The 117,802-nt window shown below is 38.5% G+C and overlaps 5 protein-coding genes and 1 long non-coding RNA gene across 8 annotated transcripts; 2 read left to right on the plus strand and 4 right to left on the minus strand.

Moving 5' to 3' along the window:
- Window positions 1–27,544: 27,544 nt before the first annotated feature.
- hsd17b12b (hydroxysteroid (17-beta) dehydrogenase 12b) lies at window positions 27,545–46,338 on the minus strand. The gene is made up of 11 exons (XM_072379998.1): window positions 46,032–46,338; window positions 37,261–37,307; window positions 36,774–36,849; window positions 36,080–36,187; window positions 35,703–35,767; window positions 35,056–35,100; window positions 34,154–34,188; window positions 32,899–32,980; window positions 32,231–32,296; window positions 31,847–31,996; window positions 27,545–28,764 (listed from the first exon to the last, which is right to left on the minus strand). The coding sequence occupies exons 1-11, from the start codon at window positions 46,207–46,209 to the stop codon at window positions 28,657–28,659; spliced, it is 960 nt and encodes a 319-aa protein (XP_072236099.1). The 5' UTR covers window positions 46,210–46,338; the 3' UTR covers window positions 27,545–28,656.
- Window positions 46,339–50,479: 4,141 nt separating this feature from the next.
- On the minus strand, window positions 50,480–53,239 carry LOC140302372 (uncharacterized). The gene is made up of 2 exons (XR_011914962.1): window positions 53,122–53,239; window positions 50,480–50,564 (listed from the first exon to the last, which is right to left on the minus strand). It is a non-coding gene; the product is annotated as an uncharacterized lncRNA (long non-coding RNA).
- A 7,842-nt stretch (window positions 53,240–61,081) lies between these two features.
- Window positions 61,082–80,142, minus strand: ttc17 (tetratricopeptide repeat domain 17). Its single transcript, XM_072379999.1, has 25 exons — window positions 79,940–80,142; window positions 79,320–79,409; window positions 78,910–79,079; window positions 78,674–78,785; window positions 77,719–77,850; window positions 77,337–77,446; window positions 77,094–77,241; window positions 76,374–76,513; window positions 75,510–75,670; window positions 74,191–74,303; window positions 72,665–72,817; window positions 71,847–71,962; window positions 70,641–70,797; window positions 70,402–70,473; window positions 69,856–70,080; window positions 67,740–67,956; window positions 66,138–66,257; window positions 65,327–65,622; window positions 65,056–65,209; window positions 64,855–64,975; window positions 64,508–64,667; window positions 64,186–64,269; window positions 62,468–62,587; window positions 62,214–62,357; window positions 61,082–62,101 (listed from the first exon to the last, which is right to left on the minus strand). Exons 1-25 carry the CDS (start codon window positions 80,108–80,110, stop codon window positions 61,970–61,972), a joined length of 3,618 nt encoding a protein of 1,205 aa, XP_072236100.1. The 5' UTR covers window positions 80,111–80,142; the 3' UTR covers window positions 61,082–61,969.
- A 73-nt stretch (window positions 80,143–80,215) lies between these two features.
- On the plus strand, window positions 80,216–90,994 carry traf6 (TNF receptor-associated factor 6). Of its 3 annotated transcripts, none has more exons than XM_072380000.1 (8): window positions 80,216–80,275; window positions 82,374–82,699; window positions 82,949–83,099; window positions 83,781–83,939; window positions 84,023–84,094; window positions 84,387–84,464; window positions 86,490–86,813; window positions 87,923–90,994. In XM_072380000.1, the coding sequence occupies exons 2-8, from the start codon at window positions 82,374–82,376 to the stop codon at window positions 88,526–88,528; spliced, it is 1,716 nt and encodes a 571-aa protein (XP_072236101.1). In that variant the 5' UTR covers window positions 80,216–80,275; the 3' UTR covers window positions 88,529–90,994. The 3 variants fall into 3 exon arrangements, with proteins under 3 accessions (XP_072236101.1, XP_072236102.1, XP_072236103.1); XM_072380001.1 differs by having other exon boundaries at window positions 80,216–80,269; XM_072380002.1 differs by lacking the exon at window positions 80,216–80,275 and adding an exon at window positions 80,307–80,381.
- Window positions 90,995–91,057: 63 nt separating this feature from the next.
- Window positions 91,058–110,234, minus strand: trpm5 (transient receptor potential cation channel, subfamily M, member 5). The gene is made up of 26 exons (XM_072380003.1): window positions 110,118–110,234; window positions 107,896–107,963; window positions 106,504–106,657; window positions 106,218–106,398; window positions 105,683–105,849; window positions 105,389–105,566; window positions 102,861–102,925; window positions 101,847–102,032; window positions 101,461–101,560; window positions 101,190–101,308; window positions 100,627–100,968; window positions 99,835–99,978; window positions 97,515–97,638; window positions 97,161–97,306; window positions 96,404–96,516; window positions 96,204–96,305; window positions 95,442–95,700; window positions 94,353–94,471; window positions 93,320–93,452; window positions 93,027–93,201; window positions 92,652–92,820; window positions 92,402–92,580; window positions 92,070–92,202; window positions 91,796–91,868; window positions 91,589–91,679; window positions 91,058–91,427 (listed from the first exon to the last, which is right to left on the minus strand). The coding sequence occupies exons 1-26, from the start codon at window positions 110,142–110,144 to the stop codon at window positions 91,282–91,284; spliced, it is 3,693 nt and encodes a 1,230-aa protein (XP_072236104.1). The 5' UTR covers window positions 110,145–110,234; the 3' UTR covers window positions 91,058–91,281.
- A 1,398-nt stretch (window positions 110,235–111,632) lies between these two features.
- cdkn1ca (cyclin dependent kinase inhibitor 1Ca) lies at window positions 111,633–112,596 on the plus strand. The gene is made up of 2 exons (XM_072381200.1): window positions 111,633–112,097; window positions 112,207–112,596. The coding sequence occupies exons 1-2, from the start codon at window positions 111,680–111,682 to the stop codon at window positions 112,305–112,307; spliced, it is 519 nt and encodes a 172-aa protein (XP_072237301.1). The 5' UTR covers window positions 111,633–111,679; the 3' UTR covers window positions 112,308–112,596.
- The last annotated feature ends 5,206 nt before the right edge of the window (window positions 112,597–117,802 follow it).

Genomic DNA, 117,802 nt, shown 5'->3' on the forward strand with positions numbered 1-117,802 from the left:
GCTTAAGAATCTTGAAATCACTATTGTGCATTTAATCATCTGTTATATTAGAATTCTTCTTCACTTATGTCTACATGTACAAAGCGATTCTGTTGCTGTGGATAGGAAACTTGTGATAATGTTCCTCTTGCTTCAACAGAGGAAATTAAAGTACAATCTCATAAAGAATCTACTGAAATGAAGAGACTGCCATCCAGTGCATCCATCTAATCCCACCACTGATGTCTGGTAAAGAGAAAAAGCACTGGCTTGGGAGCACAATTAATTACAGCATGATATTTTTCTAGAGGGGAAAGCTGAAAATAAAGACATGTGGATGACAGCACCTCTAATATGTTATGACCTATAGGCATAGAAGATTTTGAAATGTAAGCTTCATGGCCACTGAGTATTTTTACGAATCAATTCGGCTGGTTTGTTCAACTAGATAGCTTTATATGGCTTTTTATTATTAATGAGTCAAACCTACAACTGTGTAATGAGGATGAGTGCAGATGACGATGTTTGGAAGTGCATCTGACATTTTCTTTTGCATGCAAAGAGTGTTTTCTACTTAATTATCAGCACATCAAAAATGGCTCATGTTTATTTTTGGAATACATTCAATGGGTAATTGGCAAGTTTTATGGCCTCAAAGGCAAATATTTACTGTTTTAATGGTCAACCGGCTGAGTGTAAGAAAGGGGTAAAATGTGATAAAATGTGATGTTTTGTAGAGCTCCAGTTATAAACTGCTTCTTAACACTGTAATAATCTTATGACAAGCACCTTAATCAGAATAACAACCTCTCGTTTAGGTAATGATACCACATACTTTTTACTCTCATGAGTACTGGTTTTATGTATGGGTCACTAAATTATATTTACTTATTAGTAGTTATCATAATTGCAAAACTCATTCATTGGGTTGTTATTTCTTTTGGGCATGTCACTACGCTCTCTACAAAAGTTTTTCCTCATAGTCACTCTTTGTGCATTAATATTAGCGTAGAGTTTGAATAAATGGTGATTGCACTAGACATCGGTTGGGTACCAGGGTATTGTAAAAGCTCCCTGTCATGTAATGGAATATTAATACACCAGCACCATAACAAGGCAAGGCCTTTAAAAATACAGTTGTATTGGATTGAACCCATTCATACCTGGAGCAGCCTAAAATTAGACAATGTTATACACATAATTTGCATAAAGGTTTAAAGCAATAATCTAAACCTGTCTAAACATTGCAACACATTATTGCTGATATAGACAAAGTTTTTCAGATGTGGCACCTTTCTTTTCAGCCTCGACAGTCATCAAAGCAAACGTCTAACAAAAAAACAAAGATAACTATTCTCATGAAGGAACCCTGAAGCTTACTTGCATCGCTTGCCGTACACCTTCTGATTAGCTGTGGTCTTCTTTTGTGAAATGTCTATTTTGTTTTAGTTATTTTTGTTGAATTTTCTTTTATTTTTGTGTTATGCAAAGACTGTTGCATTTGCTGAAAAAATTGAATATGGTATATATTTCCTGTTACTTTGACACTAAGCCTGCTGTGAAAATACTGTTGTATTTTCTCAAATGTTTGGTAAACAATCCCTATCGTGCATAATAGAAGGTAATATCTTTATTACCAACATCTTGTCCTAATAATCCACTGTAAATTAAAACATTCCATGCTCCACACCAGGAATGTGGATTTCAAGTAAAAAATACAATTTAAAATCAAAGGCAGTTATTGGACCATTCTCATTTTTTAATAATCCACCTCCCAACCAGATAAGTACAGGCACACAAGGACACATGTACACAACAGTGAGTATAATGCTTGTTTATTTACCACCTTCTTGAGTTATACAAGGCTAAATTCATCCATCCATTCATCCATTTTCTATACCTGCCTCATCCCAATCAGGGTCACTGTCATTGGGTAAGAGCGGGTACAGCCTGGACAGGGTCGCCAGTCCATGACAGGACCGTATAGAGACAAATAAGACAAACAACCATCCATGATCACACTCGCACCGAGGGTCAATTTAGAGTAAAAAATTAACCTGACATGCACATTTTTGAATGGTGGGAGGAAGCCGGAGAATCGGAAGAGAACCCACGCATACACAGGAAGAATATGCAAACTCCAAACAGAAAGGCCCCAGCCGGGATTCAAACCTCTCAAGTACCACTGCATAGTCATGGTAAGTTTAAAGTATACAAGCTTTACCTGTCAGAGTTTGCACTGGACTTTATTTTGATTTGTCATTGATGGAGTTCCACACAGAACTTTTTGACGACTTTGCATGTTTCTCTTACTTGTAAATCATCAGCATCTAAGCTCACTGCCCCATTCATGTTGTATTGGAGCCTGTCAACATTGTAGTGAAACATTTTTCTGTTTTTGTTTCATGGCGGTCAGCATGTAGACCTATTACTTCCACCTTGTGTTGAGTGTGATATGCTATTACGTGATGCTGTTGGAAACAAGATTGCCCCAAAGTGCTTCACAATGAAATACAGGAAATATTGAAAAATATAAAAATACAACAGCCTTTAGTTTTCAACTGTGTGTGCTGCACAGCCAGCAGGCCCTGGTCACATGACGTCAGGAACCTGTTGGGGACATGTGGCTGCAAAAGTTCTCTGATGTACATTGGTGCTTGTCCATGTAGAGCTTGTCCATGATAAAACCAAATTTTTTAAATGTACTCTGTAGTGAATGGGGAGCCAGTGCAGTTGAATTAGCAACGGAGTGAAATGAGAATACTTTTGTTTGTTGAAAGCCTCACAGCAACGTTCTGTACAACCTGAAGAGGTCCCAATGATTTTCCAGTGACTATAGAATTACAATAACCTAGTTGTGATAAAATAAAAGTATGTATGATCATTTCCATCTCAGAGCGTGACACAACTGGACTCAGTTTGGCAAATTTTTTTAAATGATAAAAAACAAGAGTGAACCAGTGATTTCACATGAGTATCCAAAATCAATGCTGATTCAAGAGTTACTCCGAGGTTCCTAACTGAGGGTTTAACAAATGAGGTGAGCGGGCCGAGAGTCTCCATCTTTGGTAAAAATCTATCATGGTCACAGACAAGGACTTCAGTTTTCTCATCATTAAATTGAAGAAAATTGTCAGGCATCTAACTTCTCACTAAATCTAAGCACCTGAGCAAGATCTGTACCTTAAAAACATCATTGGGTTTAAAAGAAATATATAACTGAATGTCATCTGCATAGCAGTGATAAGAGAAGTCCTTTAAAGAATTTAAGATATGCTGAAGAGGGAGCAGATACAAAAGAAACAATAAAGGCCTCAAAACAGACCCTTGAGGTACACCATGGTTAGGGGATGAGGAAGAGGACCTAAAATTAGCAGCAGCCACAGAAAAAGATCAGCCTGACAGATCTGAAGAAAACCATTTGCAAGTCCTGATATACCAACCCAATATTTCAGCCTGTCGCGCATGATGTGATGGTCAATAGTAGCAATGGCCAACGTCAAGTCCAACATCAGTAACACAGAACATTTTCCTGCATCATGCTGCATCAGGGTGTCATAGGAGACTCTAAGAAGGGCTGTTTCAGTCGAATGAGCCCTGCGAAAACCAGACTGAAAATTATCAAGAATGCTGTACTTTTCTAAAACAGCTGTAAGCTGCTTAGCCACAACCTTTTCCAAAATCTTAGCAATAAATAGTAATTTTGAAATGGGTCTGTAGCTGCTAAAATGAGAGGGATCAAGCTAGGTTAAGAGTGGGTAGATGACAGCATTCTTAAAATAAACAGGGACATGACCAGACACCAGGGAAGAGTTAATTATAGTGAGTATACAGGAACCAATGGAATGAAAGACATCTTTGAACCGGGATGTAGGTAAAGTATCAAGAGAACAGGATGATGCTTTCATTGAGCCAACTAATCTGACCAGCTAAAGAAACAGGTAATTATAGGCCAAGATGAACTGGGAACAGACATTTAAAAAGCTGAGGGAGAAATAGTTCTTCTCACATAACTGACTATTTCAATAAAATAAAAAAACAGTAAGACATTTTTCACAATCCTCATATGAGAAAATCCACACAGCAGGAGGAGTAGGAGTAACAATATCATTTATGGTGTTGAATAGCACCTCAGGATTAACTCTGCACTTTGACACCAAAGTGCAAAATATGCAGTCCTTGCATCTCTAACTGTATGGTTTAAAGAAACTAAAAGGTCTTTTAAGTGAAGCAAATGAACGTGCAAGCCAGTGTTTCTCCACAAGTGCTCTACTTTCCTACAAGAACATTTTAGACAGCGAATGCTGTCATATACCCAAGGGAATGACTTTAAAATAGGAGCTAGTCTTGTTTTAACAGGATAGACTTCATCTAAAATGGAAAGACAATAATCATTCAATAGAATTGTTGAAAAATCAACATCATTTTAGGGGATAAGACCAAATTAAAAGCATCAGAAAACACATCAGTGGAAGAAGGGTTTAGGATGTGAGAGCTGACCTCACTGCGAACAGAGAGAGGCATGAAAAAAAGACAAGTTAAAAAGAATACAGTGATGATTAGAGTAAATATAGTCAATATTTAAACCTAAATTAAAACAAGGTCTAGTGTGCGACCTTTGGCATGTGTGGGCCCAGATACATGCTGGGTACAATAAAAAGATTTCATGACATGGATAAAACCTCAACGAGGTCAGAGTCATCATCAACATGTACGCTCACCGGCCACTTTATTAGGTACACCTGTTCAATTGCTTGTTAACACAAATAGCTAATCAGCTAATTGCATGGCCACAACTCAGTGCAGTTAAGCATATAGAGGTGGTCAAGAAAACTTGCTGAAGTTCAAACCGATCATCAGAATGGGGAAGAAAGGGGATTTAACTGACTTTGAACTGGTTGTTGGTGCCAGACGGGCTGGTCTGAGTATTTCAGAAACTGTTGATCTACTGGGATTTTCTTGCACAACCATCTCTAGGATTTACAGAGAATGGTCTGAAAAAGAGAAAATATCCAGTGAGCAGCAGCAGTTGTGTGGACGAAAATGTTGCCTTGTTTATATGAGAGGTAGGAGGAGAATGGGCAGACTGCTGAATGACGACAGCATCACTGGTAAAAGCTGAACAAGTTAAGCCTCTTTTTTCCCTTACACACATATCAGTGTGTGGCTCTGTGACTATATCTGTTCTGGTTCCGTGTGAAAGGAGCTTATGTCACTACTGTACATAGCAGGACGCAGCTTCTTACACACACAGAAAAAGGCACGTTGCATGAGAGTTGAACAGGTTATCGTCCAATCAAGACAACAATCCTTTTTTTTCCATGTAAGTGCAACAGAACCTGCCAGTCAGATAAAGACAGTACGAGCCAAACATCAAACACCTGCTGGACAAGCTAACCATGACCATACAGAAATGCAACACCTTCTACCACATTTTAATCGTATCTGGAGTAATTGTTGTGCTCTTACCTAATTGTCATGATAGAATTACAATTCCTAATTGCACTGTATGGTTGTAATTTAAAAAATAGACTAATTATCTATGTATCTGAAACTTAGACCTGTGGCTCCTGTATCACCAAATGACTGAATGTTACTTATCAATGTTTTTTTTGTTTGTTTGTTTTTTAACTGTTTTAAAAATGTTCTTGTAAATAGAGTTTAGTTTCAAGGTTGGCAATCATTTATCAGTTTTTGATTGAATATTATTCTGTCCTTCCATGCAAAACTATAAAACCCAACTTACTTTTGCAAACGTAAATCCCAGTGATTTTTTTCTGTTCTAATAGAGCAAATCTATTTCTGTAAGTGACTGATTTGGCCTTGAGGTGCTCATGTGTAAAAATGATAACAAGCTCTGAATTACATTTATCAATAGGTGTTTTTTTCTGTTAACCGTTTTAAAGATATTCTTGTGAATAGACTGCAATTTTAAAGTTGGCTTTCATTTATCAATTTTTGATTTAATTTTATTCTCTCCTCCCATGACAAAATTACAAACCTAAATTACCCTTGAAAATGTAAATCCCAATGATTTTTTTTTCTGTTACAACACAACAAATCTATTCCTGTAACTGAATAATTTGGCCTTGAGGTGCCCTGGTGTAAATGTATAGATATTATTCATACCAGTCTATAAGATGTGAATGGCTTCTTCTTTACTGTAGGCTATTTGCAGAGGGCAAATATAAAGCCTTTCTTACTAAATGCAACAGGTAACTAAAGACATCTTTCTAGGAAACTGGTTAGTCTTAAACGTTTTAAGAGCATATTGAATTAAAAAGTAGTGTCAAGAGGGTTTTGGAAAGACAACAATTGATTGCGTCACTGGCTTTCTTTTTTTTTGTTGTCAAGAAGATAAGTAACATTCTGCATTGTAAAAATAATTTTTTACATTTTAGGGTATGTGGTTTCTTCAAGTAATGGCTAAAGATTTCCTGTTAAAAGTGCATCACCTTTCAACTACAGCATTGAACGGTTCTGGTTTCAGTGTCCTCAGGCTACCAATTAAAACTCCAAAGTAGATAGTCTCTGGAAAAATAACAAAGCTTCCTTCAACTTTAAGTCTCACTGTTTTATGTCAATAATGGAAGGAGTTTCGTGTCAATAATGGAATGTAAAAATATAGTTTTTCATAAATGTTAAAACCAATATTTCAAGGTTATTCAAAATATTCTTTTTCACTGTCAGTTTTCCCTGAAGAGTGTGCAGTTATTTCTGCATTTCTCAGTGCCCTAAGATTGAAATAATTTGCATGGAAACTCTGTGCTCAGCTAATAAGGATGAGCCTGCTCAGCCCTAAAAAGTCAAGACAGCAACAGTAGTGCTGCCCAGCCACTTCTCCATAGCTCAATACACCGATTGTCTAATCAAGACATTTTTTGCAGAGGCTCGCTCATCAAGTTCTGTAGTTTGTAGTGCTGATGGTATACTCGCCAGCTCTACTTTCTGCAGCTTTGCACTAACACACACCACCTAATATAAGATGCAAAATGTTCAGTGTTGGTGTATTCAATATAATTCAGACACTTTGGATAAAAGCGGCTGCTAAATGCATAAACATAATTGTGGGTCTGTTCACATGTGAAAAAATCTATGCTTGACAAAATAAGAGACGAAAAATGTGTCCTTAGCTCACAGGAAGCCCCTAACCCTTAAAAAAGAAAACTTGAAAATTCAAACATATCCCATTATGTACAATTAGAACTGAGAACTGGATTTAGAACTGCTGATTATGGAAATAGTGCAGGGATACCCACATCTGGTCCTTGAGGGCCGTTGTTCTTCAGGTTTTAAATGTTTCCCTGGAAAGCAAGGCCGAAACATAAATGAAAAAACAAACAAATTAACAATATTTGTGATGTCCTGGACTGGTTTTTAGGATTAGAGTTGGGGCAGTTTTGGTAAAATAAAGCTGATGAGAGTGCAGTGAACAGCTTTCAGGGAGCAGCTTCTAGTTTTTAGCTTGCAGTGACAGTCCCCCATCCTAATTAAGATGACAAATGTTACTGCTGGCAGCTCAGCTGTTAATTAACATTATTGCCACAAGTAGCTTGATGCAAGGCCAAATTTGAACTTAGTCATTGTTGGGTTGATGTGTATTCTGTGAACTGGTGACAGTCCCCAACCTCAGCCCTGAGGAATAAAAGTCACATTACAAGCTACAGTTTAAATGCCAACAGTAACTTAAGCATGCCATCATCCTTGCTGCCCTGCTATTGGTACAACCTGTTCTCATTCTCATATTGTCAAATACTGCCATTTCATAGAACCTGAACAGTAGGTGTCTCTGAGATGTGCACAAAGTCTTCTTGGTATTAGTATGCTGACATGCCAACCACGACTATATCTGACAAAGAGAGCAATAGGTCCCGCAGTAAGTGTGTCTACATTATGAAGAAGGAACAAAGTCTTCAGGAGAAAGGAGGGGTGCTGTTGGTATGTATATCTTGCAGGACTCTACTCTACAGACCCATGTTTGACTTCCGTTCTGCGTTTGGAAAGTTTCATTTGAATCCATTGTGAGATCCACCTGGGACCGCAACTGGGCACCAAAACTGGTAAGGTTTAGGGAACAAAACAACTTGCTTATGGTAAGTAAAATATCCTGTGTTGGCTTAAAATGCACTCTTTCACAACATCAACACTTCACATTGAAATGTAAGTCTTAAAAAGTACACATGGTGTTAATTACAACCCCATTACGACATCTGCCAAAGTATTAGTGTCAAGCTGGGAGGGATATCAGACTCAACATTTAGATACTATCTGATCTGAAATGTATGGCAAAGTACTGTCGTCAGATCTGTAACCTGTTTTGACATGTCTAGACTAATAGTGCACTAAAAAATTCTAATAACCATATCCCATAGGCTATTTAAATGTTATCTCCACCCCAGTGAACAGACAGTTAACAGAATGATCGCTTTGCAAAGATTAATGAAATTAATGAATAAAAAGCACATTGATAGCTGGTTCTTTCAGTAATCCATTTTAATCCCATTAGACTGAGGAAGAATATCAAAGAGTACAAAGACTGGGCGGTATATTGACTTTTTAAGTTCATATTGATATATTTTTTCAATTAGATATAAAATAAGACAACATTGTTTCTGTTGATATAGTTTGATGTTACATTAGATGACCTCTTCTCTCTATGAAACTAAACCAGTGTCTAATGTGTGATATATATATCACAGCCCCACCTTTATTGTAAATAAAAGATGGACAAGATCCTGGTAAAAGCGTTTTTGAAGCTTCAAATTCAACATCTGGCCATGTTGGTATTTCAGGAGTTGTGCCATGAGCCTTGTTATTTTGTATTTTTCTGGTTGTCTAGTTTCCCATGAGTTTAATCTGTGTAGTTTAGTCAAGTCTTGCCATTTCCTGTTTTCCTCAGTTCCTTCCTGTCAGCCACCAGTTCCACTCCCATCACCCATGTTAATTCCCATCAGCTGTAGCATATCACTAATCACTCTCTCCACAGTATTTAGTCTCCAAGTTCCTTTCAGTCTTTGTCAGATCCTCACCGTGTCACTGTCTCTATGCCCATGATTTTGTACAGTTTACTTTTGTTAGTTCTCTCAGGTGTTTTTTTTTTTTTGTGTGTGTGTTTTCTAGTTCTTTAGTTCCACGTTTCTCCAGCTTTGCTGTGATTTTTATTTGTATTGCAATAAACCCCTGAAGTTTCTCTCTGGCTCCTGTCCCATGTCTGCCTCTGAGTCCTCCTCTCTCGTCTCCATCGCTAATATCTTGACAAGTTGGAGGTGATTATACTTTAGTCAAGAAGATAGAGCGAGGGAGTAGTACTTGAAAGCATTTAAAACATTTTAGGATGAATATCATCTGAATTATTAAATTTTTAAAAGGAATACTAGCACAACAAATTATATTAATTAATCTAGTTACTGACATATTAACTTGTAGGAAAGATTAACTTGTAATTAAAAAACTTTAATTAGAATTCTATGAGAAAGTAGTTTTTTTAATGAAATGCATGTAATTGGATTAAATTTCATTGATTTTTATTTGACTTGCTTGTTTTATCTGCATAAAGTCTTGAGATGACATTTGATAGCAAATGTCATCTTGCTCGTATTTGATGCTACATGAATATACTGATTTGAACTGAAATTAACTGAATTATTGGAGTCAAAAGTGTTATAAAGCCAGTGTTTAGCAACCATCAATGCTAGTGTTGTTTTCAAGTTGAAGTATCATTCAAAAGGTGCTTAGAAATTGATATGAAAAAGAAAAGAAATCATAATTTGTTTGTCACGGACATGGTTTGAATTCAACTAGAGGTCAATCATATTCTAAATGTCTAATTAAAGAGTTTGAAAAATGCTTTTTAATTTTAACAACATCTGCAGATCAAGTCAACTTCTACTGGTTCCACTGTTGGACCTTTAACACATAAAGGTAGTGATAGGACATACCTTGAAACATAAAGAAAAGAAAAAAAAAATGATTAAAAAACACATAAACAACTCTCTGGGAAACACAACAAGATAACTTTTTTTTTTTAAAAAAAGGTATAAGAAATGGACAATGAAAGGAGACAATAGATCCCAAACAAACCAAAATAACAACAAATGACATAAAAAGACATGAAAGCGGTTTAACAGATTTGAAAATCCCTGATGCAGAAAATGAAGTCATAGATTGCTTTTGTGTGTGTTTATAAGGAAGCATTGTGGGCATGGGTGGCTGAACGGGTTTATTAATTCTCTAACAAATTAATTTCCTTTTTATGTTTATCTAGAAGGGTTTTACAATTTCTTCCTACATTTGTTTGGACATGCCATGCTTTTTTCAGTCAGCGGAAAATCTCTCTGCAGGGAAGAAAAAAAAAATGAACTTGTGTCATCTCACAGGTGAATGCAAAAGCAGCAGCCAAGTGAGAGGTGGCCTCGTAAAAGATGATATCACGATCGTCCGTGCAGAATGGCGACCATGATCAATGCCTAACTATTGGACAGCAGTCTCTGTGGTGTTCAATCAAAGGAGCAAACAAAAACAGGAAATATCATCAAGATATTTGTTACATAATGATCTCAGTACATGAATCAGAGATACCAGATGAATAAACTAATCAAGAATTCTGGCTGAGGATTTCAATGGAGCCTCTTAGGTTGGCTGTGGCAAGCAAGAAGCTGTACAGATCATGTTAGGCATCCTAAATCCCCTACACAACATGCTACTGAAATAAAGAAACGGTTTCAAAAAAGACTTCTTCAATTGGACTTTTACATTCCATCCATCCATCCATTTTCTATATCCGCTTAATCCAACTGTCGAGTCGCGGGGGGTCCCAGCGGTCACTGGGCGAGAGGCGGGGTACACCCTGGACAGGTCGCCAGCCCATCACAGGGCCACACAGAGACAAACGACCACACATGCTCACACTCACTCTTAAGGACAGTTTTAGAGACACTAATTAACCTAACATGCATGTTTTTTGGACAGTGGGAGGAGGCTGGAGTACCCACAGAGAACCCACACATACATGGAGAGAACATGCAAACTCCACACAGAAAGGTGGGGATCGAACCTGCAACCCTATTTTTACATTCATTACTGGAATTAATTTGATCCTGAGGTATGTCTTCATATATTTGTCTATACATATATAGATTATTTAACATAAAATTGTGCTTTCTGAGTCATATTTAGCATTAAATCACAGGATGCTCTAAGGGACAGTTCTGACACTAGACATCACAGGTCTCTTTAAAATCTCTGCCAAAATGATTGTCAGCCACTATCAGCTGGTGTATTTTCATCCTTTTTTGTTTCCTTTTTTTAGTTCTTCTTTTACATCACAGGAATAGATGGACTGGCTTTGTTATTTATATTTACAGATGTTTTAAACTGTAATCAAACTTGTCATTATAAAGAACTAGTAAATAGTAAATGATTAAAGGTTTAATCCACAATTATGTATAAATTGTCTCAATTCCCTTAATACAGTTTAATCCCCCTGCGAAAATGTTTAACGGCAAGGCAGAGTTTACAGGAGAGACAACACTGCATCTGTCACATCCAGTGTCATAATCCACCCCCCACATGTTTGAGGTTAGAATGGATTTAAACTCAAATAACATTTACTGCCATTCCCTCATCGCTAGTCTGTGCATCCCCATTAGAGTAATGGTGCTCAGCTCATATGCAAGCTAAAAAATGGATTTAGGATCCATTAGCTTATTAGGCGCAAAATGACATTAACTTCCCTCAATGTGAACCCCGTAGCAGCCATTCAGAGATAAATCATCCCACTGCAACACCCCCTGATCTGTCAATCAATCCTCTTATCAGTTTGTCTCCCACAGGGAGTGCAATCATTCTGTCACTGCAGGCTTTAAATGAATGTAAGTGTACCGACTGATCATAAGGCATGTTTGGGGGAAACGCTAATCTAAATTAGAGATACATTCTAAAAATCTTGTAAAAGCTGCATGGAATACTCTACATGTTGGTCCTTACAATTGCCACATGCACAGAAGGACAGAAAATCCAGCAGCACTTATTTAGCCACCTTATATCCGATTCAGTTTTTGTTATGATCTTTTTAAGAAAAATTACTTTTGGTTTGGTCAAGTTTTGCCAACTGCAGTAATATCTTTAATCCCCTTTTCATTTGTCAAAAACAGCTAGTGATTACTTCTTTTTATATTTTTATTAAAAAAAATTTAAATACCCAACTGATTTAGAGCAAGTATGTATATAGCATAAATGTACTAAATATGAAGTGTTCTGTCCCCCAAGTTATTGTCCAGCTATTTTCTAAATTAGTTGCACATTTACAGTCAAGATCTAAACATAATGGTTATAATGAATCTTCCTGTGTGGGCTTGGAAGGATGAATTTAGGGTGAAATATAATACATCTCTAAATTAGAATCTTCCTTCTCCTTGCTTCATTATCACTACTTTCTCTTTGTGTCTACTCTGAGGCTAATTAAGTGGGGGGAAGAGAGCAAGAGAACAAGACCTCACTGATGGAAATCAAATGAGTAGGACAGGAATGAGAGAATAGTGGAATAATCGGCTGTTTGATGAATGCATACAGTGCCCTTGATGAATAGCACCAGTGTCTTCCCAAAATGGATAACAGGCGAACGAAAAGTGCCAAACACAAACAAGACTTTGTTCATGTTAAAAAGAGAATCAAACTGCGCATAGAAAGAACCAAGAGTTGCTCCAGCTTAATTCACAGGTTCGAGTCTTAACTACCCCCTATTCCTCAGACAACACTGCACAAATTAACTTGCAAAAATCCTTTACTTCACCTGTCTTTCAGCACACCCTTGCACAACAGGAAGATCTAGACTGTTACAAGTTTCCAATAGATAAGTTATTTGTTATCATTTGTAGAAAAGTCTTGGGCAAGACACTGCACCCCACACTGCGTCCATCGGTACATGAATGTGTGTGATAGTGGGGGGGCACTGAGCAGCCTGTAACACTGCATAGACAAAGAAATACTGTGTGAGTGTGGCTTGTGGTAGAAAAACGCTTTGAGTGGTCAATTAGACTAGAAAAGCGTTATACAAGTACAGTCCATTGACCATTTTTTCAGTCAGTTAATGAAAGCTTAATCTGCAAAGATTATGATAAATTTATAACGATAAAAACAAAAATCCAAAATTGAGATGCTGAAACCATGTTGAGAATAATATGCTTTCAATTCTTTGAATACAACTTAGCAATTTAATTATTTTTGAATAGTTGTTGATCAATCTAAAAAAAAAACTGGATCTATGAATTGAGAACAGCTCCCGAATATGTTCCTCCATGTAAAATGCAAAGTCTTTGAATATTCTATCATTACTATATATCATATAGTACACAATATGCTTAACATTTTCAGAGAATCTGGAGTGTGCAAGTGACACAGCCACAAATCAGAACTGGATACCCAGGATCTTCAGGTCCTCATATGACACAGTTAGCATTATAATAGGCATTATTCTGTCAGAGAAATCCCTGTATAGACTCAGGAACACTTCCAGAAATCATTTCCTGTAAACACAGTTCACATTCCCATCCCTAAATGCAAGCTAAAGCTCTATCATAAAAAGAGCCATTTGTGGATATGATCCAGAAATGCTACCGTCTTCTTCGGGCCAAAATTAATTTAAAATCGACTGAGACAAAGTGGAAAACTGTCCTGTGGACAAATTTATCCATCCACTTTCTGTACCTGCTTTTTCCAACTCAGGGTTGCAAACAGGACAAACACAGAGACAAACAACCATGCGTATTGACAGTCATCCCTGCAGTCAATTAAGTATAAGCAAATAACCCAACATGCTTGTTTTTGGACTTCCAAAGAAAAGCCAGAGTACTCGGGAAAATGCACACGTGCATGGAATGCAAATTCCGCACAGAAAAGCCCCAGCCGAGATTTGACAGACACAGGCAACAGTGCCAACCACCACACCCACGTAGACAAATTGAAATTTGAAAAACTTTTTGGAAACCGTGGAAGCAGTTTCTTCCGGACTAAAGAGGAGAGGGACTGTCCATCCGGCTTGTTATCAGTGAGTACTTCAAAGGCCTGCATCTCTGATAGTATAGGGGTATATTAGTGTATTAGAGTGCACGAGAGTCTGGGTCCTATTTGGCACATCATGAAATGCAAAATATTTACAGTAGAACATGTATTTATTTTCATTTGCGGTTGTACATCTGAGAGGCAAGGAGAAGATAATGTCTGGCATTTAGAAACAAACATTGTAGATAATCAATAATCAAAGTAGCTGAAGATTAATTTTCTGTCAACTGACCAATAATTAATAATTCATCAGCTAATCATCTTTGCTCTGTATAGTTTAACAGCACAAGCAGGGAACAATATGTTCCTCTCCTTCTCCCTTTCCCAACTCTGCGAGGTCAATCAATCTCTTTGAGTTTCCTTTAAATTCTTTGTGACAAGTGACCTTGCAAAATGGCTTTTGTCAACATCTCCGCATCGTAATTCATGCTAAAACGACAGAGCTATGACTCTGCCAGTGCAGCATCATTCAAATTGGTCATCTAATCTAATACAAAAGTCCACTTTATTAAATAAACCATGTCTCATGCCATGCCTGAATGGAACTAATTCTTCAGAAAGTCAGATCATAAGCAGGAGAACTCTTTTTGTTAGAGGACAATGCTTACATGAGTAAAATGGGCATTTACCTCCCCCTGATAGTCTCTACATTTTAGAGCATTATATTAAACAAAAAGACAAATGTGCCTTTTTTTTCACTTCTTCCTAAGCATTACTAGATGTGACGGAAAAACGAAATGCCAGAATTCCATTCTATAGCCACTATTCACACAATTTGTGATTTTAAAATAAAGAGGAAGCACACGAGAGCACAGAGGCAAAGGATGCATATATGTTAGTACTCACAGTGAGTGAAAAGACACAATGGCCCTGTATGGTGTTGATTGGATTGGGGGCTTGGAGGGTACATTTCCTGGTTGAACGGAGGGATGTAGAAAGGGTTATTTGTCACCAAGGCAAACAAAGAGGCTTTTTTTCCACAAATGTTTCCTCTTCAGAGACAAACCTGGCAAGCCAGGGAGTGTGCCATTTCAATGGCATTACAGTTTGTTTACTGTACTTGTGCAATCACACTATCAATAGATGTTCTTTGTAGGTATTATTCTAATCTCTTTGAAGCACAGCTCTACAAAAACACACAACCTCTGAAGAATACACTGCTGTCATGCAGACACAAAGAGCTGCAACACTCTGTAGGGTAAACGTGGGCTTTAAATGAAGGCAAGACAATTCAGACTGTCATGTAAACGTAAAGCACCATGCTAGTTGACAGCAAAGTGCGTAAAAGAGGCTCAACACACAGGCGTAACAAGTTACGTAATGCAGCTAATAAAAATAGCACATCATATTTGGGGTCAGTCTTTAAAGGACAAAATTCCCGCAAAGCTCCAAAAGCAGCCTAAATCAGCAGACTGTGTTGTTCAGATGTGTAGTTCAGATTTAAATAGAAATATACTTGGCCCAAAGGGAAGGCTTTCTTTATAAAGAAGAGAAGACAGAAACATGAATTAAGTGCGTACTGCTTCCATCCCTTCAAACCAAATGCTTCAGATAGCTTTCAGGAGAATGGCATAATCTGAGAGGTTATCCTAAGCTTAAGCGTAACCTTCTAGATAAACTGCTTATCTGACTGTCTCCATTCATTAATTTGTCTGACACAGAAATATGTAAAATTATGCAAATAATCTTTGTTACCAAATAGGACGAAGGAAATGTTAGAAACATTGTTGTTCAAAAACTAATTCAAAGTAGGCATATTGTGTGATTCATTTCCGTTTGGTAGGGTGACAAATCCTCTCTACAGCAAATCTTTACATACACCATACATTTACAAAGTTTTTCTTTTTATCTGACATTTTACGCATATAAAATTTCAGTCTAAAGTTTGAACACAACTTTTCTATCAATTCTTATATTTGCAAAATGCTTGACTGGTACTTTTCTCATTTCTTGTGCATTAAGAATCTGTACACATTTACCTAATACTCACTTGACTCTGTACTGTTCAAAATAAAAACGGAAAAAGAAGTGCAACATTGTTCTCTGCTTCACAACCTCTTACAGCACATGCACAACTTTAGTGTACATTTTTTGTGCCTCAGCTCAGGGGGGTGTAGAGCATCCAGGAGGAAGCACATGAAACAGAAATTATGCCCTTGAAAATGCTATATTTTCTTTTCAAAACATTAAGAGTAACACATTAGGCTCCTTATTGTGTTGATAGGAGTATTACATGTATTTGGCTGTATCTACAGTAGTGGAGACAGAGAGCAAAGCAGCATACAGGTCAGCCGAAAGGACAAACACACACTAGCGCACCCCCCCCTGTGGCCACAAAAGCTCCAGAGACACCTTTATACATAATCTTATCTGCTGATGCTTCGAACATTTTGCAAGGAGCTCGATGGGAAGTCTGGAGCAAATGTTGCAGACATTTGTGTCACATGCCACCTCCAAAACATCTCTAGAACATTTCAGGACTCCGAGGCATGTAGAAGTTCTTTTGTACTTGTGGGTACTCTGAGAAACAATACACCTAAACTAAAATTCCTAGTATGAGTAAGGAAATAAAGTAGAAGAAGAGAAACTGCCCGCCATCACACAATAACAGCAAACTCTGATGTCTTTAAGGTAGGCACTATATCTGGTGGGTTGTTGCATTTATGGTGCAACACAAAATTCTGAAAACAATCTGATCTATGAACCATCGTTTTAATTCTAATGATTCTGAAAAGGTTTGCACTGGATATCTATTTTGGAAGCAGTTTCCAGACAAATTAGGGTAGCTGTCTGTAGTATTTCGAGTAAAAAAAACCTGCATACATAAAAAAATTATCATTATGACTACACATTGTTTAGTGTTGGCAGAGCTATTTGCTAATATTTACTTTTAACGTTTTTGACCATTCTATATGAAAAGGTTTATCAATTTGCATAAGCAAATGTCCAGGTGAATGATTATGTCAGGGATGAACTGCACCTTTTCATGTTTCTTTTCTTTATGTATTGTATGCATATACGTGAACACCTCAACTGGTAAATCACTGCCACTGAGGGGTAATCATCAGACCAAAGTTTTAAAATCCACCTTTAAAATGTCTTTAAATGACATGCTGATGTTTTGTGTTAGGGTGATACAGAAATAAAATCACAGTCCAATTGCATGTAAAAATGGGGGGATCGACTGACCAAATGTTTATAAGTCATTATATGGATTATCATTTGTCTAGACAATGAGATGAGATTACACTACCTTCATAAACCATAAAGTCGTCAAATAAGGTGCTTGTGTACGCAACATATATGTTTTTAGGGTCACTGTTCCAACAGCTAATTGACCTAATACAAACTTATCTGGAGACACAAACAAACCATTCTAATAACACAACAAGACACACACACAAGAAAAAAAAAACAGACTGAAATCAAAATAGTAATGATTGCTCTCACAGCATATAATAACCCTAATTCATCTAAGTGATATCTGAAAAGTTTGATCGGCATCTGTGACTCAACACTTGCTTTGCCCTGATGTTTCTATTTTTTACTGCTTCATTTTAATCCTGCACTGTGAGAATAAACTGCTCTCCTCCGACAGGAAAGTAGGCTGTCAAAGCTGAAAAACAAGCAAGAATTAATGTGGACAATGGGAAGTGGGAACCCTCAGGGGTAGTAAAACTGCAGCATTTAGCAAGTTTAAGAAAATAAATGTATTCAACAGTTGCAACATGTTAAGAAGATTAAATTGGTAAAAAGAAATTGCATCATCACACTGAAGTGATAAGGCTTTTTTCTATTCACAGAGCTGGATCTTTTTGGAGGTAATTGGAATGTCGTCAATCTATTGCACTTTCTCACCAGAATCCAATCAATGAGTGCATAAACGATGCTTCTGTCCCTTTCATTTATAATTGGTAAGTACAGTCAACTAATAAGTTACCTGCTCAACACTGTAAGATGTGTATCATGTATAACAGGAAAAGGATCATTAAATAATGCAAGTGTCTCCCGTGGTCTCTTAAGATCAAAGCACCCGTTTTCAACAGCTGCCGCTTCTATAGTTTCTGAAGAACTTGTCTGATCCATTAAAAGAGAATGGTTTCCAGAAATGATTAAATGAAGCATACATTAAAAAGTGCATGTAACACTTTGTAAACCTCAATTATGGTTCACCTTAAAGTTTTATCAAAGAGGTCAGCGTCATTAAATGCACATTAGATGCATTCTAATTAAAAAAAGAAAAAACGTCCAGGCTTATAAATTAAAACTAACAGACTGCCAGTTTTCAGGAGGACTTCGTGACAAGTAAGAATTTGGTTTTGCTAATTTGTTTACTCTATATCCCCTAACAGCTCTCCCCACATGCTTACAGTAAGACAGGAAAGTTAATGTGTAAATGCAGGGTGTTTTCATCCTGAAGTCACATCAAACAATCAGCAGGAATTGAGAAACTTTTTGATATTAGTTTTGACTAAATTAATCTGCATCTGACAGTTCAGTCACTGATGCAAACATAACATACAGTAGCTACAAAAGCAGAGCCAGCGGTGCAATAACTAACCTTAAACAGACTCAAACTCAATGCAGAGCTTAGCCTAGTGTGTGAAACTATCTGTCTGACTGTGATCGATTGAACTGTTTGTCTCTATTCTTCCCTCTAGCTTCTTTTTTTCCCCTTTTAATATTGTCACCTGCTGAGCTGAATCAGAGACAAGACATATTGCTACTATAAAAGTCACACTTAAACCACAATGCATTATTCAAGTGTTTCTGGAAACACAGTCACTGAGTATTCAAGCAGATCAATCCTGAATTTTACTTTCAAAAAGTCATTACTGCATTTTAAATTCCTCTTTGGGAAACGTCACATAAGTCTGTTTCAAGTGGGAAAAGGAAGAATACAAAGCACTGACAATGTCTGGCTTCAAAACAGTTTTCAGAGGCCTTCAGAAAACATAGTAAAACTTAGATTTCCTTTAAAATTAATTCCTTTTCAGTTTTTGTTTTCATTACACTCACAAGTCATACAGTCTAATTAGATTGCTCGCCTCTCTCCTTTCATATAGCAGAAAAGAATTGATGATTGCTTTGGGGCAGTCCAAGTCCCACAGAGTAGCTCAATTATTGACTTTGCTAAGTCAACCTTTAACATACAAATCCTGCTCAGACTCTTGTCCTTGTGTTGGCCAAGGGCTCAATGAAGGCATGCATTCAGCTCACAGTCCAGCAGACATTAATTCCTCTCAATCTTCACACTCAATTTAGTCTTGAATGTTCCTGCCAATATGTCTGAGTCTTGGAATTAGAAGTGGTAAATTATACAAATAACCCCCTAATAGCATGCCATCCCCGAATGAAGTGAACCCAACAACGCGCCAGCGATTTGCTGGTGGAATGGAAGGGCAAGTCCAATCATGTAGGTACATGTGCTCAGCGAGCAGACTTTAGTGGAATAATGACTGGTGTATATAACACAGAAGTATCCAGTGTGTATTTGTTTGTCATTAATTTAAACTCTACATCTTCACAAAGCAACAATCAATGGAAAATTGACACAAAAATCAATTCAGCACTTCTATTTGAACCCAAGGTGTCAAAACAGAAGTAAGAGGAGGCAGACCGTGAAATAAAGCCAGAAGTTGCTCTCTATGTATAAACACAAGTGCATTCGAACAGGATACACGGGGGGGACACTCCATTTCGCTGTTGAGAGGGCAATGAATAAAAACATTTCAAGGGCAAATTTTGAAGGGGACATTATTGCTTCAATAGATTTATCATCAATCAGTATGCACCTGTCGCATGTGTTGTCACTTAAAGTCCAAGCTTTTCTCCCTGCCTCTGACTTTTAGAATAGACGTGTTTCCATACTCTAAGCTATCAAACAACATAGATACCTTGCATTATTCACCACAACACTAAGACTGCTGTCTTCAGATTTTTACAATTCTAGATGTGACAGGGCTCTACTTTATATTTCATAACACTGATAAAACATCAGCAAACTTACCTTGGACTTTTCTCCGGATATCCCTGTCTGCCTGAGTCCAGCTCTGTTCTACTGTCGCTTTCATCTAATGAGGCAATTTTGAAACATTTTTCTTAGAGTTTTATGACACTGCCTTTCATAGTACTGGTGACATTCTATGTACTTAGTGCTTTGGTAAACTGTTGTAAAGGAGTAAAGTGAAGTATAGTTTTCCCAGTGTTGCAGAATAATAATCGCCATGAAACCAACCAGACACTTCTGACATTTCAACTTATTTCTTTTATTATTATATATATTTCCATAGATTAAATCTTCATGATTTATAGCCTAAAGTTACAAAATGGCAGCCACTTCATATACAATAAATGGTAAATGGACTTGTACTTGTATAGCGCTTTTCTAGTCTAGCTGACCACTCAAAGCCGCATTCACCCCACTCACACACACATTCATACAGCACGTCTTAAGATTCATAACTACGTGCTTTTCTAATCATTCATACACACATTCATACCCCCAATGATACACTGGGGGGGCAACGTGGGGTTCAGTGTCTTGCCCAAGGACGCTTCGACATGTAGCCCGGGGAAGCCAGAGTCGAACCACCGACCTTCCGATTGGTGGGTGACTGCTCTTCCTCCTGAGCTACAGTAATAATAATAATAAAATAAGGAAACATAACACAAATACAATATGACTATTTAGGGCAAGTTAATGTAGTTCATTCCAAAAAAATATTTTCTACAAAAGAAGAAGTTTTGAGTTTCAAAGTGAAAAATAAATCATGTTTAATTAAACCAAGATCCCATAATGGGAGATACAAGTCTGGTCATTCTAACAAAACGCTTGAAATTTGTGAAAGTATAATATTATAATGTTATAATGATTTTAGTTGCGTGTATGAACAAGTCTTAACACAGGTAGATACAAACTGCTGCAGACACTGATTTTAAATACAGGATTGCCACAAGATAAAGGGAAAAAAAACTGTTCTAGCCGACAACTGTAACATTTTTTACTCTGTCTATCCGCAGAAAATAAAGTGACACATCTTTTGCTTTAACTTAACAAAACAACAAAGAAGATATGTGCAACCTTTAGACTGCTTTTGTCTGTCCTTAGCATGGGTAATTAAAATATATTTTATTCAGTTGTGTAAAATAACACAGTGAGCCGTACAATTAAATACTGAGGGGAACAAGTATTTTTTAATAAATTGGTGGTAATGTGATTTCCACCTATAAAATCTCCAAAATGATCAGATATTTATTTGGAAATCATTAAGAAATTATATAAATTATTAGAATTAATCAGGATTTTGAGCAGTTGTTGCACTTAACAACAGAGTGGCAACTCCTATAAAGCACTGACAATAAAGCAAAACTAAAGGGGCACGTTCAGAGTTGATATTTGGTGTCAGAGTCTGAGTTTGTCATTTACCACAAACAGACACAAACCATAGCATCAACTGGGGAGTGACGATAATAAAGTCCCTGAAGGGAAATTTAGAGTTAAAACCTACAGGTGGATGCTGGGTGAGCGTGTGCTTTGTGAACTGCTACAAGCAGTAACTTGAGCAGCTGCTGAAGTTTTTGCAGCAGTTTTGCCAGCGGCATCAAGCACCATGTGGCCATTCCTCCTGCTGGGTACCAGCACCCACGAGGGGGATTTACTTTTTGTGAAGAGAGGAGGATAAATTTAAAACCAGCAATCCACCTGATTCGCAGCAGCAGCAAACTGAGACATGGAAGCTTTGCAGGATATAATTATGAATTTATCCATGTAAAAAAATTACAAGAATTCAGGTTTGGAGCATGATATGTCTTTAAATCAAATATAGCAGTGAGCAGATGATGACCACCAACACAGACATAAGCATGGCAATGAGTGGGATAAGTTAAGCAGCAGGAGAAAAGGTAGAACAGGACATGCTTTTTTAATAATTCCTCAAATAGTTTAATATGTAATAACAATTTGAGAATGAGCTCACAAATGGGCTGAGATTAAATGATTTTGGTAATCAGTGATCGTAAGGTGTGAGGCGAGATTATGTGTGTGCTGTCAGAAAAAGCAAGCTCAGTGTCCTCCCCTACACAGAACTCAAGGTTTCAGCAAGCATGATGAAAATCCACAGAATAACAGGGGGAAAGATATGCTAAATTAATTTTCATCTCAACATAATTATGCATATTTAACATCACATCAGTATGTGAAGTTCTACTCAGAGAGAGACAGAAAGGAAACAGTAAATAACCAGCAGCCACAGCCATTATATTTCAACAGGTAGAGGCATAAAAAACGTGAATATCTTACTGGCTACTGCCACACCGTATGTTGCTGCTAAATGTCTGTATCCTCTATATTGAGACTGAAATTCACTTTAAAAATTCACTAATAAAAAAAAAAAGCATTTTGAGAGAAACAAACATACTGACAAAGTACCAAGTCTAATTCCAAGCCAATTTTCATGGAGTTAAGTTTATCACTTAATGGAATCAAATTCAGTCCCTGAAAGGTGGATCTAATTAGCTGAATAGCAACAAACATACTTTCTGAACAGTCACAACTTTCACTGGGACATGCAGGCTCTAATCCAAGAAAATCATAAGTAACATGACGAGTCAACAGAGAAGAAGATTGAGTGTATCCATCCACAGATACAATTTAAAGACCACTTCCTAAGGTTCGATGGTTACCATTACTCCACTCTGGGAACCCATTGGTGGTAGTCTAATAACAGCCACAGATCAGCACAAAGATCAGTTCTGGGACTTCTGTTGTAACAGGAGGATATCCAAATAAGGAATTTCCAGGCTATGACCTTGCGCTGGTTGGTGTTGAGTGTGGGTAAATTGTAAAGATAAAAATTTGAACTGCCATCACACAATAGAGAATTCTATTCTATTTGAAACTTCAGTGTTTGTTCAAACGTGATTGGACTACAGACTCAACACAAGGCCCAGGCAGGGAAATCAATCACGGATGGTACAAACCGGAAAACAAAAAACTTTGAAAACGCAAATCACAGAGGCAGTACGTCTGCCTGATTTTCGCAAAGGTTTACAAGCATACATTATTAACACATTAGTGCTGCTGTTATGAGCTCCACAACATTAAGTGAAACAGTCCTGTGTCTTTAACAACCCATTAAAGACGATAAAAAGGCGACAGCAAAAGGTGGACACCACTGTGCCCATAAAACTAAGGAAAAGCCGTCATGTGGTAACTTTAATCTGCAAGCAGCTAGTTTAAGAGATGCTGTGAGAAATTTGGTTTCAAGTTCAGCACTGTAGTTTCTGCAGTAGATTTATATGAGTTTACTTGTTAAGTGTCTGATAAGCAAAGCTGCCATAAGCTCAACACCTGTGGCATTTGAAGATGAATTAGACTTAAATACATTATTAAAAAAAAAAGTTTAGAAAATTAAAAAAGCTTAGGAGGCATAAGGGATAATTTGAATGAAGTTGGTTTGCATGAAACAAGATATACTTTGCTCATATAAATTAATTAATTTGTCAGTGTTTGTGTGTCTAAAGGAAAAAAAAAATTGTTGTTTCATTGTTCATTTAAAAGTATGCTTGAACAAGTAACTCTCCACAGCTTGCATAGCCACAGCTGCACTAAAATGTTTGGTCCTTGATGAACCCACAGACTAAAAAAATAGCAATAAAATACCTCACTGCCCATAGAACAGAAGCTCATGAAAGAAAAAAACATAACTCACGAAGGCGGTGCACAAAACACAAACGAAAGTTCAATCGAGACATAATGAAAAATCAATCATCTTCTAGCAATCTTTAAAACTGAGGTTGGTGTAAGTTTGGTTGTGACCTTTAGCTGCAAGGCACAACTAAAAAGACTAAACTAATCCCACATCTGCCATGTTTCTGAAATGCTCTATCCCACATGACCTGACCCACTGTGACACCTAAACTTCAGCATAAATAAGACTTCCTTCAGTCAGTATTGACAAAATGCATTCATGTATCATCATCATCAAATGTATCACAGTGGAAGAAAAGTGAATTAAATTAAACTATAATAGTGACTGTAACATGTAGAATGTCTCACACTTTATACAAAAATGTGCCAGAAAAAAAGTTAGAATAAATCTATTGAAATACCTTTTTTTCTCAATTTCTGATACATAAATTAAAAACTAAATTGTTTTTTATTTTATTAACCTGTAGCTCGAATACCACAACCAATGTCTTATTTATATCTCTGAAATATGGAGTCTAGTTTATTTAAATAAAAAATAATATTCTATTCAACACAGCTTTAAGGAAAATTCCTCACCAAAAGGGGGTAGTTTTCTTATCTCAGAGCTACCTTTTGGACATAGAGTTTAAGAGACACTGCAGCTTGCGGTGTAGATTAGTATTTTTTCCAGCTGGGGTGTGTGCAGTGTCCTTTTTGACTCATAAGCAGAGATTTAGCGTAACAGAACGTCTCGGCACACTGAACAAACATATTTCAGAAATGCTTCAATAAGCTTAATAATTGTTGTGTCACTTTCCAACAAGGCTGCCCTGAATTTAAAAGAGGGTATGTGCAGTGTTGGCATGCTCACCCACACCTGCATGTATGAGTTTCTGTCTAACAGAAAGGCAGAACCACACACAGGTCAGCAACTCTGAAGTTGCCTTTGGATGTCAGTGTGGGTCTGGTCTGTCTTTGTAAGCCATGTAACTGACTGGTGATTTGTCCTGACGCAAGCAAAAGAGATGTGTGTGTTCAGAAATTGATGTTGAGCGTTAGTGAAAAATACAACAGCAGAAAAAGCAAGTCTTACAAAATTCTTCTTATTAGATTTGTGAAAATAGTCTACGGGTAACTTAAAGAGATTTCTTTATGGAGCCTTTCAGGTCTGCTGAACTGAAGTTTTGGCAAGTGGAAAAAGTGCCTGACACCTCAGCAATAATCTCTGAATTAAACCTTGAAGCAAATAGAAATTAAGGAGTCGTTTTCTTGCTTTCAGATGTTTTTAAAAGAAAGGCTCCCCCACAAAAAAAAAACACAGATATTTACCTAACAGTCAGATTAAACAGGCTCCAGATGGCATGTGATATATGTAATTTAATTAGATTAGGGAGCAGGCATCTGCAAAGAATTTAGCTGTTTCTTGAAAGTCTTTGAGAAATGGAGACATTGCAATCTAATATACCTGTGATTTAAACGGCTTTATAATAAATATATATATATATATTTTTTTTTGGCATTTTACACAGAAAAGTATTATGAGAGACAATGCAGAGAGAGTTGTGCAGTGACCATCTTTACAATCTTGATGTGAATAAATCGGTCACAGGATGGAAAATTTAGGAGGCAGAAAACATCTGTCGCAGGCAGAGGGTGAAATGCTGGTTTTACTTAAAGGCTCAAGGAGGGCCGGAGAATTACTGTTGTGGCATTGTGCTGTTTCTTCATAATTCGCGGCAGTACGCTTTTGAGAAAACAGTCAAAGGTAAAAAAAAAAACCATAATAACTGAATCATGTAAGAAACAGTGAGGCCATTTGAACATCGCAGGTGTCAATAAGCATTTAAGATTAAATGTTGAGTCGTACAATGGAGTTTTGGATATTGAGCTCCAAAAAGTGTATCAATAGTGCCACCACATGGAAGTGTGAAACATTCTAATGGCTTGTTGCATGCAAACACCTCATCTTGATAAACACTTTCTAGTATTAGGAATTAACATTAATAGGAAGCCTGATGTGTAAAGTGCATTGTCAATTCTAATTTAATATATTTTTCTTCAGTTTATCTTACAAATACAAGACAGACCACCCAATAAACGTTAGAACATAAGCTTTATATTGTAAACTCAATATCTTAGCAGCAGTGAGCAATATAAACATACAGAAATATAATTTTGTGCATAATGTAATAGTTTCTGGACAAGGTGAAAGTAGCGTTTTGCATAAAGTCATTGTAAAACTAAGCTAATTTACCATCAGTGCCTTTTGACTAGCTCTTTTAAACAAATGCTCTGTCACAGTTCTTAAAGTCTTCACTCAGTGCAGTCTCATGTGTTGCCACATATATTCCAGACCAATCATGGCATTTTTCCAAAAAAAAAATCACCACCCACAGAATTCGCTTTAGACATCTGCTTGTTTCCAAATCGTTGCAAGAAAGCCAATTAGGTCAAACATGTCATGCTAGAGGTTCCTCAGAAGCTCATCTGGTACTCCTCCTCAGGTTTTCTACGGTCTGCTGAAATGAACGCTGGGCCTGGTCCTCTTCCAGTGTAGAGCAGTCCTCCTCCTCCTCCTCAATGATGCCGCACTGTACGCAGCGGAGGTGGGGCTCACGTCGTCCAGCCCTGCAGACACAAGCTGTGTCCAGAGACTGGGGGAACTCCTCCATCACTAAAGGTAGCAGATGGGCAGGGAGAGTGTCCATGCTGGTCGCCATGGTGAACGGAGGCCCAAATGTGAGGATGATGAACTGCAGACAGTAAATCTCTCTGAAAGATGTGGTGGATGATGCAGGGTTTGCAACCTTTTCTAATCAGCTTTCTCAACTGTTCCTGGACAGATGATGCAAAAAATGACAAAAAGTTGTAACAATATGAAACAATCAATGAGAGCTGTTCAACGTGTCCCTCAGGGTTCTGCCTGACAAGATGACCAGCTCTCCTTTTTGAAAACTCAGAGTCTGAGCGAGCCGTTGAGTCTGATCACCACAGAGCTCCTCTTTATATACATCTCTGCAACCCACTCGCTTCTTCCTTTGGGCATCCCTCCACGCACAGAGCTCTTCTCTCCTCCTACATCCTCAGTGATGACACATTTCCGCAGCTTCCATACCGGTGCACCGGAATAATCTCCCAGAAACTGTTGGCATGGGAACCGGATGGGGATGTTTGGGAGGGAATAGGCAGAACAGTGAAAAAGCAACACATTTAATTGGACTGTGAAAATTATAAATAAAGATACAATCACTTAAGGAAGTTATATGAGCCGATTGATGGGTTATGAAGAATATTACAGAATATGGATATGCAAGACATGCTTTTTGACTCAGTTTATAGACTTAACACTTAATGTATGAGTGTCATTTATCACATTTAATTACAAGAGACATCTTACTCCACATTCGTTCACTTTGACTCTTTTGAAATATCCCAAAAAGAAGATTAAAGATACATTTTACTTCAATTGTTACAGATTTTTGTGTTTATAAAAACGTCTGTAGAGGTACAAATATCAATAAGAGACAGGATACAAGACAGGGTATTTCCAACAGAAGAAGAGAAGTACTGCAGTAATATGCACTTTTTAAGAAAAATTATCCATTTCTTTCAAAAGTAAACAAAATAAACCTCTTCTACCGACCTCCAAAGTATTAGAATACGGGCTCTATAAACGTAACAACTCTTTCTTGAATTTAGTTTAAAATAAACCACAACCTGTTCCTTCTATATTCTTAAAGTTAGAGACACATGACAGAAAATCAAAAACAACAATAAGTGGCAGAAAGGGTGAATCAATAAATGGAAGTCAAAATATTTTGAAAAAGCATATTTATTAATGGCAGGATGCAAATCAGCAAAGTAGTTTTCTAGAGTGTTAATAACCTAGTTACCACAAACAACATGAATCTAAGCAGAACTGCTGCCCCTGGGTAAAAACATCAACTTTAGAGTTGAAGTTGATCCCTGGATGCTGGAGTTAGTGAAATGTTAAGATCAAAACTTTCAACACTGGGCACTAAACTGAAACGTGACTTAAGACAAGGCAAGTATGACACCATGTGCTGACAAACTAAATAAACACACAAACTCAACCAACACAGAAATGTGTCAGAAACCTTATACATTCCAGATTTTTCCCAATTTTACATTTGGTGTGATGTCCAATGATACCAGTGTGAAGACTGGCAAATGTTGGTCTATTTACTGCCACATATGCACAACAAAAGCACCAACTCATCATACAATGATCTAATCAAAATGTGTCAGTTTTCAGTATCTCAGAAGAGTCATTTGAACAGTCACAAACTCTGGATTTTTGTAATGATAGAAAAAAAAGATGAAAACATTAACTTTTGAATCATTTTGTGTCAGTGCTCAAAAGAAAAGTATTTTATTATTTTAATGTTCAATTTCAATCAATATCTCAAGTGAAATTGTTGACAATTGACTTCTGCCTTTTGAATCCTTACAACTCAGTGTTAATGTGCTTTCAAAATTATAAGTACCGCCTCCAATGTCTTATCAAATGGCTTTAAGTGATACCCACTAAAGCCTCAAACACATGTACAGAACGGTTGCACCACACACAAATCCAAAAGGGCTTTTTTTTCTCATCACATTTCGAAGACAGATGGTCAGTTCTGGGAGTTGGTTTTAGTTTGTTCCATTAAAGCTGTTTATTCAACAAAGAGCACCAATTGGTCCAAAAGTTTTTACACAACTGTTTGGATTGTACACATATCAAGTGCTAAGATACTGGCTCACATCATCTATCACTATCAGAGGGAAAACTGAGATGCTGCCCAGAAAGTGCCACATTTTCTCTGCTTGGTCTATGATGATGATGATGGGGATAGTTGGACAAGTCATTAACACAGCTGGTCCGCTCTGTCTGTTGCTGCAGCTCCCAGCCTCCCCTGATCCAGCTATCCCTGCTTCTGCTTCTTGAGGTAACGAGCGCGCTGGGACAAACCCATCCCCATCACGTAACTGTTGAGCATCTTGGCTGGGAGCAGAGCTGTAGTCACCCAACCCTACGGAGGGAAATTACATGGTCAGCTGGTGGCATTCACAAATAACAGATTAGCATTCATTATTAATCTCCAACACACGGGAACAACAACTGTGGCAAGCGTGTTTGTACAAAGGAAGATTCAAATAATTGTGGTATTTTAATGCTTGCTCAAATTTCTATTTGTGCCTCAAATACAAGCTTTTTGGTTGACATGAGCGATCGAAAAAAAACAAAGTCCTCATTTTGACTGTATTTAAATCCACCTTCAGATCTCAAATGCTACTTAAACAATCATAGTTCATTAATAGTCAAAAGGTCTGCCTCTCCGGGCTACACATGAATTCACTTCATTTGTATGTACTTTAAATATGACACATCTGTGGTCAGTTTAAATTACAGTAATAAAATCCCTTCTAACCACAAAGTCAGCTGAGTCAACTTCAACTTTACAGCTGTGCATCATTAGTGCTTCTTTAAAAAAAACCTTTAAAAACAAATGCATTTCAACATCACGTTGTGAGCTGAGGAGGAACAATGTAATTACGGTAACCTATCGGTTTGAAAATTAAATAAATAAATGGGTAACAATTCTCAAGCCAAATTTCATGTGACTTTTTGGACAGATGGAAGCTAAAGTCAATTTCCAATAAATGTTTGAGGAAATCTGGTAAAAATGTTATTTCATTGTATAAAGCTGAACCTATTATTATACTGGTGATAAAGGATAATATATATATAAATAATATATTAATATATTATCTCGGACTCAGAGTTGTTGGATCACATGTCCAGAAGAAAATCTCGACAGCTGTTCAGCCTCATCGCCACACATTTATACCATCTGGTTGGTCAAAGACCTTTTTATAGCGCAACAAGACAGAATTTCAAACTAAGTTAGTTTGAACTCTAGCTTGAACACTTGATTGAATCTGATCTTGTATGCTACTTCAAGGGACTAATATCACTCTACTCAGTAGAAGACCTAAAATGATAAAAATTGATTGGATATCATGCAGTCGTAATTGCACAGCTAAAGAAAATCGAGCGACAGAAGAGTTGACAGAGCATATGTAGTTGTTTGAGAAGGTAACAGATTTTCAGCAGTCTAAATTAGGTACTGTTGAAATGAGGCTTATAACTGAAATGCTGTGCCACACAACTGTGTAGGGAGGGATTATCAGATAATCTCATCACTGTTTGTGAAATACATGGACTGACTGCAGACATCTCCACTGAATCTTTGCTATTTGCACAAAATCTGTTGATTTAATAAAAGGGATATATTGATCAGCAGCATGCTTGGATAAATGGTGTTATCTGTATGTATAATCAATACACGTGATGGTTGATATTCTGCTCACACAGACCACTGCTGTACACGACATGGATGAACTGGAGAGAGACAAACAACTGTCTTTGCGACCTCTAATGAATGAGGACACGCACTGAAACATCAGGCCTGGATTTGAGTTTCCATTTCATTACCGATGCTCATGCCTCCACAGAGTAATTACAGTGTCAGGATGCAGACAATACTGAAAAGGTGGTGAAGCATCCCACGCCATTATTTCAGAGGATTTTTATTTTTTCACAGATGCTAAAAGCAGCTGCTGGAGGGCTCACTCACTGAATGGAGATGAGCTGGGGGCTCTGTTGTATGAAGCGAAACTCAGGTCTTATGAGGTTTCAATACTGTTGCCATAACATACCCTCACTACTTTGACAATGTGTTATTCTCACATGGTCCATTACTTTGACAGAGAAACCTCTAGTCTTGAAATTGCATCACTCAAGTGCTGCACCTGTGCTCTGCTGTCTGTTACTGACATTCAGACTGCATGAGGTGCATTTCAGTTTTTCAAGCTGATTATATAAATCGACTACAAAACGCAGGAGAATTTGGGCTGCAGCACGTTTTTAAATTCCAGCTCACAGTTGCAACGCTGTCAGCCGCTGTCAGTGGTCAGCTTAGCACACACAAAAGACTAAATCTTCACAGTTACCCTCTCCATCATGTGCAAATATTGTTCCAAGCTGCAAGCTTCAACCAGATGATAAAAAATAAAAAGTCTTCCCAGAAGAGATGCATTGAGGTTTAGTGTTGTATAAAGCAACTGGGATTAGTTTTTAAAAAGTGGTTTTCTTGTATACGAGGCTAATCTTTTCCTACTTAGTTCAGCTCAAGTTTGGTTGATGCAGAAATTTTTCAATGGATTCTTGCTTTTCTTTAATATATATATATATATTTTTTGTCAAAGCCAAAATGAGGCCAGAATCTGTAGGAGTGAATATCTGAAAAAAATTATTGCATATACCCGACTTAAATGGAATCTAAAAACCTGCACTGCATGAATCATTTTAATAATTAAATACTTATTTACATTTCTAACTCTGATGTTCTTATGTGTTCCCTGGAAGCAAAGCCTGAGAAACAGAATAGAGAACTAGGTTCTTACGTGTTACATCGATTTGCAACACAAAATCTTCATCAGTTCTAACTTCATGGGAGTGTTGATAAAACACTCACCAACTCCTTAATAACATGTGCCTCAGAACTATAAAAAGGACCATGAAATAAAGCCTCATACATCTGCACAAACCCACAGCTGACTGAGCCACAGAGACATAGAGCCATTGGTCTGCTGGGACTGACCTGAGCAGATGATATACAACCAGGCCAACTTCCTGAATGTATGTCTGCAGTAAGGGTATAACACTACCAGGACTGTTCTAGGTTGACCCTGGCCAGATAAGTAAGGTGTGACTACTGCTTGTCAGGTTCACCTATAAAACAGATTTCAATCAGCATAATAAATGGCTGATACAGTCATCAGAAAGCACAATACATCCCAACCTGGAGCCCAAAAAAATTACTTGCAGATCGGGAAACCAGAGGCATGCAGAGGAAACCAAGCTGCTCTCTCTGGTAAGAACAAAAATACATTGTAATATTTTATATAGCAAGTACTCATTTGCTGGTGAATTAAAATGAAAAATATATGAAAGGAAAATTTATAAATCATCTTAGTTTTACTGACAAAATGCAAAAACATACAGATTGTAGAATTCATTTTACTCTGTGATCCCTTTTCCAGACTTACCATTATGGCATGCGGCAGGTAGCCATTGGTCTGCGTCTGCAGCCCGACAGTGTTGAGCTCTGCTGCAACATAGCGCTCTGGACTGGGCTTGTCCAGCGTAGGCCGGCGGATTTTACTCAGCTTGGTTGCAACAAAAAATGGTAAAACACTCTGAGAGAGAGAGAGAGAGAGAGAGAGAAAAAAAAACGAAGCAAAGAGAATGATTACATGAAACAGCACTGTGACTGGCCTCATTGCTTAGTATAATGGCAAGAACCTACTGAGAAACATGTTTTTCTTACACCTGAAGTCTTACGAATATTGCATTTAATCGCCACATTATAAATCACAGCAGATTATTACAACATGGGTCTGTTATGAAAATCGAAGTCGCTCATGATTTACCTGAATGATAATACCTTTGCTCTTGTATTCAGCTTGCAGTCCTCGTGAAAAGAAGTCCACAAATGCCTATTTAAAGTAAAGACGTGTCATAAAGGTGATAGCATACAGTAAAAAGTTCACAAGAGGAGTAAAAATATGCTCAAAACAAAGAAAACACATTTTTTACTAAAGTGTTTTTTCCAGAGTAAAGTACATAAATTCATTCCAGTTACAATTCAAAACTTGAACATCAGAAACTGGGATTAAGTATGTCGAGTTGACCCACTGTTAAGACACCAGCAAAAAAAACTGTTGTAACAGCTGTGAACAGCAGGTTGTTTTTAAGATAACAAACACAGGAAAGTCTGGTTTGAAACAAGCTCTTTCAGGGATTTCAAATTTGTGTTCTAGCATGGGAGTTATTCACCCCATTATCTACTCTGTCACTTTTATTCCTTCAACTAAGTAAATGTTTGTATCCATCTAAATGACTTGTACTTATTGGTTTTGCATTATTATTTGAGGATTAGATAAAATAGTAACTCATTAGATGAGAACAAAGACTGAATTCTCCTCAAAGGCTAAAAGGTATGTCACAATATAAACTGTTTATGAGGCTGGGATGTGTTGTCAGGTATCCCTTCAGCTAAGATGTGATGCAAAGATCATTCACCATGAACTGCAATTACCTTGGAGGCAGAATAGATGGTAAGGAGAGGAACAGGGTACATCCCACTGCCAGATGAGATGTTGAGGATGGCCCCCTTCTTCCTGGAAACCAAATATAAGCAAATGCTCTTTTACACCAGAAAAAAAAAAAAAAGACCATGAGAGCAAAACGGAGTGGGTGTGTGCAACAGATGCTTCAGCCTGAAATCAATCCGAGCAAGATAAAAGAATATGGTGCTATGTGTTTGTGCATGCTGAGCCAAAGCTGTACTCACAGTACATCAAAGTAGCGCTGGTAGATAATGATAAGATCAAAGATGTAGCAACATCAATACTTAAATGTTTACAATCTGATGACATTTCTGCTACAGGCTGTGGTGCCTTCCTGCAAAAAAATTTCAGTTTGCAGACAACATCCCTCAAGGATTATTCAGTCACTGGACAACAACAACTTCAGACAACAGCGACCTATATTTCAGCATGCAATCCACCAGCATCTGACAGCACTAGATATCATTCCCAGACAACCTTTGGCAAAAATCCTGGAGTTACCACGCTTTGGAGGATCTTCATTCAGCTTCTTAATTCAGTCAAAAAAAAAACAAACAAAGTTGCAGTGTGGCAAAAGATGACAGTTGTTACCAGTCAGCTGTGTCTAAAAATAGGAGCAAGTACAAAATAATGGGAAGTAGAAGGGAAACATCAAGGTCGACCAAGTAGGATGTCAAAGGATAGAAAACTCAAAGCAATATGCCTGAAAGTAGAAAATGCACAGCAAAGGAGAAGAAAAACAAACAGGCAGGAACAGAAAGAAACAGACTAAAGGAGACGGGATTTACATCCAGAAAAGTCAAACATAAACAGTGAGTTAAAAAGAAGCAGCCATGGACTGTGGACGTTTCAATGAAAGTGATATTCAGCAATGAATCGCTAATCTGCATTCGGTGAAAAGAGGATGCTGGAACTTTTGTTTGGTGCATCTGCAGTGAAACATGAAAGATAACTGTCCACAATCATTGATGATGGGGAGTTGTCAGCTGAAGAACCAGGGGAGAAGGCAGTCATTACTTCAGTTAGTGCAATGCTTTTTTAAATTCTTGCAGTAAATCTAGAATTTTAGAGGCCTGTTCATCTCAAAGAGAAGAAGTATATCAGTGAAGTCCAAAGAAAAATACATTTATTACTTTCCTAAATCTTTTAGAATAATCTATACTTGAGAATAAACATTTACAAACGTATGAAATGTTAAAACAAGACTTGATCTCATAAACTCACCTCTCAACCATTCGAGGCAACACAAGACGGGTCATCTGGAAAAATAATGAAAAACAATGTGAGCAATGCAAAATTAATGCATCAGATGGACTAAAGAAAAGGCTATTTCTTGTGGGTTCTGTGTGGAAGTTTGCATCCAAACAAGCATGTGTGTGGGAGGTGTATGAAGAGGTGGCCAAAGAAGCAAAAGAAAGGGAGAGAAGAAATGCTAATGATAGCAGAGGGAGCAGTTTGAAGAAATATTGAATTCAATAAATTGAGTGTTAAGAGAGTGGGTGGAGTTTAGCCGCTGCTCAGGGAATTGCTGAACATGGAGAACAGGGACGGAAGTGATTAAGTGTGCTGTATGTCACTGTTTTGTGTGTGTGTGTGTGTGTGTGTGTGTGTGTGCGTGCTCATTGGCCTGTAGGACTAACTGTCTGTGGATCGCAAACTATCCGCCATTTGAATCCACTTAGACAAACTTAATTACTCAAAGGCGGCCCAGACACTACAGGGAGACGCATGATAAATATATTAATCAAAGTTTATAGAGTCCATCGAGAGCAGACGAAGGCTGAGCCGGACATTTAAGATCATCTCTGTCTACTGAAGGTCTGTAAACAGACTTGCATAAGAGCACCTTAGAATACGTTAACTCTGGGTTTGGACATTCTTTTATTCCTTTGAGCTTGAGTTTTTTGCCAAGAAAAACTGGTAAAAAAAAACAAAAAAAAAACAAAGACCTGAAGTCAAAAGCATATCTAGCCATCCTTCCAAGTAGAGTCAAGGCTGTAATTACTGCTAAAGGTGCATCTACTAAACATCACTATGAATGTACAGAAACGTATGCAGATCATAGGTTTTTTTTTTTCTTTTGCTTTGGCGTTTTATACTGATTTATGGAAAGCTGCAACACTCACCTGGCACACTGAGGTTATGTTGATGTTGACCATTGTGTCGATGAACTGAAATGAAAACAGGAGCATTAGTGGAGTATTTTTCCATCTGTATGTATATACTACTAAAAGTATTATAAGGAAATAAATAGGAATTTATCAGCTTTTAACATACTGCGGAAGCACTGCCAAAGGTCTACTTTACTAAAGCAACACTCTGTCACATATGACAGGAAATGACACACACACTTGTATAAAAAAAGGTTAAATTCCTTTTTAGGATCAATATGGCTGTATCACAGACTTTATGATTCTGACTTTATTATCATTTTAATGAACAAGTAACTAGCACTATTAAAAGTTTTTTTTTTTTTTTTAGAAGTCACTTTCACAGTTTTAAGAAAAGACTGATGAAAGCAGAGCAAAGTAGTCCACTTACAGTGTATTGATCTACTCTGAAGTGGACCTAAATTAAATCCGACCTGGACAACTTCAGACATTACAGAAGAAATCAGATTTTCATGAATGTAAAGATGCTCAACAAAACTGACTCAGAGTGGCATCGCTGTGCTTTATCTTGGAAAATGCTTAAAAAAAACAACTTATTTTTCAAATGAACTGGTTTTATATCCTCATAAATTATTGTCAAACACAATCATTCTAAAACTTACAGTGTCCAGATTGGGAACGTTGAGGAAGAATTCAGGGTAAGAATATGATATTCCAACATTGTTTACTGTAAACAAGAAAAAAGTTATGAACTTTCACAAAAGATACTCAAAAAAAGTATATAGCATAGTAAAGTATATTATTTAAATAAATAAAAAATAAAATTGTCATGCCTATTTTAGTCCTAAGAGGGCAGCAAAGTGCTAATAAATTAAGTTTAATGAATACATGCAAAACTTATATTTATCCCAGTGGGTTAAAGGGCTTTCCTGCCTAGTTTCAGATTCAATTTACTTCTAATATGACCGAAAGACTGAATTTTACACAGAAATAAAAAAATTAAAAAAAAAAGAATTGAGCCCAGAAACTGCAGTCTTACCCAACACTCCAATCTCCAGTCCCTTAAGTCCGTCTTCAATCTTAGAGTAGATATCCACGGCACTGAAGTCTGCTGAAATCGTTTTGGTCTCTACGCCACATTTGCTGGCTGAAAGCACAAATGTTTTAATTTACTCTGGATGTATTAAACAGTGAAAGAAAACAAACGTTATACACTTATATAAAGCATTTTTCAATGACCAGAGTGCAATCAAAGTTATTTAAAAAAGGAAAACAAACAGAAATATGCATATATAGAACATGGAAATAGCCATTAGTGAGGGCATCTCTCTTCAGAAAAAGCTTTTATTTAATTGTAGCCATGCACTTTGAGCTCCGGCAAGAGGCTTTATTGCCCCATAATCAAAAGGGCCTTGATGCATCTCTACTCGATAAAGGATCATATGTGCAAAACTCTTAATTCAGTGCAATATCACTTAGGAACTAGTCAACTATCCCCTCTGGACTATGAACACTAAAAGGGTACATCGTAAATGACCCTGTACAGCTGCAAGCATCTTTAAGGTTGAATCCCAGTCCAGCACCGTTCCTGCCTGATATATGAACTGTATTGGACCTGTGCCTTTGGATCAGAGTTACTGTTGATTTCCCTTGACTCAAAGATGTACCTTACCACCCTCTATAGTTTATAGTGATGTGGTATGTTCAAAGAAAACAAAGTAAACATATCTCACCAATAGCCTTTGATACCTCATCGAGCTTCTCCTGAGAACGGCTGATCAGCACGATGGAAAAACCTCTGCGAGCAAGCTGCAAACACACAAAAAAGTCAACAAGAGCAACATGTTGCAATGATCAACCTGCCTTTTAGATCAGAGAAAAAGTGGCTTTAAACAAAAGTGTGTTTATCAAGTCTGAAATTTCTCCTTGAATGAATGCTTGAAATATTCAAAGAGTACATTTGAAAATACTGTAATTTTAGTTCTGTAAAGCTCTATGTTGGATGTTGCCTGACCTTTGTGACTCGACATTGCTACTTTGTTGATGAAAATCAAATTACCATATCCAAGAAATTAAATATTGCAGAACTAGGATCATACACTGCACTGTCTTTAAGAGAACAAATACTAAATTCAACATACAGGCTTACGAAACAAACAATACAGAAACAACTATTTTCCAGCTCTACTTTATGATGGATCAGTTCAAAAGGAAGCTCACCTCCTCTGCATATGCTTTTCCAATCCCATCTGTGGCTCCTGTTACAACTAAAATGGAGGGAAAAAAGACAGAAGTGTCTGAATTAGAAAGAAAGAAAAATAATTCTAAGAACTCAGAATTTAATCTGGTACATATCGTACACTAGTACACATTATTTCCATTAAACATGTTTGTACATAACCTGAAAAAATAATCTTGTCCCCTGAAATAAACAGAGCAATAAAATAAAGAATGTACAGTGATCAATTCAATGCTGAAAATTGGCTGTTTGGTCCAAACAGCTAATAAACCAAATTGTGAGTGCTGGATCTTATTTGCATGACCAAATCATGATCCTAATCTGTAACAGCTCTCTCTACTCTGGGAAGAATTTCAGCGAGAATTTGGTGCTTGCCCTAATTCAGCCACAAGAGACTCAGTAAGGCAGGTCACTTATGTTGGGTAATCAGGCCTGGCTTACAGTCAGCGCTCCAATTCAACACACAGGTGACGTAGCTAAGCTCACAACTACAAACCGGCCGATCCTCTACAACAATACAAGGCTAATCTTACCCTTGTATAACCTGACACATGAGCAAAATGAGACTTTTTCTTTCTAAACCGGTGGTCCTAAACAATCTTGCCTGTACTCTTATCATGTGAAACACACTCCAAATTAGATTAATGCTTTGACTGGCCCAGTCCCAACAAGGCCAAACAGAACTGTTTGGATGGAAAAAGGGCAATTTAAGAGCTTGAAGAACCGTCAGGTGTTCAGGTTAGAGAAAACATACAGGACAGGACCCTCCTGGAGCTGCAAGGTACACCGAGTGGTACCTTACAGTCGGACAGGAGTAAGGCAACCAAAAGTACCTTACTGTAACATTTTGACTAACTTTAAACTTTGCAGTCTAATGAAAACCCGGGATAAGAAAAAAATCTAACTATCTCGATAGTAATGTTACCATATAGTTATCTGGATGCTTTTACTGCAAGTATTAACAAAGACAAGCTGCATATATATTCAGCCTCACACTCGTGGCCATAGGCACCTTCTATCTTTCTATGTGTAAGCTTAGTATCAAACATCACCTTCACTATCAGAGATTGCTGCAGCATTGAATGTGACATTTCACTGAGCAGCTACCAAAAAAATAAAGAGAAAAAATATTTAGAAATCTGAAGGATACTGATATTTTTTAATTGCCCCAAGGTATACTCGGGAGCCAACTCCGTCTGTATATTTATTTTGTGTGAACTCAAGAGGAGGATGAAACACCAAAGGAAACCAGAATAACAGCAGAAAACTTGGCTGTGCTCGCCAGCACAGATGAACAGACAAAGAGTGCCATCTACAGGAACTTCTCTGGCAAATGCTGTGCAAAAACATCAATAATAGTCAGGCAAAAAAAATAAATGAAACAAATTAACTTTCAAGGGTACAGAGCTGAGCGTCAGTGCAAGCAGATGCGCTGCTGAGCAAGGTACTCAAAGAGCAGCTGAGGTGACGCAGGAGGACAAAGACAGGAGTGCGAGGCCCTGTCATCAGTGGCAGCGGAGCAGCAGATGCCCTGGAACTGCCTGGCACAAACAGCGGCGGCGGCAGCAGCAGCAGCAGGGGGCTATTTTTAGCAACACCCGTCTTTCAAAAGGAACTATTCATCACACCTCTGGCTAAATATAACAAAAAGGGGATGGAGAGTGGGAGTGTTACAGTGTGTCCCTGTGTAACCTGCCAAGCCTCGCTTAAAGAGGAATACTGATCTCATAGTTGTGTAAACTCATACTTCCCTACTTTTATTTTCTTAACTTTTGTTTTCCAGTATGGCTTAGATCTACTTGATGTGTGAAGTGCACATATGATAAAAATACAGGTTTGCACCCTCAGAGGTGTACCTGCAGGTATTTTAGACACTGAAACCTTAAAGTAAAGTAAAAAACTAAAACTGCTGTTTGACTGGGGGAACCTCCTACTGTAGGTGAGTGCTGTTAGTATATGTAGAGTGTGACTGGTCTGCAAAACTATTCGACTAGGTGGCACGAGGCACAGTTACAAGATGTGCACTTACTGCTACTCAGTCTACCTCTAAGTGGTTTCAGTGTTGTGGCTGATCAGTGTAAATGTAGCTTTACTCAATAAAAGTATCTTAAAATGAACAAAAGCCTTTATTGACAAAAATAAATGTAACTATTGAACTACAATACCTGTTAAAAGTTTGGATACACCAAAATTCATGGATAAAAGATTCTAAACTTTTTACCAGCACTCATTTCTGTTGACTTTATCAATCTCACAGAAATGTTTATTTGTGTAATAGAAAAATTCATTACTTAAGTATTTACTCACTCAATATTAAATCAACTCATGTTTGACACTAAAGTTGAATCAACTGGGTTTCATTTTCTCGCTTCTTTTTTTGATAAGCAAGCTTATGTAATTTAAAAAGATGAAATCCATCTATAGCGCTACAGTAAGACAGCTGCACCTCTGAAACAATTCCTGTAGGACAGTCAATTACCAGACCAGATTTCCCAGGTTCTATTTCACCGTCTCGTTTCAGTGCCTGAAACAACAACATGAACTCACACGGCTGCTTTTTTTTTTTTTTTCCCCCCCACACAGCCCAACAAGTCTGAAAGCTTATTAGCTGCAATCCCACGGACAGCAGTTTCTAATAATGCAATTATGAAATGCCATTGCCACAAGGTCCAACAGAAACATCCCGGCAGAGATAATAAAGTTTATCTGAGGCAAATATTTTGTTATTTTGAGAATACTTTTCAGTCTCAAACTTATGCGTATGTGCGCCTCCCCTTTCACCGTGCCCATCTCCCCTTTGTGTGATTTTCTTGAGTGCAGACGATGCTGAGATGCCGAGCATCCTCTAGGGCTTCAGCAGAGCTGAACAGAAGAGAGAGGAGGAGGAAAAGAGGGGAGAAAATGACAAACACGAACACTGGGGATCCTGAGGGCAACTAAAAATAGCACAAAGAGAGAGCGCCGGGGAAAGGGATGGGAGAGTCTGCAGGCAGAATGATGAGGGAAACAAAGGCTGAGTTATTTTTAGCAGTTTTAAGAATGAACTGCTTTGCAGTCAGAACTAAAAAAGAAAAACAAAATTTTACAGCTGAGTGCATGTTCCCTTCACTCAAATAAGACAAGGTCTATTTTAGGAGCTGCTGTTGTCTCCTGCAAAACTGGGTCAAACTGGGTCAGACTGGCTAGGTGTCCTGATGATACTTCTACTATGTGCACGTGAAATCTCATTATCAATGAGATATTTCAGTGTTCAGGCCCTAATCAGCATCAGCTAAGCTCGGGCCTTGTTTACAAGGTAAATAGCATCATTTCAAGTGCTCTGAGGCAGCGCCAACAGACGGGGTCAAGCAGCTGTGACGTACAGCCTAAGTGATTGGTTGACTTGTTGACTGACAGAGAATAAATGAGCAACTATTGTGACACCCATTTAGATTACTTCTAAAGCAAACACAGTGACCATTTCCTGATACCAGCTAATAAAATGTGATCATTTGTAGCTCATGATCTCTATTCTCCATCACAGCTAAATGAATATCATTGAATTTTGTATTGATGTGCAGAAACAAAAACAGGACATTTAGATCTCTGAACTGACAGCCACACATTTTCCATTCATAAGTCAGAGTTAAGCAGTGAAAAAAAGGTTGCCTGCTTCAGTATTCTTCTCACTGGTTTACAGATCATAATACTTAGTTACAACCCAAATCAGCCTGTGACATGCAAAACTCCAACAGCAACAAAGAAAATCCCAATGAAGCTTCTGTAGACCAACACTTTATTAGGAACAGCAGTACAATCCTAAAATTACAAACCAGTGGCTTCAGTATATCAACACAAAAATTTATTTTTTAATCTTAATAACTTTGCCCATGGCAGACGTTTTTGGGCATAGACTGATTTGGTTACTCATTTGGATCTGATTGGAAATTCAGCACAGCTAAAGGAGTAAGAAAATAAAAGAACAACCTGAGAGTGGCAGTTCTGCTGCAGGAAATGCAGTGTCAATAAGAGCGGTAAAAGCCCAGGCCGGCTGGAGTTAACAGAAAGGCTATGGTAGCTCAACTGGCTTTTCTTAACACTGTAATGAACAAAAAAAGCTACTCAGAATCAACACCAGGTCCAACCCCGAGGGGATTAAACAGCTGAGGACCAGTCAGAGTTACACTTAGCCAAGAACAGAAATGTTGAGGCTCCACAGACTGCGAGGACAGATCCCGCTTCGATTAACCTTCGAGATGACAGCAAAGACGAATCTCTTGTCATTGAAGGGGGTCATGAAAGGGTCAGCAGGGAAACAGACCTTTGAGAGGCCTGAAACAGTTTTTTTTACATATTGGTTGTGGCTTATCGGTGAAAGAAATTCATAAGACACCCAAGTTAACTTAGTGCTGTTCCTTCTCAGTATCTCACACGTGCCTGATGGAGCCTGATCAGACCTGCACTGGTTGAGTTCACAAATCAAGCAAGTCAGCAGGAAAAATTAGTGAAGACAACAGCATTGCTGGTTCGAATGCACATCCGTCCAGGCTTAAAAGTTAATGAGAAAATGTAGACTGACAGTACTTATCGAAAGGAAAATGCTCAATGGTTCCGACACACAAACACTCATGTTCCAAGCGTTATTAAATTTTTTTTCAAAGCTCAATAATGCAACACAGAACATGCTATGTAATGACATAGCCATGTATCAAAGTTTGTACCAGAACGCGCAGCCTCTCTTCCTCTGGGCGCTTCGTCTTTCTTGCTAATGCTTTGAACACATAAAACCATGAAGCAAGCAGATATCACAGCTCTGATATAGGTCTAAACTAATTCATTTTCTGCTGTGTGTTAGCACTGATGTTAGCAGTAACTTACAGAACGGATGTGTTGGCAAGTTGGGACAATATTTAAAAACATGACCCAGTCTGATTCATATACTTAATGCATGGTTCCCACGGTAACACACAGTAATGACATACGTGGCTCAGTGGCGAGTGTGGGTCGTCCTTGAGCAAGGCACCGTACCCCCATGCTCCCCGGGCGCTGTGAGTGGCTGCCCACCGCTCCAGTCTCTATGAGTGCGTGACCCTGTGCATGTGTGTGTCAACAGGAGCCAACTTGGATGGGTTAAGAGCGGAGGACAAATTTCATGTGTATGCATGACAATAAATCTGATCTTGATCTTAATGTAACCGCAAAGCTTTTTTACGACAGTCAGAAATATTTTAGAGTTTAAATACTGAACAGATGTCACTGAATCAACGATGTATTGTGGTTAAATTTGGTGATTAAAATGCCAACATTGGATCAACATCTAAACATTTGACCTCCATTTTGAAATGACAGTTTAATATTAGTGAATACTAATCTTCAGTTAGTTTGGCCATTTAATAATCTGATGGTTGATGTTGTTACTATGCCGTGCATCAGCTTTCACTGTCCTACCTGAAGGGGGGTTAGACAATTTAATTGAAATCTCTGAACATAGACTGCTCAATAGCAAGTTATAAATTCAGCCTAAGTGTGACCATGGTGAAGAGAACCACCCTCTTGACACTGAAAACTGACTTTCAGCTTAATGTAGCTCACTAAGCCACCGACTTCGCTTCATAATGCAACCTTCTGGGTACCTTGCAGTCACCGAGTGGTATTCTAGAGTAAAACGTGAAGCCACCTGTCCAACAGCTAAAGTTTAGCAAGGTCATGCAACAGGTAAGCAGCAAATCTACAACATAATGTCAGAGGGAGAGAAAAGAACAAAGGTGTTGGAATGGTCCAGTCAAAGTCCAGACCATAATCTATAGAAACGCTGTGGTGAACAGACGCCCACAAAACCTTCAACAATCCTTCACAATGACAGAAGAGACTGATCAAGTAATTTAGAACATGGTTCAACAAGCCACGTGTTTTACACTTAGTTTTTACAAACTGATTCTGTATTTTACCTTTTTTTTTTTAAATAAACAAACAACGACACGTTGAAACGTGTCACTATTGTTTATCTGAGGTTCCATTTAACAAAGTTGAAGACCAGATCATCTTTTAACATTTCCCGACGTGTAAAATTAAGAATTATAAGAGGGTATCACAACACAGTATATCTTCTTAAATTAAATCTGTGATAGGTCAATATCAGTTGATAATGTCAACAGATGCGGTCAGATCAGTCAGGCTCCAGAGATTAGCCTCATGAAAGTGCAACAGAGAAATTGTAGAATGTGGAGCCGAGTCTCCAGTATCTTGTTGGAAAAAGAAAATATTAATAACAAGATTGTCATTTTCATTTTAAATGTTTTGGATTACAAAAACACAGTGTGCAATATAATGAAGAAGCTTTAACATTAATGACTGAGCCTTTGTCTAAAAATACAAGACCACATTTCATTAGAACACAAAGACTCTCTGTAATAGTACAAAAGCTGCTCGCTCCCTCACTCCCTCAGCATCTGTCATACACACGCACACACACGTGAAATGTGGGCACCACTGAACCAGAATCCTGAGGATGCTGCGTCTCATGTGAGTCTCATTTATGAATAGCTCTGCTCCCGTTATATAATCAGGCTGTCCTCTCAATCAAGTCCACTTCACTGAGGCAAAGTTTGTGAATGAATGTAGTAGTTGAGGCCAACGGGCTTCTTTTACCTTGGTGCAGGTTTTGAACCATTTTGCATGTGTGATCCAAATCCCCACTATGACTGTTTCCATTTTTAGCCACACACAAAAAGATCAAAGGGAACTTCAGCTCATAACCTCAAACCATTTGGCTTTCTACGGCAGACTGATGCAACTAACAGCACAGGTTGAAAAATGAAATTTAACCCCACCCTTACATTTACTCTTTAGCATCTAAAGCAGATTGATTTAATAGTATAAGAGACTCAACTGCTTCCACTTTTAATTCTTCACTGATCACGTGGGATACGGTGGGACATTAACTGTATTCCCCACTTTCTTCCAAACCGTGACAGCTTTGGAAAACCTCTAATAACTGCCTCCTACCAGACAGCTTAAATGTTGAAAGATGAACTTTGAGCAAATGTTAAGCAACATGATCCAGTGCGTTCAAATTTCAAGGTTCAGTCAGTGAGTTGGGTGAACAGATGGACAGTCCTCAATCTGATTTGATAATCCGCTCGAACCATAATCCAGTCACAAGCTTTGCTACAGTTTCCAACCAACGACAAAAGACTGATCATTTCCTGTTCATTCTTTTGTTCAAGGTACCAACTGCATCTCATGTGCATGGGTTGAATCTTCTCATTTGTTCTTCTATAGACTCCACTAATGGAGTATTATCATTTACAAGGCCAATTCTTGGTGTGAGATCTACAGACTTGTCCTTCAAAATTGTACAGGAAGTTATCTTCTCAATTTTTTGTTTTTTAAATAGACTTCTTTCCATCTATACTTCAAACCTGTAATGAAAAGGCATTTAATAATTGTTGTTCCTTCATTGTGTAATCAGTTGAAAGTCACCTGAATATTCAGGAACTAGTCTCATTAAAATATGGCAGATTAATTAAGCTATAATGGGTAGGACTGACACCTCTGCCATGTTGACTGTGAAGATAAATATTCTGAGGCTTTTATTGATTCTTTAGTCGATATATCTTTAATCCTAATGTTTTATAGTTTCTCAATATCATTTCTACATGCATTTACAAATGTGTTATTTCTGCTAACCTGAGTTGCTGCTTGTCATGGGCAGGACAATCTTTCAAAAGAGATTTAAAATCTGTAGTCTTATTTCTTGATTAATTAAGGTTAAATTTAAGAAGAAAAACAACCATTTATTCACTTTTCTCAAATTTTATTTATTAGCTACAGAGTTTAACCATTTTAAAAAGTCATGTTTTAACATTGAGGATGAACTGGACTCAAAGTCTACCTAAACCAAGTAAGATTTGTTGACAAGAAGTATGGTCAAAAGTCAACCAGAGTATGTTCCATCTTGCATGTTAAAAGCTGAGCTATTGCATAAAACATCCAGCAGGGGAGTTGTGTGTGTGCAACAGAGTGTAACTTTCAGCCAGAAGAGGTCACTGAACAGGGCTTTTAGAAGCCACACAGCACCACATTTCCAAAATGCTTCTATGAATAGTGTAATATTTTAGATGTTAAATAGAAAAATAATATATTCCACAAAAACAGCAATCTCCTATCATTTATTTTCACAAAGGCTTATTCTATAAAGAGTAAGAGGGACTTACTGGAAAATATTAATAATAGCATCCCCAAAGTCCCAAATCTGTTCAAAGCATGGGTCAAAGCATGCTTGCCAGCATGACATCTGAATGTTTGAGAAGAAAAAAAAAACAAAAAAAAACAGCGAAAGTTTTTACATTTTGACCAATTCATACTAGACTAATAACTGTGGAACTTGAAGAGGATCTTCTGGAACTGGACACTAAAGAAACCGAGCAAAAGATGTTGATGAACTTCAGATTTTATTATGTGCATTAAAAAGATAAATTTTTACTTTGTCTTGAAGATTTCAAGTGGAAGAGGCTGCCTATTAACACGGAGCAGAGAGGTCTTCCTTTATTTCTCAGTATTTGAGCACCGTTTTCTTTCACCTTAGAATACAGACCGTGAATGAAAAGAAATAGCAACACAAACAGGCGTTGCCACTTGTTTTTAGGTTAAATGTAATATTCTGAGCTTCAGTTTTAGTAGTGACAAGAGTTTGTAGCTGGGTTTAGCTGTTTATCCCAATTATATTTAACAACTGAAAGTGATCGCTGAAGTGTCATCGGTTGTTTCTCACCTGCCCAGTTTCCCAGTTTGTTGGGGGACACGAGCCGTCCGTTACCCAGCACCCACACCCTGAGCCCGGACAGCAGTCGGTACACGGAACACACTGACAGCCAGGCCGCGGTCAGGGCACCGAGCCAGAAGAGGGGCACCTCCACGGTCCGAAGCATGGATTCTCCGCTGGACGACATAGCTGCACCGTGCACACCTCTGTCTGTTGTATGTGGTAAAGGCCAAACTTTTAATCTTTAAATAAACAGCTGTTCAAAGTGCAAGTGCACGTATCAGGCTGGTACCTGAATCGGACACTTCCGCATCAGCGTTTGGCTACTGGTGATTGGTTCCTTTTCTTCTTCGTCTGCCTTTATGCGTGTCATAGCAACAACGTAGCAAATAAGAGCATTCCTACCACCTACAGTCGGGCATGAGCCTTATCCCGAATCAAGAACTTCGAACAATTGAAATTTGAATCTCCCTCAGCTGTTCTGATTTTTTTATAGAGAAAGAAAGAATGAAAGAAGAAAGCCATAATAACATGTTGAAGAGAGGTTCGGTCTACTTTTCAGGCTTTAGAACTGTGAAACTATTGATCAATTTCTGTTTGATCAAGCAATAGACTCTATGTAGCATCATTTTTCGTTCCTTCATTAGATGATCCTACCTATGGCGTAACCACGCATTCCCTGGGGTGGGGGGGTGTCGTGTCCCCCCCAATATTGAGAAAATATCAACCGCCCGCATGTTCTTCTTTTATGAACCCTGTCAAGGGATCGGTCTCTTGTTATGTCTTATTTATTTTCAATTTATTTCCGTGTGCTACCCCCCCCCCCCCCCCCCATCCCCATGTCTAAACCATGGTTACGCCCTTGGATCCTACAGTTCTGTGTCTTAGGGTTTATATTTAAACACTTATCTTAAAGTCTATACAGCTTTATAAAACCTTCATGTTTCTGTGCTTTTTCTTCCGTTTTGCTTGATCACTTAAAATGCTGTTGTAAATGCATAAACGCATGTTTCTCCATTTGTCTTTCTTTAATCCTCCATGTATCATCTTTATCTGGACTGTGACTTTCAGACTTGGTCATGTTTTCTTTATGTGTGTTAAGTGTCCAACAGCAGCAATATAAACTACATATCAAATTTTGTCAGTATTTTGCATTTCTTCCTTGTTTCATTGTTGACTTTGACATTGATTGCTTGCCTTTTTGTTTTACAGTTATATCAGGATGTTTTTTCTTTTAAAATTTTCTAAGGATAAAAATACATGGATAAATTTCAAGTTGTTCATTGATGGTGTATTGATTGCTGCAGACCGACACGGCGTCTGGGCAGTTCTCAAGCACTTGACTGAGTTTTTCTTTTCCTTGTAAGTGAACTGATTGAAATACCCAGTTTTAAAAGACAATTGATATAGAATTTCACCATACTCAGTTATAATTTTCCCAGTCTTCTATGACTGTTTGGGATGACTAAAAGCCTGTACATAATTTCACATATTTGGTGATTTAGAGGTTTCTGTGTTTGTTATTAAGATGAGAGATTTTGTCACATGTCTTAGCTTGCGTCTCTTTGTGTATTTTAGCTTTTAGTGGAAATGCTGCATGTAGATTCATATTCTTAAAATGTGAAATTGCTGATGGCTTAGAATTGATAAACGTTATTCGTGAAATAAACAGGAATATAAATATTATTTTCATGTGGACTATATCCTCCCACGGACATTTGTGAGAACTATTTGGAGTTTATGTGAACTTTATAGGGAAGTTCAAACAGGTTGTATATAGTCAAAAGTATATAGAACATCTGGCAGGTTTCTTTCTTTGATTTAAATGTTTTTCCAGCTATGTGTGTGACAGATGCTTAACTTTAAGTCATTTTTTTATTCCTTGTTTATTTTTTTGCTTCATGGAAATTACACTACAGAACTCAATTCAAGTTAGTTTACAGGCACATACATACATAAATACGCAGTACGCAGTTCTGTCAAGTAGAGCAGACGGCAATGGTCCATAATGTTAGTGTGGGTGTTACATAAGCTCAATGTACCTAAAAATAGAAATGCAGCAACTGTAAACATGAGTCTAAATTGTTTGCTGTAATCTTTCAAAAGAACCCGAAGGAAATCTAAATTAGAGCGCTGTCTCAAACCCAAATGCATCAACAGCTGATCCTGACCGTGAGTACTTACAGATGAGTGCCATAGGTCTGAAGTCCAGGTGTAAGTTAATGACGGGAGTTTAAATTGTTGCATTGTTAAATGAGGAGGAAATATTGTTGACTTGGGACAAAACATCAAAAGTGTTTGTTTTTAATTTTTTTATAAAGCACCACATGCTGACAGATGGCTGTTTTTTTGTGATAGTTACATGCTCATTAAACTCATTAAACATTCTACATATTATTCATCTCGTCTGTCAGATTCAAATCAAAAACAACAACAGTGCATCTTTTCAACTGACTTTATTTCAATGTGCATCTTTACAGGAAATCATCAGAAAGGTTCAATGACTGATGGAAAGTACACTGCAGATATATACATGTCAGATTTTACACATTGTCTTTTATTATGAATCAAAGCTGCTGTGGAACAGAAAGAGAATCAGTGATAATAAATCATAGATTAATCACTCGTGATCAGAGAAATCTGAGAAAATTTATTCAAATCTGCCAATTTTAAAATCTGTTTACTGAAGTTTTTATGTAATTCACACAAATTTTACACATCTAAATAAAAAGAAACAATGAATAAACAATGCAGAATGAGTCAAAAATATTAAATTATTTCAACGAAATATATCTATATCTATATATCTATAGATACAGATATATAGAATGGAGGAAATAGAGCTGTACAGCAAAAGGTTTTACAAACACATAAATTCCACTCACATCGCATGGCCTCGGCTTCTTATCATGCTCATCTATTATCACATGTATACTGCAGCTTCTGCAGCTTTGCATGTGCATCTGATGTATTTCAGTTAAAAAATGACTCCTGCTTCAAAATATTTGCATTTAATGGATGTGACGTGTAAGTCTAAACTTCAGGATCAGATGCTGTTTGATGAACTTTTCTGCCTGACGTACATGCATTGGCAGCATGATGCATTGGCAGCATGATGCATTGGCAGAACACGTGCATGTGGCTTCATGACTTTTGCAAGAAACTTCTCTGTACAATTCTAACAAAGGATTCTCATCAATTGCACAGCTGGATGATGTGCTATATCTTTAAGTAAAAACTGCAGTTTGTAAACAAATGTAAAAGTCATATACCGTCATATCCAGATAAACACACCTTCACTTCTACTGTCTCTGTGTCTTAAGATCAAGATTTGAATGTTGCTTCTGCTGTAGAGGAAACAGTGATACGACTGTCACAGCAAAAATAACAAAGTAGAAAGTCAAAGATTATCTATAACAAGAGATGACATGTTAATACATCCAGAAGCATAGTTTTCCTATAGTATATCTTTTTTTTTATCTTTACGTTAAGTGTCAGGACAAATGTTTCTACACAGACGCTCAATGTAAGTCTGTAAAATCAATGGTAGACATATAAATCCTATCTATGGCTTCTAAACCCTGTTCTTTTCACAATCTATAACTTCAGATTTCTATGCTTTTTGTCTTTTCAGCACATCATCACCACCACCCTCATACCTCACAAAACAGAGACCTACAGACACAGACTGCCATCTGACCAGTGTGTGTGTGCAGCATGTGTGTGATCGGTCTTTTCTGTCATTTTCACAAGCAGCTAAGCTGATTAAAAAGATGCCCTATCGAGGAAACGATGGTAAAAAGAAGGCTAAGATGATCACACTGTCTCTCACAGAACACCAGCTTTTAACTCTGTGAGGCACTCGGCTATTCAACCACATCTGGAGAAGTTCACGTCTTTTCATCAACACTGATGACACCTCAGGACAAAAGCTGAATGAAGTGTTTTTAAGTCTAATGAAGGGTTCAGTTGATTATTTTGATGTCAAATTACCAAAAATTACATTTGAATTTGTCTCGTGATTGAAGCCACCATCTATTTCATGAGGTTTCTCTCTTTTAGAGACGTCTCTCATATATGATACATTATGTGCTGTAATGAGAGGAATTAGATGTTCGCATGGCACTGTGGAAGAATGCTGCCAGTTCATGTGTATGAGTAATTTGGTCGTCAACATCGTGACACTTTCTCTTCGTTTTAGTGCGTCTGGGTGACTGATCAGTGGGATATGGGCTCATTCACAGCTTGGAGAAATAAGCAAACACAAAATGCTGTGTCCCTTCTTATGGAATTTATGTCATATGTGATGATCAAAAACAAAAAGTGGAGGAAAAAGATGGAACATAAATACGGCACAGTTACTGAGAATTTAGATAACATCCTCGGTGTATAATCATTTTAGAAAGTATGATTAAAACTATTGTTTACTTCCCTTTTATAGTTTTTCCCCCACACACAGTGGAGTCCACCATCTGACCTCACTGTGGTTTGGTCATTGATCCTGTCTCCCAGTGTTGTGTATTTGATTGCAATGTAGAAAACCTGTGAGTTCAAAAGGCACAAAGAAGAAAGTAACAAGAACATGAGAATTTAGGAACAATCTTTTTTTCTTATTTTTTTCCCCCTCATCAGTTCCTGCGTCACAGAGGAAAGTGATCTAAAAACAGTTCACACTGGTATGTGGTGGGTGTAAAGGAATAGAAGAAATAAAAACATGTCAATACTCAAAATATTTAAGGTATACGTAAACTTTCCAGATTGCATGCAGGTATAATTAGGTAAAAAAAAATAATAAAGAGAAGAATAAAGAATAAAGGCAGAAAGTATTTACATTGAAGGGAAATGTCAAACCCACAACATGTAATTTTCTAGCATCACATTCTCTTTTTGATGTCTGTGTAAGTTTCAAAACCTGATTGAAGGCAGAAGATTTATTTACTTTTAATACTGCAGCATCTGTGCAGAAACAATGCTTCAAATAAATCCTTTTCATTACATACATTAGTTTATACATTTCCCCACAGCTGATTCAATCTGTCCTGTACAGCATGAATCTGTCCATGTCCTTTTCTGTCCCAGATGTTGCAGCAGAAGAACAACAATCAAAACTGTCAAAATGAAAGCTTCTGTTAAATGATGTGAGCATTTATTTCCCTTTAGATAACCAAATGAGGGCTTAGAATTAGTTTCATAAATTTACACCAGATAAGAAGAAATTATATGTTTTGAGATCAAACGCCTGTGTAGCTCAAATAACTACAGAATCAATAAATAAATATTTTTGTAGATGATGACTAATACATTTCAACGATGTGACAAAAACTCCTCTACAGTACATATATGTATCTGTTAAACATGGTTATTAACAAACCTACCAATAACCAACCCAAACTGCTGAATATAAGATTTATTTGCGTGAAGTGTGTTTTGATGCATCACAGCAGGATATGCGAGCTATTAATACTCATATTCAAACATGCATCTTGTTACATGTCAGCCTCCTGTCTGTGTGTGCTGAAGCACTTTGTGAGTCAAGACTTCGGTGTTACAACACACCACAGAGCCCGTCTTGGTAGCAGGCAGCAGTGTGACTCCTCGTTCCAAACAACATGAACGACGTTTTCATCCTCCACGAATGCTTTTTGGGGTAAGGGCTTCCCAGATTCACGTATGCACAGCAAGCCCAGACCGCAAAAAGAGTCGTGACGGACAGCTGCTCCAAAAAACAACTCCCAAATCCACATTCATCCCAGTCCACGTCTCCAAGAGGGTAAACGTCCTTAAAGTGTTTTCAGCACCTTGCTCATGAGGGTGTTTATTCTTTTGTACGTACGGTCTCCGGTTGTTTGGTTTTTCTGTTGATGGATTTGTAGTTTCCAAAAAATGAAATCTGCTTTTATGCCTTAGCTTTGCAGCAACATGCCTCCTTGGTATCAAAAAGAGCGGCGATGAAGAGAGGCGGCATCTCAGTGCCGTTATAGATTTTAACACGCAGCAGAGGAATGCTCGTGATCTGATTGGACAAGGCGACTAGTCATCTACCAATCGTGATGCAATTGAAAAGAGCACCTAAGCAGGAGGCCAAAGCACCTGACAGTTTAATGATTCCTTCCAGCGTTCACCGTGGACCCTATTGCCACTGAAAACAACTAAACATTTTGATAATTACGAGACATAATGGTGACCTGGTGTCCGGTTAAAAGCTGTTACTCAAGGTGCCACCAGTTTAATTAATGATAAAGTTTTCTTTATTTGCAAAGGGTTCATTTTGGCTCCCAATCTCCGGTTGCCGATGTAGGGGCCCCACCCTCGGCTCGTTTTCATTGGGCCGTACAGCATTTCATTCGTGGACGCGTCTCCCAGCCGGTCACGATTCCCCCCATCTGTCTCGAGCGCACCGGAGCCAGACGCCACTGACGCAGCACGCGCCTTACTCACTTTTAGCAGTCACGACTCGAGGCTCATTGTGCACAAAAGGGGAAAACAAAAAATCTGCAAACGAGTATCAAATTGTACGCGAGACGTCGAACCGCTCATCCCTCCAACATCTACATGAAAAATCCCTTAAATCTGAGGTGATCTCAGAGGTCCGTGCTGCGGCTGCACGAAGAACAAAACGATCCAAAAAGCCTGAAACCTTTAATGTGAAAACTGGTGCACCAAACTTATCAGTAATGCCCACAGTGGGAGTGTAAGGGCGCTTGGCATAAAAGAGCAAACACAGTCTCGAAATAGTTCAGCACCACAACCTGAAGGACAGCTCCCTTCTGATTCCACTCGACTGCAAAACAATCCACACATTTCAGGAAATAGTAACAGCAATGAGAGTAAAAATGTCAATTTTAGCTCGGAAGACTCATCCATCCCTTTAAACCATGACTGAGGGTGATCCCCGTGTAGCTGCAAACACAGACCGGTTGATATCCCTTCAAGCATGGTGCAAAAAAATAGCAGAAATCCTCACAGAACACTCGTGACATCGCGATTTTTTTCCTGCACACAGTTGCAGCTGCCCAACGTTTTGCAGGAAATATCTACAGCGAAGCGCTGTGATGAAAACCGAAACAAGCGCAGCCAGAGAGATGTGAATACTACTCACCACTGTAGCAGCGGAGCCTCCTTTAATAACTCGAAAAGTAGCTTTAAAAAGCGACCAAAAAAGCTTCTTTGTCCATAAAATCATCTCCGGCTTTCAGCTTCTCTCACTGTACTCTTGAATGGTGTGCCTTTTATAGGAGTGATGCCCCCTATCTATTTCTGGATCACGATCCAACCCCGTTTCTATTTTTAGCTCGCGCGTGATGAAAAAAGAAAAGCTAGCAGAGGTTCCTTGGAGGAATTTCGAGCGTGCGGCGTTTGTGAACTGGCCCGAGCTCCCGATTATTCTCCTTGCACGCGCGCACGTCAGTGGTAGAAATTAAACGGAATGATGAAAGTGTGCAGAATTTGGCTTTTATTAATTCATGATTTGCTGCTGAAAGCACTCCCTCCCCTTCATTTCCCAACGCGCACACAGACACACAGAGACGCCACCACTCTATCAATTTAGACTGTAGAAAAATTCTAAAACGTTCACACAGACCTGTAAGTCTACAGATTGCTGGAGGGTGAAATCATTTTGGGGCGGTTTGTTTTATATTTAACGTCAAAACAAATGGAGAAATAAAACAGGCTTCCTTCTGCTGCGGGCTGCGTCAGTCACATAGGCATTGACGTCAGGTGGAGAATCTCCCACTTTGAAGGAGGAAGCAAAGCCTCCTTTGTCTATAGTGTGCCCAAAACCATCGATGGTCCAATTAAGCACGTTCAGACCATTTAAGATAGCAGAGGATATACTAAAGAGGCCACCGACTCCTTCAAACTGGAAAGGCCAATATTTCCTGGCATTCAAACCTCCATGTCATGTCATTGGGAGCAAAGGAGCAGCAATGCGGTGAGTAAACTCTGAGATAAACCAAAACAAAATGCCACTACATCCTTGCTCAGAAATGGGGTCATATTTCAAGCATACGACCTGTAATTGTATTTAAAAAATGACTCAGGGTTGGGTTTACTCTTTCAGAACCACAACTTGGCCCTCAGTGAGATGATGCGGAGCTACACAAAAAGGTGGAGGGCTGCCGCGGTCTCAGTCCTGCAGACTCCCCCCTACACAGGGCAGAATGCTGAAACGCGTAGTAACGGAGCGGCGCTTGGCCGACCGATGATGCTATTTTTAACTCTCATACTCAACATGCCTGGCGCTGCGGGTATCTCTGTTCAAGGTACTACTGTACGGGAGGCAAAATATAAACACACGACGGCCAAAATCAGGCTTCCCTGAGCAAAAATAAAATGCGACAAGGGGAATAATCCTCAGATTAAACAACTTTCTTTATAAATGTATCCCTTTAAGATAGAGACACTGCCTTATTCATTAAAACTGCAACCTACAGGATTTTCATGGCATTGCATTTACAAGAGAGTCAACTCTTATTAAATATTTTGCATTTACTAACATAATTTGTTGTAAAACTGTACCTATAGGCTATATTTGTCAGACCTAAATTAGTCTTACACATAAAAATGGGATTCGTCCTGAAAATAAATAATTAGGCCCGTTTTTCATACAAAATTCAGTCACACTACACACATCAAGAACACTAGTGTGATCCTTGATGCGTTGTGTGTGATTACCTAAAATTATAACGGGTGTTATATATGTTTAGTGAGGGATGATTCTGGGAAGATTCAAGAAAATCTAAGGTTATGTAAATAGAAGCAGGCCATCCTGTAATGTTACTTCTTCTTCTTTGGTATTATGTAAGTTATTCATGAAGACTGTCAAATAGTCAAAGACATATTATGGCTGATGTGGTAAATATACAGCAAAAACACGCCCAATGTGTTTTGATTATAATTGGTCTTGGTTAACTGATTGAATCATAAACGAACTGCACCACAGTGAGGAGAAGCTCTAATCCTGAGAGGATGACACATGGAGGTCCTTGGATGTTTCTGGATGGTTTAAAGTAATGAGATGATTTTAAAAAGGGGAAGGTTAATAGTTCTGTACATGAAAAAGATAACTGCGGTCTTAAAATTTCAAAAGCAAGAATATCTATAAGAAATCTCAGAGAGAGTCAGTGACAACAAAGACCAAAGGTCTAAAATGTAAAGCTTTTAAAACTCTTAAGATGAAGAGGATGGGAAACAATGATAAAGTGGACAAATGGATTTAATTGTTTCAGGGTCACCAAAAACAAAGCAGAGAAAATATATTTGAATTTGCTCAAACTTGAATTTTTGATTGAAACAAAACACTGTAAACCTCCACAAGGCAGTGGCAGTATTTGTATTCTGTACAGCAACAAGGACTTTGGAAGACTTGCAAGTCTTGAGCCGGTACTGGACTTGCAAGTAGAGATTCAACATTTTACGATGACATTAGTTCTGCTTTGGAATAGGTCGCAATCTGCTCTAAGATGCTTGCATTTACAAGAAAACATACTTCCAAACAATATCCACAACCATAATAGTCAGTCCTCAGTTTATGGGTTATGGTGAACGCATGCACTAAAATAATTTATTTTTTCCACTCATTGGCAAATAAGGTCTGTATGGGGACTGCAGGATGCTAACTCGTGTTGTAGAATTACTGAGGAGCTGTCCTTGGTACCAAAGCAACAGATATCCTGATTTCAGCCTCATGGGCTACAGTTAGCTTAGGGCAGAGACATTTTAATGCTGCAGAAAGTGCTCAGATTGAATCTACCTGAAACAAAGAGGATAAATGTATTGTTCCTGTACCAGAAACAGTACATATTGTACATCAATGTGGACTTAATATACATATCTTCATCCTTTCATTCCACATATATCAAAACTACCACATTTGCATTTTACCATGGACTGCGTGCTATATATAGACATTTCAAAGATGGAATGAAAACTTACATGAACATATCAGAGTGCTCACATTGTCTCCATAACATAGTGCAAAAGCAAAACACAAACAGGCGAACTAATTTTTTAAATTCTAGCAAAGTTCTTGACCACCACCAACACCAACAACAAAAAGATCAATACAGTAACATGAAAAGTATAGAATTGCATTTGCATAACTTGCATTAATCTAACTAATCTCTTTAGGTAAAATAAAATAACTCACTTGTGCTTCATTTTCAGTGTTCACATGACCCGAAACAACCAGGGAATGAGGGTTTTATTGTATGAAAAAAAAAAAGATTTGCGATTGTTTCCAGTTTCCTTTTTACATCTGAGATGACAAATAAAGTTGTTTAACAGTATCAACTCCAAACTCTATGATCTATTTTTTTTTTATTAAATATTGAGGTGGTCATCATTTGGCAGCAATAACTGCAATATATGTTTTTGACAGTGGTTAGAGATATTGTTATCCAAAACTGATGATTATTTCTTCCTTACAAGTGATCTTACCACACAGTGCAATTACAGGACAAAGCAAATTCAACAATATAGTCATCCAGAGCCTCACAGAACCACCTCCATGCACAGCTGGGGTTAGGCAATTGGGATCAAAGACTTCTTTGGACATCCTCCATGCATGGGTCAATGAAGCTGATGTTTTCCCACTGGGTTGTTGTTCTCTTCGTGTGGTCTATGCACCATTTTGTGCATTGTTCAACATCATACGGAGAAATAAAAGGTTGGGCAATGGCAGCCCTTTGGTATCCACTTGCATTGAGCTCTTGACAAAATTTTTGGGATTATAATGGGCTAACTAGATGTTGGTTTTGCGCCACAGTAAATTCAGTAGCTGTAGTACTGCGATTTCATTTCTGCTCTTGAGTTGTGCTTTCAAGACAAAATATTTCATAGTTTAGAAAAGTGTCACATGATACCACATACTGATACACAGATCTGTAAAAAAGAAATGTCTTGATCATTACATCAAGTACAGGATGCCTGTAAAGCACATTTTTAAGATTGATATATTACCGCTTTCATTCTTTTTTTTTTTTTTAGTTCCAACTCCTCCATAAACAAAAAGGCAATGTTTCAAAAACATCACAGGTAAGTAACAAACTTTCTCTGATGTCTCTGTGGTCAGAGACATTCAAAGTGAACTCTTTGGGAATGGAGTGCATCATGTAATGACACCAACATATAAAGAGGACCCACACATATTGTTAAACAGGGTGGCGATTCTACCACGCTGAAGGTAATTATTTTCTAATTATGTTTGTTTAATAGATACACTACAGTTTATTTGTTATCAGATAAATGACCATATCTGATCAACCTGTCTCAAATTTGTGCTGTAGAAACTCCGTCATGTCAGATGATAATGAACACTGAAAAAAGAAAAGAAGACCTTCTCCCGTGTTTTCAAATCTTAATCCACTTCAGCTCCAGGCCTTTAAAAGTCACTGCCTTTCATGTCCATGTGAGAAACTCACTATTATTATGTAATATCCTGCAGTAGCACCCATTCAGTGTTTCTATATCAAGCGATGATGAGCTAAATATAACGTGTCCACAAGACGTGAGAGCAAATTTCAATGTATAAAAGGTAATCAGAAGTTTAGCAGTAGAATAAATAGGAACTTTTAACCTTGAGCATTGTTTTCTCAAAACAATGTTACTTTAAGCACCTGTAGTCCTTCAAAGTTGAGCTGTAAATATAGATAGGATGTTGAATATATCTTACAAAAACAAATTTAATATCTAGTCTATTACAAACATGAAACAAAAAAATAGAAGATTGCACAGCTAGCCTAATATAATACATGGGTTTGCACTGTAAACAGAAGTTCAATGTTAATAATAAATTTTCTACACAACAGTGAAAGAGCACATGTTTCAAATGCTAATATGGCAAAGTGAAAAACTTTTATTTAATCAAATAGCATCAATAGGCTTACTTTATGGACAGTTAATCAGCGTAAACACTTCAACTGAGCACAGTGCGTTATCTATATGTATAAAATATACATATATGCTTTTGTTTGCTAATGCAATGAAAAAAAAAATAGCTGCCTCAGCTGCAGCAGACTCAACAAAAGACTCCCATTGACTATACTATCGTTCTGAAAACACTCAATGGGAACAGAGTATCACACACACCCATTCAATGCAGTGTTTCAGTGGTGTGCCAACTCACATGCCTATTACATAACAGAGCTCCTACTCCCGGGCCTAACACCCCTGATAAATCCATGCACGCTTTTCTGCACATGGGCTATTTATATACTGCACCCAACACGGGGTTGATCAAAAATACCTCTCCAGTCAATTATTCATTGAGAAACATTCCAAAACAGAGTGGAGAAGGGGCTTAGATGCACAGGAATAGACCAAGGAGCTGACAATAAATACGATTAATTAACGATGCAGCAGCAGGTTTGTCCACAGTGGTTCTGAAGGAGCAGGGTGGGAAATCTGGAGCTGCAAATGTGCCCTCTCGTGTTGTGCTCATATTCATAGGAGTCTGAGCATACACTTCAGCTCCTCTGCAACCACCTTGTTCTTTTACGGGCTTCTAAAAAAAGCAAACTGTTCCGTGCTCGTGCCTTTTTTTAGATCTTGTAATTTCAAGGGAAAAAAAAGCCAGCAGTTTTTTAAAAAAGCAAATTTTTGAGTCAATACTCTATGTACCCTGTTTATGTGAATGAACACACTGTTCCATCTTTAGATCAAGATGCTGCATTGGTAGCACAGGATTCAAATAAACAACTTCTAACCGCAATGTTTGAATTTTTATCTCCTGTATGTATTGATTTCCAAAAAACAAATCCTATATCATTCTGAATTTCAGACTCATCATTTTCACACGACAAAAGCTTCTTATCAGTTTGAATGAATTCTTTTTTATGAATAAGACTGGATGCATCAACCTCCTGAGAGACCCCTGAGAAAGTAAGCATTTGTTAGCCAATATGGCTTTATCGTTTCTAAAGGCAGGCAGAAGAGCTCTGCAGCCAAAATGGATAGATGATTCATACATTTGTTGTGTCAAAGAAAATTTGGCAGCAGTTTTTACAAGTTATTATTAATCTAAGTATTTTTACAAGTCACAATTCACAACAGACGTGAATATCTTCTATGACAACAAACATGAGATTATGTAGAAAAGCTATATGAATATGGCTTGTGCAGAAATAATGAAGAAGAGGCATGACAAACAGTTTGAAAGCCACTGAACTGGGGCACTGTGCAAAATGTAAAAATAACAGTGTGCATTAATTAGGAAGTCATTCACATCCAACTGAAAATAGAACAAAGACTACATTATAAATGTGGATATTTCTTAGAAATAGAACTAAAAACATCCATCCATCCATTTCCTATACCGTCAATCCGTTGGTCGGGTCGGAGCCTAACCCAGCAGTCATCGGGCGAAAGGCGGGGTACACCCTGGACAGGTCGCCAGTCCATCACAGGGCCACACAGAGACAAACAACCACACACACTCACACTCACTCCTACGGACAATTTAGACACACCACTTAACACAACATGCATGTTTGTGGACGGTGGGAGGAAGCCGGAGTACCCGGAGAGAACCCACGCATACACAGGGAGAACATGCAAACTCCACAACTAACATATATATACATATATATGTTCTTGAATATTCTCGTAGTAAGAGATTTCTGCACGCAGGGGAAAAAGGCCAAAAACAATGTTTGCATTAAAAGCTGGCGTGATTCTGGGATGGAATCACTGCATATGCTTTGGAACACCTCTGAAAACAAATTTCAGTGAGCACATTTTGTTCCTGCATCAACAAATGTGAGCTCCTCTATTTGAACAAAAAAATAAATAAATTTGCAAATAAAGGGTTTCTCCACAGCCTCTGACGATGAAAAACTGCCCTGTAGTGTGACAAACTTTCTTTATGGAAATCCCGATTGCCCAAACAGGTTAACCAGCCAGCATCTGTGATGCTACAGTACGGGAGTTCACTGGCACAGATAACCACACATCTGTGAAAGCACAAAGAAAAATGGCTTTGGAACAATATGTTGCTATATGCTCAGGGAAGGTTTTGCTCAATTAAACAAGATAAAGCAAATATCATGACTCTGTGCTAAGAGTCCAGAAACTGAAATGGCATCCCCTCAGTCCAGACCTGTCAATCACTGGGAACATCTTCAAAAAAATACAACAAAGGAGGCACTGAAAAACAGTTGGTGTCAGGCTCATTTCCAAAACACACCGAAGGTGTTTTATTTGAAATGAAAATAGCTGACACGTCACAATGTACAAACTAATCTTGTTGCCAGCATTAAATTCAAACTGACCACACTATAACATTTTTTTGAAAAAGCACTCGTTTGCGATGTGATATGGTGTCAGAAACGCAGGCTTGTTTGTCTGTACAGATATTTTTAACCAATCAAGAGTCAGTTGATTTATTTCTGTAGTTTGTAGCAGATGGAGACAAGCGCACAGAAAAACTTCATATTATGATTTCAGTATCTTTATAAAACACTGGAGTGTAGATTCTCATCCATCTGAGATCAGACCAACAAATGCTCAAAAGCAACACGTCCATTGAGATAGCGAGAAAGAATTGAACCTGACTCGTGAGGTTTAAGGTGCATTCATCGCATCTATTGTTATTTAGCTGTATTTGCAAAGATATCAACTTGTACTTAAAGAGAATCAAGAATATAAATAATCCCAGATTCACTGTTATTGAGATAGATTCCCTTTTCCAAAGCATATTTGAACATGAAGTGCACCAACAGTCTTTGAAAACAACTAGAAGGAAGATGCTTCCAGGGGTAAAATGGTCGTAAGAGCACCATCACTAATATTATTTCATATGGCAGAATATTCTTTTCTGAAAATAGAAACAGGAGTTTGGACAGGAAATAAAGACAACTGCTGTCCCCATACAGAAGGGGAGATGATAGGGTCCGCTGTAAAAAAGTTCAAACAGTGCCACCACCAGGCCAGTTTGAGAACCTTTGTTTATCATAGTTTTCAAACAGCAACTTATTGCTGTAAACTAAGCAAAATGACAGCATTTATTTAAATGTGTATTACTTCCCAAAGAGAAAAAGAACTGATGCAGAGAAGCAAAATGAAATAAACACACTGCCTTTAATACTGTACATTTAATACAGATTCTTTTTTTTTTAAATAGATGGTCAATGATGAACCTTATTCGGTTTTATGATTTCCATACGTTTAAGAAGCAAATGTAAATATCATATTTCAATTTCACTCTTTTGAATTTAAGTTATCGGGTTGCAAAATTACTTTTTAGGTCCCATATAAACAGGAATGACAAGAGAAAAAAGTGCAAAAACTGAGAAGTCATTTTAAGAAGCACAAACAGTGAGGGCAAATATTGCTTGATTCAAACTCAGTTCATTTCTGACTTGAGAAGCACATTCTTTACCATCCGAGCAAAAGAAATTAAGCAAACACGGTATAACATCCTTTCTCTGTTAAATTCTTCAATAAGTTATTTTAAAAATGGCACCATCATCAGATGGTGATGTGTTATTTTTATCACAACGGGACTGCATTTTGTGATGCCACCTCCCGATATGAAATGCCTTTTAGCGTAAAAGAGGGCGCCCCCCCCCCCCCCAATTAGCAGATTGAAATTAGATTAAAATTAGCTGAAGCTTAGGACCATATATGACTTCTATTCCCTGTATATCTTTGCAAGTCAAGCAATCCTGGCAAAACGGAACTGACTGTCACACAGTCTTGATTGTTGGATAGCAAAATGTCTTAAAATTGAGGGAAAAATTATCTACAAGCTGTACTCATGACTAATTCCTGGGGGTGGTTTGGCCTCAAAGGAAAAAAGGACAATAATCCAACTAAATACGGGTGTTGATACCTCCCTTTGGAAATTTTAATTTCCTCACACTTTGACTTTGTGAAGGTTATCTGTGTGATTCATAAGAGCGTGTCCATGTGTCTGGGTACTCCTGGGGTCAGTCCGACTGAGCGCTTTAGGGCTGACGACGCTCCCGCTTGGTGAGCAGATAACACTGAATGGTTCTCAGTCGGTCTTTGGCGGGGGCGAACTCCGGCTGCAGCTTCAGAGTCGACTCGTACCAGCGCATGGCTTTCTCAAACTCCTCCTGTGATCAAGAAAAACTTGGCTCGGATCAATGATGAAGAAACATTTGACTTTCTGGTTAAACTTGAGAAGCCGAGCGACAAGGTGAAAAAGAACAGAAGAAAGCTCGTTACCATTGCAATATAGACATTGGCGAGGGTAAAGTGGTTCACAACAAAGTGCGGGGCGATCTCTACTGCCATACGTGCCACCGTTAGGGCGTCTTCCCATAAGCGAGCATTCTGAAAGATGTTGGCGAGGCTGATGAGTGGCACATCCTGGTCCATCATTGAGGAAGGAAGGAAAAATAAAATATATACATGTTTAATGTATGCTAGAAAAACATTCAGAAGGGATAACTGTTAGGAACAGCTTTTGTCTAATTTGCCTTCATGTGATGAGGGGCATAGTTGAGTGCCTGCCGCAGACAGTCTATGGCTCTTTTGCCTTGGCCTTTGACTCTCCAGTACAGAGCCGCCATGCTGGATAACACCCAAGATGTCTGATTCTGCAGTTTTAGGAAACAGGAAAGAGAAAAATGTAAAAATGCAATTTAATTAGTGCTTAGTGAGTGTTACTATCATTGAAGTTAGGTGTTACTAGAGTTGTCACGATACCAAAATAAGTAACCACGATACTATACCAGACAAAGTATCACGGTTCTGGGTATTATCGCGATACTGCGGCCTTTTTTTAGTATCATTATTTTTATGAGCTGCAATGTATTTGTGCAACTTATGAATACTTATTAATTACAAATGTTGATATGTGCATGATAAACATAATACTAATCGACTTAGGATAACAAATCCACTATTTGACACTAATGCTTCCTCTCCAACATAATAAAACGGAGGACAAAATACAATAAACAGGAACTGATTCCCTGTGAAAACTATATTTTTATGCATTTTCTATGTGTATTAGCTTGGTGGCAGCGCCTGCACAGTGGACGGCCATCGTCTATTGCTTTGCCGTCTGTGCCTTGTTTAACCCAAAATAGTTCCAAATGTGGCTTTTGGGTTTTTTTTTTTGTTTTTTTATTAGTGGTGCCACTAGCACGCTGCGGCAGACTTGCCGCTCAGGCCCAGTGCTTCTGCCATGGTGTGTGTGTGTTTTGTCTCATGTTTATGACCGCTGTACGCGCTTCTCGGTGAGACAGAACTTTAGTTTTGAAGCGAATTTCTATCGAAGCGGAGCTGTCTACATGGAGTTTGTTTTCGCTGTCAGAAACACACGAACGGCCAATCAGCTAGCAGATCCAGCGTGCGAACACATCCTATCATATCCTGGACGCCACCAGTAACAGGCAAACAGCCAATCATTCAGCAGCTGTGTAGTTCGGTCCCAGTGGTTGCCGTGTGGGTTTGTTTACAAGGGAGTAGCCCGCGGTGAGAATCCGGGAAGAGAGTCGAGGCAGCCGCTGTGTAGCGGAAACTGGAACCGTTGGTATAGTAATCCATGGTTGTACCGTCGTGTAGAATTTCTAGTATAGTAGGAACCGTAACAATTTGGCACTGCGGGGGTACCGTGGGTATCGTGCAACTCTAGGTGTTACAACAGCTGGAAGTTAGAGCTGTTAAATTATGCACAGCCATCACGCTGTCAAATGGTTACTGTTGCAGAGTAGCCTTTTTTTTTCTGCCACATTAGCACATTTCCAGACATACTCCAAGTCACAATTAGGATCACAATTCTGCGATGTTCAACCATTACTTCTTCTTTCCACAGCGTAAAATTTGAAACTTATTTCTTTGTCTACTTTAATGAAATACTCAGATTTACTTTAATGAAACCCTGACGAGACTAATTCAACCAACAGAAGTGAATTAGTAGCATCAAGAGATGGTTATTGAGCATCCATTTACACAACTGAATGCATTTTAATGTAATGCGTTGTCCAGCCATCTCAAGATGTTCCTGACATAATCACTAATGTGACAATAGCTGACCACTGTTGAATGGCACAGAGTTTGTTTGATCGAGCACAACTTAAAATAAGTGAATATAAGAAGATTATTTGCCGTTTCAAACTCAAGTCTTCGGGAGCATAAAAACATTCATCTCAAGGCAAACTTTCTCCCTGGAACACCCGAATGTCCTTACCTTCTCCAGGACTTTAGCAATGCGTGTGCCCACCTGCTCAAAGGACTGAGGGGAGAACTTATCTTTGCCGAGGTTCTGTAGGACCTTTTGGTTAAAAAGGAAAGGGAGACTTAACCAAGAGATGTGACCATGCTGATTATATGAAAACAGTCTGCAGATAATATTATTTTTATAAGTTTAACTTCAGCTTTGATGTGATTTTGTTCGACTGTTTTTGTTTTAGTAAAGACAGAAACAGCCATCTCTATGCAACAGATACTTTCCAGGCTTCCACTGTTTGTATTTGGTTTGTGTGTAATCTCTGGCTTCTTTCATGGCATACCTCGCGCAGTTGGCTCTCCCCAGTGTAGTGAATGGCAGCACGATTGGCTACCCCCGCCAGGTGGTCGAGGGTGTGCATGCTGGCAGCTAGGTTGGCATTGCATAAAGGTTCAGCCGCTGGCTCTTGGAGTGGAGTGGCAAAATCTATGTGCTCTGTGATGCTACAGAGAGGTGTTGAGGGGAAATATAAAATCAAAGCTTAAGGCTTTCAGTTGTTGATATTCTGTAACGTTAAAATGGCAAAAGGACAAGAATGGCTCTTTTGGCTTTCACACTAAACGTATATTGTTTCAAAGCCAGATATAAAAAAAAAAAATACTTCCATGATTTGGACATGGACAGTCTTACTCAATATTCTTGGCAGAAACAGCCAACCAAGTGCTTGCTACAGTGGTGAGGTCCACCCTCCGTGTCCGTTGGCACTCCTCTGGTCCTGGCCAGCCAAGACTTGTGTAGTCTCTCCATCGTCCTTCACAAAAACATCCCTGTCATGTAAGTTTTCTGTGTTTAAGCTGTTGTAGGAACATAAAATGCAGGTGCATCAACTACCTGATGGACCAGGAGATGGGATAGTTGGACCGCTGATTTCCAAGACAGAGTGCCCTCCAGGCAGCGACTCCCTGCTCTGGCTGTCATCGGACATGGCGACACTCTCGGACCCATCGATTTTAGCTTTCCTGACACGCTTCACCTGGAAAGTTATCTTGAAACCAACAACAAAACACACTCACTCACTCATTTAGTGGAGCTATACAAACAGACTCACACCTCACCGAGTTGTTCTCACAACTGAAGAAAAAAGGTGAGCTTCCACACTTACCCACTCTGCTCCTTCGTCATCCTCACAGTTCCCAAAACATGGCCCACTTCCTGCACGAGCACCCATCACACGGTCATTCTTTAGCACCCGGATACCTCGCAGGTCCCCACGTTTCCCTCCTACATCCAGTGCTCCCTCAAATGCACCCATCAGGTCCTCCTTCAGCTGCCAGTCTTCTTCTTTTTCCACTCCTCCATCTCCAAAAGAAGTGGTCATTTTAGATGCCCCTGAGGTAGAGGGAGATGCCTGCTGCTGCCCAGCTACTTCACCAGAGCCATTACTGTCCAAGATAACCTCTGACAGGTAGATGACACAGGAGAGAAGTTGTGTTGAGCTACAAAAGAATACTTTTATACTTGTACTTTTTCTTCTACTCTTTGTCAGAGCAGAAATGTGACATGTGTGAAACTACTAATAGTAGTGCACAATTACAGGACCCAACTAACTACATAACTAGTAGAGTTGTGTTCACTTTTTGTGACCTGCTGAGGGGTGGTACTTGACAGCCATGATGTTTTCCAAACCTTAACCACATCGACATAAATATCGATAATAGCAACTGAATACAAAAATTGAGCTTTAAAGTGAAGTTACTTGCAAACATGAGCGGTCAGGACAGGACTCCATTCTGGCTCTAGCGTATACCACCAACCTCTCAGACCTCCAAATGCAGACTTCTTTGCTTGTTGCAAGTGATTTAAGAGTAAACTGTCTGACAGTGATGTGTGTTGTGTTATTTGTGTGTGCAGTGGCACAGAGATTGAGTAGATTAAGTTTTGGTGGCTGTAGATTGGGTTGATGGCATTCTTACTCTCAAACAGCAGCGTGTCCTCGATGGCAGAAAGGGAAGGTGCATCCTGCTTCTCTTCACTGCCATCCCATTCTTCCAGTTGTATGCTAAGGTCCTCCTCAGCCATGCAGGCACCACCCTCTGGATGAACGCAAATACAGATTTACTTATTCCAAACAAACAAGTAGCAAATACAACATTACAAACTTGTTTGAAGAATTCAACTATTTTTTGTGTTTACTTAAGCTTTTACCCAAAGGTGGTTGTGTTTTGTAAGTGCTTGTTTGACCTCAAGAACTCAGTGTGCTTTATTGCAGCGATATTTAGCTTTAGAGAGTAAAATATAGTCCCGTCTAAATATAGCATCAGCTATTTTCTGCAGCTTAAATTATTGAGTGGCAAAATTTCTCCACTTCAAAGCACTTTTCTTTTCACTCCCAAAAATATGAAGGCAATGGTGCAGTTTCAGTTAAAATCAGGAATACAACAAAGTACAACTTGTTTTTCACAGCAACTCTCACAGCTTCAAGAGACACAATGGGAGCTTCTGGGTTTAATGACCATAGCAAACCTTTACAGTTACTAAATTTTCAGAGTAGTACAAAGGATGTTCAACAAAGCTTAAGAGCAATTCAGATTAAATAAAACTATAATACACATGTAAAAATGCTAGGCTCTACCCATGTGTACACACTCCTTCCACTGTGCTATGACCAACAACTAAATAATCACAATAAGTTATAAAGAAAAGACACCAAGCACAATATAAGGCAAATATGGGCTGGGGCTTAGTCCCTTCGGTTTGTCAATTTGTGTGATGCAGCTCAGATTTAAATCTTACTTCAGAGAATGATGACATTTTTGTCAAAAAAGGAGAGCTTAATTAATACTGATCGAATACTTAGCTTCAGAAAAACCTAGAAATACCTCAGGTTCTCCCACAGCTTTAAAGTTCCAATGAAACAGCAAGGGGAATACCATCTGCTTCCCCAAATTAGCTTGTTTTGTGTAAAAACAGAAGCCCCAAAGCCTGTACAGGCAGGAAATGAAAGCGTTCTACTGGATACAAAACATGCAGTGTTTCTCCTACCATTAAAAACTAAAGGGTGGGCGGGGGGTAAAACAATCCAGGGATTAAATATTTAATTCATGTGATCTGAACAGTTTATAAGCTTTCATTTAATTGTAAAACAATTTCAGAGTCTCCACCTGTTGCTGTAACGCGCAGCTGCACTTCTCAACAACCCAGTGTTGACAATGCTAGAGAAGCTATTGCTAATGTCAAGGAAGCTAGTTTTATCCAGAGCAGCAGCATGAACTCATAATGTTACAGCTACATCCACCAACAAGCAAATAAGCTCTCCTCCTACAAGAAAAACTACAAAACTAACTTTTTGTGTCAAAGCTCTCAGTTTTGCCTACTTTGTTTAGCATAATGTTTTCCATGTTCATTTTTAAGTCTTTATTCGTCAAATGGTCATTATTATTGTATTATTATATTTTTGAAAAACTCATTTCCCTGTGGCTCCACATACTTTAAAGTTGATAAATACTCATAACACATACCTTTAAACATACATTTAGATTAATTAAATTAGCATGTATATGTTTTGAGTTACTCACGTGAGCAGGGCTGTCGTGACAGATTGTAAAGGAAAGGATAGAACTGAAGACAACGCAGCAAAGGTAAGCAGGTGCGGCACTGTTCACAGCCAGCAAAGGATGAGAAGGAAGAGGACGAAGAAAGTGTTATCTCCAGGATGTGGCGGAACATGGCCAGAGCACCTGTCACGTTGCTCTGGGCCAAATGCACGCTCACCAGGCTGAGCAGGCTGTGGGGCTGAGGGAGTAAAACAAAACAAGACCGTGGAAAATTAGCTCATAAGTAGCATGTGGAAACTGGCATATAGCTGTAGAATACATCTGTAGATACAACTCAGATAAAGGGATAAATCAAGGTATGCCGCTGTCTAAACATGCATGTACAATTGGCAGTGATGTCAGAAAGTGACTGACAGCATATTGATTGCAATTACCTACTATACTTTCCAAATCTAGACATTAATTAAGAACATTCAGTATATTCTAGCTGTGGTTACTGGTTAGGTTTGCTATTATCATTCATTGAACACATACAATTATTTTTTTAATTCAATAATCCTCCCCCCACCTCCCACTCCCCCCCTGTAGAATCTTGTAGAACACACTCAACCATAAAATTTACCCTTAAAAAGTGGAGAATCTGTGGTTAGGACTAAATTTACTTGGTCCTGGTTTACTAGGAAAACGAGGAGTGCTCTGCAACAAAAACTCCTACAACAAAAAGAACAGAAATAATAGAAATGCCTTTTGCACAGCTCATGTATTACACTGTGCTTAAAAATAGAATATATTTTGTAAAACCTTTTGACTGGTAATAGTTCTTTTATTTAGTATTAACATGTGCACTGAGCCGTGGAAATGTTTTTTTTTTTTGTCTAAACTTGTATATGCGATTCCATTTATACTGACACATAAGCCAAGAGAATGAAAGAATGTGATTCCTCCACTGGTGTTTTTTTTAAAATCAATACCGGTACACTGACGTATTGACAGTTTAACCTTAACTGTGACATCACCTGAGAAAAGTCCGAAAATACACAAGTTAAAGATGTTGGCTGTGCTGTGCTGTGATTGTGGTTAAATCTACATCATAAGCATTACCACGGGACTCGATTATTGAGAAAAAGCTACTTGTTTGTTCCATGAAGAGGGAACATCAAACATGGTAAAAAGTCAACAGCACAGGTGAGCACACTTTATACTTTGACATTTTACACTCTAGGATTGAACAAACACGCATTCAGTCGTGTGACATGACAGTCCTGAAATAATGAGGAGGATATGATGTGAAATCAGCAGACAAAGATCTCCTGCTTCAAACATCAAAGAGTCACGCAATTTAAGATGAAGTTATGGCAAAGAAAGGAAAGCTGTGTATTTAATGCACTGCTTTTGCTGTGGCCCAACTTGTATGTGGATAACTGTATTACTGACTCACAGACTGGTGTAAACTCTGCAGACGCACTGACGAAAAGCATTTTCAAGACAGATGTCAACTAATCAGTCTGCAGAGGAGACTGAAGTGATACAAATGATTACATCCAACAATGTTGTAAGGGTAGAGCTATCAGAAAAGTGATATTTAATTATTTGTTAACAAAGAAAAGAATATATGGGTTTCAGAAAAATGACATCAGTGTCACTTATCAAATAAAAAAAGCTAACATACAACTCAACACATTAATATTAGTTCCATCTTAACATGATTACTGACAAATGTCTTGATAATGAGCAGAAAGGTGAGCCAACACAAATAAAGCATGGAATTTCGTACTTTTCCTGTTTAGGGACAAACTGTAATATCTGTAATTCAGTCAAGATGAAATAAATGTATCAATGTTCAATCCATGGTTTCCCAGCTCCACAGGTTGAAGTGTTTTTGGGCAAGATAAAGAGCCCAACACTGGCCCCTATCAGTTCATCTATCCTTGCATGTGCAAGACAGAGACATGTTCAACAAAAATGAGCTGTTGAGCTGAATGGACGGAGTCCAGTTATACCTCCACTCTCACCTGCTTAACAAGCACATATGCCTCCAATTAGCCTTTCTTCCTTTGGTTAAGTTCTTTTTTTCCCCTTACGATTGCATGTATTAAACTTTATAATTCTAAAATGCTATTAACCAATGTGCCTTTACCTCTGATGCATTGAGCGCCAATGCATGCTCCAGCAGTGTTTGTGCATGGGTGGTCAAGCCATTGTGCAGCAGCAGGTTAGCGGCATTGGTGAGGGGCAAGTGGCGGTAGGGAGGTGGTGCTGAGCTCAATACTTGGCGCAGGCACTGCAGAGCACGGCTACCGTTGCCTTTGGCCCGCCAAAATAGAGCTGCCTCATTGTGGACCTGCCAGCAGGGTATAGTGACCTATATATACAAACAAACCTCTGTTAGCCTTGAGAAGAACGATTTAAGATGGTATCAGACAGATGGAGATGGAAATGAGTAAGGTGGCCGGGTGAGTCATAAGACCATGCGATGTGATGGAGACCTTTTATTAACCAAATACAACTTCAGTGTTTGAATAATGACTCAATGAAGCAAACATTTTAACTTAATATGACAAAAAAAAAAAAAAAAAACTACAAATCTGCCACTCTCCACTGTTTTACCCCATCAAGCATTTTACCATAAATAGTGAGGTATAATGTAGACCTGTGAGAACAGATGAGTGAGAAGCTCCCTTACTTGTTTCATAGCTTGAGCTATTCTGCTACCAATTTGCTCCAGTGTCCATCCTCCACTGCGTAACTGTAGAATCTGTTGAAGCAAGCAGTAATATTCAATATTTGACTTTCTTTTGCGTAGAAACCAGACAAAGAGCAACAATATGCTTAAAGCTGTAAACATATGGATCAAGAAATGCACTGTATCTCTAACATCATGTTGCTAAACAACTCTCTGTAACACAATGAACAGACATCTACCTCAGAGGCAAAGGGATCTGGCAGCTCCTTTTCTTCCAGGGGCCAGTCTAACGAGGCAGGCAGGAGAGCTGGATATGGTTGTGTGGCTGGGCTACAGTCTGGCACAGCTGCTGTCTGAGGAGGACTGCTGCTCCCGTAAAGGAGAGTTGCTACTGGGCTGAATGAAAACGATTAAGACAAATTTGACTCGCTTATCGTTTTTCAGTTTGATGTGCAGCTCTAGATACAGATGCCTTTTATAGATTGAAGCACAATCTGCAATGTTGCCTATGTTTTCATAAAAGATCCACAAAAGGCTTATGTACATTCGAGTTTCTCTGCCTTCATGTTTTAGTTATTCTATTCCTGGCCAAGACAACAAGAACTTAACGTAATAAAACCATACAGATATCTGACAAAAGTTCACAATTAATTAAAACATTACACATCTTTTACATAAAGATGTATACGTTTTAAATCAGTTACTTTAAGTCACTTAGAGTTCATTCAACATGATCAGCTTCTGTAAATTCAAACACTTTGGAAGCTTGTTTCAGGCAAAGAAAGCAGCATATCTGCTTCAAGATTCAGTACAGAAAATGGCAGGAGAAAATCCTGAAAGCGAAAGAGCTTCAGAATGACTGATGAACCCCAAAGCCCCTTCATACTGTATGAAATTTATTCTAAAAATCAGAAGAATTAATGGCTGTGAGCTTTTCTGCATGCTTCAAACAATGGCAACTGAAGACAAAGGTTACACAATGTAGCTATGGTTTTATGAATATCTCGGGAGCAAATAAAAACTGATCAACGTTTACTTTTGCTTAAACTACCGCAACACTGAAAAGAGGCAAAGCGTCAGAGAAGATGTTTGTAAAACCTTTGAAATGTCTGAGTTTACATGGATTAGCAGAGTTATGAAATGAAAGCAACAGCATACATCTAAACAGACAGAACACTGGTTATTGTTTTACCATTTTGTTTTTGTTTTTCTCACATCAAAACTTTATTCAAGCAATATGCCGCATAAACATGACATACCAAGCTGACCAGTTTTAGCTGTTAGCATTGTGGGTAGAAGCATGTCAGGCTATGGGGAAGCTACACCATAGAGTACACTACTATTCTATAGCCTCTCCATCGATCCACTGAGAAAAGCAAACTAAAACTCAAGCGAATTGCAACTATGCATGAACTCTGCCCAATAACCCAGTGAAGTCTACTGACCTGAGGCCCTGCGTTTCAGGTGGAAGGTAGTAGGTCGGTAGCAGGTGAGCAGGTGGAACACTCGGGTACTCGTGGGCACAGTCAGTCCTTTGAGGCCATAACATCCTCTGTACCTCCTTAAAAAAAAAGAAAAAAAAAGCAGTTTCAGTAACTGAATGAAAAAGCATACCATGAGAGTACAGTTAGGCCAAATCAAATTTTAAGATCTATAAATAAGTCCATCCTTCGAGAACCAAAACTAATCAATACTCTATCAACTAACTAACTAACTTTTTCCAACAGGAAAATTTTGAAAAACATTTTTAATGCTTAGGAACTGTGTTCATGCTGGTGTTTAGAAGTCACATGGCTTATTAATGCACATATATGAATGCTTTAACCGTTTCACTTCCAAAAGAACAAAGTTGGAATATCATTTGTTCAGAAGTCATATTTTCATTGTAAATTGTGTTCTCTGTTGCCAGACTTTCCATCATGTTCATTTATCACTTTGTGCTGTTTCTCATTTTACCTTTTAATTCTGGATGGAGCAGTGGCGCCACCTAAAGACTGTCCTGAGTCAGGCATTAGGTGGTGGCTGCCTAATGACCGACTCATTTATATAAAAATAGTGAGTTGAAATGCTATTTTTCTTTTTTATTCTACTTGGCTAATTTTCTGGAAAAAAAACAACCAAAAAAAACAGTTAAAACATCCCTCATACATTTGTATGTAAATCCAGACACTAAGTTCTCTGCAGTCTCTGAATTTCTTTGCAGTAACAATGCAGATGTTTCTTTCATCCTTTTGAGAATTTGGTTTCACTCTTCGTATCTTGCCTGTGTGTGATCCTGACGGCTGCCCCAGAGGGCAGCAGCAGGGTCCTGGTCCCCAGACACAGAGGGATGGAGCTGGGGGTTGGCTGCCGTCAGGTTTGAGTTGTGTTCTGACACAAGTGCCACACTGGATGCCACAGACACCTCCTCTCCAAACTAAAAAAAAAACAAAAGGAACTGAGAAACAGAAACCAAAGCAAAATTCTTTCTTGGTAATGAGTCATACTTGTTTGTACTGTTCTTGTGAAAAACAGTGTTAGCCTTTAAATTCTGTGCATTAGAAAAGAAATGGATCAGTCAAATGTTTGGACATACCTACTCATTCAAGGGCTTTTGATGGTTTCTGTTGTTTTCTACTTTGTCAAACATTAGATAAACATAACACTTTTCTATGTAGCAGGCAGGTAGGAAGGGAAAAAGTGTACAAGAGATATTTTATATTTTTCAAGGCATCCAGAACCTGCCTTCTGTCATCCTTATCAGTCCATGTCATATCTGCTGGGTTCAGTTCAGCTAATGCAGCACTCCATCACTCCGCTGATGGTCAAATGTCATTTACAGACTCCGACTGTGTTTTGTATCACAACTGAGATGAAAAACAAATGACGGTCACATCAATCACAGACCAGATGGGACAGCTTGCATCTATGCAGAATGCTGTAGTTGCTAGGCTGGTTAAATGAATTCTAACAGAATCACCACTGGTGTCATCAGCAAATCATCCAACAACATCACAGCTCATCCTCCTTGCTTCACAGTGCATACAAAGATGTTGATACAATCAGTTCACTTTCTGCATCTTTTCCAAAAACAATTCAAGTCAAAAACTTTAACTCAGAAAACCACATGCAGATATCCACGGTTGTAAAAGGCATTCCTCGTGTTTCTTTGACTTAAGATATTGTCTTATTAGTAGAGGCTTATTAGCAAAATATAACCACAAGGTCTTGATTCATACAATGCCTGAGCAGTAGCTGTAATCCGTTTGAACTCTGGGAAGCTGCGGGTTTCTAAAAGTGGTTACACTAATTAACTTATCCTCAGCAGCAAACTCAGTATTCACCTGAGGTGACGAGATCGTGAGTTTCATCATCTTGATCAAAGTTCTTAAAATCTTCAGGCCAGACGGACCTTCATCCTTTGAAGCATTGGTGGATCGCCTTTTGTTCTGACTTACTTTAGCAGTTCTTGCCATGATGTGGATCACTCCAAAAGTGGCATAGGTCTATTTGGTGTATACCAACATTACTCCCGTGTAACATAACTGGTGGTCTCAAATGCATTAGGAAATTCTAACCTGGTCAGGTTACTACCTCAGAGAGCTTATTAATAGAATGCCAACAGTTGGTAAAACAGTCATTTTAGGCGAACACACAAGTCTGAAACATCACCACAAACTACCACTTGTGTTAGTTTTTTCTTTTGATGTCTTCAGCATTGTTCTTCAGAGTAAAGCTATTATGATGATGGTATGCCCACACTTTCAATTGGTATTGTATGTCGAACAATGCATTATCCCCAAAACTCACTTGAACATAGTTTACATGTTCAAAAAGGTCCCCCCGATGATAACGCACAGGAAGGTCAAAGGGGCAGTAGAGGCTGCGTTGCTGCTGCCCCAGTCGACACATCTGATGGTTCCCTAAAATAAAACACATAAAAACACACAAAACTTAGGTGTTGCTCTACACAGCAAGATCATCCAATATAGTACTCGTATCACCATATCTAAGGACATTTTCCAAGTCGAAATCATACAAACTTGAGCTCTTAATGGATCTAATCATTTTCATATATATTTGTGTACTATGAAAGCGTACGGCCTTCAGCTAAACTACTGCGATATCACCACCAGACAGTTAAATATCCTAATGAAAACAGTTAACTGTATCATAAAAACCACCTGGAAAAAAGGAACAAACTGACAACAAAAAAATCATGAAGAAAATTTAAAAACAAAACTACCAGTGGCCCATGTTCTTACAGGGCTCCTTTATTTCAGAAGTGTAGTATGCAAAAGTTCAAGGTGTAAAGCGCTCAGAAAGGTCTGAGACAGAAATAGTGCCCAGTGAATAAGATTCACAAACTACAGAACCGATATTTGAATAAGATATAGTTTTATGGAGAGATAAGATGAGAGCGACTCTTAATGGATCAGATGCATGGATCACTGTTGAGCATCTTAAGTCTGGTGCCAACAAGGTAAAGGGGGGTATTGGTTTAGGATGCTGTCATACGGATGAGCTCGTTACAACCTTTAAGCTTGAAGGTGGACTGAAAAATAAATTTTCAAACCTGTGGCCAGTTTTAGAAAGCTACATTCTTCAATGGGTCGAGAGCAATCAAGAAGTCTTTATGTAGGACAATGCAGCTTTATATGCACACCAGTGCTTTCTACATCGCGAAGGCTCTAAATATGACCAAATACTGACCTGACTGTCACGTGAGGCCTGACTTAAATCCTGGTCAGACCTCATAGGTCTGAAACGTAATATTCACAGTGATAAAAGACAATACTCATCTGAACAACATTTGGAAACTGCAGTTAGAAAAAGGAAGTCATGAACTGAAGAAGAAACTGTCACGTTCCCCCGTAATAGAGTGCTCATGGCAGTTACCAAATGCACTCGAGTCATTCAATTAAACTAATAATATGAGATACATTCACCAACTAATTATTATAATAAACATTATAAACATATATATAAACATTAGCTTTATTCCAGCATAAAACGTACCAATTAACAACCAGCACAAATGGCTAAATCATTCCTAAAGCATTTAAAAATAAAAACTTAGGATTGGTGATTCTTAGAATTATTCTCAGTTATTGTCCAGGGGATCTCACCAAGTTGAGCTTCTTTGGCCATCTGGGTTTCATGGATAATGTTGCGCAGGATCTGTTCTTCCTGTAGCAGCTTGTGTTTATCCAGTGCCTCCTGTTGGCGGAGGTAGTGGTCATGTTGCTTCTGGTACTCTTTCAGCTCATTCAGTGTTCGCTGCAGGGATCTACAACCACCAGAAAATTAAGAGGGAAAATATGGGGCAATTGGCAGAAATGGATATTATGGTATCGGTAACAGAAAATCCTCTCTGCATTCATGGACACAGATTCCATGCAACCCAAAACAGGCTTTCATCAAATCATACATCAAACAGTCATTGGTCAAAATTGGAAGCTGGTACTCTAAACCAGTGTTTCTCAATCCTGGCCCTCAAGACACCCTGTCCTGCATGTTTTCCATGTTTCCCTGCACCAGCACACCTGATTCAAATGAATAGGTCGTCCTCAGCCTTCTGCAGAGCTTAAAGACCTGACCCATTCATTTGTATCAGGTGTGCTGGAGCAGGGAAACATGGAAAACATGCAGGGTGGTGTTGAGAAACACTGCTCTAAACTCTTAATCTACCTAATAGCCCATTTGTAATGAACAGCTCTAAATAATAAACTAAGCAATACAATTGTAACTTTTTAAGGGAAAAAATTGAACTACAGACAGAAAAGCACAGAAATAAATTATTGTGATGTTTACTCAGAAACACTAACCATCATTGATATATTCTTATACAAGTTCATTCATTTTTTGCATCTCTTAGTCTCTTTAAATAGACCCTGCTTTGATATGTGACATGTTTACTTCTGTAATATTCAGATTTTGTGATTGATGTAAACAACCAAAAAATTTAGAGCATTGCATAAGTGCTCGTCTACCTGTGCTGGGCTTCGAGGCGCTGCTCCAGCTTTTGCTGACAGAGCACAGCGTGTTTCCTCCTCAGGGCCTGCTCAAAGCCTGGCTGGGCCTGCAGTGCCTGCTCATAACACAGCACTGAGTGGTTGTATTCCCCAAGCATCTGGTAAGGCAGCAATAGAAAAGAAGAAAAAGGCCACGGATATAGCACAGATCAAACTATAATTTCTTTCATATAGAAATCACAATAACGAGTAGACTAAAAATATGTACAGCGTAGTACACACATATTACATTTGGTCAAATGTTGATTTTATTTAGTCCTTTGCACAAACCTAATTTAATATTACAAATTGTATTTAGAAAATATTCATCTGTAAGAACAGAAACTGCTGACAGTTTTCTTTCCTAAAATGAAATGACATCGTAAAAAAGGTCCTGATCAATAAATATGACATCCCTGCAGGAACATGTGACCTTTTTAAGAGCTACATATACAGTAAATAAAGCAGCATAAACATACAACTAGAAATAATAATATATATAATAGATTCTAATTATATCATAATTTATACATTATTATATTATATATAATTATTATAACATAATTATGATAGAAATTATTTTACTTTTAAACAGTTTTGCCATGCGAGCTCACAAACAGTCTGGCAGCATGGCTGAATACATGCTTGTTTTGTGGTTTTAAAGAAGCAAACCTTTACTATGCTTTCACTTTTACTTACAGCATAAATGTTGCCCAAGGTGTAGTGACTGGTGAAGAGATCTGAGGTAAGGTCAAGGGCAGCGTGGGCGAGAATAGCAGCATCCGCTGAGAAATGAGCTCGGTGCAGGATGTTGGCCATGTTGACAAGTGCGATATCCTTATGCTGCCTAAAAGAAGAGCAAACACAGACACATATCTGTGAGTAGTATCATAAAATGAACTGTAGATTAGTGGAGGAGCTTTGTGGCTAGCCTGACACTACCTGGGGGAGAAATGCAGAGCACGCACAACGCAGTCCACTGCTCTCTGAGGCTCGTTTTTCATGCGCCAGTAAAATGACGCCATGTTGTATAGCACCCAGGAGGATGAATTCTGGAACAGAAACTCATAGAGTCATGAACAGGTTTTTTTAAATATCTTTCAAAGGCAAGCTCACACTTGTTTGGCCTCTGTAAAAAAAAAATAAATTCTGCCATATGTTTGACTGAAAGGAAATAAATAGATGCAAATAAAAAGCACACACATATATATGGACATACAATCCCCCAAACTGCATTGATGGCACATTATCCAAACTTCACGAATTAAAGGGTTATGATTATCTGCACATTTACGGGGGGAAAAGGTAAGAATATAAGAATTACCTTCAGCAGGCCTTGATGGATGCGATGGCCCAACTCATCAACACTGCGACCCAGCTTTTGAGACAATGAACTAAAAATGGGATCCTCCTTAGAAAGAAGGGGAGAGGTCAAGTTCGCCCTCTCCTGTACACCCTAGAATAAAGAAAAGAGAAGTTCTCATTGCATGAAATGTTGTCATGTGTAAATAATTAGCAGTTTGCTCATTATTATCAATCATTATCTTATTTCATGATTTGACGTCAATAATAAGAATTGCAATCATAATAATATCAATATTCACAGTAAAATAGTACAACTTTATTTCAAGGCCTAATTTATCAAATTGCTGTTAGACTTGTGTGTGTGTGTGTGGCAATCTCTACTTCTAGTTTAAAAACAAAGTAAACCTGACAATAGACACCTGTGAGTCTATATGTCCTGACCTTACATGTTCTATTCAAATGTATAAGGGCGCCCTCAGCTGAGAGTTTGTGTCCTTCCAAAAAGAGATCAAAAGTCAGTCGCCTTCACTTTTCTGACAATTATGAGCAGAATAACTGACAGCTAACAGTGTGAATATACAATGCATTAACAAAAAAAGAACACTTGTAACCACAGCTGTATGACTATTTTAGAATTTTACTGCAAATATGACTTCTGTAGGTGTGAGTCAGTTAACCAAGTGTGTTCAGAACAACACTGTTACATCAATGTTTACAAAGGGTAAACAAAGAATACAAAAAAAGCCTTGAAACATTTTGAAACAGGATTAGTTATGTTCAGCACCTTTGACTTGCACAACTTTAAGAATGACGAGCACTTTCACACACAGGCTGTAAGCATACGTTTCAAGCACAGACATTTATTTCAACCATTTTACACATAACAATTGTTAGGTGATAAATAATTACCTACATGTTACTAATAACTCTGAATCATCTCAATGATTCCATCGACCAGGTCAGCCTCTACTTACCCTGAGATGCTGGAAACCGTGTATACTGTAAGGCAGTTCGAACACTTTGGCACAGTCTGGTTTTTCCAGATCTGGTGGCAGACCAGGCCGGGAATCAACATAGTCTTCAGGGCTACAAGGAGGAGAGGAGACAGAAATGATTTCAGAAGATTTTAATATAACTATAAAGACAGACTGTACACACTCATATTCTCAAATCACAACTACATGCTTTGGGAGTTTTATTGAGAGTTTACCTTATGTCTTTGCTTTCCAATGCAATATAAGTGCCATCATACAGATCCAGATCTCCCAGGGGAACCTTAGCCATTACACAGTCTGCATCCTCTTTGTAGTGTCGCTGCTCCAAACCGGTGTCTCGATCTTCATTCTCCTCAATGTGTATCTTTTGTGCTACTAGCTGCTTCTGCTCAATAATAACAAAAAAATTAACAAGTGGTGAAGCTGTGTAAAAGCATGACATTCAGAGTAGAGGAAAGATGTAATGCAAAGCCGTGAATATTGTGGTGACAGGAGGGGATTATCAAAAAGGAAATGATTTATTAGCACTAAAATGGGATTTGCTGCTGCCTTTTTTCCGTTTAAACTCAAATAAACATGAAAAAAATAACCAGAATCGCAACTCAAAGAAATAAAAACTACACACCTCCAGCTTTTTGAGGTAGTTTACACGAGTTTCTTGTCTCATGAAGATCACAACATCATGAGGGTGTTTCAGATTCAAAGGAGAGTCCACCTGAAACGAAACAGATTCAGATCTCAAACTTATCCCATAGATATTCAACTATATTCAAGATCATGAAGTCATGTACAAAACAGTCTATCTTACTCTAAGATAGACTGTCAGACTCCCAAAGCTTGACACATTAACAAAACACGGGTTTTACAACAGAGGATAACAATTTGCTAGCGGTTGGCACAAACCAGTCATTAAATCTGACAAGCAGTTTCTGAGGCAGACGTTGACAGACACCTGACATAATTTGTCATTTTGAACTCAACTGGCTTACTCTGCTGATAAAGTACCGTGGTCTTATCTTGTTAAATTAAGATAAGCGACTTACCCACACAAATGTTATTTTAATGTCAATGCTAGTTTTCCCCTAACTTGTAACACGCCGCAGCAGCTTTACTGGGTTTAGACAAATGCTTCAACTACAGTACTAAACAATACAACAAAGATAATTCATACCAAGATAAATAGTTAGCTTTAGAAGCTAGCCATATAACGTAAGCGTTAGCAAGTCAATGAGCTAACTGGCATACTTGTTGTTGAATTTTTCCATCTTCTGTGACAACCCAATGTGTCGTAGCTCCACCAGAGTCCACTATAAGAACACAAAGAAGGACGAAAAGCCTCCCCTGGAACGATGTTTTCCGTGTGTAGTTAACACGACAGGGTACAGATTCAGGACAGATTTTCCTGAGCTCCGCCATTTTTTTCTATCTTCTGCTACTCTGTGGCGACTCCAGCCTCCGGACACACGGCGGCGCCCACGTTCCCGCCGAGAAAAGACTATCTCTATATTTGATGACGTTTGGAAAATAAAAAAAAAACAGGAAATCTGAAACGAAAAGTTCGAGACGTTTTTGAAGGTAAAGGTGGTTATATTCTGGGAATATTTTAGACATTCACAGACACAAATATATTCGTAGCGTTAATGTTTCTCCGGAGTGTGGGAACGTGTGTGTGCTACCTGATGCTTTGGTTAGTATTGTTTCATTTTGGTTGCTTTTTAGTGCAGTTCGGTTCGAAGTTGCAGTTCCGCATTGAGGGCATGACTGTCATCAAGTGACACTATTGCTAACATTTCTGTGTGCCAAGAATGGGCCAGTTGTACCTTAATATAACTATGAATTGCGAGAAATGATTTCCATCTCAGTGTTAGCTGACAGATTAACTAATAAACTAAAGGTTTAAAAGTTAGTTGCTTCTAACGTTCGTGTAACGTTAGCTTTAAGGAGGAGTTCACAGCCTTGTTTGTAGGAAACGATTCCCTTAGAGAATGGGTTATACCGTTATTAGATATGATATGTAACTGGTTGGATGAAGCTGATAAATCTAATTTGTGATGCATGTTATGTTATTATTGACTGTTGTTGTAATCGTTCTTACTTTTGACGAAGTTCTAGCTCAAGACTTACCATTCATTTATTAGTTAGTAGGAATCAACTTTGACGAACCCATAACAAAAACAAAACGGAAACCTCAAAAGAACAAGCATCGTTGAGGCGAAATTGATTAAAGCAAATTGACTGCCACACCTTTGGCTACCCATGAGGAATTTAAGTCCCTATTAAAACAAAAATCTCACACATTCCATTTTCCTGTCTCTCATTTGAAAATATTTTTTTGTATTTATTCGTGAAGTTAAGTAGAAATCTTGATATATTTTATTTTGTATCTTTGAATTAAGAAAGTATGCCTTGTGAAGTCATTACTTTTAGCTCAGGAAGTTTTACATATAATAATTTATCATGATACTCTCAAGACTTTATATGTGATGAAATAGTTATGTGAAAAATGAACTGACTTGTTAATCACTGAGGAAAATATTGCTAGATGCAATCTGAAAACAAGTATAGTATTTATATTCTCAACAAATTAGCTATCACATGTGAGTGCTTTGCTTTTTTGCCTCTTTAAGGTTATGGAGGAAGTTGAAGAGATGGTTATTTGACAGGGGGAAGTTAAACAACGACTAAAATAAGATGAAACAAGTAGAATCTTTTTTCTGACTTTAGCCCAGTGGGATAAAGAAAAATATCAGACTCTGGCTTGTGGTTTATCTTCTAAAATATTATTATCATTGATGCCAATTTTTCTTGCAATTTGTTGGAGTTTTATGTTGAAATACCACACGACACAAAGTTCTGATGCTGAGGACAACACAATTATGTCAGATCACAAATTTCAGCAGTAATGAAAATGAAAGACCCTGCTGATTCCTCTTGTCCTGCTCGCAGAGAAATACGCATTTCATTTCTGTCCCAAAAGGACAGTTCTCTCTGTACACAGAGGAGTTTACTGTTAGGTACACCAATGCTTTAGGTAAATAATGTGAACACTGGCTTAATTTTGACGTCACAAAATCATCACTGACATCTAAGTGAACATAACTGTACTCAAGTGATACCTGGATCAGGTATCACTTGAGATAAAGCCAAATATATAGGCTAAACTCTTTATGAATAGATGTTGGTAGAACAATTACTTTGTAGCAAAAAAAGTTACTGGTTTGAATCTAATCTGTGGCTTTTCTCTCTGGAGTTTGCTTGTTCTCCATGTCTCTTTGGGTTATTAAGCTTCCTCTCACATTTCAAAACAAAACATGCATGTTAGGTTCAGTGGTAATACTAAATTGACTGAAAATTTGATGACTTTTACCACTGGTTCCATTTCTGTACCAGAACATAAGGGTGTTATTTTTCCAGTAGGGATGCAGAATAGGCCTTTCCAAAGTACTGCACAGAAAGTACAAAAATGTACCAATTTTCAAGGCTCAATGTTTATATCCCATTAGTGTACAGCTAGAGCCACAAAGTATATTTACGTTTTTGGGACCATTCCTCATTTTGATTTCTTGGTGTGTGTGCTGAAGTGCTTATTCATAACACTGAAGAGAAAAAATTACTGAGGCTTATTGAAAAACTATTGAGCAATTTGTCGCTTTCTGCCACTGGTTGCTTCTCCCTACAGATGGCGAGCTTTGAAAGCAATAAGGGGAGTTTGGAGGAGGACAGCTATGAAGGAGCTGTTGGTGGAGAGCCATCTGGTTGTGCCTTGATGATGCTGGAAATAGAACGGGAATCTCTTCTTAGCCCATCAGAGGGTCCTGGCCCTTTCAACAGTAACTCCTCCAGTAGTCTTCAGGCTGCTGCCCCCCTTCAAGGCTATGACGTAGAGTTTGATCCACCGCTGGAGAGTAAATACGAGTGCCCTATCTGCCTCATGGCCTTAAGGAATGCCGTTCAAACCCGCTGTGGTCACCGTTTCTGCAAGAGCTGCATTGAAAAGTCCATTCGGTGCGTTATTGTGCTGCGCTTCTGATAAAACTGAAACACTAACACAAGCTTAAAATGCATTTGTTATGATCAGGTGTGTAATGTATTCTTGAAGGATTTATATTTTATTAATAATAGAGCAATCAGTAATTAACAGAGTTATGTGGCAACATTTCAGTCATTTTCCTGCTGCATTATAAAGTCCTCACGTGGAAACAATAATCGCAACGCTCAGCCTAAATAATCACTGTTCTTCCTCTTATGAAACAGGGATACAGGACAGCGGTGCCCTGTGGACAATGAAATGCTGTCAGAGGACCAACTGTTTCCTGATAACTTTGCCAAAAGGGAGATTCTGTCGCTAACTGTTCGCTGTCCAAACTCTGGCTGCGCTGAGAAAATGGAACTCCGACGTTTAGAGGTTCAGATTTTTCAGTGCTATGAAATTATGCTGAGTTGCAAGATCTAAAGGAAAATGTCATTTATATACTGACTGTTTTGTTACAGAAATGTGTTTATCATACCGAACAGGCCATGAATTATTGCTGACTTAATGTCACTTGTGTTAATTTATGCTTTCTTTCCTGATATTATTGTGAAACTTGTGAAAAAGAGACAAAGTCTTCAGCAAGTTCCACTCTTGAGATTTCAAAGTGTGTGTAAAAACCTACTAAAAAAATAATTCCTGTTAGGATTATTTTAAATTCAATCGAGCAACAGCTGAAAACCTTCCCTCCTCTTCTGTGAACAACCTAGTGGTCCCACATCCTTGTTGTTCCAGCATTTGACCACACTGTTGGCTCCTGATCAACAGCCAACAGGGAGTTTTTTTTCATGAAGTTACACTTTAAACATGCTACCATGCTGTTATTCTGTTATCTTTCACAAGCTTGAGACATTGCTGGTCATCAATTATTCTAGCATCTCAAAATCTAAGTTCTTTAAAGTCAGTAATAAAGAATGACTAGTCAATGACTGGATCAGGTATCAAGAACAGCATCTTTCGCCAGTTTGGGAAATAGGTGTGGGTTATATCAACTACTGCTTTCCTTCACAGGCATGTGATTAACTTCCTTCCATCAATATGTTGTTTTGCTTCCAGAATCATCTGGCACAGTGTCAGTTTGCTACTGTGCCTTGCCCACAGTGCCAGCAGGCTGTGAGAAAGAGCTGCCTGGAGGAGCACATAACTCTTGAGTGCCAGAGAAGACCGATGTCATGTCCAGACTGTGTCACTTGTTTTGCTTATGAGGAGAGAGAGGTATTGCTGTCTTACTTATATGTTACTGAATCGTGTATATGAGGTTTAGCCTCCTTGTAATCTTGTTTTTGTTGCTCCTCTAGCTTCATGAGCAACAGTGTCTTTTTGCCAATGTGAAGTGCCAGTACTGTGAGATGGAGCTCATCAGAGATCAGGTGAGTCTGCCATGATGAACACCTCTGTTTTATAAAATGTTTAGGAACTATTTACTTCTCAACAGCAACTTCTCTTTTGTTGAAACAAAGGGGAACCTTTCCACACCCAGTCACAGCACATACTATGGTTGACTGGTATTTTGATAGTTTTCTGTTTGAAACGGGCTCCCTCATTGCATTTTTTCTTCCAGTGTATACAGTAATAACTGATATTTTGAAATGCTTTTGTTCAAAACCCGCTTTGAGTAAAAAGTTGTTAATGTGTTTTGTTTTGTTCTTTTTTTTTTTCCAGTTGGAATCTCATTGTGACACAGATTGTCCGAAAGCACCCATTGCCTGTAACTTCAGCATCTTTGGATGTAAGGAAATGGTAGGTGATCACATTTAAAGTTTCTTTCCTTACATTTCTAATACACCGGAAAAGAACCTGTTCGCAGGTTGGTGCCAGCATGCATTTTGGGTAATCCTTTCGCAACTGGACCACTCTTAGGTATGCGTGTTACACCTGGTGTTACAATGCATTCCAACACTCATCCTGAGCAATCCCTTATGGTCAGATCTCAGTTTCCCATTCTTTATGCAAATAAACACGACGCCAACATGGCACAGTCCGCTGAGCAATAAACAGGACCTCCAACGATCTCTGAACCAAAAAAAGTTGTCAGATCAGCATTTGTGGGACGAAGCCTTGTCATGGACCTTTTTTTTCCTCTAATTTCCACCACGAACTTTCAGTCGGATTGAGATCCACGCTGTTAGTTGGCCATGTCATTGAGTTGATGTGTCTTTCCTCAAGAAACGTTTGAACGCTCTTTGCTATTTGGTCATTTGCATTTTCATTGTGACAAATGAGAAAAGTTTACAAAAGTGTTTGAGTGTTTACTGTAGAGGTAATGACTGCCATCTCCCCTGGTCCTTTCAATTTTTCAGTGGACCTGCACGAAACAAAAGTTCTGGAGATTCATCACAATGACTGCTTCTCTTTAGTCCACTGTAAAGTTGTTTTCTTTTGTTTAGGGATGAGACATTGTTTACGTCTTTCTTCAGCCAGTGTCTTACTGTTTGGTCACAACCACTGACTCCTGTATCTGTCCATTTGTTTTTCATGCTGTTGTGTATTTCCCATTTTCAGACATATAGTTTTCTGACACAGCTGATGTACAACAACCAACATCTTTTCCCACACTCAGAGTTGAATTCAACTCTGTACCCTCTTATAATTCTTTGCACAAGCCTCATTCACACATGCCTTTTCAAGCCGGGACTGATGCGCCTCATTGCGCTTTGTGTAACATGTGAAATGGAGGTAATAACACGATCCCACCTCGTGTGCGCTTGCACACGTCAAGCTGGCATCATGGAACTCGCCACTCTTAACTGATGGTGTTGTTGTCACTCAGCTGATTCCAAGACGCCAGCTTGATATTTGAAAGGACACAGCGATGTGGGGCTGATCTCCGTCTGTTTGGCAAGTGTGAATTATGACGAGGAACAACGGCGGGTAAACAAAGACATCTTTTTCTTTCTGTAAGGTGCAACACGTGTGTTGCCTCTCTGGTTGAAGCCATGTTCTCTGTCAGTCACCCAGGTGCAACGGTTCCTTTAGCTCTCTAAGCACTCACTTTTAACTGCAGATTCATTTGCGTATTTAGACTTTTAAATGTTTAAGAAATGCAAATTACAAGGTGATTCCATAATTTGTTTTATAACAAAATTTAAAAAAAACTGAATGAACATCCTCCAAGTGTTGTGGTTACATCATTTTTGTCGGGGGCTTTATATCATTAGTTTTGCCTTAGTCCCATTTATAGTGTAAACACACTTTTCAAATAGCTTATTTATGTAAAAGATGAGAGGTAGCATGAAATGAATTATCTGTGCGCCTCTGCTTAGAAAAACATTGATGCTTTTTATCCTTTAAATTTGAACTGTCAGCTGTTTTCTATACAACTTTGTTGTGTGTGCATGCTGTGTATAAGTGGTTTCAGGTACCATTGGAAAGCTAAGATCCTTAGAATATGATTGATGCAAAGCCTTTTACGGTACGGTAACCTTTACAGGTACGATGAATGTTAACAACAATCAAAACAGAAATTACAAGCAACTCTCCTTCAAAGCCCTCCTGGTAATCCACATATCGATATTTTCCTTGCAGAATGGCTTTACCTAATCTTTTAAGTATTCTTTCAGTCTAAGTCTGGTTTGCATGTTTGCACCTGTGCTTAACATTGTCCACAGTGTCCTCTTATGGTCAGATCACCCATGGTACATGTTAGCACCAGCTCTAAACAGGGCCAAAAGAACATTTCTGAACAATTTTCTTTGTTACACAACTACTGTTGCTGTCAGCCTCACAGACCAGACTTCACATGCCAAAACTGTTTTGGCTTTGCAGATGCAGCGCCACAATCTGGCTCAGCACATGCAGGAGTTCACACAGATGCATATGCGCTACATGGCTGAGTTTTTGCGGGGCCTAAGCCTCAACGGTACCACACCCAAACCTCTGCGAACGCTAGGACCCTCCATTTCCTCTGATGATCAAGGAGCTGCAGCATCATTGCCAACCTGTAGTGGGCCCAGAGGAGCAGTGAACAGCTGCAGCAACACTGCTTCAAGTCAGCCGAGTGAGGAGATGCAGAGGCTCAGAGAGATGGATGGACGACTGGTGAGACAGGATCACCAGCTGCGTGAGCTCATCATCTTAAAAGAGACACAAGTGAGTGTATTCCATTCTGTTAAAAAACTGTTTGTTATCTCTGTAAATTGTCTACTTACAATCAAAACATTTATCATGAATACATTTAGGATGGATGAAATATGAGTTTATTGCTTTTTATGTTGACATAAGTTAACAGATTAACATATCAGCGCAACACCACTGAACTGCAGTGTTATGTCTCTAAGTCTAATTCTTTTTTTTCAACAATATAGTGCACCTGAATTTGATAAATAGTGTTAATTTGCATTGTAATGCACTGTACTTAATTAAAGTGTTATTTCAGACTCTTCTGCAGGCCAATTAGTAGATCCTGTCCTGTCCAATGATCGAGGCAGATGCCCTTAATTTGCATCAGTGCATCTGTCCCTGTAAATCTGCTTTACTTGTATTTTCCCCTCAAACACTGGGCCCTTCCAAGAGATATACATGCAGGACATTGCTTTCTTTCTATCTCAAGTTAGTGAGTCATTCCTGTCTGAAATACAATCATTCGTCTTTGTTTATACAAGATCACCTGCTGCTTACTCATTCTGTTCTTTTCAAATGTGTGTGACTGTAGTGGCCTGGAGGCTCTGAATAATATTCATTTTGGAAAATAAACAGATCGTGCAGAGTTGGGTACTGACTGCACACAGGTACTTGGCAGTCCATGCAGAGTTATGCTCACCCTCCTCTGTCACGATGATTAGAATCTTGAATTAGTTCTCCTTTCGCTACCTCCTGATGTTTTCACATGATTTACTGTACAATGACATTTGAAAGCAGAAAAGTAGATTCATTTAGTCGTAGTTATGAAGTTCATCCACAGTGTCTCCAAAGTGGAGTGGAGTTTCTACATTTATATGGTGTCTCTAAGGCTGAGTACGAGGTTTCTGTGTTTGCTTACATAAGCCGATTGGGACTCAACAGACGTGCTGTATGTGGCCCTATACATACTACCTTTTTGGCCATCTGTGCCAGAGCTTTCCTCCATAGACTTAGACATAGACATGCAGATGCGTAGTCCAAATAGTTACAAATATTTGGACTGCCGGCAGTCGGATGCAGAGGGACCAGGTGGACCCTCACAGACGAGTGAGAATGACGAAATTCCTTTTCTTTCACAGGCAGGCCAACTTGCAGAGCTCAGACGTAGGGTGTCAATGCTGGAGGAGACAGTGAAGGAGCTAGAGGCCCAACAGTGCCAAGGTATCTTCATCTGGCGCCTCAGAGGTTTCTCTGCCCACTTGCGGAACCAAGAAGCAGGTATGCCAGTGGTTGAGCACAGCCCCGGCTTCTACACAGGCCGTCCAGGCTACAAGCTGTGTCTGCGTTTACACCTGCAGACCCCGAACGCCCCACGCTGCTCCAGCTACATCTCCCTTTTTGTTCACACCATGCAAGGAGCCTATGACGGGCAGCTGACGTGGCCATTTCAAGGGATCATCCGGCTTGCCATACTAGACCAAGGACCTGAGAGTCAGCATCACGTTGAGGTCATGGAGACGAAGCCAGACCTGCAAGCCTTCCAGAAGCCTGTTATTCAGCGCAACCCCAAAGGATTTGGCTATGTCACCTTTATGCACTTGTCTCAGCTGAGTCAGAGAGCTTTTGTTAAAGATGACACTCTTCTTATCCGCTGTGAGGTGACACCACGTTTTGACAGTATGCTCGGCCGGGAGGGACCCGCAGTACAACCGAGAGGACCCGAAGCAACAATTTCAAGGGACTAATGTCAAACTCATTTCTGTGGGATTGTCTTTGTGCTGATGTGTATAGCGCAGCTTCCTGTGTTTCAGTATTGCTCAGCTCATTTTCACTGATTAGACACTGATGTTAGGAGGAGGGAAGTTTTACATAAAGTGCAGAGTAAGTATTTATTTGGTTTTCCAAAGTAAATGTCCTTATTTAGTTTTTTTTTTTTCTCTTTTTTTAATAGTTCTATTCTAGGTTGTACATCTCTCCCCTCGTGAGGTGTAACCACATGCTTAAATAGGTGCATACTTTGGAATTCAGTGACAAAAGATTTTTATACAGATTTCATTTGGTGCACGGAGATGCAGTCTGATATAGGTCTTAACTTTGTTCTTCAAGTTTGGCACATATTTATGAAATGCTGTCTAGTTTTTATCTTGTACCTCGGCACTAATCTATGTATTTTGTCTTAAAATCCATCACTCAACCAGGCTGTAAAATAATGAATCTTTAGCATTAAATCAGGCTATAGGTGCTGCAATTGCCCTCAACCTTGCAGAGTTGTGGCTAGATTGTGGTGGAAAAAGTCTTCAACGTCTGTGTCTTTGCCTTGTAGGGATTTTTGCTTGTGCTCGTGCATTAGCATCGTAGGACTGACATCTCACCAAGTGAGTTCAGATTTGTCGTGCTACCGCTGTACTGAACTAATGCTCTACAGACTTTTGTCCAATATTACACATTATAAAATTCAAATGATTTGTACAACCGAAGGTTTCTCTGCTTTTGCTGCTAGATCTGAGCAGGTCATCCAGTGTGTGGGCCACTACTTAAACAATGTCGCACCACCAGTGTGTCCCACTGTAATTATGGTGGACACACTCTATCATTTTAGTTTGCGTTGATGTGAAAATCTGGCCTTGACTCGCCTAATGCAAGATCTACAATCAACCAACTTTTAACAGTGGGGTTATGCCATACACTGATTTATGGGACATTTACTTTGATCCAGGAGTCCTCATACAAATTTAGTGATACCTTTTTAAATGTTAAAATCATGTCTGATTGATATTTGTTAATTTTCACACTCCTACTATATACTATACAGTGCTTTTAGTTCATTTTAGATCACATTTACTTGCTCAATCTGATCTAGTATGTTCAACTAGTTTAAAAGTCCTGTGTTTGATTGGCTGAATATTGTCAGCCTGAAGACCAAATTTCACTCTTAAGACTTTGCTCCCTTGTGGTTGTGAGAGACCAGATGAAAATTTAAAGTGCCACCTCAAATTAAACCATTTAGCAATGTTTTATTAAGCAGGTTCCTTTGTATTTCCTCATCCCACATACAGAGATCCACATCATTGTGTAACAAGTGCAAATAAGTCATAAAGGGTAAACTGGCAAGCCCCCAGAAACAGAGCTGGGTTGTGTCAGAACTTTTTTATTGTACCCGCATTTGGTGAAATGACATTCCGTGTCAAACTTTAAAAGAGCAATCACTGGACAACGATGGATAAGTGTAACCTTAAAAGGAAGAAAAAAATGCAATGACATGAACACATTGAAGCCTGAAGACATTTTTTAGATGAGCAACATTCACTGGAAATAATAAGGTGGTACGTTAGAGTAGAGAAGAAGAGAAGAAGACTCGGTAAGAGGCTGGAGAAGATGAGGTCTTAGAAAAAAAATAAAAAAAATGTCCATCCAAGTAAATGATCATTGGTTTCACTGCATTACACTGGACTTTTAGAGATAACATTGTTGAGCAGACAGGACCCTGCCGGATGAAGAGGATGACCTTTTCTGGGAGCAGTTTAAGATATTCAAAAGTCTTGTTTTTCAAAAAGGAAATGCTTTCACTTAATATACATTATGATCGTAGACACAGCTGTTCACACCACAACTCCACAGCATGCCTCATAAAAAGCCATTATTAGGAACAGAATAACAAAAACTCAGCTGTGTTTCGTGCTTTTCTGGAAGATATTCTATTTACAGATTCAAGGTCATCACCAATATTGTTTTCCTTCTGTTTACAAAAAGTTCATCTTGCAAATGTTACCATATGATGTGTTTCACACAAGTTCCTGGCTAATGTGATCTAGACAAATATTTTAAGCATAGAGACAGTTGCATTAGCTTAATGTTCTCACTTTTAAAACAAGATGCTTCTTTGTTAAGCCTATGTGATGTAAGTGTGTTTTACTCTCCGTTATGTTTTCCATCTGTGACATTGAATTATGTTGTTTAGTGTAATTTGAATTATCTAATCAAAGTTTATTGTATCAGTGCTTATATTGTTTGACTCCTAAACATGGGATTCATTACAAATTCAAATGTTCTTGATGCCCTCTCGCATCGTGCCACTGTTGTAGAACGTTTATGTCTTGTACTGAAGGAACTCACATTTTATGCTAGGGGCACATTGGAACACTTTCTACCATTTGCTGCATCGAAGCATCCTGCTGAAATAAAAATATACCATATTATTTGGTTAATTTAAACTTGAGTCCAAGCTTGAGTCCAATCCTCTGTCATTTTGTTTTTAAAATTTCTTTAAAAAAACAAACAAGTTATCTATAAACTGAATCCCAATCCCCCCCTTGGCTCAATACCTCTCTTTTGCATTGTGGTGAGTAGGGATTGGTGCCCCTTCTCTTTTGGAATAAATGAGACATGATCTGTTTTTTATTACCACGGATTGACGGGCCATTTGTATGCCCTGGTGACCACTATCTTTCAATCCGCCAAAGAAAATATACACCCAACATGCCAGGAGGGTGACTGACTTTTATTCATCAATGTAAGGAAATCTCTTGTTGGCTCCATATCCTGGGTGACCTGGTTTGGCTTCTGCTGCTTCTTGTTTGGTTTCATTCTCTGGATGGTTTTGGGGTGCATCCACAGGGTTGTCTGCCTTGCTGCCTGTTAGAGACACTGACATTTCATGCAGCATTAATATAAAATGGGAAACCCTAACCCCAGTGCAGCAGTAGAAATGTTTGTTCGCAGTATTATACTGTCTTCAATGTTTTTATTTATTTATTTTCTGTCACTTTTTATAAGTCAGACTGTACTGTTTCTGACTTTAGACTCACTTGGAGCTCTTGGAGCTTCTTTACCACATTTTAGGGTACTCTGAGCAAAACATTCCGCCATCCAGGACAGCACCTCTCCACAATATCTGACCTAGATACAAAGAAAAAAATGACGGAGGTTTATGCAATCTGTCAGAAGAATCTTGAAGAAAATGCTGCCAGATTATACATAAAAGATGCTTTTGATGTCCTTTCTCTGGGGCCTACCTGAGCCTCCATGGATGCCAGTCGTTTCTCTTGATCCTTAAATCCGCCAACAATCTTCAGCAAGTTCTGAACCCTTGATAATGATCAATCAGTTTAAACAGTGTCCAATTCTGAAATAATCTTTGTTTTCTAATAAATGGTATGAGCTTTAAAATAAGCTACAGGTTGGGGTTAAGCAGGTAATGTACAGCATGCTACAAAGGCAAAAAGATAACTGATTAAAAGCGAAAATATAATGACAGTCTGACAAAAAGATGACACTGTAAAAAATTACTTTGAGGAGGTACTCTTGAGTCTTTCCTCACTGCTCTCCCAGTGCTGCCGCTCCAGTTTTGCCAGGTAGTTTTCTTTCTGCACCGTTTCCCATGTTATCAGCCTCTGGTCTAGTCCTGCTGGCAGCTCCCTCTCTGCCCACGAAAAAAAACATACAAGCAGGCACGCAAGGAGGCAGAGCAAGATTCCATCAAACTATCAGAGTTTCCGTGAAAAGAAAAAGTGAGGTTTAAGGATAACGGTGCCGTGTTTTCGAATATTCATTTTGATTTAGCCAGTAAGCAAACAAGGAATGTCAGAAAAGCAGAACACAAACTTGTAGATCATTCATACCAAGATGTTCCTGCTTCGACTCAGGCCGTTTGACCAGGCACAGGAAGAGCTGGGAGAGGTGGCTGATGATGATGAAGGGTGGAGCCAGTGCTGGCCGGCTATGGTATTCCACGATCAGATTATATCTTTGGAACTTCCAGAAGATGTCTGTGTTGCCCTGAACAACCTGGAAGGTGTAGCTGAAAATTGAGGAAAATTAACAAATGGCCAATATTTGAGAGTTTTCCTTGATTGAGAGCCCTTGACTGACCTGAACATGGCAATGAGGAGGTTAAGCAGCAGGACGTTGGTGACAAGAAGAAAGATAACCAGCAACAGAATGACCAGCCAGTTGGCATAGATGTTGGGACACGGCGGCCGTAGGCCCATGATAATCTCTTCTGAGTCATTGGTGCAGTTAATTTCAGGCATCCGAGCAGCTGTGGCCCATTTAATAAGAGAATAAGAAACAATAAGATGAGTTCAGGTCAAAAGAAAGCTGTCCCTGATGCTATGCTTGATAAAAAAGTTTCATTTTTACAATAAATCAGGCTTAAGTACATTTTTCATGAATGAAAACATTTTAAAAGTTGTATCCTGTTTCATTGGAAAAGATATAAAAAAATTTTTTTTTATTCTAGTTTACCATCTATTTCCTCCAAGGGAATCTGGCCAAAGATGTGCAAATACGGGCGGTACAAGGCCCTGCGAAACACCCAGTCAATTCTTGGGTCATTTGGGTGAAGAAGAGCCTGGGTGGCAACTCCATAAGCAATGAGCCACACACTCAGAAAAAAGAGGAAGAAGAAAACATCCTTCATCTGTAAGACAGACAGTTTTATCTCCTTAATGGCAACATAGATTCTACATTGTATTAATCTATGATTTAAGAGTCTTCAGACTAAGTATGTTAAGACACTAGAATTTTGTTTTGGTCACCATTCTTTCCACAATGATGATCTTGGGACCCAACTGCTTATGAATAGCAAAGATGTGGATCAGACGAAGAGTGAAAACCATGAAATCTATCGCCAGAACTGTTCGTCCTGCTTCATAGGTGTTATCCACCATTCTGGAAAGTTGAAGGATACACATTTAATAATTTCTACCATTTTTTTGCCGCTCTTGTCACTCCCTACAATCATGTGCAGAGGTCTTGATCTCGCCCTCATTTCTTTGTTTATATTGCCAAAAAAACAGGAATTAGGTGCAGAGATTTGTTGAAACATGCAAACACAGTATATAAGGCAAAAACTCTTTGTACAATTCTAATGAGCTTGAATGTCAATATGTGGTAAGAGCTCATATTCTTCAACACAGCCTGAACCCTCTCAGACAAACGTTCTTGTACTTTCTTGCAATTGTCTTTGAGAATAGTTCTCCAGACTTCTTGAAGAAAATTCAAAAGCTATTCTTTGGATGTTGGCTGCCTTTTGTTCCGTTCTCACTCAAGACGATCCCACGCTGCTTTAGCAGGCTTCATCACACCATAAGACCTGTTGCCACTGATTTTCAGTCCAGCTCTTGCGTCATTTCACATATCTCAGCCTTTCTTGGAGATGGATCAACTAAAAGGCCAGATGCAACACTCAGGTCCTGCATGAGGTCTTTCCCCCATTTCTTCACGTTTAGATACTGTTCATCTGTTGTAGATAGTTTTTCTAAGCCTGCCTCTACGTCCTTCCATCTCAGCTTTTTCAAAAATACATCAAACCACATCGAGATATTGAAAAAAGCAGCCAATATCCAAAGAAAAACTTTAAAAAGACATTCAGGACTTTAAAATTATTACAAGAAAGTCTGGCTTCTTGGAAGCAAAATATTTGGAAATGAGGGTTGGCTTAAGTAGTTTGCACAGTACAATATATTTGATTTTTTTTTTCACCTTGCACTATCAAAATAGCAAATTTACAGTAGAGCTTCCACACTGTTGTATTTGTCAGTGTCACCCGAGTTATTTAGTAGTAATTACCTGCAAGACACCCCAACAACAAAAAGTGAGATGGCCACCATGTCACACTTGTTCCAGTTGTCCTCCACATAGAGTTTAAACTTCTTCAAGATGCTCATCTCTTCATCAGTGAAGAAGCTCTGTTTCACAAAAATAGTTCATGCATTATTATATTGCACTTGTTTTGTAAGAACATATTTGAAGATACTAAAGAATCATAGGCTGCGGTTTCCTACATCTACATGCCCCCTGCCAGGTCACACATCGAAACATCTTTCAGAGACACCTGCAGGGACCAAAAGGGACTTAGCAGGTACACGGCCCTGACGTGTTAAAGGCACCTGCAATGTTCCAGTTTGTCACTTTGGTGAAATGCCTCTCACACCAGGAGTATAAGGTTGAGTTGTCTCCTGTGGCCCCAAACAGGAGACCTGTAAGTGCATCAAGAACCAGTCCTTGGTCCCTTTATGGTGCTGTTATCTGGACAACAAGCTGAGGGCGGGATGACGCTTTCATTAAGTGACAGACTGGTGTGCAAACCCTGACCATCACTCTCAGAAGACTAACATGAAAGTGTGATAGCAATACACACACAAAAACATATGTGTGTGCGTATGGACGGACGGTACCTTTGTACTTGTATCTTTGTACCTTGGTTCTGTTAATCTCAGGGAGTGTCTGAGCTGCACATTGAAACAGCAAACGGAGAGAACAGCAGTGAAGGCCTGTCTCATATGGGTCTTTTATGCCCGGGGGAGGCCCAACAGGATTACTGCAATAAGGGACCATGCTTGTCTGACCAGGCTTACAGGGAGAGAGTAATGCAGAGAGGTGAGAGGCTCATGAATCCTTAAAAACCCAAGAGAGAATGAGCTCACTCTAGCGAATCACATCTTCACCTCCTCAGATGTGTCTGACTTGTCAGGACTGAACACTGTAACACATCTAATAAAAATTCTGCTCCATCACAGTAAGTGTGAGATGCCTGGGTAGATAAATGTGCATTTTTAACAAAATTATCACAAAATAATGATGTAAATTTAAAGCTGTTTGAACTTACAAAATAGGTTAATAAAGGAACAAGAGAGGCTGGAATTCTTTAATTATCACCTGTCGAAGTTCCTCCAGCACCAAAGTGAATACCCAGAAGTAGAGCATTATCTCTGGAGCTCCAGGGCCAAATGGTGGTGGCGGACGGAAGTCTAGCAGGAGCACGTAGGTGAACAGGAAGAGGAAAGCAAAGTACATGATGACGTTGCCGAGAAACACAGTGACAGGAGCACTCCAGAAGCGACGCCAGCGGCGGAGAAAGAAGCGCCACCAGACAAAGGCGCAGCTTTGTGTTTCTGGACCCCCAGCTGAAGAGTCCCTAGAACACAAGTGGACAACACACACAGCTGTTTCTGAAAATCATCTTTACACACAAAATACAGCTAGAAATTATCTATTTACGAGTTACAGCATGTTCCCTTTATTCAGAACATTGTTGTTTCTTATTATGTTATGTGTCACTGATGTCGCTTCTTATAAATGAGATGATATTATGGACTTTTGAATGTTTGGGTTTTTTTCCAATCTACAGTATGTTACATGTATTTGCTTTACAGTCTTTGTTTTTGTTTTACTTGGTTACAGGACAAATTTCCCATGGGAAGAATAAAAGTGAGGTAGCAAAAAATGATAAACAGTAAAGTGGGGACAAGTATAGTTTTAGTAGTACAATGTAAGGAAACAGCATATTGTACATTAAGAAAAATAATTAAATCAGCAAATTAGCGTGACAAAAAACAACATAATGCTTTTCAAAGATATTTAGTTTCTGGCTTCCAATGAAATGAGCTCTAACTGAGACAGTGTTAATGGCAAACTCACAAAGGGTCATCATCATCTGTTAGCAGTAAAGCCTTTTCTGTATCCAGACTGTCCAGCTCCACAAACTGCTTGTTGCCATTACGATTATCCAGCTCCTCATCACTGGAGACACATAAGAGGTTGTCAGTGGATACAACAAAATGACATAAAGCACATCCTCATGTTTCAGACAAATGCAGGGTCATTATGGGACGTATCACCTGAACTTTATGAGGTTGGTCCAGATGAGTGGCGGACAGAAGAAAGATACCACGAGTTTGGAGATGGCTGTGTCTGTGGTCATAGCCCCCCACCAAATCTTTGTGAGGAGAGCCTGCAGAGAGAGAGAGTTGATATTTTAATCTACGTTTACAACATCCACGTGAATAAATTCACCACAAGGGGGCACCATAGTTCTTAGAATATTTCCACATTAAAGTCTTTGGATCTTCTTAGAATACACACAAGAAGAGTTATATAAGGAAGAAAAAAATCCTCCTTAAAGCACATCATTTCATTTGACATCTAGCTGCAGACTGAGATGAGGCCATTCGCATGTTGCTTAATCATGGACTCGTCCACCCCCAGAAACAGAACAATCCACATTCTATTAAAATAATACACATCCTGAATCATAATTAACAGCATGCTATTAAAAAGACTTGATAATTCCAACTGTGTGCCTTAAATAAAAGATGTTATTCACTGTGTGCCAACTTTTCCGACTGATACTGAATACCAATTAACTCTCAGTGATGGCTTTCTAATGACAAGGACATTTCAGAGGGTAAAACTGTATTATTCAGGCAAAACTGTACAGTGCATGATGTCTCTATTAGCATACAATACATTTGAAACATGTTTAATAGCTGCAATGTTTTTTAGTATAGAATGGTCTGGATTTATCGCTTATCTTTTATTTTAAAAAAATCAGATAAGTGGAAGCCAAATGAGCTTGAGAATGCTTGTCCCCATTACCTGGACTCCATCATGGGCAAAGAAAGATTTGGCATCTGCCTCAGTTGCCAAGTTGAGTACTGTAGATTTGCTCCAGCAGTGGGTTCTTCTCACTAACAAAGCATAGGCTCTGTCTTCGCTGTTGGAATAACACTCTCCAAAAACATCTAACACAATAAGAAGAGTCAGAACACAAGTCTCAACCAATCCATTCTACCTTTGAAGAATTCCAGCTATCAGATTGATATTTTCCTCCCTTCCAGTGGGATTTATTTGTGTTTAGCTAGGACTGGTTTGAGGTAAGTGGAGGTATGCTTGACCTTTAGTTTCTCTGACCATATCGTCAGTTAGTCATCGAACAGTTTAAGTACTCACCGAGGGCAAATTGCTCATACTTGGCCTCCTTCATACTGCGTGCAGACTCAGCCTCAGACTCCAGGCGTGCCATCTCTTTCAGAATCTTACAACCTGCCAGCGCTGCTGCAACTGCCTCAGGGCCCTGAAGGATTAAAAGAAAGCTGTATCCAAAAAATGGGTCTTGAAATTTCTTAGAGCTCCATCTTTTGCATCTCAATGATTGTGTGCATCATCTACGATTCTACCTGCAGATTTTACTGTTTGATTTCTTCCTGAAAATTATGGCTTTTCACATGGAAAGAATATAATTTTCTTTGTTATAGTAGACTTCAAACAGCTGTTTTAAGTCTTGGTGATGCAATTTTTTATCAAGGTGGTGTCACCTGAGAGGATAAACTGTGCTGATCATGAAAGAGATTTAACAGTATCTTTGCCCATTAGTATTAAATATGCATTTCAGGGAGTTTTTCATCTGCTCTTCCAAGGCCTCAGTTTCAGTCTCTTTATATACAATATAAGAAAGAAGTCTTCACGCTTTCAAAGAGGATGTAATTTACTTTAGGTTACATTTTGTGCAAAGAGTGGTGATGGCTCTAAAAATATTTGATAACTTCATTGAATTAATTGAAACCAGTGACCAGCTGAAATTAAAAGAAATGTTTTATCATCTGGCCTTTAGAGCAATATACTTTTTGTTTTCCTACTAATAGTTAGATGAGAAAACAGCCTCCAGCACACCAAGACAGCTACAGAATGTCTAGTAATGTTAAAACACACAGCCTGACTCTGTGTAAGCCAGCAATGCAACTGATCTGTCATTGTCACACTTATGTGTGAATAGTTTAACTCGGTGGTGCGCATATGCTTTAGTGAAGCACCCTAAGGAGATGTACTGTAGCTAAGCGTGTATTTGCCTCCTGTATAATTTGATTTTTTTTTCGATTTTCTATCATTTTTGGCTTCAAGGGACGCATCAGAAGATTATTAGACATATTCACTGTGTGTGAATTTGTTTTGTACAATAAAAAGTGTTTCAAGAAGTGCTTGTGATTCCTCATCCTTTAAATGTTTTAAGAACTTTATGGTAGAACTAATTAATACAGCATTAACCCTCTCACCTGTCTCTCAGGAAGAGGACAAAAGGTACATTTCCCTGGGTACAGAGCTATTTTTGCATTGTTTTAACATCTCACTGCTATTTTGAAGACAGAAACATGAAGCTCGAGGGAATGTAAGAGTCAAAGGATGCTCTTTCATAAAAAAAAGAAAATCATTAAAGCAAGTGACTGGCATTGTCCTTGCATGGCCTCATAGTACATTATGTTTCATTTTCTATCATCAACAGATGACATACAGTTAATAACTCTATATTCAGTACTTCAGAATAAACATTTATTGCACTAACATGACAAGTGTAGCGTAAATGAAGAGAAGGCATACTGACGCAGATTTCATTCTCTGTGGACCTTATCTTTTCTTTAAGTAAGGAATGATTTGTATCCATCATGCCCTGTAATGTAATTCAAGGGCTCATATATATTTAGACTACCTATTGAATATCGTAGATGTTGCTCACATATGCCGGCCTGTGAGGATAATTGTGGTGAGGCTTTCAACATGAGAGATACTTCAAACAATCAAATTATAAATGCAGCAACCCAGGCCACAGTCTGAGTGCTGGAGAGATTTGCAGTGGGGGGTGTATACATGCTGCATGCAATTACCATAATTTCAGATAATGTTTGAAATAAGATGCAGGAAAGGAGCACATAAGGGTGATCGCTTATGAGATTACAATAATTGGTTGCCTTAGTCTGAGGAAGGGCAGCTAAGAAATAAAAAGTGCTTTGACAAGATGTTGAAAACAAGAGCAATCATCATTGATTGGTGTCATTTAAACAATTCATGGAGCATCAGTCCTATGTCAGGATATATTTCTCATTAACTTTGTCAGGATTTTAGATGTGCCTGCACTATCTCACCACCGGTTGACTGCCTCAGCAAGCCGCATGACCTTCATTTCAATAATGTTCTTGGAGATAAGATTTAGTTCACTTTAGCTCTTGATAAATATGCAGCTTTCTGGGCTCTTTTATCTAGAGTGACATTTTCATATAGTGGGGCTGACCTACACCTGCACTGTGCTGGCCAACATCCCGCCTGCCTCATTGAATCCAGAATACAAATTCTCACTGTGTAATTCAGCTCACTTAAGCTTGGTTTGAAGATACATTTTTTTCCAATGCCAGGCACATTTAGGCTGCTGTTGATTGAACCATGCAGTGTTTTTATAGTATGAGCTAGAGCAGAACTGAACAAAGAAGCCGTCAAGACTGACCATTGCCCAAAAGTAGTTAGCCATCTGCTGTCGGTTTTGAAGGACAGCCCAGAGGAAAAGATCCCGCCAAGGATGTTCGCAGCGCTCCTCTAACTCAGCCAGGTTCTTCTGGCTGTGGAACAGTCGACCCTTTGCCGGCTTCTCCTGGAGTGCACACACATTATACAGAATTGATCTAATATGTAAAGTAAACGGGGCAGATGCAGACAGTTTAAACAACATGTAATGCTTATAGGAGTCACATAATTCATGGAAGTTGTTATTACAAACCAATTACTTCCGTTGTCATTTTTGCCTGATTGTTTGTCAACTGGAATGTGAAATGACTCACTCAGCAATAAATAAATAAATAATTAATTGATCTATCAAATCATGGTGACAACAGGTGAGTCAATTGGAATTAGAATAAGCATGGATCACCTTGAAATTGTGATAGCTTCTTTGGTTAGATCTTGTGTTCTATTTCTACTCGTGCATGATGAGCCATTAAGGTCACAATTAAAGATTTACTGTCTTCCAAGAAGTGAGTTTACAATGAAGTCTAAATATTGTCTGCCTTATTGCATCTTTCAGATGCCTTTAAAAGTTTAAAATGAAATACTCTGAGAGGGCTAGAAGGGAAAATTCCTTCTCTGCTCACAAGATAAAGACAAACTGTGACAAGGTGTCAAGAATCTACATTTAAGGTGGCAAGCCAAAAGGATTGAGAACAACAACAACTCAAACTTAGAACTTATCAGTCAAAACTATGAATTATTCACTGGAACATTTGAGGTGGCGAATATGACTCACTGTGGGGATCTTTTGGTAAAAGCCTTTACAGGAGTCATGGAGAAAGTCTTTCAGCACTTTGGCGACCTCATAGAGGGTGAAACGGGGTTTCCCTTGCTCAGGAGGATGGTGTCCAGGTGGACCAGGTGTCCTGGCCGCTCCAAGCAGGAGCTGCTTCTCCTCGTACTTTTTGAGGAGCAAGTTGTGAAGGAGGCTCTTCTCCGACACAGACCAATAAAGCTCCTGTAGTCGACCGTAGGTAAGGAACTCACCCAGGTTCACTCCATTGTCAACAAAGAGGCGCACAAAGTCGGGTTTGTCATTGATAAGAGCATCCATCATGACTTCTTCAAGGTCACATGCCTGCAAAAATAAATTTGTTTCGTTACAACACAATACTTGTGTTTTGTCTATACTACAATTCAAACTGGCTTGACTGTCAAATCCTTATTTTTTATTGCAAGTCATCAGTAAGTCCCTTTTGTACCAACAAAATACAAATTTTGTCCTTTTTTTAAATCTTATGGGAAACAGACTTACAGCTAACTGCCCAATTAATGCAAAATTACAATGTATTAATTCACCTTCCACTCCACATCTCCATTGAAGATGTCACTCTTGGCAATATCCACTCTGTTCCACGCCACAGCCAGCTTCAATTCATCCAGGAAGTCTTGTGCTTCCTGACTTTGGCTCTTACAAGCTGATAAACACAGAGACAGGTAAAATATCAACAAATTCACAAATTACGAAGCACTCAAAATGTCACAGCTCTGTCAAGTCAGAAAACATGTAATGTAATTTTGCAGGGAATTCCAAATTTCTTGAACATAGCTCTCACAGGAAGTACTTTACCCTTGACAAGAGCTTTGAGAATGACTGTATCCAGCTCAGAGCTCTCCTGTTCAGGGTCATGTACAGTTAGGAGATGCCCATGATCAAGTATCCTCTGGATCTGATTGGCAGATTGACAGTTATTAGTGTGTAATATGCAATTTATTTTTCTTTTTTTTTAACACTAATAAATTGTTTTAGGTCAGCACAAACTCTTCAACGTGTAAGCTTTGAATATTGTCCCCCTTCCTTATACCCTTATTAGGGTCACATTCAAATTCTTAAGATAAATCCCACATTAGCTCGCCTCAAAGTACTTCCCAGTGTGTCCCATTTTTCTGCAAATGTTCAAGTCTTGTGCATATCTTTGTAGGTGCCTGCCCCCATGCTGTGTACATGGCTCTCACCAGCTTGACCCAGTTACTGATGTCTGTGCTGTGGTGGGCATTTGGAAAGGTGTCCAGCATCAGCTCATGAACACTGTCTGTGTCCCAGCAGCCCCTATTTATCAGCGTGACAAGGATGTCAGCCACACCTCCCGAGCCTGCCAGGATCAGCCACGGAGTTGAATTTCCAATTCCTTTATGCATCCTCTTCAGGAAAAAAACACAACGTTATGATTATGATACACAGTTTTGTTCATGGTTAGCTGAGATCTTATTTTTAAAAAGTTTGATCAGAAACAAAAAACGTATTGTTTAGTGAATGCCTTTTTCTTCAGAGTCGTCAGTTATGGTTATAGCTATGCAAATATATTGTTGTTGTCACAGTTCAGTCATCAGTAATTTTCCATTGATGCTGCTTCTGCCCCACTCAACCTGTCAGCCACACACACCTCATCAGTTCACTCCACTCACCTGTGCACACAGCTGCCTCTCATCACATGCAATCAGCCCAGCATATAGTCACCAGCTCCACGCTCAATCCTTTGCCAGATTGTTCTTTGCCATGCAAGTCTTCTCAGTGTTCTCCTGCCAGCCTTCCCGGTACCGACCTCGCATGTCCCTGATTCCCTGCTTTGTCTGCCTCCTGGTAATTCGACCCAGCCTTCCGTCCCTGACTAAGAACCTTGCCTCTGCTCTCCTGATTCCTGTTTGCCGGTTTCTAAACCGTTTGCCAGAGTCTCAGTGAAGCGTTGAACTTTTTACCACTGTCTTCTGAGTCCTTTGTACTGCAATTGGGTCCATACACCACCCATTACAGTTGTCCTGGACAGGCATTTTGGTAGATGTTTTGTGTGATAATATGAATAGTTTGCTATCAGTCTGACTTTGGTCTGATAGTTACAGTTGATATTACCGTCAAATTCTGACTCTGATCCTAATTCTCAAGCCTTAGCTTGTCCGTTCAGTCAAATGTTTGGATGTTCATATGACAAAAAAAATAACATAGCAAACATACCATAATGAAATATGACTTACCTTTAGGATTCTGGGTTCCCCATGGACCAAGAGACACAGTACAGGGATCTCAAAACTTCCTGTGCCTGCAAGCACCAAGAAGCACATCTCAGATTTGTGCTACTTTGGCATCACTTTGTGTGACTACAGCACAGACTTTACAGAGTTCGAATTACTGAAGCCAAAGTGCCAGTCTTTTTTTTAACCACTGAAAAGATTAAATGGGATTGGAATAATGTTCCAGAATGCAATGTAAAAACAGAAAAAAAGCTATATATGAATGGGTTTAGTCTTCATTTTCCTGTTTATGAGTTGCAACTCTTCATTTTTATCTTGCAACATCAAGTTACAGCCTGAACAGTTGCCTGCTCCTCTGTCTGTGTAGTAACTGGAGTCATGGCATTAGAAAATACAGAGCTACTGTGCAGGATTGGCTCCATGAATGTCCATTGTGTTCAGAGACAATGATCTCTGGTTCTGTTCATTAGCCCATGCAGTGATTTCCATGACAAACTCATACATGCTTTTAATGCAATGCCTCCTGGGGTCCTGAAAATCTCAGGTATCCAACATAGATTTTGGGCTGTGTCCTTGCGCACGAAGATGTCTCTGAATTCTTTGAATCTTTGGATGATACGTACTGTATATTTTTGTTTATCATTTACTGATGATTTAACAATCAAAGTCTTACAATAATAAACACTATTCTGAAACTGCTCCACAATTTATAAATGCTGATTTTTGCACACTGCTGAACCTCTTCCTACTTCTGAAAGTCTTTGCCAATTAAGCTAATTAGTTGTAACATTTCCTCCAGACATTTCTTTGTACTACTACTTTACTTTTTTATTCTTTTGTTGCCCCTTTCCCTATTTATTTGAAACGTGTTGCTGCCATCAATTTCAGGATGAGCTCATATTTTTCATGAAATAGTTAAATGTCTCACTTTAAACTTTGTCTTCTATGGTCGCTTTTTGGGGATTTTCACTTCTCTGACCCGTAGAGAATGTTTGATAAACACATCATACTCCTCAGACCTCACAACCTTAAAGTGGTTAGTCTCTACTTTTTTTGCCTGACATGTAAGACTTGAGTAACTATTTGTTCTATATGTTAAGAAACCACATTTTCAGTCAAAATGTAAACATGTTAGAGATATGTTGTAATGCTACTTGCTTTTGAAATATTTCAGTTGCAATAATGGGTCAATGACATGGCTCCAAAATTAGCTGTTTACCAACAGTTGTTTTGACCTGTTTGATTGCTTTTTGTTGCCAATACTAATTCGTTATTATTGAGATTATCGTACAGTGTTACAGCTGCAGTCAATGGGACAGTTGGTAGAGTTACATGCACAGTTGAGTCAAGCTACTGTTAGGGTTTGACTTCACCATTTCACTGGATAATGGTCCTTGTCCCAGTATACATGTACAGAGGAGTGGAATGGAGTTAATATGAAGTTGTATGTCTGACATTGTGGACTGTGTGACATTCTACCATTTCATTCTCTTTTCATTATCTGTCTAAGTATGGCTTAATTCACCACAGAGACATTGTCTCTGTATTATTTGAATGGTGATTTTTTTTTTTGCAGATGAACTTGTGGAATAAAAACAAGTTTTTATTTATTAGAGCAAAGCAACAGTCTATAATTGCTTTTTCCTAATGCAAGTTGACAGATAGTCTTTAAGGACTGCTTTTCTGTCACAATTTGTGATTTACGTACGATTTTGGTCAGACTAACATATTCAAATACCTGTTAAAAGTAAATTTTTCTGGCTAAAATCATTTGTTTCTTTCTAGTGCCTTGTAAACATACAATTGTGGTAAAATATGTTAATTGCAACATGTTCTCAACCACTTGAGGTGTGTCTGTGTATCCTGTCGTTGTCTGTTTATGCAACAAGTACGGCACATAATTATGAAATACTGCTGCATTCAAGTTGGGTCTGAAATGGATCAGCAGCTGGCTATCCCTACCCTAGTGAGTCTCTTATATTGTGAACACTATATAATGAGTGGATGAGTGAACAAGTAAACCATAAGAGCACAAGCCCAAGTCTTCTCCTTCTTTGATGTTTCATTATTTTTCCTGGGAACTTTTTACAGAGTTGGCCTTGAATGGCAGAAAGAGGAATAGTGTGGTTTAGTAGTTTAAAAAGAATACTTAACGTGACTGCTGCCCTTTTGTACAATGTTGAGGCCTTTGATTTTACAGCAAGCCATATCAAAAGATTATAAAATATGAAGCACAATTCTCCTTTAAGATATGCATATATGAAGCAGCCACATGTATTATGTACAGCACCACAATGAAATAATGGATAGTGCATTTATAATTTAACATCACGAAAGCTACCATTTTTCAAAATGAATATTCCCACAATTCATATTTGACTGTTAAACTGACTTAACTTCACATGAGTAAAAGTTAATGTTGGATTTTAACTTTTAATTAACTAATATTAAATTATGGCATTCTCATCTCATTTTGCTTAAAATTTTCTCAAATTGTTATTTGTTCCCAACTGTGACTTAATGGATTTTACCTCCATAACCTGTGCGCTGAAGAGAGATGTGTTTGAGGAGCTTCACCCTCATTTCACTAGTGGCTCCCGGTCTGTTGGGATCCTCCTCCACAAGTACAAAGTGAGAGTGGTGGCTGTCCAGAGAATACACTGAGCCGTGGGGCAGGTCCTGTGGTTGGTATACTGCAGGCTCATCCACCTTATGAAAATGAATACAGGTATGCAGAAAGGCTGAGGACAGCTTTGGCACATTAACAATTCTCAGAAATTATGTTGGCTTTTGTGGTCCTGTATTGTCTATGTGTGAACAGGAACCTTGGCATTGAGTAGTGCCTCTCGGTTGTGGATCATGTTCCAAGGTGCAATGCCAATGGCCACCACACGAACTTTAGAGGAGGTGCTGGCCAAGGAGTGATCTCGCACTGCCTGGCCCAAGTGCTTGGTGATGCCAAAGCGAAGGCCATTAGTCAGAATCCATGCCCCTGAAGAACAGAGATGCATGAGTGTGTGAGTGTGTGTGTGTGTGGAGTGCATTGGACATTTGGACAAGCTTCTACAGGAACTTTATATGAGGGAGTTTGTAACACAGTAATATACCAGAAGATTCTTTAATAGCTGTCAATGTAATAAGATTTTTGATTATTTTTTTACATTGAATTATTCAACAATATTTATGCTGACATAATCAAGTATAAAAATAAACATTCATTTAAGAGAACAACTTCTTGCATAAAAGAGTAAGACAATGCAAATTATAATAACAATCCTTCCACCAGTCAGTAGAGGGCATCAAAGAAAGTATATACTTCTTGTCAAAAGCCTCGGCTAATTTTGCCCCTTTGATAATAACCTGTGCTCTGTGCAGCCTTCACAAGTCCTTTTCTAAGAGTGTCCCTGAGCCAGGGCTTCATCTGAGCCAGCTCATCTCCTCCCACCAACGCCACAACCAGGTGTGGAGGAGAAAGGCCCCACTCTTCAGTCAGCATCTGGTAGATCAGCACTGGGTCTGTGTTGCTTTGCACTCTCACAAACTGAATAAATGGAAGAGAAAAATCACCATATAAGCATCCTGCTGTCAAAGTAATTATTGCTAGGCTACTATGAAACCCTCAGCACTTTTTCTTTTTTAACCTCACCTTTCCTCGTGTTTTCGTTGAGCCAATAAAGTCAATGTCACCCACTCTTCCAGCTGCCCAGTGACTCTTCTTCTTCATTTTGCTGGCCAGTCCTCTGGCAACGTTCTCAATAGTCTCATTCACCATAGAACAGCATGAACAGCCGAGGAGGACACTACGAGAGACAGACAAAATTATTCATTATGCTGCATCACAAAGTACTCTGTAGTAGACAGGAAACTTGGAATTCTCCCCAGCCCTTACTCACCTCTTAGAATCCAAAATAAAGAGATATAATCTGTCCTATAACCTTCCACTGTCAGTATTGTGATGTGTTGCAGCCATCCAATTCAAGATGAGCTAATATTTATCATGAAATGTTAAATGACTCTTAATTTTTTTCTGTGTTGTGAATAAAATATTGGTTTAACATCCCAACCACTTTGGAATTGGTGTTGTGTTTACCACACTCATCTCTGTCTGAAGGACTTTTTTTCTTTGCATTAACCACATTTTCTCATTACTTATCATTTGTAAAACCACATATTCCAAAAAAGTGTAATTGATCTACATGTCTTACTATAAATTACTCTTTCATCATTAAAGCAGAACTTTGTAACCTTGAAAAGCAGGTAGACTTAGCTTGAAAAGTATAACAAATATAATGAGGAAGTCCTCCCTCTCTGCTGTGCTTTAGCACTGCCTCTGATGGCCCTCCCTACAGCAGAGGCAGTCAATTGCATGCAAGACAAGTAACTATGGCAGCTGTAAAAGGAGTGGTGACTAACACTGGTCAGACACTTCATCTGACGCTTACTTAGGAGGAACCAGAGGGACCTGATTATTATTCTTGTGTATGTCCGTTTGGATCGACGCATTATTTAAAGTTACCAAGCTTAAAGCCTTAGAATTTCCAGAAAGGGTCAAAGCTTTCATTATAAAATCATGTATATCATGTTAAATATGTAAAGTCTGTTGATATTATTTCAATAATATAACTCATTTAAATCTATGGGATTATTCTGAAGCTTTATGCTTTGGCTTCTTTGTCCACAATGCTTACCCACAAAGCATTTTGTTCTACAGCTTAGAAAAGACCATTTCTCGTGAATAATTTAGGAAGAAAATCTACTTACTTACTAAAGACTTGCACAAATGTTTTCTTCTTGTAGCAAGTATCTAAATCATAGGTCTGATCAGAGAGCTAGTGATTGCCTGTTTTCAATTGATCAGATGAGATTTCTTTATAATGCAACCTTAACATCACACAATCTATCTCAAATAAGAGCTTCTCTCAGTTGCCTTGAATGTGGTGAAAGCATCACTTTATGTGGAGGGAACATACATACCCATTAATTTTGTCTTTCATTTTTACACAGACACACACACACACACACACACACACACACATACCTGTGTTCCTCTGACCACTTCAGGACATCCCCACATTGAAGGCATCGTGTCTGTGGCTGCAATGTCTTCTGTACACAAATTAATACAACAATATTAGGTCATTTTCCCACTTAATCGTCTATGACTCACTCACCGCATTTTTACAGATGGAAAGGCTGTAATAAGTACTTGTGGTTAATGCAAAGCTGGCTGAATTTTCATTCTCGCCTCAGATGCAAAGTGCTTCTTCCTGCCTGATGCTTGATCAAGAGAAACACAAAACAGTCCCTTCAACTCATAGAACTAGCAAAACTGATCTGCACATACTGTGGGCTCATAATAACACATGAAACTCTTCTGATACAATGAAAAATGTAAATAAAGTTTAGTACATATGCATGAGTCTGACAAAGAGTTTTGCCTTCAAGGCAGTGAAAAGTGACCTCACAAAATATTGTTTCAATCAAGGTTTTCTTTCTATTCAGATCAGTTTGTCTGAAGATATTTGAATGCTATTTATGGCATAATTTCTAAAAGCATTTTCACCTTACTTTCTGTGCCTAAAATGTTTGCACTTTTCTATGGTTAGTTGGTTCTATTAAATAGTAAAGATTATTTTGTAAAATACTCTTCTGACATTATGACAGTGGCTGTTGTTTTACAATGAAAATGGGCACCATCTGTTCATCTTTGAATGATTCTTTTCACAGAAATAAATGGCACTCAGTTCAAAAAGCAAACTCATTCATTATTGATAAGGTTATCCATTTGCCTCAGTATACACAGACTTTTATCAGCCAGCCTTATTTGCATGGGCACTTGAGCAGCAAGTGAAAGATGATCAAAACAAAAGAAAAATAATGCAACAGAAATGCAGTAGTTGCTCTCTGTACTTTAAATAAAATAAATTTAAAAAAGCATTTCAGCAGAATGTTGGTGCAATATTAATACCCTGTACAGACTCATACTCAATTTCTGTTTAGCCATCTGTTTAATGTAAGTGAGCAGCTTGTTGGGAAAGCTTTTATTTGACTATAGGTTTGGGTCTGGGAGGGAAAAGACTACTGGGCATGCAAACGAGACAATTTGCATGCAAAAGTGGAGGGAAGGAGGTTGAGCTGTGTGCATAAATGTGTTTGTGTGTCTGTGTGGGTGTGCGTGTGTGTTTAGATATCTCAAGGAGACACACTACCTTCCATGTACACATTTTACATTCAGCTTTAAGTTGAACATCATAAAATGTTATGTTTTTTTTCTGTTTAAGTAATACTGTAAGGTCCAAGTTCCCTATGGATGTTTGTAGGAAACAACATACTTGAAAAAAAATTAAAGAAAGAAAGAAAAAAAAAACCTTGTACAGTGAATACTAGATTTTGAATAAAAACATTTTCATTTATTTATAATTCATGGTAAGTTTGCACAAAATGCCTGAATATCTGGTTGTAAAGAAAATACGTTGAAATAGAGTTGAGGTTTGAAATATAAGCAAATTTAAGCTTTTTATCAATTCAAAGACTTCATTCTTTCACTTTACCACAAACAAAGATGTAAGATAATGGACTAAAATTGTGCACCATTTAGTGGTGTAAGGCTCGCTTTCTTAGGATATGGTAGAAAAAAGTTTAATATGGATTCACATTACAAATTCTCTGATGGACTGGCGACCTGTCCAGGGTGTACCCCGCCTCTTGCCTGATGGCCGCTGGGATAGGCTCCAGCACCCCCGCGACCCGACCGACGGATTAACCAGGTATAGAAAATGGATGGATGGATTACAAATTCTTGTCAAAATAATGTAAGTACATCTCTAGTACTTATCAATTTCACACGGCCTTCCTCTCTGAACTTCATCCTGTTATTGGCTTCTACTTCTTAAAAAGGAAGTTTTTACTCCCCTCAGTAAGTGCTGCTCAAGGGGAATTGCTTGTTTTCTCTCTATAATACTTTCAGGTCATGACTTTACAATGTAAAGTCCCCTGAGAAAGTGTTATTCGGCGCTACATAAATAAAACTGAATTCAACTGTGTAATTACATCCTCCACAGCTGAAAACCTACAGAGACTTACCTTAGACAATACATTGAATATTCCACTGATTTTACCTTACTGCTTTATTATCCTTGACTAACTGCACAGTAACGATGGGAACCTTCAACCCAACAGTTTTTATGAAAACATTGGTTTTAACATACAGAGTTTTTCACTTCATAGAAAAAAGAACACGGCAACATTGTGCATACTTACCAGAGGTGTGTCTTGTCTCTCCTGCATTGTTGCAACGTACGTCCCTCTCCCTCTTCTGGTGATCCACACCTGAAAGGACTGAGAGGTTTTCCCTTCAAGTGAACCACCTGGGTCATCAGGAAGTGGTGCAAAGGTGGTGCTGTCCCTGCCGCCAGTCCCAGATGCTGCTGTGCACCATTGCTTTGCATGTTGGTTAGCCACTCCACACTGCTCCTCTTGGGACCACGCCTTTACTGTTAAATTGGAGAGCTTTATACATACTTGTGACTTTTAAACACATCCATAATCTCTTCTTTCAGCAGGTACATCAATCATTTATTCAAGGATGCTTTTAATTGTTCACTGAAGAATAGACTTGAGAATGTGTATAGATTCAGAAAATAGTTCACGTTTTAATTAGCATATGTGGTCTAAAATGTAACTGCCATTTTGAACTTCAAATTGGCAAGAACACTTTGATCTTTGTTGTCCTCAACTATAGACTAAACTGCACAACTCCTTTTTGTGGCACTTTGATGTAAAAAGCATAGGAAATGTTACTATTTCAGAAATGTTTTTTTTTCCTCTTTTGCTTTTGCTAATAGGTTAGATATTTGTGGAGTACTTCAATGTCTTTCTTATATTTTTTCTTCAACTGATGGCCATTTTCTGGTCATTTTCCCAGAAATCTCATCTTTTTGGAACATACAGAAAGTGGTCGTATGAACAGACACTCCAATTATAACTTTGACCTCTTTATTGCTTCTGATTATTAGCCTTCTTGTCTGAGTTGAGTTGTGATCATCTAACCTTTCTTAGCAGGTTTGTTCTTGTACGATTTATTGTCTTTCCAAAAGTAGATTTAGTAGTGCATCAAAGGATTTTCAATGATTCTTTATTTTCTATTTTGTAACTCAAATGTTGTTGTGACTGATCAGTTGATCCAAATGCAGATACCAAGTTGAAGTTAAGAATTATTAACAGATTTAAAGGTAAGTATACATAAAATGTGTTCAGAGAAACGTGCAACATCTTAGAAATAGAGTAGCAGGAATTCCAAATTGTATAGCAACAAAATAGAAGAAAATGCCAAGGGGAGTGAGAGAGCTGGATGTACCGTACCCTGCTTTTAGTTGAGTAGGATTTGTCCTGCCTAGGCTGCTATATATTTTATTTACATATATATTTTATTTTCTCTTGGTATTTTGACCCATTCAAAATGTATATGTGCGCACCAACGGTGTTCTCTGTGAAAGAAACCGTCATTGTTATGATAATTCTAATTTGACCTTTACTTGTTAGGATACACTTCTTTTTATCACCGGGGGCTTTTAAGGTCTCAATGGTCTTCATCCAACAATGAATGAATTTGGCCCCCTTACGCCTGTCCTCCAATTCAGACAGCTGCAGCCAATCAGAAGGCTCTGCTGATTGTGTACAACCAAAACACCGTGAGCCCTCCAGCCTTTAAATGCACTTCCAGCGCCGTGATGACCAGAGCAGACCAGAAGGAGACAACAACAGGAACTGTGCCTAAACTACCTGAAGAGTTTTCCTTCCCATCAGACAGAATAATTTGAAGGATGGATTTCATCAGACGCAGGGAGTCTGTTTGCAGGAGCCTCTTTGGCCCGGTGGATCACGAGCAGCTGCGACAGGATTTCAAGCTAAAGCTTTGGGAGAACACCGAGCAGGACAGCCGTCGCTGGAACTTCAACTTCCAGTCTGAGACGCCGCTACCTGGCAGGTTCCACTGGGAGGAGATACCCGCAAACTGTACTGCGGCTTTCTATCTGGAGTCCGCGCAAACGAATCACGCAGTGAGTTCTCCAAAAACTGAGGATAACGACAGAGCCTGCGAGGAAAGCGCAGAGATCGACCGGGAGAACTGCTCCAGCATCTCAAACAAACTCAAGTGTCCCGCTGAGGTGACGCCTGTCCGGAGGAAAAGATCGCTTTTAAAACAGGCAGCCAAACCCAAAACTAACGCGCGAATTACAGGTAAAAAAAAAACACGTCTGGCAGATCCACGAGTTTATTATTTCCTCCAGATATACACGCAGTTATGATAAGATAATACCGTCGATTAAAATTCTGTTTTTCTTGGCAGATTTTTTTGCAAAGAGGAGAAGGACAACAGAGACCAAGAGCACCCATAATCCATTTCACAGCAGTTCAACTGAAAGAGCTCAGTGCAAGACAATACGATGAACAAGCATCTGGAACTGGACTATTTATGTTTTTGCATACACGTTTATAGACATAAATCTTAAGATAAAGTTCAACTAATATTTTTGAGTATTTATTTTATTTACATAGACCTTTATTTAAAGTCTGTTCCAATTCCTCACTTGTTGTTTTACAGATATATTTACTGCTATATCAGGATGTTTTTGTCCTCATTATTTAAAATGACTTCCCTGGTGACTGACTGAATGAGATTTGGTGAGGCTTTATCTGCACTGTTGTTGAATTTATGCATAATCTCTTTCTGTATATATATATAAAAAAAATCACTCTATTTTTTATGTTATCTTTAAATCGTACAAAAAGCTTGTACGTGTGGTGCTGTTATTGCAAATAAAAAAGTAACTAAATAATCTGAGATGTTGCAGATGCTTCACATTTTGTGTTTACATTACATTTTTTTTCTAGGCAAATACAGTTTTTGGTGCATAAAGCAAACAAAAAAATCCTGTAAAGCTTACAGACTCAACACAATAATCCATCGACTGGATTGATTTGCTAATAAACTTTACATCCAACACATTAAAAACCCTTTTCAATATGCAGAACATAATCATCCCCTCTTAGCTTTCTTATATATATACATTTGGAATACAATGTGACATAACCACAAGCTACACAGTTCCTTATTTAGTACTCCATACGCCAAGTAACCAAGTGATGACGATGATTTCATGAAAGAGTGACTGAAGGACGTATCATAAAGTTCAGCTGTTACAAATTAGCAAGTTTATGTGATTAGTTAATAATTCAGAGATCATCAGTTAATGAATATGATCCAACTGAGGTTTAAAATCACAAAATACTTTTATTCTTCGGAAGAGTAACAAACACTTTATGTAAAAGCAACCATTTTACGGTCAGTTTCACAGTTGCACCCCTTGGTGAAGGCGGCAGGCTGATGAGGAAGCATTTCTACGCGTGTGCCACATACGAGTAGGTTAATAAGTGCCTCTCAGAAGTCACTGCAAACTCAATTGGAGCTGAAAGTTTAGCGGCCGCAAGAAGAAATTTGTTTTAGAGTAATTGCATTTTCTCAGTTGCATTATGGGATATTTCATAATCACAGTATAAAGAATGTGCTGTCAGGCTTAGAATGAAATCCATTAACACAAACTGTAACTTCCAAATTAGCCCATTAGAGAGGCCAAGTGTATTCAGTCCCACTGTGTTGGGGTCTCAGCTCTAAAGAATATGAAGAGGCCATCTGGCCAGAGAGCAGGACAATGGCAACAAAGCAGAGTGTGCCATCTATTTCACCTGCAAATGAGCCTTTGGAGCTTCTCAATCCCCTCCAGGACTTTCCTCTGCTTTTTCTCTTTTTCCCTTTGTTTCTTTTCATAGTCAAAATGATGACATGTGCCAAAAGCAATCACACTAATGCTTATTCTTACCCTGGCTCATGTTTCCTATCGTGAGGTGACCATGTTCATCAAGCAGAAAAGAAAAAAACAATGAATGAAATTTAACTGCTTCAGAGATAAATTTAGAGTGCAGTTTCTGTATTACAAACAGATGAGTTAACAACTTGCTCTACTGGTTTTATTTTTAGATAGATCACTGAAAAAAAAAAACAATGACCAAACTATCTTTTGGCTTGAGGAGGTCCCACAGGATCTGAATTTCCCCACCCAGCACTATAATTAGCACACCTTGAAGATTTGCATGAGAAACTGCTCATTATATCATCAGAAAATGAAGCTGTCACCAACAACACTGCAGTGACAGTTTGAATTAGTTTGACAGTGGTATTACTAAACGCAAATGTTTGTACAAATTAGACGAAAATAAACTGGAAAACTGCAGGAAGGACAGATATTTTTACATATCAAAATGGCTGATGAGCATAATTTGATGATTTAGATGATGGTTTTCTGAAATGTAGTCTTTTTTTGTTTTGCTGTCGACTTTTTAAAAAATAAATGTTGTATTATAATGCTTTTTTTGCACCTCAGCCATCCTTGTGTTTTATAAATATCGTAGTTTAACTTTTTGTATTTTCTGAAATGTGCTTTGTGGTCCATTGCTATGTTTTCTGCTTCAGTGATGTGTTTTCTGAATTGTTTTTTTTTCTTGTTGTTTTATGTCCACTGTAAAGAATTGAATTTAAAATCTAATGTTAAAAAGATATCCTGACTAAGACGGTGGCTGGTGGCGGTTGATCAGCGATAGATCTGGATGATCTGCACAACTTAAACACAACAATGAATATGTAGAAAATTCCCCAAACACACAAAAAGGACCATATAAGAAAACAAAATTCAAATCATCATTACATAAAAATTCATATAGTTCATACATGTTACTCCAATGCCCAAGCTACATAAGAAGCAGATGCAGCTTTCTCCAGATCCGATTAAACCCTTTGTCTGTTTAAAACATTACAGCCTCAGGTGTCGATAATCTGTTTTTACTTTTGTAGTAGTAAGCAATCTAACCAAAACTGCGTTCCAGGTTGACCCTTTAAAACGTCTGTGTTTATAACCCATATAACACTAATTACAGGGAGCAAAAAAACTTTCAAACTTCGCTCTCAGTGTAATGACACGCTCCTCACCCATGCCCTGGTCAGCACAAAGGCCAAACACCCTCAGCACACTTCAGGAGGGTGCAGCCCATTGTTGTGGACTCCAAAGGCAGATGGCCCCTTGTGTGAAGGAATGCTTGTACACCCCACGGATGGCCAGCGAGAGAAAGGTCACCATCTGCTGCCCAAGGGTCACCTATGTAAAGAACAGACTATAAAACCTTTCTATCAGCCAGTGAGGACACGACATAACCACTCCCTCCCCGTAGTGTTGTGAGAAATTTTGCTGCCAGTGCGAGTGGTTCTTCCAATATAAAGCATTAAATTCATTCAGGCAAATGTAAACCCATTAACTTCTATTATAAAAACAGAACTTTTCTGTCTTTCAAACAAATGAATGCAAAAGGGGAAATGGGAATATTCAGCTAATTTGCTTTAGTCAAATGACTCCCCTTAAGGCTCCAAACACTTAGTAATAATTACCACAATCCTTTATTGTTATAGAGGAGTATTTCCAAATGTTTACAAAATAAGTGAAAAAAATATTGAAACAGTGAAAACAGTGTCTCATTTAACTGAATCTTTTGCAGTTAACGTTTTGAATATAAAGCTTCCTTCTTAAGATGAAAGCAATTCAATTAATTTCAAATAGAAACAGGATATTGAACCACAACTATGAGATTCCAAGACAGAGCCAGTGTCTTTGGGTGTAATGCTTGAATGTTAAATAATGAATCCTTTGAAGACTTTGTGCTGCCTCTTATGCAGGTAAAACATGTGAGAAAGATCTTTATAGGTCAACTATAATATTATGTATCATGAACATATAGCATATAAAAAACAAACTATCAAAAAGACAATAAGAATCCAGCAAGTACTTAAGTTGTTGATTTATATATGTTAAAAGGAAAGTACACTTATTTTTATTTCTAAAATACATAAAATGTTTTCACATCTTATTTCTTATATCTTAAAATGTCACATAACAGGATATAATGCAAAAAACATTCTGTCCCTTATGTGATTAAATTAGGAAAATACAACCTCAGATGAACAACAGTATATGGCATCTTACATTGTGTCATTACTTTATTTGACAAAAACTAAGCCAAAATGCATTTTACAAACAATTTGGAGTCTACCATTCTACAGTGATAAAGACTTTTCACAAGTGAAAAACATCCAAAACACTTCAACAACATCAATCCTCCTAAGAGTGGACGTCCTAATAAGTTCACCAAAGGTCAGACCATGCGGTGCTCAGTAAAATCTTAATTAGCATGTTAAATAATAAAGTTCCTGACAGAACAATTAGAAAAGACTCAACAAGTAGGGATTGTTTTGAAGAAGTTTTGACACTTAAAGCTTGGCTAAAATTGGATCATGCAAAAATGAAAAGAATCAAGGTGTTTCAATGGTCCAGTCAAAGTCCAGACCTCATCCTGACTGAAACACTGACTTTAAAAGAGCAGTACATAAATAACGCTGCAAACCCCAGTGAACTGAAGCAGCACTGTAAGGAAGAGTGAGCTAAAAGTCCTTCACAATGGTATGAGAGACTGACAACATCATGCAGAAAATGATTACCTCAAGGTATTTATGCTTCAGGTGTTTCAAAAACTACTGAATCATGGGATATACTTTGTTTTTCCCACACTGCTTCTGTATTTTGGATAATTTGTAGTAAGAATAATATGCCATGTTTTAGTTTTCATCTGAGGATGTATTTACCTAATTCTAAGACCTAGTAAAGACCAAATTATTTTTCATCATGATTCTTACTTGGATTTTCATTGCAATTGAAATCTTTCAATCTTTCATTGGAATTGAAAGATGGTGTACTTTGATTTTCACATGACTGTACATGTATTTAAAACACTCTGCTATTTCATGTAAATATCATGGATGACCGATCTATTATAATAATAGAAGAATTAAAAAGAAATACTTAATAAGAAAAAAACAAATTAAAACAATCAAAGTAATTAAAATGGAAAGGCCGCCTCATCGTGATGAAAACACTTCAAATTACTGTAATATTTCAATGGCATATGCTCTAACCATAATATGTGTTTGCTCGGTTTAAAAGGTCTGATATCCTGAGAATCTTTAGCCCTCAAATAACTTCTACCAAGGTCTCAGTTGCCAAATAACTTGCTGGGACCAAAGCTTAATATAGACCAAAGACAAAGTGACGCAAATTTCAAAGTTTTATACATACTCTCACTCTTTAAACCTTTTCTCATTAATTTGTTGCTGCAATGCACTCTAAAAGTTTTAATGTTTGATGGTCACAAAAGCGTGGGCGGGGGCATGAAAAGATAGTAAAGTCATTTCAGGTAGCTGTCTCTAAAAGGAATAGTCATGGTTAAGCTGGCCAAGAACACTTTCAGAGAAAACTGCTGGTAGCAAGCGTCTACCAGCAGAGTCATCTCCCCACAGGAGTCATCAATATCCTTGTAATGAACATGGGAATTTATAGAACTTTTTAAATACAATGAGAAAAGGTATGTTTGTTGAAAAAGGGTGAATAATTTGATGAAAAGAAACTCCCCATCTGTTAAACACAAAAGGGATCAATCATGCTTTGGGCTTGTGTCGCAGCCAGTGGCATGTGAAACATTTGCATTGGTAGAGGGAAGCATAAATCCAATTAAATACCAGCAAAAATCACATTGTGTTAAAAAGATTAAGAGAGGGCAGCTTTTATAACAGGATATTGATCTTAAAAAAACCTCACAGAGGCGCTAGCTGAAGGTTTTAATGTGTTGCTCACAGTCCCCCAATCTTAACACCTCTGAACACTGTGGGCAGACCTCAGAGGAGCAGTACATTCAAGATGGCAAATCATTTCACAGAAGAAGGAGCCCTTTTCAGGATATACAGGGTATAGGAGAGAATCCCCAAAACGTGAACTGAAAGATTCTTAGCT

Source organism: Leuresthes tenuis, unplaced genomic scaffold, assembly GCF_036924035.1.
Source record: "Leuresthes tenuis unplaced genomic scaffold, fLeuTen1.0.hap1 SCAF_2, whole genome shotgun sequence".
Taxonomy (NCBI): Eukaryota; Metazoa; Chordata; class Actinopteri; order Atheriniformes; family Atherinopsidae; genus Leuresthes; species Leuresthes tenuis.

Bases quoted from the DNA above. Each gene is read 5' to 3' on its own strand.
- hsd17b12b (XM_072379998.1), bottom strand. From the start codon at position 46,209: ATGTCGTCCAGCGGAGAATCCATGCTTCGGACCGTGGAGGTGCCCCTC. The intron at 35,768-36,079 runs GTAAGACTGCAG...TCTTGTTTACAG, and splicing joins ACTGGAGATTGGAGTGTTGG to TAAACAATGTTGGAATATCA. The intron at 31,997-32,230 runs GTAAATCATGAG...TCTCTCTCTCAG, and splicing joins GCAAAGGTATTATCATTCAG to AGTGTTTTACCATTTTTTGT.
- ttc17 (XM_072379999.1), bottom strand. From the start codon at position 80,110: ATGGCGGAGCTCAGGAAAATCTGTCCTGAATCTGTACCCTGTCGTGTT. The intron at 79,080-79,319 runs GTGTGTAGTTTT...ATTATTGAGCAG, and splicing joins ACTACCTCAAAAAGCTGGAG to AAGCAGCTAGTAGCACAAAA. The intron at 64,270-64,507 runs GTATGCCATGAA...TTTAACCAAAAG, and splicing joins GGGAGAGCCAACTGCGCGAG to GTCCTACAGAACCTCGGCAA.
- traf6 (XM_072380000.1), top strand. From the start codon at position 82,374: ATGGCGAGCTTTGAAAGCAATAAGGGGAGTTTGGAGGAGGACAGCTAT. The intron at 82,700-82,948 runs GTGCGTTATTGT...CTTATGAAACAG, and splicing joins TGCATTGAAAAGTCCATTCG to GGATACAGGACAGCGGTGCC. The intron at 86,814-87,922 runs GTGAGTGTATTC...TTTCTTTCACAG, and splicing joins TCATCTTAAAAGAGACACAA to GCAGGCCAACTTGCAGAGCT.
- trpm5 (XM_072380003.1), bottom strand. From the start codon at position 110,144: ATGCAGGAGAGACAAGACACACCTCTG. The intron at 106,399-106,503 runs GTGAGGTTAAAA...CCATTTATTCAG, and splicing joins CAACGAAAACACGAGGAAAG to TTTGTGAGAGTGCAAAGCAA. The intron at 102,033-102,860 runs GTAAGTCATATT...TTTTTCCTGAAG, and splicing joins GGGAACCCAGAATCCTAAAG to AGGATGCATAAAGGAATTGG.
- cdkn1ca (XM_072381200.1), top strand. From the start codon at position 111,680: ATGGATTTCATCAGACGCAGGGAGTCTGTTTGCAGGAGCCTCTTTGGC. The intron at 112,098-112,206 runs GTAAAAAAAAAA...TTTTCTTGGCAG, and splicing joins AACTAACGCGCGAATTACAG to ATTTTTTTGCAAAGAGGAGA.